The sequence below is a fragment of the Cavia porcellus genome, unplaced genomic scaffold, assembly GCF_034190915.1.
Source record: "Cavia porcellus strain 051 isolate PalLab524CR breed Dunkin Hartley unplaced genomic scaffold, mCavPor4.1 scaffold_26, whole genome shotgun sequence".
In the NCBI taxonomy this organism is placed as follows: domain Eukaryota; kingdom Metazoa; phylum Chordata; class Mammalia; order Rodentia; family Caviidae; genus Cavia; species Cavia porcellus.
In genome coordinates this window covers 29,950,274-30,094,452 of record NW_026947509.1, presented here as the reverse complement: position 1 = coordinate 30,094,452, position 144,179 = coordinate 29,950,274, and the positions used below count along the sequence as shown (strand labels likewise).

Sequence of the window (144,179 nt, the reverse complement as noted above, 5' to 3'; positions counted from 1 at the left end):
CAGACCCAATAGAAATACAGAAGATCATCAACACCTACTTCAAAAACCTCTACTCTCAAAAGTTTCATAACACAGAAGAAATAGACAGATTCTTAGAAACATATGAAGTACCAAAGCTAGATCAAGAGGATGTAAAACTGTTGAATAACCCAATCTCTGTTAATGAAATTGAAAATGTAATTAAGTCCTTACCCACCAAGAAGAGCCCAGGCCCGGATAGATTCACTGCAGAATTCTACAAGAAATACAAAGAAGACCTAATGCCGACACTCCTCAAACTATTCAATGATATTGAAAGGGAAGCAATCCTTCCTAAGTCATTCCTGGAAGCAAATATTACTCTAGTACCAAAACCTGAGAAAGACCCAACTAAAAAAGAGAACTATAGACCGATCTCCCTAATGAACACAGATGCAAAAATCCTCAATAAAATATTGGCAAATAGGATGCAGCAAATCATCAAGACGATTATACACCATGACCAAGTGGGATTCATCCCAGGAATGCAAGGATGGTTCAACATACATAAATCAATAAATGTAATCCACCATATCAATAAAGCCAAAAATAAGAATCACATGATCATTTCTATAGATGCAGAAAAAGCCTTCGATAAGGTCCAACATTTATTCATGATAAGAACTTTACAGAAAATTGGGATAGATGGTCTTTACCTCAATATAATAAAGGCCATTTATGACAAACCAACAGCAAGCATCATACTAAATGGCCAAAAATTGAAAGCCTTCACTTTAAAATCAGGCACAAGACAAGGATGTCCTCTATCACCACTCCTATTTAATTTAGTACTGGAAGTACTAGCCAGAGCAATTAGGCAAGAGAGAGAAATAAAAGGGGTAAAGATAGGAAAAGAAGAAGTTAAATTATCATTGTTTGCAGATGACATGATACTCTACATAGAAGACCCCCTAAGCTCCATTGAAAGACTCTTAGATACAATAAATAAATTCAGTAATGTGGCTGGATACAAAATCAATACTCAGAAATCAATAGCATTCCTATACACGAACAACAAAATCACAGAAGGAAATAAGAGAAACTGCACTCTTCACATTAGCAAGCAAAAAAATGAAATATTTAGGAATTACTCTTAAGAAAGAAGTGAAAGACTTATACAGTGAAAATTATAATACACTGAAAAAAGAAATTGAAGATGATCTCAGAAAATGGAAAGACATCCCTTGCTCATGGATAGGAAGAACAAACATTGTGAAAATGGCCATTCTCCCAAAACTCTTATACAGATTCAATGCAATCCCAATAAAAATACCATCAACATACCTTATAGATCTAGAGAAATCACTCCTAAATTTCATCTGGAACCAGAAGAGACCTAGAATCTCAAAGGCAATTCTAAGCAGCAAAGACAATGCAGGAGGCATCACAATCCCTGACTTGAAGTTATACTACAAAGCAACAGTAGTAAAATCAACATGGTATTGGAATCAAAACAGAGCCCAAGATCAATGGAATAGATTAGAAGATACAAACACAACTACAAACACACTCAACCACCTTATCTTTGATAAAGGAGCCAAGCAGGTGCACTGGAAGAACGACAGTCTCTTTATTAAATGGTGCTGGAAAAACTGGCTCTCCATTTGCTGAAAACTAAAGCTAGACCCATGTCTATTACCATGTACTAAATTAAAATCTAAATGGGTCAAAGATCTGAATATTAAAACAGAAACACTAAATCTATTGGAAGACAAATTGGGTAGAAACCTTGGAGACATAGGAGTAGGTAGAGAATTCATGAACAGGACTCAAACCACACAGCAAATACTTCCCAGAATCAATATCTGGGACCACCTCTTATTTAAAAGTTTCTACATGTCAAAAGAAATCTCCAGCATAGTGAAAAGAAAACCCACAAACTGGGAAAAGATTTTAGTGAACTCTCTTTCAGACAAGGGACTCTTGTCTAAAACATATAAAGAATTAAAAAAACTCAGACCCCCAAAATTCAAAGATCCAATCCAAAAATGGGCATCTGAGATGAATACACAATTCTCAGATGAAGAAATGCAAATGGCAAATAAATACATAAAAATGTTCATCATCATTGGTCATTAGAGAAATGCAAATTAAAACCACACTGAGATACCATCTCACTCCTGAAAGAATGGCCAGGATCAAGAAAACCAACAACAACAAATGCTGGAGAGGCTGTGGGGGAAAAGGAACTCTCCTGCACTGTTGGAGGGAGTGTAGACTGGTGCAGCCTTTGTGGAGGTCAGTCTGGAGATTTCTCAAAATTTGGGATTGGAAGTCCCATTTATTCCAGCTATTCCACTTCTAGGCATATTCCCAGAAGAACTGAAAGCATCATACCACAGTGATATATGTGCACCTATGTTTATAGCAGCACAATTTGTAATCGCCAGATCTTGGAAACAACCCAAGTGTCCATCAACTGAAGAATGGATAAAAAAGTGGTGGTATTTCTATACAATGCAGTATTATTCAGCTATAAAGAAGGGTCATATTGAGATATTTATCAATAAATGGGCTCAGCTTGAGACCATACTCATAAGTGAAATAAATCAATCTCACATGTGTCAATACCGAATAGTTTCCCTAATGTAAGTAAGGATTCAAATATATAAAAATATGTGGTAATCATGATTCCCCATTATGTGGCCTTGAAGCCTTATAAAGTTTTCACTTATTAATTGGAAAGGCTTTATTCTGGGCTTTTTGATATGGAAATATTTGAAGCTATAGTATATGAAGTTTTATTCAAATATTTCAAGGAAAAAGACAGACACTATGGTAACTACTATTAAGTCGGGTTATTTGGTGGTGAAGCACTAGGTTGCTGAAACAGTCATGCTTTGACCTCTATTGTTATATTGTTATGTCCTGTTTTATCTCAATCTCTCCCTTATTCTTTAAAAAAATTATTTAGTTATGTCTTATGTTTGTTTTAATTAAGGGGGAAAATTTTAAAAATTAGCAGGATATATAATAGTAACTTTTTTTGATTTCCTATTAACTTGTTTTGAAGTCCTGTAATACTCCCACAATCTTGTTTTGACTAATTAGACTCTGTTCCATTCTGTATGATAGTATCAAGTTTGAGGGTATAGGCAACTACTTTGAAGGCAATAAGATTCACTAAGATGCCCATTCTGGTTTGACTATTGTCTCCTTTGGAAGTCCTGTAATGTTTACAATGCTTAAGTTTTATTGGTCTTGTTCTTTACTGTTTTGTTCAACTTTATAATATCTAATGAGATAGACAATTCTTTTTAAGGAAACAAGACACATCGTTGATAACCATTGTTGATAACCTTGTACTCTGTTTTACATCATGTGCTATGTCTATCCTTGGTTTTGACTGACAGCTTTGTTTTGCCATATTTGACTTTATTCTCTCCCCCCCGAAAAAGTAATAAGAACTAAGGAGTAATAAAACCCAAAATGTGTAAATTTTGTTGTAAAAAAGAGAGGGGGAAAAAAGAGCTCTAAAGGATACAACAGCAAGTGTGTTTAGGGGTGTTAAATAGCTGACCATATTAATGTTTTTGGTTGGATCATTGAACACAACTGTTTGCAGTCTCACTGTTTGAATGTCCACTTTGTATTCTTTGATACTGTGATTTGAGCAACTATTTCTAAGATGGTAATATGTAATCTATTAACTGGTGATTTCTTACTGTTTTTTTTTTTTTTTGTAGTTCTGTATTACTTGTACCCTTACACCGCTTTGTTTTGTTTTGTGTTTTTCTCTTTTTCCTTTTAAATAAAATTTTAAAAAAAAGAAATAAGCATGATCTTTGAGGGGAAGGCTAGAGCCAGATATTGTTTAGATCCCTCAAAACATATCTGTTCAAGGTGGGGGTCTTTGGAGGGTGATTAGATCGTGAAGGTACAGTGGATTGATCCATTGAGGGATTCAAAATCTAATGGCATTGGGAACTGGTGGAAACTTGGGAGATGCAGGCTAGCTGAAGACAGTAAGTCATATGGGTGTACCTTTGAGAATTATATCTTTCCCACAGCCCCTTCATCTCTGATTCCTTCACTTTATTTCTCTGTTTCTTTGTTGCCATGAAGTGAGCAGCTTTCCTTTTCCAGGAGAGTCTGCTGACCATGGACCAAAACCTGTAAAACTGTGAGCCAAATCAAATCTTTCTTCTCTTAAATTGTTCCCTGGTATTTTGTCACAGCAACAGAAATCTGATTACTGCAATCCCCAGTGGCTTAGATGCAGTCACTTGTTACATCAACATACAGTGATCATTCCAATCTCAGGTTCCCATTCTACTCCCTCTTTCTGTGTATGCATTGAGATGCTCATTTATCATTGCCTCAACCTTTCTGCAACACCTGCTCATCTTCTGTCAGCTCTATGCCCACTTTGGCCATTCAGCATTACTGCCCATTTGCATGTCTCCACTGCTACAGTCACAGAGACTAGGGTAGCCCACCAAGCAACCAGCATAGTGGGAAGTGTGGCCCCTGGGCTCAAATAAGTGGTCCGAGTTCACATGTGCCACTCATCAGTCTAGGGAACCAAGACTCCTCTGCTCACTCTGTGTGTCCTTCTAGAAGGGATTCCTTCTCACTGACTCCCTTGGCAGTAGACTTGCAAACATGCTAACTCCATTAACTTTACCCATTAGTTGAGTCATACTTAAACACATGGTGGTACACAGTATCACTGAGCATCAGCTCAGATATTTCAGGAAATAGCTTCCCTGCCCACGCCAGATGCCAGTGGAGAATCATGAGGCCTGGAGAACCAGTGATCAGGGCATAACAGAACCAGACTTCCTGTGAATTTCCATCTGGGCAAACGCTCAAGTATTGAGGCTTCCAAAGCAATGAGTTTTAAATTTTGTTTTTAATAAACAAATGCAATTTTTCAAGTAAAATTTTATGAAGAAAATACATAAAACAGATAAAGGAGCAACCATTCAGATTAAGTGAGAGATATGGAGGTTTAATCAGTTCCCCAGCCTCTCACCCTAAATAACCCCAGAGGTGCTCCGTGAACACCAAAAACCACTGTCCTGGAGATCACAACAATTCTCTGTGAAAGGCCACTGAACAGAGAGAGATGGGGCACAGCCTCAGCTGATCACTTTCTCCAGAGGCATTTCCCAGGCCAAGAGCCCTTTGGTGGCCAGTGTCCTCTCCGCATGCCAGCATGGTCCTGAGACCACAGAGGGTCAGAAGCAGAAAAGACCACATCATTTTGGATTTTTTGACTATGAGCAATGGAAATTGATTCTGGTTACCTCAAAAAAATATTATTGGATGAGTAGGGCTTGACTCATTCATTTGGAAGATCACTGAAACATCAAGCTTAGGTGAGGAATTAGGGAAATTTCAAAAATCTAGATAGTAGGAGATAATCAGCTGGATGTTCTCTCTGGGATGATTCAAGTCCTCTGTGGAAGAAGTGAAGGAAATCTCGAAGACTCTTAGGTGGCCAAACAATAGCTGTCCAACACAGAACCATCTAGTACTTGGGATAAAGAAGTTACTGGAATTATTAGTAACAAAGTTACAGCCAAACTCAGACTTCAAGTGCCATGTGTTCCAGCTCTATCTTCCCCTACAGTCCTGAAGCCTGTGGATAACATTTAGATCATTCTGCAAAAGGGTGCCATAAATTCTCCCAGCCAAGACCCATTTGCTTCCAGCTTTGACCTTCATCATGAATCTGCTCTTGAGTCTTCTTCAAGCTTAACTTCCCCACTCTCCACTCAGGTATATGTTACTCCTTCCACCACCCCCTAGTTCCTTTTCCCCAGATGCCAAAGACCTTCTTCTGCACAACCTTTCTGGGAGGAAGGCTACTTATCTTCTCACCAATGTCACCATGCATTTCCTATTTGCCACCAAGGCTGTCATTCTTGGCTCTATTACAAGTTGAACGCCTCTGGTCTATCAATACCTAAACTGGGGGACCCATGATCAAGAATAGTGAGAGTATTTAGGGGCCAGAGGAGCAAAGACAAAGTGCCAAAGTATCAACCAGTGAGAAGAGTGGTCAAGACTCCAGCTCAGGGTCCAGCCACTGGGAGAGTGTCTTAGTTATCTTTAACTCATCGCTGAGACAAAATACCTGGTGCCCAAAGTTAGGGAAGAAAAGGTTTATTTCTTACAGTTCTTGGAGGTTTCAATCCATACTCAGTTGGCCAAAAGCAGGTGGCATGGTGGGGTTGCAGTTCATGGCAGCTGCAAACAGTAAGGTGGAAACCAGCAAGAGAAAGAGAGACACACCTTCTTCCCTACAATTACATCGTTTGGTGGTTCCACCCCTAGGTTGATGTACATACAAGCAATCCAAGCACTAGACAATGAACCAATCACAAATGGTAGATTTGGTTGAATCCATAATTCATGAGGCTTGGGGGCCACTTACATAAACCATAACAGAGAGCAAACGCCATCCTGGGCAAAATGGCAGGACTAGCTGTTTGTGGTCCATGGCTCACATCCAGGAAAGGTAAACCAATGGAATGAGGACCAGGTATGAGTCCCTCAGACCACCATCCTCATCTGAGGGCCGTGGTCTGCTCCCCCCTGACAGGACAGCCTTCCTGCCCATTACATGCCTACACTAACACACACTGTCCAGAGAGCTGCAGGCCATCATGCTCAGAAACCTTAGTCCTTGCTCCTCTCCTAGTCAAAATAACTTTTATCCCAAGTGACTATTTAGTTTCAATGTTACTGAAACCGATAGGCACCTGCCCAACATGGTGCTGGGCTCTAGAGCAACTCTGTGTCCTGTAACACTAACTTCCATGTTTTTCTACCAAACCCGATTTGAACTTCCTGCTTTTCATGCAAGTGCCAGCATTCCCCCAGTCCACTGTCATTACATCATTCTTCCCCTTCAAACCCCATCCCCTGTCAAACCTAATAAAAGCCTGCTACTTCTTTGTCTGCCCCAGAGGGAGCTTGTGCTCTTCTGCAGCCCTCCCGTGCCTGCAGTAAAGGTCTTTGTTTCTCTACTGTGCCCAGAAAAACCTATCAGACACCTTTCATTCTGTCTCAGCAGCTCTGGGTCAGAAAACATCCTTCTCTCCATTTGGGGTTAATGACCCATATTAAAGAGCCCTCCTTAAGAAACAGAGGGCCCCAGTTGTCATCAAATGGTTCAGTGGAGGTGAAGTATGGACAGTCAGCTGTGAGCAGAGGAACTAGCCAGCAAGGTTAGATTTTGCCTCTTTTCAATGCTGCTGGAATAGATGAGACATCAACTAGTATTTGTTGAATGAATGCATGCATGAATGAATGGTTTTAGAATAAAGAGTTGGGTAATGATGGGTCGTGAGTGCAACAAGGGAGGGGAGGGTAGGTCCTCAGGCAGACACACTGATTCTGGAATAGTTGGTGAACATCAACAAAGATGGAGAAATTCTCCCCTGGGAGAAGAAGCACAAATGGAATTAAAGGGAAGGGACAAGTTGGACAGACCACTTAGAGGTAGAATTGATCCCTGGACTAGTGAGCTATGCTGGGAATCATGCTATTGATTGCATTTGTAGGCATTCTATTCCCCCAGAGTGTACATGGGCTAAGAGTGAGCAAGAAAAACAAGAACAAGCATTTATAATTTCTGGTCTCCATCACAACCATGATTGGCCATAGCTATTGTCCTATCTGGCCTCATTTCATGAGTGGCCTATCAACCAACTCCGATAAAGAGTGACTAGGCCTGAGGTCTGCACCCTGTCCTGAGGTCAGAGTTTGGAAAAGGCCTTAAGGCTCACTGTTATGGGGGGCAAATGGGTTCAGTCCCACTTGGGATCTTAGGAGTACAAAGATGCCTTTGAGAACTGGCTCCTGAGGATCAAAAAATGCAGCACATCTGTACCAGCCTCATTCCAGATGGAGCACCCCCAAAAGTATTGCTATCCCTCACTCCTGGGGTACCCCCTTATTCATGACAAGCAGGAACCTGTAACATCCACAGTACTGAAGAGAGTGGAGGAAACCCAGGCTCATGTAGGAGACCAGAGATGTCAACCAAATGTGAGGGGATGGCCCTGCTGAGCTCCCCACCAGCCATACCGAGGTGTATGAGACTAAAGGATGTGGGGAGGACCCAACAGCTAGCTGACCCCAGGAAATCCTCTGACTCACTCTCACCCTATACCTCACCCAACCCAACCAAGATGGGTCTTCAAAGTGGCGGCTGAGCCAGCCTCTTAAAGGACCTAATACACAGGATTCATGGAAGGAGGGCATTGCTGTGATGGATCCAGAGAGCTTCCCAGCTGCACCTCATCTCCCTCCTTCCCCCCTCTTCCAGTGCCCCCAACTTTAGCTAACACTGGGAAGCTCCAAGTTGCTTTCCTGGTCAGATGACTTAGACTTGCCCCAGGCTCTGAGTGCTTGGCTTCCTGTCCTTTATCCTTTGTCACCATGATGTTACTGACAGTGCTGGCTCAGAAGCACTAAAAGGTGAGCTAGGGCTCTGAGATTCTTCTTCCTCCAGGAGCAGTCAGAGATCTTGATGATGAGTCTCAGTTCCTTCTCCTTTCTTGCCTGCTGTTCCACCAGCAGGACAAGTGTAAAGTGTGCAAGCTGCCCTCAGAGCCTCTGGGTCCATGAATGCTGTGTCCCTGAAGGAAGCGTTGGCCCTGGGGAAGCAGGGTCAGGGCTCCAACAGAGCACTCAGATCCCACAAGTGGATTCCCAGAAGTCACCCTCCTGCCTCAGTCCCTCATTGCTCAAGCCTAAATTCTTTACTATCAGAGACCTTATGCATCAACTGTGAGTTCAGTGTTACATGTTACAGCCTGAGGTGTAAGACCTTCAGTTGACCCGAAGATGTGAGCCTATTACAGGCCACTGCACCATTCTGTGAGACCACATGCTTCCTGGGAATGTGACACAGGGTGAGAGGGAAAGCCAATCCATCACATAGGCCCTTGGGTCTGAGCAATGGTTTGTGGAATTGCAGTGCAATCAGGTGGGCATTCAGTAAACTCTAGAAGGGCAGAGTTGTCAGAGGACGTGTCTGCAGGGAAAGAAAATGTGTGTCTAGAGTGCTCAATTCAGTAAGAGTGAGTGCTATAATGCATGGCTCCAGGTGGCTGGCCCTGCTCTCCTGGGGACAGTGCCATCCTGAGGGCTCAGCATGGAGAGGTGAACCTACCCTGGTGGTCCACACCTGGCCTCCCACTCTGCCACCATGGCCAGTCATCTCAAGACCCCTTGAACAAGCAGTAGGACAAGAAAGATGGGTCTCGTGAACCTCTGGCTGTTGAATGCCCCTTCCACAGTAGTCTCTCCAGTGGATGTTGACATGGGACCAGTGATTAGCCTATTTGACAGCCACTCTCACTGGTCCATCTCTACCCCTTCTACTCCTTGCTTAGAATCCTCTTGTCTTTCTTATTTGAGGCCCTGCGCCACCAACCAAGGGTTTCCATCTCTCCAGAGTCCAAGTATTTTCTTCCTTCCCCTCCCACGGGGGACCACTGTCCACCCACTGGTGTGATTTCCTCTCACCACCACCCCTTAGGGCCTCCCTGAGTGTGGCCACCTTTCTCAGTCTGAACCATGCCTATGTCTTTTCTCCATGCCTCAGCCAACTATGAGAATCTCTACCCCACCCTCCCTCTTCACCAAGAAACTATGGATGTCGGGTAGCTGATAGTGTGATAGAGGAGGTGACTTTGGAATCTGGGGGCCCCTACCTGCCCTTTGGTGCCACCCAGCCCCGCTCATGCCTGACCCACTGGCACCCTTTCACCACCGAGGGGCTACTACTGCATTCCATTCATCGGATGGCGTGGTAGCTCTGCCACGCCATAGTCCTTCATAGTCCTGACAAAGGGACCCAAGTCACTTGCTATCTCAAGGCCAGCAGCTCTGGCTCTACCAAGGCCCAGTAACATGCAGGGTGCTCTTCAAAAGGGAAAGCCTGTGTGCCACAACAGGCGGGGCTGTGTCCCGGGACACCAGCATCCACACCAAAGCCCACCTACTGGCTTGCATGATCCTCCATGCCACTTCCTTATCCACCAAACCCTCTGGCTGGCAAAGCCAGCCAGCCTACAGGGTGGGGCAATTCTCACGCAGCTGGACTGGAGAGCCCACGCCAGCATGGGCCTCGGTCCAAACTGGAAGCCATACAAGCCACACTCTATGTAGGTCAAAGCTGTGTTCCCAAAAGCAGGACAAGAGATTTCCAAACTCCAAGGAGAACAGCTCAGTTTTTTTCCTCCTTCCAGGTGGGGGTGGGGTGTATGAGAGATGACAATTTGAATGTTAGACCTTGAAAATGATGATAATGATGAAGAGGAAGGGTGGAAGAGGAAGAGAAGAGAAGGAAGGAAGGAAGGATGAGGGGACAGAGAGAGAGATGCTAGAAGATAGATGATAAATGATAGGTATACAGATAATAGATGATAGAGATAGGAGAGATTGATATAGATGGATGATAGATAATAGATAGATAGATAGATAGATAGATAGATAGATAGATGATAGAGTAAGGTTTGGGGGTTCATCCTCTACCTGCCTCTCACAGTTTCCTCATCAGGAACTCTTTTATCTAATTTTCCCATGCCCAACACAAATGACAGCCTAAGGACTAGGGACACCGTGGAGTCTGTCTGACTCTTTGGGGGATAGAAAGGGCCCCTGAGTCAATGGATCCTATGCCATAAACATGAAAACAGAAGCCCCAGGGAACTGGCAAGGGTCAGAACCACACATCAGTGCCCAAGAACAGAACCAAAACCCAGGGTTAGGGTGTAGGGTCACATGCAGCGAAGTCAGCAGATACCTTGGGCTAACTGTCCCTCTCCATTTCCTCCCGTGGGCTGGCACACACATGCACTGTGAGCAGATTGCTACTGTGCATGTAGCACGTGTGCACACACACACACACACACACACACACACACACTGCACTGGAAAGGAGCAGGCCGTGTGTGGTTGCTAACAGAATTTCGCAAAAAGTCCTCATGAGACTGGGCCTCTACTAGGACAGTGGCCAAAGGCGAATAAGGGGAGAAAGAGCTCTCTGCTCTTCACAAGAAAGTCTGTTGGGTAACAGGTAAATTCAGCTCTAAAAACAGCTACCTTTATAACCCACGCTGAGGTCTACAGTAAGAGAAGTCCAGTATGAGAATGTTTAAGGATTTCTCCCACCAAAAGGAGCCCAGGGACTGTTCCATCATATGGTTCCTGGGCGCAGTGGCTTAGGATGTACTCAGAGGTGTCAAGACAGGAGTTTATCACTGGGCTGGAGGGCTAAAGATTACGGGATCACAGCAAAGGATACATCCGATCCCAGGTCGCCTTTCAGTTCTCAGCAGAAGTGGACGGAGCACAGATGTGTGGGCAGCAAATCCAGCAGGGTGCCTGCTGACCTCGAACAAGTCCACAGAGGCTGTGCAGGCTGGGTTTCGGTCCAGCTGCTGGGACTTTGGCAGAACACCCTGTAACCCTCCCAGCACAGAGCAGGGGCGCTGACGAAGAGCTGCTGATGGGCCATTCCCCAGGCTCGGGCAGTTTCTCTGCATTTCTTGGGCTGAAATCTGCAACAGAGTCAGGACTTCCAACAGCCGCCTGCTCTCCATTGCTCTGAGACAAGAGACAGAGAGAGATGGCCTCTGTGCTACTCTTGCTTATGATGTCTGGGTAAGGAGTGAGCTCACTGACTCTGCCAATGTCTCGGTGTCTCCTTCCCAGCTGAATGTATCAGTACGTCAAGGTCAGGAGGAGGCTACTTCTCCATATACGTGGTCATCCTGATCTCTGCTGTGACAGGGTACAAGTCATGGTGCTGACTCAAGATGCCAAAGGATCTCCTGAGAGGCCTCTGGGTTCCTCCAGGCACTTACAGCTCTGGGATGAGAGAGACAGACGTTAGCTTCTCCCAGTGTTGGGGATCTTCCCAAGAGATGCTTCCCTTTAAATACTGAGCTCAGGCATGCACAGAGAGTAGGAAGTATTCTCTGGGACACTTGGGAGAATTGTCCATTTATAAGTGCTCATGAGACACAACTGAAATTAAGCAGCAAATGCTAATTATGTCAGTCATAGGACTCTAGCCAAGTTGGGAGCTCAGCCATGACAAACCTCCTGTGTTAAGATACTTATTTGGAAGAAAGTGGGCACTGAGGCCTGGGATGGGGCAGTTGGGTTAACTTGGACTTCTCTGGGAGCCTTGAACCTGAAAGCACCCTTCAGGTCTCCTTCCTAAAAGAATCCTTGCCTCGTCTGAGATCTTCTATCTCTAAAGAACCTGTGGTCACTGGAGCCACCATTGCAATGCCGCTGCCCCTGGGGACCTGTCCTCACCACCTCTCCTTGCTCCAGACTCATGGTTCAGATTTGGCATAAGCCAAGCAATTATCACAGGATCTGCAGTAGATAAAAATGTGGCACACCAAAATTATTGCAGTCATGTGCCTTGGCAGAACCTTGTGGAACATGTGCCTTCTAAGAGTACCAGAACAATGAGCCCGAACTGTGACTGGGTCAGGCAGGACCTGCCAGTAGGAACAAGTTTACAAGATTCGGGATGTAATGTTCAGGCTCTCACAGCTGGAATGGCTTTACCAGTTGGCTTTGTTTGTTGACTGAAACTTGGATTTCTTTGTGACCTACATTCATTGAGATCAGAATTTCAGAACTTCTGCCCGAAGCATAGAGAACAGAATCCAAATACTTAGGAAGATGGGGCAGAAGAAGCAGGTTTCATTACACGAAACCCACCACTTTTCACCTGTGCTTCCTCAGATGGGGCTGTACAGAAATTGGAAGGGACCGAGCACCAGGGTCCTTGGAGGCCTCTGTCACTATCCCCTCCAGAAATGACAGTGGGAGGAGAGCTCTGCTGTTGATGTGCACACCCTGCCCTCTCTCCAGTTGGAACAAGGGAATCCCACAGTAATGGGGACTATGTGACAGCCTGCCCCATAAAGATTGAGAGTGGTGGAATTAACAGGACGGGCATAGCGTCCATGGGGTGACACACTTCATATGGCAGAGACTACAAGAAGGGCTGACTTATTCAGTGTTCCCTCTGGGTGAAGTAAATGATGTCTGTAACTTGAGATGTGTATCGGTAAGTAAAAGAGCCAGTCTGAAAAGACCACACATGATATGATTCCCATTACATGACAATGTTGGTCAGGCAGCCAGGGTCTCTGGAGAAACACAACAAACAGGATGGTCTGGGGTAGATGGATGGGTAGACAGACAGACAGACAATAAACGGATGACTCTAATTTAAATCCCAGCTCAAGCAGTGAGGCCCAAGGAGTTACATTTTGCTCTACCATTTTTCATTATTTATTTAAGCACTCAACTGATAATATGAGGTTTACACTCGGAAGGCCCTGGTTGTTATCCCTATCATCATTAATTATCTCCAAAAAGCAAGGATACAGCTGACTGTGCAAGACACTTTTGAGCATCTTTGGCAACCTACTAATACAGTGATACTGGACGGCTGCTCATGATGTTCCTGGATGAAGTCATGAGAGAAAAGGATGAACTCAGAATGTGGATTCCACTCAGGTGTCACATAAAAGTTCTGGAAGATTCTACGGTGTCCTGAAGGAGATCCAGCTCCACTTCCAAAGGGGTCAGGGAGTCAGGTACTGAGCAGCCACTGATGCCCCATCAGATAAGGGGTGGGGCCATAATGGGATAGACATTTGCTCTGGAAATGGACTTGTTTTCCTCTGCTACACAAACCATCTGTGACTTATGTGACACCTTCTCTACCATCACTGTGATCCAGTCAGCACTGTTTCTGAGCAGGTAACCAGCAAACAAAGGACAGAAACTGGCCCATGGTCATGGAATTCACAAGTCTCCCTGTGATCCCCTCTCCATCCTAGAGAACCTGACCTAACAAAATGATACAGCACAGTCACAGCACCAGCTAGGGCCAGGATCTTTTGGGGCTGGAGCAAACCTCCCCGAAAGGTTGTTATACACTGAATCAGGACCTGATGCAATGCTTCTTCTATAATGAGAATCCATGAGTCCAGGAATCAGGGGTAGAAACAGGAGTGACACCACTACTACCATCCTTCCTGTTCCCATACACTTAATCTTGGCTGGCCTAGGGATCTTAGCTACAAAGTAACAAATGCTTATACCAGGAGACCCAGTGGTGAGTCCATTAAACTGAGAGTAAAGACATAAACTTTATCGTAGACTGATCAGACCTGCAACCTCCCAAATGAATAGACCGTGAAGGCTTAAATAAAGGAGATGAGTGGTATGATTTTAAGGCTCCAGGAGGCTTAATGCCCTCTAGCAGAATTTGAGATTCTGGGGGCTGAGACAAAGAAATTCTGTGGGCGGCCCCATATTTGTTTAGTTTTCAAACAAAGGGAGGGGATACTGAGGAAAACACAGGAACTGAGCAGGACCTTGGGAATCAGTTAAAACATTTTCCCAAATAGAAAATTATGCTAATTTAGGAGAACTAGATTAGCTCCAGTTTGACATTCCTGGCAGGAATGAGACAGCAGGAGTGAGATGCCTGTAGTTGCAGTTGTTATCTAGCTCACTGGAATTGGAGCCAGGGGTTCTCAGCTGCGGCCTTATGTTGCCCTTTGAGGTGTCTCTGGCATCACAGGCCACTACAGGCCTCAGCCAGGACTAGTGATGCATAGAGGTTCACTTACTGTGAATCAGCTCCCATTTTCAGGGAAGGGGCTTAAGCCTAGGACAGACTCACAAGTAAACACAGAGGGCAAATTGGTTAATTTTAAATCTGCTCAGAACTTCTACTTAGTGGTCTCCATCACAACTTAATCAAAAACAGGGAAACTAAGGAACTGTCATAGACAGCAGAAACTGAAAGTTTCATGACGTCTACATGTAATGTGGTGTCCTGGGTGGGACCCTGGAAGAGATATAAGACATTAAGAAAAGCTAAAGAAACCTGAGATGTAAGCTCTAATAAATGATAATGTATTAATACTGGCTTATTAATTGTGACATCACAGTGTTGTAAGATGTTAATAGTAGGAGGAAATGAGGCTTGGGGTATATGGCAACTCTTTCCTGTCTTCATAATTTTTCTGGAAATCTAAAACTGATCTGAAAAATAAAGTCTATTTAAAAGAGAGTTGATTATTGTTACACCCAATAACATGGATGAGGCTCAGAAATATCATAAGTGAAAGAAGCCAGGCACCAAAGTCTCCATACAGTGTGATTCTGTTCATATGTCATTCGGGAAAAGAAAAGCCTATGGGAACAGGAAAAAAATCATGGTTGCCATGGGCTGGGAGTAGACAAATTAACTTCAAAGAGTGTGGGTGTGTGGGCTGTTCCATATCTTAACTGCAGTGGTTTAGTGGCTGAGTGTGCATTTCCAAATTCTCAGAACTGTACACTGGCATGGGTGTATTCTGCCATATGTGAATTATTCTCAGTTTTAGAAAGTAAAAGGGTATGAGTTACAGTTTCTATCGCAACCCCTTCTGTGGCTGGCTTAGCTTCATGCTTTCCAGGGTTCAAGCCTCAGCCATTGTTTCCATTCCGCAGAAAAGATCTAGCTATGCAGAACCATCCACAAGCAGTAAAGATGTGGTTTGCGATTGCCATTTTATTGTTAGTGCAATTCCCCCCTCATCATCAGGGAGGATTCAGATAAAATGCAAATGGGACTGAAGCACAGGCACAGGGCAATTTGAGAATGTTAAAGAGAGTGTGGAGACATGTGTCTGATAGGAACTATGATCTCTGGTCAGGGTATGAAACAACCAGGGAGACTCAGACCACGCTGTCCTCTCCTCTCTTCAAGGTCCTGTGCATGGCCTATGTTGACCAAACTCTGCCATTAAGCAGAGCGCAAGGGGGCTTAATGACACAGGCCTCCTGAGTTAAAGAGAATGGGTCACAGATAGGAGCCGTGCACATCTCTTCCACCTCCACAGCCAGCATACAAAAGACTCTTGAGCTTCCAGAACTCTCTAGAACTTTCTAACACGTACACACACAGTTATCTCTCTAAATATGGAAAGGTCAAAGAGAAAGTGCCAAGAAGTGTGGGGCGGATGTCAGGGCCAGATGGCTGCTAGAGTAGGGCTGCTGGAAGCAGCCAGTCTGTTCTCTTCCTCGGAAAAAGAAAAACTTTCACATGCTCTGTTAAATGTTTTAAAATATACACCCAGCACAGGATTTTTTTTAAGCCGAAGGGCAGACTGGTAGTCTGCATGCTGCAGTAACTTGGGGACCAGTTCCTGTCCGTAGAAATAATCAGTTCTCTTGAGGTTGGATGAAAGTCATCAAGGGGTCACCTCCAAGTCTCCAACATGCTGTGGCCAAAGGGAGGAAGCCACAGGAGGATGAGCAGGCTCTTCAGACGCATGTTAGGGGCAGGCAAGACCTCTTGCCTGGAAGGAAGGCTACCCACAAAGGTCATATGCACCATGGCTCCCAGAAACCACTGGAGCTTAATCCATGTTTGTTGACTGATAATGGAAACTGGTAAGATCTGTACACATTTATGTGAAGTGATATGATTTATACTGAGGCCTAACTTCAATTTTTCAGCTCATTGATGGACTGGGTCTCCAAGTTTGTCATCCATATCTGCTGGCAATCCTTCAGGAGGTCAAGGAGATACCAGACTCCCAACAAAGTACCCCAGCCCCCAATCCTCGCATCCCCACTAAACACTTGCCAGCACCTCACTCAGCCACCCCCAGCTCCTTCCTGCTGCATGATCAGGTGGCCCAGCTGCATGACAGCTCTGTGGACCCACCTGCTCCCTGTCTACTCCAGCGCCTATGTGTTCCTAAGGCCCCAGCCCAAGACCCCACCCTTGGAGTATGTGTGCTGTACCTGTGCTCCCCTGCCAGCCCCAGCCCTGGGTGGAGGAGTTATTATTTCTGAGTCACCTTCCAAGTGGGTGCTTAGTCCTTGGCGATTGATGGGCAGCACTTGTAAATTATGGTCTCCTCCAAGGAAAAAGTGATCCTGGCAGTGAGAAACAGTCATATATTATTTGATCAAAGGGTGGAACTGGGCAGGACTGTCTGGATCTCAAAAGGAAAAGCACACAGGAGTGTCCATGAGAGTTGCTATGGCACTGAATTTCTATTTTCAAATTTCACACAGAGCCAAATGTGAGTTTCGGCACAGTTAACAAAAGGTCGTGTCCATCGTGGAGGTTGTGCGAGGCTGGCTCAGCATCTAAGTGACAGACGCTGAGGCAGGAAGCTGGCGTGCCCGAGCTCTGTGGGCCTAGGCTGGCCAGCTGCTCACAGACCTGCACCCAGCACCCTACACCTGGCACCCAGCACCCTGCATCCTGCACCTTGCACCTCATACCTTTCAGCCTGCACCTTGCACTCCACATCCTGCCTGACTTCCAGAACCCTCTGCCTGTGACCCAGAAACCTCTGCTCCAGCACCATCTCCATCTCCTTCCCACTGACTGCAAGCTCTGGGTCACAGCCCAAGACCTGGCAGCACAAGCTTTTCCAATGAGTGAAATGACTACTGGATAGAAAAGGGTTAAGTGAAAATATGTAAATCAGCTCCAGATCCTTCTTTTTGCCTCGGATGCACTCAATCTGCACTCAATCGGCAGCTGAGATCCTTCTTCAGGCCACTTAGACTTCAGAGTCCTGGTGTCCTGCCCACAGTGCACAGCGGGACAGAAGAGTGCATCCCAGATCCCCCACCGCAGCCACCCCTCCTTCTCCAGTGTGTCAACTTTCCTTTTGTAAATTTTATTTTAGAGAGAATAAAACCAAGCAAAATAAAACTGAATAAAGCCAATCAAAACAAAACAGTATAAGTGATACAGGACTTCAAAAAAAGACAATAGGAAATCAATAATGGTTACCATAATGCCTCTTGTTGTCTTCAATATAGTTACTTATAGCATCAGACATAGTAAAAAGCAAACAAAACAGAAAGAATAAAATCAATAAAAACAAAACAACGAACACAATAAAGGACTTCAAAACAAGGGAAGAGTAAATCCAAAATGGCTACCATAATATATCTTGTTATTTTTCAAATAGCTGCCCATGCCATTGATAGAATAAAATCAAACAAAACAAAACAGAATAAAACCCAGTCCAACAAAACAATGAAAAGGATACAGGACTTCAGACTACGAGCATTAGACCTGCAAAGGCAGCAAAACACTAAACATTAAAAGCATTAAGTTGTATTTTATCTCAAAAGCTATTGTCCCAGCCTGTGTTTCTCTGGATCAGCTGGTCACTTACAGTGCAGGGGATGTGCGGCGGGGGGGAGGGGGGGTGGCTTTTCTGGCCTCCCAGCTCACGTGCAGAAAGGGGCTGGCTTCTGGTTCTCCCCCCAGCGGCCTACATATGGTGCTGTCTTATAAGGAGGGTGTGGCCTCTTGTTGGCTTCCTCCAATGCGCCAACTTGACTAAGTCCATAAGCTCCCCCAAACTCAGTTTTCTCATTTGCGTAGTAGGCAAACTCCATGATTTTGTGTGCCCAGCACCTCAGCATGCCACCATAAATGCCAGGGACACAGAGGCAGGGGTAAAACCACCCGCAACTGGAGGCTGTGTCTAGAGTGGAGTGGGGCCAGTCTTGGGGACTGAGCCTTCAACCTGCAGAATCTGACACCTGCCCCATGTAGACAGTGTCAGAGCTGGATGGAATGAGAGAACCCTTTTCCCACTGGCTGGGAAGGCCAGAGGGATCACAGCTGTGTTGATGGCTGAGGAGTGAGATAAGAGGAAACGTCCCTTGTTATTCCTATACACAGTGGCATGAGGTTGTAAACATTTCATGAGAAAGGACCTAACAAATTTGCTACTTGCAGGACTGGGGATTTAGCTCAGCGGCATAAGCGCCTGCCTTGCAAATATGTGGTCATAAGTTTGGTCCCTTGTACTAATAAAAAAATTTTTTTTTAAAAAAAGACAAATTTACTACTTGTTCGGTGGCCCATGATGTTAGCTAACCCCAACCTTACTTTCCAGGCCAGTTTCTTCACGGAACTCTAGTCTTTGTGCAAATCTCCATTTGAATGAGGAACAAATTAAAACTTCAGCAACAAGACTGTGAATAGTAATAAAATTTCCTTTATTGTCCTCCAAAGTGCAAACAGACTGGGATGATGAAATAGTTCCAGAAAAATACCCCTAGAGGACAAGGAAGTGCTCAAATTCCTTAGGGGCGTTCCATCTAGGAAATGTAACTCTCAGACAGTTCCAGCATCCACTGGGCACAAACCACCAAAAGAAAATAAACAACCTTGGAGCTGCGACACTGGAAATCCACAGGAAACAGACTCACCCAACGGCAGGTAACTCCTGTATATGGTCTGCCTGAGACGGTGAGTTGAATAGCCCATTGATTATGACTAATCAAACATCGAGTGCTTTGCCTCTTGGGGACTAAGTGTTCTGGAAACAACTTCTTCTGCTATATTTAGTCTGTTTTCTTAACAACTGTCCTGTTTGTTTGTTTCCTAGGTACCCACCACTACATCCATTATATTTTTTTAAACCAACCAAACCATGCCTTGGTAAGTGATTAATAATACATAAGCATTAAGTGTTTAAGCATGAGTTGCTATGCCATTTGTGCAGAAAGATCCAAAAAAAATTCAGAATAATAGCCATTGGCTCCAAAGCCCAAACACCAAATGGGGCTTGTCAGTGTGCTTCTTCCAAAGAAATCTCAAACTAGCTGCGTGCCTCGGCCCATTCTTTATGAAAAGGCTATGTATTAAGTTGACTGTGTATTAAGTGCTGAATATCATCAGAGGCCCCAACAACCTCAGCCAAGGGTGGGAGCAGTGGCCACTCACATGGACAGGTCAGGGATGAGTCACACTGGTGTCCAGCTGTGCAGTATCTTCTGTCAACCCTGCAGGGCTCTCTTTCCTCCTTCCTTCCCTGTCCAAATCTATTCATTGCACCAGAAGCACCATAAAGGATAAGAATAAAGATCTTAGGTTTTGTTTGAGTCTAAGTTGACCTTAAATTGTTGGCTCATGCTTCAAAACTTTCAGGTACACAGCAGGTCCTTGAATGAGGGGATGTAATCATGGAGGGAGAACCCAGGGAGTTGGGGAAGCTTTTCCAGCTCTAGGAGCTCACTGCTCCTCTGAATTGTAGGGATAAGCTGTAACTCTAGGAAAGAAACCTTCACAGCCACAGAGAAGCAGGAAGGATCCCAATATCTCTTCATTTTGAGGTTCAGTGCTTTTTAACTCGAAGCCTCTAAGAAAACTTTCCAATCTGTTCATATTGTCCACAGAACTTGGATAGCTTTGTTTTGAGCCTTGTGCCCCCAGAATTAAAGGACTGAGGGGTGGCATCACGTCCTCTCTGTTCCCTGCCATGAGCTCCAAGTCTGCATAGCGTCAGGTCCACGGCAATTGCTCAACACACATCCATGAATAAATTCCGGGTGTTATCACACATGGAAAACCAGGTCTTAGAGTCTCTGCAGCAATAAAGCTAAGATTCCAGAAGGGCAGCAGTGGCCTAGGTGGCCAGGCTGGGAGCCCACCAGCCACAGGAGAAAGCACTGTTGACAGGTCCCCTACAGGCCCCTCCTTGTCATACACCTCTGTGTCCCCCACAGCCCTGGATCTGGAACTTGCAGGGAGCTGGGTCAAAGCAGAGCATGAGGAGCAGGAAAATGGGGCCAGGCTGGGGCTGTCTCACTGGGATCATCATCATGCAGCCACTCCCTGTAGTGGAAGATGGCGGATGGGACAGATTGTACGGGGCTCCCAGGGTCCCACCGTGTCTCCTAGCAAGTCTGATCCCCAAGTCTGGTCAAGATACATTTAGGGTCTGTGGGACAAGGCACAGAAGGCAAGGGCTTGCAAGGCCAGACAAGCACATTAGGAATGGCACCGTCTTGCCTTGACCCTTCTCCCTCACAACCCAGCCAAGGCTCATGTTAGACAGTTTGTGTCCCTTCTTTCCTGGGAAGTTTCCGCTAATTTAACCTCTGTGACAGTGTGAAAGACTTCCCCAAAACTCATGTGTTGGAAACAACCCCAAATTCTTACATTGATAGCTCTGGGAGGTGATTAGCATTAGATGAGGTTGCGAAGGTGGGGGCTCCTGGTGGAATTAGTGGTTTGATAACAAAGGGAAGAGAACTTTGAGCTGGTGCCTGTTCCCCTCCATGGCCATGTGATGCTTTCACCAAGTGACAAGGAACAATCAGACCCCCCAAGCTATTGGCCTCTTGACCTTGGACTCCTCAGCAGGCCTCAGATGTCCTGTTATAGCAGCAGAAGCCATCCTTCCAAGTCTGGATCACAAACTCCTCCTTTCTTTTTCTTTTCTTTTTATTTGGGGTGGGAGGAATGCTGAGGATTGAACCAAGGGCCTTGGCCCTGAGCTACATCCCCAGATCTGTTTTACTTTTTATTGTGAGACAGTTTTGGTAAGTCATTAAGTTGCCCAAGCTGGGTTCAAACTCGAGATCTTGCCTCAGCCTCTCAGAATGGTAGGCTTACTGGTGCTCACCACAGAGCCCAGATAAAATACCCCTTTCTTTTCTAGCCTGTCTTTTGCAGCTGGCATTCTTCAAGGCATCTTGGGGAAACTATGGTTCTCTTTGTCTAGATGGCCTGATGGAAGAAGCAGGGCTCATCAGTCTAACAGCTGTACAAGAGGGAGACCCACAGCTTGCTGCCACCACATTCCCCAGAAGAGGCTCTTTGGAGGAAATGAGGAAACTCCAGGTAATAACATTCTTGGCTGGAAAAAATTCCAGTCGTCTGCATCGCTGGTATGGAAGCTGATCTCAGAGGGTGGAAGCAGCTTCCCAAGCTCATACTTGAGTTGTTCATGAGGAAAATCATATTTTCCTGTACACCACACCCTCTTTCTCCCAAGCCAATTCCAGTGGGACAAGTGACAATGTCACAATGAAGGACATGGACTGTGGCTTTGCAGACTTCCCTGTGCAGATGATGAGCAGCTCCATGCGTTCCTAACCACATGCACTCCCTCCGAGTCTTGAACAGATACAGGACACACCCCGAGTGCATCTTGGCCCCTTATTCCTGTGCCATCATGTAGGGGGCCTTGAATTGATCAGGAGGACAGGAAGTGACACCAGTTTAGACAGGAGGTCTATTTCTTCAACAAGATGCACTGCTCCTTTTAAATGTCAGAAAAGCAAAGCTATCCTGATAATATTTATTCAGCAGACAAAAGAAAGTGAAGCCAGCCTTGCTGAGGGGAAAAAAAAAACAGTTCCACGAAATCACAGTCAGATGTCTGGACGTGGCTGCCCAGTGCAGAGCAACCCTGCCTCAGGCTGGGGCCTGATACTCTGAGGAGCAGGGCTGATACCAGGGGAGAAAGGATGTGTCAGTACTGCATCCGGACCAGCTGCAGGGACTTTGCTGTCACTGCCATTCCATCAAGAATCTCAAAGACAGTTTCCCTTTGAAGTTCTGGCAGCTTGAGGTCAGCAATGAGACCCAGGGAATCCACAGCATGCACACACCAGGATGGGAAGAATTCTCCTTCTTCATCTCCATTTTAGCCTGCCCTAAGCCCAGATGGTTTACAGCTCTCCAGCGTGCTCAGGCTGCTCCCCTGGGAGGGACTCAGTTTACACTTTCCAGAAGCTTGTATGCTTTGCATGAAGCTGATTCAATACTGAGGGAAATGATGCACCCCCTCTGCCCTAAAATAAACCTTTTATGTAGCTATTTTAGGAGCGGGAGCAGCATAAAAGACACAATCAACAAAGAATATGTTTCAAACTGCAGTAATGTGAGCAGTGTGTTGTTTATGTAAGGCAGTGTTGGCTTTTTAAATTTCTGAATTTATGTTTTTCCCCCCTCAGATTATGGTCTTGTATCAGTTGCAGTTTAAGCAGGAAGTAGAAGCCACAAAGTAAATTAAACAGGGAAAAAGGGCATAAAGGATTATTGAGTAAAGCAGGGATTTAGAGAAACAGGGGGTTGGTGAGTAAGAAGTGGACCCTAAAGAAGACGAAGAAACAGCATAAGGAGCAGCCACTTTCCCGGGAGTGTGGACGGACCTCAGGACTCCCCTCCTCCCATCAGGATAGAAAAGACTCAAACACATTCTAGAAGACGCCACCAATCTCACTGAGTGGCAGAGAACTGCCATGATGTTGCACTAGTACAAGAAATAAAATTTGCTGGAAATGTGCTCCACAGGACCCCACAGAAGCTGTCTGTGTGAAGTTGTCTCAGGGGAAGTGTTCTGCCACAAAGCCTCCTACTTGAAAGTGCTGGGAACCCCGATGGCTGCAACACAGCACATGAGTTAGGCACTGGAGAGGTGTGGATGCTGCAGAAGCTCATGGGAGGTTCCAGGGTAGGGAGCACATGCACTGCAGAGATAATGCCTTGGGAGCAAGGATGAAAAGCCATCCCCAGCAGGGACTCACTGGAGGCCTCTGCTGACACATATTGTGCCAGCAGGCAGGGAAATACTCAAAGGCCTGACCTGTGCTTTTTCAGATCACACAGCGAAGGCTAAATGTGGAATGCAGAGGCGGTAAGTTGACAGCCAGCACTGTCCACCCCTTTGGCTCTTCAGCTTTCATATGCACCCTTCTATACACATATGAACATCTGTATAGCAACAAAATAACTCTATATTTGTACCTCATAGGAGACAAGATGCAGCTACCTGGCTTATAAGTAAATAAATTCTTACTCTTTCCCCCAAATTGAGGAGGTCTCAACAGACACTATAGACATCATTGCCTATATTGACTATTCCTCAAGTTCTATCAGAATTTCACTGAACTTTTTGGCAAAAGTTCTAAGATTAATTTCCAATAACATGTCCATAAAGAAAAAAAAAGAAAAGTGAAGAAAATATGGAAAAATACTCATACTGTAAACCTCAGCTCTTCTGGCTCTTTCACCTGATAGAGAAACCCAAGTCTTCATTCCTAAAATGTTTAAGTCCTTGGTCATCTTGCCTTTTCCTTTGTTTTCTGTAGATTTTCACTAAACATTTTTAGTAGGTAGTTTTTACATGGAAATACTTTGAGACACTCAGAGAAATCTCTGTGTTCCAGATATGGTCCCAATATGCATCAGCAACCCAATTTCCCTTCCATGATCAAAAAAAATCCTGTGAAATATGAAAAATATTTTATCTACATGGTTAAATAGTCACATTTCTGCAAGAGATGAGAAGGGTAGCTCTATAAAACTACAGCTTTGCCCTAAATCTATCAGAACACAAAACTCATCTTCATTTAGCTCTTTGGCCCACTGGTTGGTTGGTTGGTTAGTTAGCTGGTTGGTTTTTCCATCTGGTCATGCTGCCACTGATATCACAGGATTCTGTTCAGAAAGGTCTGTATGCTTGGATATTTTAGGATAACTTTAAGTGAAGCACTTAAAAGTGAATATGAAAAGAATTTGGGAAGCAAGGAGACAAAAGGCTTACAGGGCCAAGAATTTATGGTTTTATGCTTTGTGGATTTGGGAACAAGAGAAAAAAAGAGGAAGAAACCAACAGCTCATTGCAAACCACGGTTGCGGAGACTCAGCAGCAAAGGCAGTAGTGGATAAAATGCTGGGGTGGGAGATGGAAACCTGGCATGTGAGCCAAACCTCACGGATGACTAGTTTCCAACATCCGCCCTTGGCCTCTCCCGTGGAGATGAGCTTCCTGCTTTGGCCATTGCACCATAGCCAAGTGGAGCATATACTTAGTGGGTCTGTGGCCACCCAGAGACCTCTGGGTAACTGGTGATTTCCTGGCTCTAACCAGAGGCAGATAGAATGTGTTCTGTTTCAGAGAGCAAAGGAGAGAGGTAGAGAGCACGCTTCAGGAGCTCAACCCAGAGCACACCCCATGCCCTGGGCCAGACTCCCATCCTGCCCCCAGAGAGATAGGAAGAGTCAAGAAATCTTTTGATGACCAGGAGGACTTGACACTCAATTCTGTGACTGAAAATGTTTGGCCAACTTCTTTGAGAAGACATTATTGTGAGATAATTAGAGCAGATTTTTTAAAAATCTCTCCATTATTTCAGCTTATGTGATCCATTCATCATAGGCTTCAATATGAAAAACGAGGAAGCCACAGCAGGCTTCAGTGAATGGTGATAACCAGGAAGGAACATGAAACAGAAATTTAACAACAAAATTTCAAGGTGAATGTGTACACTTGGTGCCCAGGTCTTGGTTTCTAACACCATTTTTCAACAAAAGGAACCCGGGCTCTGGAAAAATGATAGAAAATACACAAAATTATCTCAGAGCATCTTATAGTGCCAGAAAGTAAGGAAGTGCTAAAATTCTTAAAAAGGACAAACAAACAATAAAGGTAGATCAAAGGGACACAGGAGCCAAGTGTAAGGACTCCCAGGGCCAGAGCTAAAGGCTTTAAATAAAAAGATATAGTGCATGGGATGATAGCCCGAGAGTACGAGATAAATACCGACAGTCCTTCATGATAGCAAGAAACAGTGGATAAATAAATGAGTGGGGCAGAAGACAGAGCTAAATCTCTCATACAGAAGAATTTCCAATCACCTCAACAGGTACTTTGCCCTCACGGAGGCGAAGCAGAACTCCCTGTTCTTTGGACATGGACTGTAGCATGGAGTGAATACAGATGCTTCTTCCAAAAAGTAGATTCTGCCAAGGTCAAGAGAAACTTGACCTTGGCTGGGTGGTCAAAGTCAGCACCAATAGGGATGAGTCATGTGGACTGTGCCCTTGACATGGTCTTCACCCCCTAAACACATAATTCCACTCTAATCAAGGGAAACATGTCAGACAAACCCGGCTAAGTGACATTCTATAAAACTGACCCATGCCCCTGAGAACTGACCAAGCCATCAAAAGAAAACCAGCAAGGACCATCCAAGAACTTGTCATGGCTCACAGCAGCCGATGGAGACACAGTGACTCACTGTGACTTGAAACCCTAGGACTGAGAAAAGATGTCAGAGAAATGTTGGGGATACAGAAATGTGAACAAAGCATGGATTCTGTTCACGATGGTGCGGGGTGGTCAGCTCATCAGCTATACAAATGCCCCACACTAACCTCCTGGGAAATCAGGTACAGGGTTCTCAGGAGCTGTCTAGGCTGCCCTCACAATTTCCCTGTGACTCTAACACTGTTAAGAAAACAAAGCATGCCAGGCTCAAGGACAGTTGATGGTGACATCCACGTCCCATTCCTCAGTTCCAGTGCAGAGTGATCAGGGGCTCCGTGCAGGGCTGCATGAGATTTCTAGATTAGCAACACATCTGTGACATGTCCTGGTTACCTTTAGCACTGGGTGTTTCCTGGAGAGCTTGTAAGGGCACAACCAGGTCCTTGGGGGGAGAAACACTGCCATTCTGGATAGAGCATCTTGGACTGGTAAGTCAGAGTAACACTTGGAAGGGCCAAGCCTGTGCCGTTCATTGTGACCTTCTATGTTAAACCCTTAGGCTTTCTCAATATTTCACTTCTCAAATCACTTCTCAAGCCTGGAGGGTTTCTTGCACAACAGATCCAAGAGTTATGTATTCACAGAGGTTCTCACTGCTCCCTGATTCCAATATGATACACTAGGAGACGATGCTTTCAGTTAGAAAAAAACAATGCAACCAGGCATAAACTTCTCAGATTTACCCTCTAAGTTCTTCACTATGTGCGCAAACTAAACAATAGCATCTCCAGTTCAATTTACAGGACTAAGTTCTGTTCTCTACGTGGAACACACAACTCCTGGCGCACTCGGGAGAGGTTCCAATGAACTCGCCCTCATATCTTGCGTGGCTGTTTCTACTTAAAGCCTGGGTGCATTTCTGAGCCACATCAGCTGTTGAAAACACTTGAAAGCCCTATTAAAATGTTTCTCCTGTTCAGTTTACTAAGTCAGCCAGCATGTGTTTCCTCCTGTATTTGGTGATCAATTGATGCACTATTGTCCTATTGCAGTGCCTTCATGTGAGCTTCTGCACACAGATGCTTTGCAAGGGGAACTCATGAATTCTCTCTGCTTTCACGTCTCAGTTGATTTGCCTTTGTTTCTCTTTTTGGCCTCTATAGGCTTCTTGTCTTTTAATTTTTTCGTTCTTTAGCAGGCACAAGAAGGATTTGAGAAATGTTTCATCCTCATTGTTTTCCAGGAGGAAGAGCACACAGATGAATCCTGGTGGCCCAGAGCACTCAGTGTTGGGGGACACTAGAGATGAGTGGACAGCAAGACAGAAACCCTCAAGTTCACCTACAGCCATAGCTCAGCTGGAACATGGCCCAGCAGCTATAGATCTTTGTCAGTTTAAAGAAAAATGTAAAATCATAGCTTTTGTGATTTTTAAACCTGCCAATTGATGTGATGGTAAGTCCAACACAGAGACCAGTCCTTACCAGGTGGGTGAACTTTTATGTGCAGAACAACTGGGATTCCTGGGACCTGATGCAGCCAGCAGGCCCCGTGTTGGAGAGCTTTTCCTAGAAGAATGCTGGGACCATTCCGGGCTCAGGTGGGCCCAGCAGCCCAGGGTGTCACCCGGCCTCCTCCTTCAGGGCGTCCTCCAAGCAACTTCCACAGTAGCCTTAGCTACTGGTCTTGGCACCACAGCATCGCTGACTCATGGAGCTGATGAGCCACCGGCTCCCCAAGGCCTGCGCCTAACTCCTCACACCCCACCCTGTGGGGCCTCTTCAGGCCTGTGTCAGGGACTTTCAAGCCAGAAGCCTTTGTGTCCTTCCCTCTCACCTCTGTAGATGAGCAGGTGCACGAGAGAGAAGCTAGACCATCTGCCAGGGCCACACTCAAATCACATCCGTTCCAGCGCCAGCCCTGGTCCCTGCCTCTCTCCTCCCGACTCCCTCTACTGGAAAGAAGTAGGCACAGGACCACCTGGGACCATAGCAGCATGTGTTCCTACCAACTGCATTCACGCCAGCTCTGCGATGCTGCAGGGACCTACGTCCTGCAGAGACAGAAACGCCAGGAGTGAGGTTCACAGAGGACAGGCAAAGGGTGAGCTCAGAAGAATGGACCACTTGCTGAATCACTTTAGATTACTGGAAATTCCATTCGATCCAGCTCATCCCCTTGTAGGTACCTTCCAGTGGGGTTAATTACATCATGTTAGATGGCTGCATGCACAGCCATGTTTACAGCAGCACAGCTCACTAGCTCTTAAATCTTGGAAGTGGCCCTAATGCCCATCAACAGATGAATGGATAAAGAAAATATGCTATTTACATACAGCAGAGTACTACTCTGCCATAGAAAAGGATAAACAATTTGTAAGAAACGGATGCACCTGGTGACCATAATGTTAAATGAGATAAGCCAAACACAGAAGCTTAAATCCCACATGGTTTCTCTTATGCAAGAAACACAGAATATAAGTGAAGAACAAAGTAAAAGGTAGATGGTTGGAAGTAGGGAGAGAGATCTTTCTTAAAAGGGAAGGAGATAACCAAGAGATGGGGGGACACAGGATGACAGAAAGGAACTGGGGTGTATTATGTACTTCATGGCTCCACACGAGGAATATAAACATCATATACTACAAGCATGGAGGGATAAACAATACGGCAAAAACATACAAAATTTCAAGCTGAACATACAAATTATATCTTTGTGTCTTGGACTTAAAGAACATAAATTTAATAAAATATATTAAATTATTTTATGTATTAAAACAAAAAGGCAAAAATCACTATGAAAGAATTAGTTGACTTTATAATTTTAAGGGTAGCAAGAATCTCAAGTAAAACCTCACTCAAAAACCATCAAGAAAATCATTTACTGCATAAAGTAAAAAGGCTTCACATTCCTAGAAATAGGGGATGTGGCTATATTTTAAGACAACTAAATGGGAAAAAAATACTCAGCGAGGTTTGATAGTCTTGATGTATCAAAACCCCTGCAAATAATTAAGAAAAAGATAAACATGTACAACTCGAAGAAAGGAAAACTACCTGATTGACGACTGCAAAGGAAAAATAAAGAACCAATAAATACAACAAACATGTATTTAAGCTACCGAAGGGATTGACATTTAAAATAAGCGTTATCATTTCCAAAATACTAGATAATAAATTAGGAAGAGAAATAGAAATATGTTAGAAGCTAGCAAGATGAGTGAAACTTGTCACTGGCAAATACGCTTCCCTGCTATCCAGCGTGGAGAGGGCAGCCCAGGTTGAGATTTTCAGAGCACGACCCAGGCACAGGCTCTCAGGAGTAGCCAACAGCTTCTAGAAACTGCTCCAGAGGGCAGTCAGCTGGGTGCATGAAGGTGAATGTCATCTCATTGTTGAATGAATTGTTGGGAGAAATTTTCACAACCATAGACAGATACACTGTTGTTATAGATTAAAAACTGGTGGGCAACTTAACACCAGCGGAATTAAATCACCATGGTGCTGAGCATTGATGTTCCACCTGAGGAAAGTTGCTAGCATAAATAGAGACTTGGAGAAGAAGAGTAGGGCATTGTGGTTTCTCTAAGTGTTGCTGTTTCGAGCTGTCGACTCTCCTGGAGGAGCTCTTCATGACTAGCTTCCCCAGTGTGAGTTCAGCCATTGTCATCAGAAGAGCTTGGGACCTTGTTGGTGAGAGTGACTCCGGTTCACTTTGGGGGAGCTCTGCTCCTGACATGAGCATCACTTCCTGGCTCTGGAGGGGAAGATGTGTGCTGTTTAATCTCCAGGACAAATTCATCACGCTGGCTTCCTGGCATGTACTCAACTGTGCTTATTGTCAGAGGAACTAAGGACCTCTGTGTTACTGAGGATGGCTGTGGGACTTTTCAGGACAGCCCTGGTCTTTAGTATGAGTATGAATTTTTAGCTCCAGCGTAGAACCCTCAACCCACCAGCACAGCTCCTTCACCCCACTGGCACAGACTTTTTAGCTTTCACTGCTGACCTTTGGGCCTTCCCGGAATGGATCCATAAAAGATATTGGCATCAATCCTTGTGGGCTCTAGATCTCCACTTGGACTCCTGGAAGGCATTGTCATGGGCTCTAGGTTTTAATCTGGACTCATATAGGACATTGCTGTGGGATCGAGACCCTTGGCTGAATATTCTATGTCTTTAGTGTTATGGACAGATTTCCTGCACTTTCTTGTGTTAACTCTGGGTGGACATCATAAAATGATATTATAAATTCTGTGTCCTGATTCTAATTGTTCTCCGCACAACCCCTGACTCCAACAGCTGTTAAGAAGCTGAGGGTTAGATTCCCTGCCTCCAAGACATGAACCTTGCAGCAGGGCTGAGTCCCTGCCTGCAGCTCAAACTCAGAGTAGAAAGAAAGATAATTTCCACATCCATCCAAGTGCAGATGGCACTGTAACATTTTATGCCAAATGTCACTGATGGTGGGGTTTGGTGATGGGTTACAGCCTCGTGACATGGAAATTCAGTATAGAACCACGTTAAAGTTCCATGAAGAAGAGCACAATACTCAGAAAATATTGTAGTGCAATTCATTAGGCCACTTTCTGTTACTCTAAGAGTACATCCAGGTACTTTGTAAAGAAACAAGGTTTATTTACAGCCAGCTGTGGTGGCACAAGCATGTAATCCCAGTATTCTGGGAGCCTGAGGCACAAAAGTCCCAGGTCCAAGCTGAGCTCACTACTTTACCAACTTAGCAAGAACTCAAAAATAAAAATAGATTAGAAATAGGAAAATCTGGGGATATAGCCTAGGGCAAAGGCCCTAGTTCAATCCCTGGTGTTTCTTGTGTGCACACAGAAACACACACACACACACAATCGCATGCCATTCACTCCTCTAGGAGGTTGGGGGGGCCACACCTGCTTGGCTCCGCTCAGGTAAAGCCTGGTAATGAATGGCATTGTGGTGGCAGAGGGTAGCTGGGCAGCAGTTAATGGTCGGAGGGAGCGACTAGGCATGGTCTCGAGTATCGCAAGTGCCCTGGAGAGAGGATACCCAGAGTTCCAGGCACCTGCCTTAGTTCCTCCCAAGGAGGACACCCCAACCCCGCCCCCCCCCATAGGTACATGTCTGGATGGCCCCATCCTGTCCCAGCCCTGCCACTGGGGACCAAACTTCCAGCACCTGGCCTTGACCAAACACCCACACCATTAAATAGAATTGTGTTTTAGCTGATTTAAAAAGTGTGCCTTTACAATGTGTGAAACACAAGCAAGAAAAATGGCAACTGTATTCTGAATATAATCATGAGAGACCAAAAAGCAAAGAAATTATATAATTAATGACTGTTATCTGAAAATAGAATGAAGAGTAAAAAGAATGATATGGAAGAAAACCTGGAATCAACAGCAGGGTGAGGGATTTGGCTTACTCTCCACACTGCCCTCTATTCATCCAGATTTATTGTGTCAAGCAACGTTCCTTGCTTTTATGATAAAATATATTGTTAAGGTAGTTTGTCTCTAGTTCCTTATTAGAAGGTGAACACCACTGACACAGAGCACAGACACTCATGGAACAAATTCTGCTGCTTCTGTGTGTAGATTTTTCCTCCCCAAACAAGGATTATATTTTCCTCTTATAAATCATGAATGTCGTTTTATTTGATATCCAGCCCTTGGAGAAAGTGATCTGCAATAAAGTGATTAACAACTTTCTTCGGCGATCGTTAAAGCACTTGAGAGCGCTGAGGATTTTACATCCTTTGGTCTCATACATAACATCACCCCTAATAAGTGACAGGAATGCCTAAAAGTCACTTTAGCGAGAGACAAATGCCAGGAAACAGCTCTGACTCTGCCCCACGTGACGTCACATGGTTTCCATGGCAAAGGTCTGTTTCTGTGGAAATAGCCTCTTCCCGGAGTGACCCAGGTTCCAGGTCAAGTCTGCACTGGGCATCAGGAATGTGTGACAGTGAGTCTGGAGCCACCATGAGCCCAGCCTGCCAAGGAAAATAACTCAGGAGCTGTGGCACTGGGCAAGGCGTCAGCCCCACTGGGACAGTGCCAGGCCTCGTCCGCTGGGCATCAGGAGCAGCTCCCTGGAGGCTGTGGTTCTGACACCTGGTCCCATGGAACCACCGTGCGCCCCATGCAGAGTCCCAAACTTGGCAGCTGTTTCCAGGGAAGCTGCTGCAGCCTGGCAGGGGCTCATCAAGCCCCCACTTCTGTCCCTCGTATGTCTCACAGCCCCTCTCTCTGCTGTCACCCCAGCTGGGCTCCCAGCACTAGAGACTCACATTTCCACTCTGGCACCTCCCTCAGTCCAGTCCTCTCTCCCCTAGATCCGCCAACACCCTCAGCTGCGTCCCTCAGGGCAGCTCCCAGGCGACAGTCTTGTCCTTCCCTGGGATCCCTAACGAGTCTTAACAGCTTAAGTTGAGTTCGGATCCCAGCTCAGCTCCTCCTGGCTGTGGGATCCTAGAAAGTCACTTCTGTCTCTGTAAAAGGAATCACAGTGGACCCAGACATGGAATCACATGGGGTAAGACAGAGCCAGGCCTGAGAAGTCCAGCCCACAGCCTGGCCACACCGGGCCTGTGCTGGGCGAGCAGAGCCAAGCGATTCTGTCCATGTCCACAGCAGAGCTTGCACAGGGCCAATGCAGGTGACATGTGCACAGTGCAGGCCTGAGAGCCCCTGCCACCTGTCCACTTCTCTGATGAGAGGGGCTGAGGGCACCTGGGTCCCATGCACCTCTCTGCTTTCCGTGCCCTTCCATCAAACAATGGAGGCAGCTTCTAGCACAGAACACCTGTCCCCCTTATGCTGGGGATAAATAAATGGAATAGTAATCACCTAGTAGTGTGCAAGTACCCTGTGCCCCGCGTGTGCTGTGACTAATAAATAATCACAGCTCTAGAGCCAGCCTAGCTGAAGCCTCGGATGGAAGGGCAGCTCATATTTGGTTTGAAATGACTAAGTAAATGTTAGTATTTCTCCCTGCAAACACAGGCAAAGGGGGCTTCTCTATTTTTATGGCTTTTCCATTGCCCTATTGTGAGCAAAGGGTGGTTGCAAAACGCTAAGTTGAAGTTTGAATTCTTTTTCCATTCTGGGCAGCTCACTGCCAAGTGGGGAAAGGAATGAGCCTGCAGCCTCTGTTCCCTGGCCTGCTGGCAGACTCCCCCGACAGCGGCGTCCTCTCTGGGAGGGGAAAGGCCCGGCTCCATCCTCCCTTTGCATCGTCCAGGAGGACCAGGCGACTGCAATCCCAGCCCAGTGTTAGCTCACCTTGACTTCATTTGACAATGGGGACCCCTTGGCCGCCTGCACACAGTAGCCCCCCTGTGGTCATCACATAACTCCCAGTTCAACTCAGACTTTTCCAGTGAGCATGCCACAGGGTTTAACATAGCTTGTTCCGCTACGAATCTTGGCATTTCTCACCTAGCCAGTCACATGCCATTCTGCCCCCCGCCCATGCACAGCTGACTTCTGTGCCTGCCAGCACCTGGCATGAGCAGTGTGTGTCCTGGGTGCCATAGTGCAGGACCCCCAAAGAAGTCACATGTGTGTCCCCACTCCACCCCTTGCTCTCTAGCGAGTGTGACCTGGATTTAATCATCCAGAGAGCAGGGCCACATAGATGTCTCACACCAGGGAAAGGCTGGAGCGTTCTTACCGCCCAGCAGTCCTGAAGACCCAGGGGAGATGAGGGTCACTGCTTCTCAGAGTGATTCATCCCCAGCTAAGGTGAAGCATGGTGACAAGTTAAGCTACCATCCAAGGGATGCCTGGACCCTAGCTAGAACCAGTGCCCTCGCTGTGCAGCCACCAGGCAGAAAAATCCACTGAGGTTCAAGGAACTTCAAGTGCTCTGGACACCCAGACTCCATGTGACTTGAGCACCCGGCACCAGAGACTGTGCAGGGACTCCTGATGCTCAATTGCAGTATCTCGGGCACCTAAGGGACCTGCTCACCCTCAGAGTGAGTGTGTCCCATTTGGTCCCATTTGGGGGCTTCAGGTGTGAAGCCAGTGCAGGAGAAGATGCTCTGGGCTCCCACCTGGTCTTTAGGCTGAGCTTTAGATGATGGCAAAGTTCATGAAGGAAAAGGAGCACTTTGAGCCAAGGTGAGGGACCAGAACAGGACAACCGCCTGAGAGGGAAGAAGGCATGCAAAGGTTGTGTCGAGAAACCGTGCTGCCCTGGCAGGGTCCTGAGAATGTGAGCAGGACACAGTGACCATGGTGTGACTCTGATGGCAGCCTGGCCTCGCGGGATCCAGATTCAACCACTCTGCAGACTGTGTGAGCTCAGGGTGGCCACGCCAGCACCTTCTGTGCCCTCTGTAGAAAAACAACTTTGAGACCTTACAATGGTGACCTCAGAGAAGGACTGAGACCTCAGAGAAGGACAGAGACCTGCAAGAAAGCCATACGCATCATTTTCAGCACTATTGTTTGAACATTTCTTTCCAGTCCCTCTCCCTTTAAAAAAATATTTTACAAAGATAAGGTTCAGAATAAACAGAATTGAAAATGCACAATATAAGAAAGGAAAGAACAAAGTAAGGTGATTAGGAGTGAAATCGGCAGCACCTACTGGCAGCCTCCCAGAATTCCCTGCCTGTAAGATAAGATTAACTGTGATTTTCGGCTCACCAGCAGTGAATCAGAGGCCTCTGAAGAAAAAATAAACCGACAGGTCCCTTTCCTGTGAGTGCAAATGGCCCTGGCTCTCCTTCTACTGTTGACACTGGCTTCCGTCCATCCACCCATCTGTCCATTCACCTGTCTGTCTAGACCTCCTGACATCCATCTGTCATATTTTCTGCCTCCTCAGCAGGCGCCGGGTTACAGTCAGGATGCAGAGACTCCTATGCTTGCATACTTTAACTTGAAGACATTGTGTATGCATGCATGTGGTGTGGTATGTCTCTGGGGATGGAACCCAGGCTTTGCAGATGCTAGGCAGGTGCTCTGCCACCGAGCTACACCCAGCTCTCAACCTGGACACTTTCACAGCCATCAACAGCTGTGATCTGTCCACAGCTGGGGCATAAAGAAGTCTGCATGGCCCTTCCCCCACGGGGTGACTGGCAGAGTCTTTAAGGCTTTGGACTCAAATGCCCAAGACTTAAAGACTGAAAGCTGAATTTGTTCAGAAGTATGCAAGCATGCTTTTCTAAGCTACAGTACAAAATTATACAACTTTAAGATTGTTCAGAATGTGTGTGGTTTAGTTTCTAAGGGCTGAAATTTGGACTTGCATAGGGTGGTTAGTTTGTGGTTACACATCTTTATATTCAGTCAAGTTGTTTGCAGAGGGTATAATATTAAAACATTGAAATGTTCACAAAAATTCCATAAGCTTGGTAGATATTTGACCTGGCCAACATTTCCCCCACTACTCAACACTTGCTGTACAAAAACCACCACGCATTAGGCCGACAATGGCTTGTGTCATATCGATGATTTTAACACTAGAGTGATGGCCAAGAGGTCCCTGCTCTCCATCCTAACACTTGGTGGTATTTAAATTTTTAATGAGTAGAAGGTATTTGATGTTAAAGGTAACATCATTAGCGGAAGTTTAGCACATCCATCATATCTATTAAGAAATTCCCTTTTTCCCTATTGCTCATCGAAGTTACAAAACTGCACATCAGGCTTTCCATTCTGTCTTCATTCTGACAGCTCTCAGTGGACCCCAGGCTCTCTGGGGGGGGGGGTGCCCTGTTCTGTGAAGGACACAGCTAACCCAGGGGTCATGATGGCACAAGGACAATGGGACATTGATGCAAAGGTGTGACAGTGACATCACTAACAGGCACCTGATAGGCCACCTGGCTCTGGTTCTGTTAAACTGCAAACTGGAGAAGTTCTCAGCAGCACTGGCATGGTCTCCAAAAATGACAGAATCACAGCTGTGGTATTTGCCAATACGGAAGGCACTGGTGATGCAGGAAATAGCTACATCTTCTCTGAAAGCAGAAGCCTGGCTGCAGTAGGGGGTGGGAGGACAATGGCTGTGACACCCAGGTGACAGTGGGGGTGGCTAGAGGAGTCCCTCAGCTAGAGGGACTTGCCAGAATCCTGTTGGTTTTCCTGTTCACTTGTTTCAGGACACTCTGTCAGGGCACATGCAGGCACCGAGGTAGAGGCTGAGGACCCTGAGACTGGGAGGTCAGGGCCCACCTAGGGGACATGCAGGTGGGCTCTACAGCTGCTGGTCACAGGGCCCTAGGGCAGGTAGGAAGGGGAAAGGAGAGAGGCACAGAGGCCTGTGGTTGGCAGAGATGGGTGGGGGGCCAGTGGTGGCCCCTGCATTCAAGGCCACACTCCAGTCTGGCACTTCTTCAAATGCCAACTTTGGGGTCTGCACAGGGCTTGCTGGCCCCCATGGATCTGTCCTGAGACAGAAACTTCACTGTGTGCTGAAGAAAATACATGGTTCTTGCCCCTACAATTTCTGCTGTCCTCGCTGAGCCTGTGGTAGTCTCCTCTGAGTCCCATCCAGCCTTCTGCAAGTCAGCTGGTGAGCAGCTGGGTCCGAGCCATGCACCACTGCAGACCATGCACTGCAAAGGACTGTGCCTGGTGCTCGAACCCACTCTTCACAGAAGAGGAGACAAGAAGAGAGAGGGGCGGGATTTAAAGGGATGCGAATAAAGTTCTGCACTGAACTATAAGAAAAATGCCCACACATTTGGAAGGAAAGGAACTCTGTAACCAGTGTATGAAATGACCGGTTAAGCAGGCCAGCAAGAAAAGGCGTGAGAGACCTGGATGAGAAGTGCGGTGTAGGAAGAGGTCACTCTGACATCCCAGCTCCGGGAAACTCCCTCCGGGCCATCTACTTCCCGTACAACAGAACATACTGGAATTTCTTCACTTTAGCAACACAATCTAGGTCACTCTCCATCATTTTCATCTCACTATCACTTTTAAAGCCCACAGCAGATAGAAACTGGACACTGCACACACTAAATGTTCCAAAGACAAGTTTCCACTCAGCCTTAAAATCGGGCCACTAATTCCCACTGAGGTCGTCCACCCACGCAGCACACAGGTGCTCCCGGGAGGCAGACATGAAGGTGGCCTTGGAGGATGACCAGAGGTAGAGTCCAAAAGAGCCCAGGACAGCAAGAGGCTTCTCAGCAGATGGTCACTGTATCTGCTAATGTCACACAGTCTGAATCGTGATGATGGAACCATGACCCTGACACAAGTAGCAGGAGGCCTGTCCTGTGTGTGCTCTCTGAGCTCTTCCTGAGCACCGCAGATCCTGAAGCTGCCTCTTACTAATAAAGGTTCCTCATTAAATGTCATATCAGCTCACCTTCATCAGATCCTGACTCCCCTAGAACTTAAACAGTGAAAGAAGCTGTACAGTGTGGTGGGCCTTTGACTCACTTCTTGGGAAGCAAATGGAAGAGCTGGGCCCACAGCCCAGTCAGGAACTTGGCCACTTCTGGATGGTAAGGTTTCTCAAAGACAGGCTGGGTTTGGGGGCATTTCAAAGCCTTTGACCTCAGTTTGGAAATCAGTCCTCTGCGTGGGACAGAGGAGCCCACACACAGAGTGTAGGATTCTAGGATTTAGACTTCCAGCTACCGGCTAAACGCCATAAACCTTGCTAGATCTGCAGTTTCAGTTGTGTCTGCACAGATAATATGACCTTGATTAGTGGGGTGGGGCTCACTTTGTGAAAAGTATTTAATCCTCCCCAGCGTTTTGTAAGCCAAGGTTTGGAGACATGAATTGATTTAAATCGTACAAAAAGTGACCCAAATTCAAGTCTCAACTTCAATGTTGAGGCAAAAGACACTTAAATTCCATTTGTCTGATGTTCATAGTGAATTACTTTCCACACTAGCATACTAGCTCCAGTGAGAACAAAGATTTCTGTCTGTCTGTCTGTTTACTTGTGTAGCTATAGTTCCTGCTCAAATATCTGTGAGAGGGAAGGAGGGAGAGAGAAAAGAAAGGAGAGAGGGAGGGAGGGAGGGAGGGAGGGAGGGAAGGAAGGAAGGAAGGAAGGAAGGGAGGGAGGGAGGGAGGGAGGGAGGGAGGAAGGAAGGAAAGAAAGAATATACCACTTAATCCTGACCAAGTGAATAGAGAAGCAGAAATACCAAGAACCCAGGACAGAGAGAAGTTACCCTGCTGATGGAACCCAATGGTACTCAATTGGAAAGCATTACCTGTGTAGCTGTGGTCATGTTTTGCAGAGCAGATTTGAAACAAGATGCAGAGCCTCCAGTGTTGATTGCATGTTTCTAAGTTTCCAGTTTCAGCTCCAAACCTCCCCCCATGGCTCTGAATCAAAGATGGAGGCCTCAAAAGGGAGTATCCCTCTGTCAACCCCTTAAGACAATCTGCTGAGCCTGACAGTCACCACCCACCTCTCACTCATTTTGTGTCACCTTTTGTCACCCAATCTGTTGACAATGTTTGGTATTTGAAGCAGTCCAGTAGCATTTATTGTTTTACCAGGAAATTTCCCAGAATTCTTTGCGGCAGAGGTGGGCAGCTGGCCACGTTTTTCCTATACTACCTTAATGAGTTCCATTACGGGGTTTAACCACTCCATTAGGGCCAAGCCATGTGTGTGGATTTTAACATCTTTGAAACAGAATGGATAGGTATTAAGATGATCTTTCTAATGACTTGTGCTCTTTATCTGTTCTGATTGGTGCTTTCAATTTAGGAAGAGAGAATTTAATGTTCAGTGGAAGAGAAAAGTCATTGTCTTTGGATGTTTGATCCAATTATTGTGGCCTTTTCAAAAGCACTGTTTCGATGCCTATCACAGTTTTAAAATACACACCTCCCTTGAACCAGCCACTCTTTCAGAAGCATCTGGATGTTATTATATATTCCAAGGTCTTTAGCTCTGTATTTTGATAAAGCCAAAAATTAGCTTACTACACATGTCTATTAAAAAGAGTCTGGTTAAGTAAACCAGTGTATCTACACACTGGCAAAAATATAAATCATTTGGAAAAATATTAACTAAGTATTTACTGAGGTCATGGTATGGAAAGTGAAAAAATTCAGAAATAACATATAATCTATCATTTGTATAAAACACATTGTTGCCAAACACAAGCCTAAGCTAAATATAACTGCAACTCAGAAAGAAAAGAGTATTTGAAGTGATAAAAGACAAGACTTTATCAAAACTTCATGATGGTGCATGCCTGTAACCCCAGCACTCTGAAAGGCTGAGTCAGGACAACAGCAAATTCAATCCCAGCCTGAGCAACTTAGTAGCCTTGTGAGACTCTGTCTCAAAATAAATATAAAAAGAGCTGGGGACGTAGCTCAGTGAAAAGGCCCTGTGTTTGCTCTCCAGTGCTACTGAAAAAAAGGAATGAAAGACATAAGATCACAGATCCAAGAAACTTGGAGATGCCCAAAGTGAAATAAATACTGAGGGGGGATATATCCCTCAATGCATATTTGAATTGATTTTTAAAAAGTTAAAGAAAAAAATCTTGAAGGCACCCAGACACATTATGAGAAGAAGGGTTTAAAGAAGACCTTTTAAAGATTGCCACACTGAATTCCAGAGGGACATAGAATCGTGGCCTTGCAGCTAACCACCATCCTCCCTATGTGGGCAAGGCTCTGCATCAGGCTGGCTCCTGCCTGTGCCGAGGGACAGGTCTGCTACTCCCAAAGCAGAGCCTCAGCCTTGTGCTACATCTGGACCACTGTAGACTGATTCAATTAGGGACCTGGACCACCCTGAGTCAGTTACAGAAGAAAATGTACGTGGAGATAAACCGATTTTATTTGCAAATGGAATGGTGTCAAGATACCTTAAGTAGCCATCTGACCTGGGTATCCAGGACCAAGCAAGAGAACTCGAGGATCAGAGTATTCTAGAAGTGAAGGCCTTGATATGCCCATCTCACAGCGCAAAGGAAATAAGATCTAGAAAGACATACAGATGATGAAATTCTCTTATAATTCCACTTGCATCCGGCATGTTTATACCAAAACACTTCCCACTGAGACTCTCTCCATTTGAGAGGCAGTAATGGGAATGACTGAGGACCAGATCTCAGATCTCAGACCTCAAATCTCGGACCTCAGACCTCAAATCTCGGCTTCTTCACAGTGAGGTCACCTGTCCTGTGAATGTTCTCCTGCATCTTCAGAGCTAATGCTGAGGTTTAAATGTGGTAATCCCTAGGAGGTGCTCACCCCAATGTGTGGCATGCTATAAGCACCCAGTGAATTTTAGCTGCATTTCATTTAATCACTGTTTCATTAATCGTATTATGGTGATAGTTTGACCTCAGCCACATTATTGCCCGCTAACTCCCTATCCTAGAGCATCTTGTCCTGTGTGTCCCCACGGCCCAGCAGAGGTCTCCCGTGACTTCCTCAGCCCAGCATTCAGGCTGATTTTCCAGTCTGGAGAAACAATGCCAGCCCCACATTTGGAGCTGCCCCACCTTACCTAGACCAGACCATTACATGCTTCCCTGCCACAGCCAGAGCAGCTGCCCACACCTGGAATGGGCCTGGGGGCCACCAGGAAAGACAGGGTGAGCATCATGAGCCACCAGCTATCTGTTAATTGCTCACTTTCCTAAATGTTACCTCAGTGACATGTACTTCTGTCCCGGCTTCTTTGCAAGGGCAGGCGGCATCATCTAGATGGAGGCTCCGCAAATCTTCCTGCAAATGACCATGTGGGACCAGTGAGGAACATGCTCGCTCTGTGAGATTCACACACCCTAGAGATTCACTGGACCCTGTGTACTCAATTCAGCCCTTGTTCTCGGGCTGCAGTTTCCTCTCTCCATGCAGAAGGAGGGATTCAGGCTTAAGTTTCCTTAATTACATTCAAAGTGAATCGTACTTTTACCTTTTTGGAAACTAGACTCCTAGAGAGTTGATTGGAAGAAGAGAGGCATTTCATTGAAAAGAATTTTGATATATGCTGTACACACACACACACACACACACACACACACACACACACACTTGAGTCTCTGCAATGCAACCCATTAAAATCACTTAAAAAAAAAAAAAAAAACCTGATCCTTTTCAGCTGGTTTCCATGGAAACAGATGTGAAAACAAAACCGCATGCCCAGACCTGCACCGGGCTTCTGGCTGAGGAGCTGGCCTTGGAGGCTGCTTGATTTCCGCCAGTGCCCGCCTGGCCCTGAGCTGCTCCTCTCTGTCCTGTCTTTCCTCCTCTCTGTGTGTTCCCTATGCCCAGGGCCCCTGCCTCACCTTGGCCCAGTGCCCCCCACACCCAGGCCCCCGGGATAGGGGTCAACATCTGCTTCTCATCTCCCTCACTCTGTTTAGCAGAGGCTCCGTGGCCCAGATTCCCTCGCTCATAAATCATCCCCCATCTGGAGCCGCACAGCTGCGCCGGGCCTATTTCCTCGGCCCATCTCCTTTTTTAGAAGAGCAGCTTCCCTTCCTTCCACGTCAGCTCACGTCGGGCCGTGATCCTCTAAGCTGATAATTTTCTCAAGTTTTATTTTTGCATCTTGGACGAATTCACTCTGAACAGGCATTTAAGTTAACAGTATCAGATTTACAGTTAGGTAAAACAAATGAGTTTATTTTAATAAAAATAGTGAGATGACTGGAAGCGAATGCATAACATTGTAAGAAGATGGGATATTTGACAGTTTAAATAAGCTTTTCAGAAGGAGAGGTTGTTAACACATAATCATAGCTATGAGCCAGCAAAGACTGAGACTGGCTCATTTTATTCTCACGGAAATCTCTACAAAATAGGTATTGCTGACCTTGTCTACAAATGAAGAAACTGAGGCACAGAAGAGGCACTCCTCACCCAGGTGGTGAAGATGTGACTGTTCCCTGCAGGCACTGGATCTGGGCTCCACATCCCCTGATCCAACTGCGTTGTGATCTCTTCGCTGTGAAATCAGGAACTAAGGCACATAGCAGCTGAGTGAGGGGAGCTGGGTGGCATCTCCGGATCCTTGCAAGCACAGAATCCATTCAGCCAGCATCACATCTCAACCCTGCCCCACAGCAAACTCCCAGGAAGATTTCCATTTCTCTAGGTGAAATTAGAGTTAGAAAGGCTTCTGAAGAAATAGTGGAGAAAACAACTCAAACTTCTGCCTTTCCCCACACACCCGGCAAGTAGATCATATAGCAGATACCCCTGGTGTCCCCTAACTCCACCCTGTTGTGACACATGCAACCTGGAGATGGTCTTGGATCCCCCAACAAAGGTTCAGCCCCCAGCATGCACCCCACTTAGATTCCAATTCCAAGCCTGTTAGAGACCTACACTCTTGAGCCACCAACTAAATCGAGCTTCCCATAACCCGCCAGGGCACAGTGAATGTGCCGCTGTGGCCCACAGGACTTGGGGACAGGTGTGCGTCCACTTATGGTAGGGTAAAGCACCACAGCTACAGCTGAGTAGATGTCAGGGTTCTGGGTGGGGAAGACACATGGGGCTCTCCTGCCCTCTCCTCCCACACCGCCCCCTAGGATGCTCCCCAGTTCCACCCTCCAGGGACTCCTTTGCCCTGTCCTTTGGGTTTGCACAAAACTTCCTTGCATGGAGGAGAGAAAGAGTATGACCCAGTGCCAACAGAGAGGGTGGGCTCTGGGCTGATTGGCTGTTCTTCCTCATGGGTGTGGGGCAGGACCCTTCTAAATGGAGGTCTTATCATCTACCATATATCAGACAAGAGAGATCTGAGAATTGCTTTATGGTCAGCTCCAAAACAGAAGAGAAATTCTGATTTATGGCCTCCCATAGGGAGAGAATTATGAGCCAAGAACTGTAGACAAAACCCAATATATATAATATTGCAAAACAATTTCATTTTCCATTATTCATAGAGGCACACGACATGCACAGATTTAACTGATTTACATCATAGGAGAGATAAAACCAATGTCAACATATTTTCACATAAAAATTGACCCGATCAATGAGGTATCTTTACTATGGTCAAAAGGCCAGTGACTTTTAGAGGAATTCAATTTTTAAAATGAAAGCATAAATTAAGGTGGAGGATACTAAATCTTGTACTGATTCTCAAGTCGTATTAGTAGGAGATAACACAAGAAACACACAATGACTATTTCTGAGGCTTATTTAGGACTAAACATTGTGCCAGCTTCTGGGAAAAGGAGATGTACAGTTCCCCTCCCAGCCAAGAACCACTGTGCGGTGCCAGACACAGAAGAGCACAGGCTTTCTGGCTTCTACCACCGACCTTTGGGCCTTTCCAGTGCAGTTCATTGACTGACATGAGAGATTGCCGTGGGCTCTAGGTCTTCAGCTGGACTCATGCAAAGCATTACCGTAAGACCCGGGGCCTTGGTCAGATTCTCTGGGTTTCTAATGAGTACATGGACAGAACTTCTGCACTCTTCTACATTTGGCATTTGGCATGAATACTACAAAATAAGCCTGTAAATTATGTATTAAATCTTTTCTCCCGTAAACCCTGACCACACCACCAGCCAGGGATCCCCTCTTCTCTTGGAGATATGCCTTACAACTTGATGGTTGCCTCTACCGTTTTCTTTCTTTCTGTTTTCTTTCTTTCCTCCTTTTCACTCCCTCTCTCTTACTTTGCAAATTACCCCTTGCTTTGTTTTGGTTTATTTAATACAGTGTGCACCACATCCTCTGCTTCCAGCACACGTGGAGTAATGCAGAAATGTATTTATTTATCTATTTATACAGAAGGACGCAGGGGGCATTTCATCTGTAAATAGTCTTTTTGATTCCGTCAGCTCACTTCCCCATTATCTAAACACGAAATCTGCCTACTGTTCCGTAGTTTCTGTCGTTTGGAAGTGAAGTATTTGTAAAGAAGAAAAGTCGAAAATTCATAGCAAGAAACTGACCACATGGTGTGGGACTGGCCGAGGGGGGTGCGGGTGGCGCTTCCCAAGCTCCTCCCCCTGGGGGAGGGGGAGCTGCAACAGACCACTAAGCCTGGCAGCAAGTGTGGCACCCAGGCATCTTGATCCCCTCTTACTGCCTTGTGAAGGAGCCAAAGGAGAATGCAGGAAAATAATAGCAAGAGGAGCTTACTGTTTCTTAAGGGACGTTTCCTTTCCCTATGTCCTGCAACAGCGCGTGACTAAGTTTCAGAGAAATGGATTGTACAGGCCACCGTACCACGTCTAACGCTAACACTGAAACACCATCAAGGAAACGAGAAGCTGTGCTGGTAGAGGGAAGCATCTGGGGAGAATGGACCAGTCAGATGCCAGCTGCTGTGGGCTGGACAGGACCCACACTGGCCTCATAGCTTTGTGTCATCCATGGTCCCCCACCCCGCCCAGGTCCCCGCCCTCACCACCTCCACTCCTCCAAATGTTTCCAGGGCTGGCTCACTTCGCCACTGTCTGCTTACATGATTTATTTCTAGAAAGCCCTGCCTCAGCACCATTTATAGCACGCACACACACATGCACACACACACACACACACACACACACACACACACTCTCAGTTCTCCTGCTCCGCTATGCTTTCCTGCTCGGCGCTGATCACCACTTAACCTGTCACGCACCCACTTGCCTGCTCCTGTGCATTACTTGGGTTAGGCTAACCTGTAACAAGGAGCCTCAGTGTGGAGTGTCTCAACGTCATACAAGTTTGACTCAGGTTCATGCATCAGTCCAAGGCATGCATTAGTCCAAGGCGAGAATCAGCACTGACACCCCTGGGTCTTGCTTTCGTTCTGAGGCTCCATGTCCTCGAAGCCAGTGAGCAGAAGAGAGCCTAGCATGCAGACACACGCATGCAGGCATGTGATGTCCAGGTCTGGAATTGGGGCATTTTATTTGGATTATTTGATTGGAAAGGACATGGCCATGTGAACAGCGGTAACTTCCAGGAACCCTGGGGACTTGAGTTTTGGTGTGTGTCCAGCCCAGAGCACACAGGACCATGCCAAATGGCCACCACCTCTTGCCACTGTCTTTTTTTTTCAAGTGCAAGCTTCTTCAAACTGCACCTTTATTACACTCATGGTTACAGTCACCATGCATAGAACAGTGCCTGGGACACAGTGGGCGTTCCATAAATCCATACTAGAGAGACAGAGATAATGAATGGAGGCAAATTTGCTTTGAATGTAGCCCGAGAAGCTAGACTAAAATCCATAGCATACTACAGAGACCATACAACTCTGTTTACTATTTTCCCTATAATTTAGAACTATGGGGATTAAACTGCCCCAGCCTAGGCAGTTTCCTACAAGGATCCTGGTAAATAAAAATCATGATTGTCTAACAATTCTGCTACTCCACTCAAAATTCACAAATGTATTTCTCATACATATGAGAAGATTTCAGCAATGTTTTAGGTAATTAGGTCACCAGAAAACTCACAAGCCTAGCTAAGAGAGTCTCGGGTTTTCCCATCAATTTCGGCATGCACACGTGTCCTTCCCCAGCTTCAGTGCTTTCCCGGGATGAACTGGACTGATGACCATGCCACGTGCTCGCTCGCACCTCAGGGAAATCCATTGTTGTCCAGCACTACAGGATGCAAGAAAAAGAGAAGCGTTATGTAAAGTACTCTGTGGCCACCAGACAGACTCGTCCGGGAGCTGGAGGGCAGCGTGTCAGCAAAGTGACACACACGGCTGTTTTTTTGCAGAGGAAAGGACTGACTGTGTGCTCGGAGCCTTGGTCCAGGGTGTGGCTGCAGGTTCTCATCTCGTTTCCAGCACGTGCACTGCATGATGGCCCTTGGTGCCCGTGCTGCACATGGTGAGAAGTGACACAGCATGACATCAGGACCAGCGAGCCTCTGCCTGGACAGCAGCAGCGCTGGGAAGTCTCAGCTGGGTGCAAGGGCTAAATGTGTGTGTGTGCGTGTGTGTGAATATATACACATGTGTGCGTGCTAGGTAGCCAAGCAACAAGTTCTAGACTAAACCAACTCCTCTAGCACCACTTAGCTAGCATTGCCCTTTCTGATTCCCCACATGGTCCACCCAATTAGAGTGAGGAGACACTGACTCAAGCTAGAAACCAGAGAGATGACTTCCCCCAGAGAGCAGAACGAGCAGGTCATGGATCTCAGGCTCTGTCTCGCAGGAATGATGTATTCTTATTCAGGGGAAGCAGGGACTCCATGGGGAGATCCCACAAGGCAGAAGAGGAGGATACCGAATCCTAGGACAGATCCGAAGGACGGCTAAGTGACCCAGCTCTAAATCTGCTGTTACCAATAACACTGATAGCTCTCTTTCGATTGAGCATGTGTTGTATATCAAATAAAGTGCTATGCTCTTCGTTTGCAAGTTGAATTCTAAGAAATAGATATAAACATATCCATTTTACATGCAGAAAAAACTAGCTCACAGAGCTCAAACTAACTGACCCAGTTGTATTAGTGGGTTTTTAAAAATTATTGCTTAACAAATACCTTAAGTTTAGTGGCTTAAAATAGCATTAAATTTACTGTCTTACAATTCAGCAAATCTGAAATCCAAAATGGGTCTCAGTGGCTGGAATCGAGGTGCTGGTGCTTCCCTGCTCCCCAAGAACTCTGTCCCGCCCTCCTCCCCCTCGGGCTGCCCCTCCCCTGGCTCTTGCCCCCAGCTCTGCCCTCCGGTGGGATCTTCTGAGGACCCTGTGAAGGCCCTGGGCCCTGTAGGTAACCTAGGATTGTCTCTTTATCTGCTGCTTAGCAAACCCTGCCATACTGGCAGCCTCATGCCCCACCACTTTGTGCTGTAAGGCATTTCCAGATTTCAAGATGCAGATGCGGACTGGCAGGGAAGGAGGCATCATTGCAACCACAGCTCTGAGGCCACAAGCTGGCCAGGGGCAGTTTGCAGTTCAGACATGGGTGTCGCGGGTGTTGGGTGTCACTGCAAACCCTTCGGTGCCCTCACACTCCCCAGCCTCTCTCTGCTCACTAGGCTGCTTCTCCACCATTGAACCTCTGTGACTTTCACCTCTGCCATGGTACAGTTCCTGAGCCAGCTCTCCTAGTTCACATCAAAGTCTAAGGTCCGAATTTCCATCTGTGGCGGCCTCTGCCACGTGTTTACACAGCCTGTCTAATAGGAGCACAGCCCCTAGCACGGCCCCACGTATCCAACCTCACCCCACTGTGCATCCCTGAGCTTCCAACCACAGCCACAGGGCTGTGTGGGCACACAGGCAGTGACGAGTGGTCTCTCTGCTGTGTCTTTTCTTTGTCACATGAAAGAGCTCTGCTCCTTGACCCTGGTCACATGCCAGGGACCCCAAGCTGCCCCTGTGACCACTGCAATTCTTCTGGGGCCCCTGGAGGGTGGCAGCTCCTCAGGTGTAGTTGAGTCAGTCCCTCTCCTGGTGTCAGGGTTGCTCTGAACTCACTTTTTGCTGGGTGCATCACAGTGTAAGTTAAATCTGAGTTTATTCAGAGTTGATTCATTTGCCATTGGTCTGCATCATTAAAATAGTTGCAAAGTGCTACTGCTAAACTGCCATTCTTCTATCTTAGGAGGTAGTTTGTATGCGGGACCCAATCTTAGTGTTACACTTGCACCTACTCGATTATAGTTTTATAAGTTCATCCTTCTCCACTCTGCTCCCCAGCTGTGCAGCTGTGCTTCTGTTCACAACGCTAAGGGTGGAACAGTCTGGAGTTGGGGACAGAGCAGCACAGAATGGAAGCTTGTGCATTACTGGGTCAAATTCCTCTGGACACTGTCACCAGCCTAATCCCAGCTGCCTCTGCTGCAACTCCTCAAAGCCCATAGGTCGTGAAATCTTGGCAGCTGCCCTGATGGAGAGCAGATGAGGAGCCACGCTGACCACATTCCCAGGCTGCTCCTGCCAAGGCAGGAAGTGAGCCCTGTGGGCCAGGGCAGCTGGCCTTGGAGTGGTCACTTCCCAGACCCCCCAGTCAGCACAAGGCATGACCAGAAGGACTGCAAAGCCAGTATCTCACACAAAGATTAACCAGGCTTCCCTTGTGCTGTAGACAGGCACCAGGGCAGAAGAGCAGCCACACTCTCCGGTCTCGTCAGGTGCCTTTCGTGTGTACCTAAGCTGGCTCAGCCTCCTGTCTGGGGAACTCGCATAGCATCATTCCATGTGGCTCTGACACTGGTGAGCACCCATGCAGCCAGCCACGTCCCCCAGTGCCTTGTGTGTGGTGGCACACATGTCTCAGCCCCGCCATGCCCCTGCCAGCTCAGGGAGGCCATGGCCCTGGGTGAACCTTGGGAGTTCTTGTTGTGATAACTTCCTTTGAAGTGCATCTCTTACAATTCTGAGATTAAGAACAATAGGTCTGATGGAAACCAAGAATAGCACTAATCCCAGGAGACAGCTCTGCCTTAGACAGCAAATTTATTCTTCACAACCTAATTTGTTTTTAGGAAATTACTTAAACCGTAGGTCTTCCCAAGAAAGGCATCACCAGGGACACCTTTTGGACAGCTCTGATGACATCCCTCCTGCACAGGTCTGCACCTCGGGCTGCAGGATACATCAAAGCACCATCATCATCCCTGGTCTTGGAAAGATCCAAGCGTGGACACTACACCTTCTGGGAAGCATCACCGAAACCAGGAGACAAGCACCTTCCTGTGAGCACACTCTGCGGCCAGTGGAGGTGTGCACTAGGTGGACACATGCACAGACCAGTGGTCCCTTTCCTTTCTCCATGCAGTGCACTCACCATGCCCTGTCCCCTTCCATCCCCGTGTACCTTCTTTGCCTCTGAGCCTTCTGCCCTGGGTCCCTTTTCTGGGGACAACGGAGCAGTGAAGTGAAATAAGGTACACAAAATCACCAACCCAGAGCCAGGCTGGATCAAGGGATTTTCCATGACTAAGGGAGCAACGAATGTTTTCCTTGAGATGAACCATGGCTCAGTCACACAAGAGCAGCTTCCAAGGCTGGACACTACCTTCAATCCCAAATCCACTGTCCATCACGGTCCTAGCTGGTCCAACCCCAGCAGATGGGCTTGTAGTAAAATGAACCTTTCCATGATGTGTTAGCGCCTCTGGGGGATGGACTGAACTTGTCCGCATTTCCAGGAACAAAAGCCCCAAACTTAAGAAGGCGTTTAAAAGTAGAGGGTATCACAGATTTCAAGGAAAGAGACACTATGGTAACTACTTTTAGGTCAGGATATCTTGTGGTGAAACACTATCTTGCTTAAATGGTTATGCTTTGACCTTCGCTGTTTTGTGGTTATGCCCTTTTTTATCTCAGTCTCTTTTTTAATTATTTACTTTTTTATTTTTATCATTTTAATTAAGGGAAAAATAAAAAAAGCAGAATACATTATAGTAATGCACTTTGATTTCCTATTAACTTGATTTGAAACCCTGAATTGCTCTCACCATCTTGCTTTGACTGATTTTCCTCTATTCTGCTTTGCTTGATAGTACCAAGTTCGAAAGTATAGGCAAAAGTGTAAAGACAATAAGATTCATTATGACGCCCATTTCGGTTGACTATTATCTTTTTTTAAGTCCTGTAATGTCTCCAATGTTTTGGTTTTATTCTTTACTGTTTTGCTCAATTTTATTATAACTGATGATATAGGCAATTTTTTTTAAGATGGCAAGAGGCATTATGGTAACCATTGTTGATCACCTAGTATTTTGTTTTTACATTATCTATTATATCCATCCTTTTGATTTGACTGACTCTGTTTTGTTATGTCACATTTGGTTTTACTCTCTTCAAAAAAAAAGTAATAAGAACTGCGGGAGTAATAAAACCCAAAATGTGTAATTGTCATTGTACAAAAGAAAGGAAAAGTACTCTAAAGAATATAACTGCATATATATCTAAGTGTATAAGATAGATAACCATATTACTGAGTTTTGTTGGATCATTGAACAAAACTGTTTCCAGTCTCACTGTTTGAAAGTCCACTTTATATGCTTTTATTTTATAACTTGAACAACTATTTCTAAGATAACAATATGTAATCTATTACTAGTGATTTCCTACTGTTTATTTTTTGTGAAATTCTGTATAACTTGTACCCTTTTTCTGCTTTTTTTCTTTTTCTCCTTAAATAATAAAAAAATGAAAAAGTAGAGGGTATCAGAACACACTCTTAAAGATACTAAAGTGTTTACTGGCAAAAGCACCTGCCTGGCAAGCACAAGGTCATTAGTTTGATCCCTGGTACAAAAAAATAAAAAAAAGAAACAAAAAAAAAAGAAAGAAAGTTACTAAGGAACAGAAATGTACAATGTTGGGCGATGCCATTATTTATAATACCCTTGATGAAGGGAGGTACTGTGCTTGCTGTTGAAGAATAATTATTACAGACCAATAATAGCAGAGGAAAATATTTGTTAACAACTTAACTTTTGCACATTACGTTGAGTTGCACCATCTGTGAGGAACATTTTACACACAGTAGCTCTTGGAGCCCATTTTGCAGAGGAGAAAACCGCACCCTGGATGGGTAAGGAGGCTCCTGGAGGCTGCCCAGATTTTCATGTGAGCGCTGGGATCCAGACCCTGTCTGACTGCAATGCTCCCTGGATGCCAGGCCTCAGCCTTCTCTGGCACTTTCTTCCCTGAGAGGCCCACAACCCTGGGCCACCTCCACTGCTGCCCCTCTCTGGCCACTGTTGGAGGACTTGGAGCCTAGGCCCTAACCACAGGGGCGGGGGGTTAGAGAGACTCAGCCAAGGCTGGAGGAAGGCAGAGAGGCCCGTGCCTGGTGTCCACACAAGGAGAGGACATTCAGATGAGGTTGACCCCATAGACCTGCAGGGTAGCAGATCAGCTGCATGAGGATGAAAGCCACTGATGTCCTCAATGGCCTGGCTCTGCAACCTATAGGGATGGAGGCAAAGGATCCAAGAGCCAGCACTCCTGGGGCATAGGAGTCAGGCAGGTGGGGAGCCTGGGATCTAGACTGAGTGCCGGTCTTGGTGAAGGGAGCATCAGGCAGTGGTCTTGGTACCACCATGAAGGGTCTCACAGTGGCAAGAGGGGGAGCAAATGTTCCCCGGTGATTACAGGCAATCTGGAGAATGCAGCGCAGAGTGAGCCACAGGCCCTCGGGTGGGTGGGCAGGTGGGTGCAGGCTCAGGCCAGCATGTTCTGATGCAGGGACGGTGTGGTAGTCACAATGGGCCAAGACAGCCAAGGTGGGTGGTGGGGCATGAAGCAGGCCACGGGATAATAAAGAATAGGAGGGTTGGGGTCCGAGATGCAGAGTGTCTGGCCATGAGAGGTCACAGTGCCTGGGACGCTGACAGGAAACCTGGAAGGTCGAGGGCAGACTGCACAGCCAGGTGTTTAGAAGTAAGTTTCCTGCAGGTGTAATGAATGTTGCATTTGACTGAGGGAAACTGAGGGAGAAAGTGTGGAATCATAGAGACCAAGGACCTGAGTTCAGGTTATTGGGCAGAAGTAGGAGAAGACAGGCTCATCTGGGGTTCCACTGCTGCACCCAGGAGAGTCACTCACAGTTACTGATGAGGTGTCAGAGACTGGCTTCCTACCCAAGAGGAGACAAAGAGGTGGGGAGATGGTAGTGAGCGGCTGACAGAGCAGGATCCTCAGGAGGTGTGGGGAGCAGGCCTGGGGTATGGTCTCAGGGTGCAAAGATGCCCAGCCGCTCTCCAGCACCAGCCTGGCTACAGCCCAGTCAAAGCTCTGAGGCTCTCAGGTGCCAGATACCCCCAACCTTGCCACCCAACTGACTTCCTCCTCTGCTCTGCATGCAAGGACCTCACGGCCTAAGGATTTGTTTCTGCCCTGTGAGAACCTCAAAACCAAGAGTCCATTTCACTGACCCTTCCAGAGCTCACCTGCATTTTCTGTCTCAGGAAAACATCCACTGTGCATGGAGCTTTATAAATTTGAATGCTGGACACCTTCTTCAGCTTGTCCCACCCTGCTAGCCACATGTGCCAGACAGCAGGTCCTCTCTACCTGCCTCAGTAGGCCTCTTTAACTCTCTTCAGTCTCCCCACTTTTCACCACCTTATGTTCTCTGGATACAAGCAGGGATCCCCAAGACCCCTTCTGTGGCTCTCAGCTCACCCTCCTGGGAAGGGCATCCCTGGACGCTCATCTCAGGGCCTTTGCCTGGGATCAGGGCACTCATCAAGCAGAAGTGGCTGGTCTCTCAAGTCATTGGGTGTTACCCACAGGCATGAGGCTGTCTCTGGATACCAGAAAGAGTGAGGGCCAAGGCTCTCACTGTCTGCTGCTTACTGCCCGCCAGTGCCCAGCTGCACTGGGCATCTGGTGGCCGGCACGCAGTTATTGAAGCATTTGTCACTCAGCACCAAAGCCATCATTCATGTGTGTGTTCCCATGCTAGACCCGAGAGATGAGGACCGCAGTCCTCTTTCCTGCAGAATTCCCCTGTGACCTCACAGCGATGTTTGCTAACAGCACGCACAAGGTGAGTTGATGTTGGAACCCATACATGTGGCATTCTGCTGTCTACTTGGATTTTAAGAGCAGCAGGAGAGGCCAGCTCAGGGCCACCCCCGTAGTTCAGTGGCCGGGTCTGCAGCCAGGAGCATCCTTCTCAGCTCTGTGAGAATGAAACCCCTTCAGTGGCCCTCGTTCTGGGCTCGTTCAGGGCTTCCCTGAATTCATCGGTGTGTCCTGGGCTCTCCCTGCACCAGGCCAGGCACTCTGCCTGTTTAGTATAGGAGCAGTCACGCTCAACCCAGCTGGACCTGCAGAGAACTTTGGCACCTCCTGGGCTCAGCACAGGTTTGCAACAAATCCTCCGGCGTGGTGCCTGTAGAGCTCAGGCCTTGAGTCACGTTCTGTGATCCTTAGGTTGAGGGCAGTCTGTTCACAGGCTGAAGCCAGATGGCTTTGCACACATGTGTGCACCAAATCAAACCAGAGAGATGTACTTGGGGAAAATGTATGCATCTGTTTATTCATTTATTTATTTTTATTCATCTATTTATTTATTTTTACAGTCCTGGGGATTGAACCCAGAGCCTTCATGCTGATTTCTAGTCACAGCCCTTTTTTATTTTTTAAACTCTGAGACAGGGTCTCTCAAACTTGCCTGGACTGAATTTAAACTGGCCATCTCCCTGCCTCAGCCTGCCTGAATGCTAGGTTATAGGCATGTGCCACCCCACCCGGTTTAGAAATGAATTTCAACTCAGTGCCTGCAAACTAGAGATTGCCATACTGTGACACAGAGATCAGATTTGCCTAGAAGCCCCTGGCAGCGGTGTATTAAAAGCTTCAGGTGTAACAGCTATTTCTAAGATGACAATGTGTAACTTATCAACCAGCAATTTCTTATCGTTTGTTTTTCTGTGTGTATTATTTCTACCCTTTTTTATCTCCATGTATTTTTTTGTTTCCTTTTCTTTAAATAAAAAATAAATAAATAAACTATAATAGCCTTCAAAAAAAAAGAAAGCTCCAGGTGTGAATATCACAAACCAAACTCATCTTCCTTGTCATTGCAAGCCCTCTTGCCTCACCCTGCTCCAGCCTTGCTGGCCCAGGACGCCCCTCGGCTCTCCAAGGCCTGCAAGCTGGAGGCTTCCCACACGCTTCCTCAGTGAGCTCCAGTGGACCAGATGACAAGCCCGAGGCTGCTCCCTGCCCCCAACCAATCCATTTCCCCTTCCTGCTGCTCTCTCTGCAGACCTCTGGGGAGAACAGGAAGATTTCTGGACCCAGGAGACTGAGGAGCAAGAGCCTCAGGGTCGGCAGATTCCAGGGGACAGGAGGGACCCTAGCAGCTGCAGGCTAGCGCCATCACTCTGAGCCTGGACAGTTGCCTTAGGTGGGGCTGGAGTAACAGCTTCTGCCCAACAAGGGGATTAACAGGGCCCTGATGAGGCCCTAGAGAGCTCCACTCTCCTCCCAGCCGATGAGAAGCGACTGCTGAGCACAGCCTGCCTGGCTATTTTTAGCCCGGGCTCTGCCACGCTGGCAGCGGCCCCTGCTCGAGGTGGACAGCGGCTGGTGCGCAGCTGGAATGCGCGGGAAGCCGTCCAGGGGCAGCGCTGCCATTCAAGGCCATAGAACGCCTTGGAATGGCTGGGAATGGGTGCAGGTGCCAGGCTGGGGCCCCTCTGGCCTCAAGAGCTCTCTGGGGACAAGCAAACTCACAAGAACCTGCTGATGGGGAAAGAGATTTTTTTCATTTTGAAACTGAGGAGGACAGAGCTTTGCGCCCAGAGCTCTGAAGCTTTCTGGTCGTGGGAGGAAGGACAGCCCTGTGTGATTCATTAGTGGCCGTGACCTTAAAGCCACTCATGGATCCCCGTCAGACGCTCACGCTATTCATCAAGGCTGTTTAGCTGCTTAGTTACTGAGTGAGGCTAAACACAGCAAGAGCTTTTCCCAAGAGCCTTCCAGAGAGAAAAGGTTTGCTGAGTATGGAATGGAATGGAATGGAATGGAATGGAATGGAATGGAATGGAATGGAATGGAATGGAATGGAATGGAATGGAATGGAACAGCACAGGACAGTTTGAATACATTTTAATGTGGAGCCTTCGTACTGACTAATCTGAAACACACCAAAGTTATAAGTTATTTCTAGGCATGGTTCATCCTTATTTTTTGTTACCCTAGCACTGTGTCTCACCATGAGCAGTGTTAATTCCCAAAGACACAGGAGGCTCAGCACCCTGTTTGGTGCAGATGAGCCAAAGTCTTCTTTGCCTCTGTGGAAAACAAAGATGGGGACGCTCTCTGAAGCCTTTGTGCAGAGACCGAACTCGCTTCACCTGCACTGCAGGCCTGGGCATCAGCACAGTCTGCCAGGCTGGACCAGGATGGAGGTGGGAGGTGGCCTGCTGGACCACTGTCCATATCTCAGGGCTCAGCCAGGTGGGAGCCAAGTCCAGACAGTTGAGGTGACATCACAGAACACCCAGTTTCCTGCCCACAGGGAAGGAACCTCAGTCATGTCATGAGGTCCTAGTCCAAGTGCTTCCACTGAATGAAACCATGGAAGCTGTGCTTGTGTTGTTTGATGTCTCTGAGTAAGGTGACAAGAGTGTGGGGAAAAAAATCCGCATGCCACTGACTAAGTTGTCTGCCCTGTGTCCAGCGGCACCAGGCTCACATCATGGGTACGTGTGCAAGAGCTGTATCCATTCCCTGGTGCAGGCCATCAGCCCACTTCCTCCTGACTGCTCACTGAGCTCTAGCATCTGGTTCTGTTTGATCCGAGAAGAACCGCCCTCGGCCTATGTCATGGTTCATGTCTGTGGCCCCAGGCCTCATGCCTTTGCATTATGCATCTGTGATTGGTTCATTGTATAGTGCTTGGATTGATGGTGTCAGTGCTACACCCACATAGGGGTGGAGCCAGGATGTGATGTAATGGCAGGAAGAAGGCATGTCTTGCTCTCTTGCTGGTTTCTGCCTTGCTGTTTGCAGCCACCAAGAACTGAGGCCCTACCATACCACCCTGCCTTGGAGCCAACTGAGTATGGACTGAAGCCTCCAAAAACTGTAAGAAATAAACCTTTCTTTTCCCAACTCTGGTCATCAGGTATTTTGTCTCAGTGACAAGTAAAAAGTAACTAATACAGCCTGCACATGGATGGCCTAGAAAAGGCTGCTGACCCAATTCCACCCCCAGGACACTGCTTCCTCCCTGCAATATCCCCTGGCTTCTGTCATGTTAGTGGAAAATCTGTCCATTCCTTTCCACAAAGGACTCACACAACCTGACATGGTCACACTTTCTGACTTCCCCTCCTGAGACAAGAGCATGGATGCATGTATGTGCATGGGCCACACACATGTGCACACACTCACTGATCTTGCTCCAGCAAGCTTGCTGTTTCTGAAATGCATCAGTCCTCTTTTCATGTGGGGCCTTTGACCAGCTCCTCTTTTCACCTGCAGATCTTTTCCTTCAGGTCTTCCAGGGCTGGATTATAGCCTTCAAATCAGCTCCTTTCTTCGGCCAGCTCACCCTAAATTCCCAGAAGCTGACCAGGGTCTCTGCTGCAGGTGCCACGTCCTTCTGTACAGAGGGCTTTGCATTTGTCACCCTGTGAGATGCCCAGGAGCAGGGAGTACCCTCTGCACCTTGTCTAATAGCTGGCGTGTTGAGGTTCAATACATTTGCTAAACGATTGAACAAAGGCATGTGCACCAGTCTAAATTCTAGGTTGTAAGTTGCAGAAACTTAACCTTGGTTAGCATAGGTTAAGTTAGCTGTGTTAGAGGCGCTTGAGTAACTTAGAGGAATCACAGGAAGACTATAACACCAGATCCAGTTCCGAAGTTGGAGGAGACCAGGAAGCCGGGTAGCCAGAACACACCAGGATTCACATCACAGGTGTTCTGGGCTCTGCGGCTCCTCGCAGGCATCCCTGGCCCACTGGACTTGAGCAGCATCCTTCACCGGAGATGTTTGCCATCTCCACTGGGTAGAGTGCTGGGGGCAAAGCATGAAAGGCTCTGGGGAGAGCTCAGGGTGCCTGTTCCTCCAAGGAGCCCCCTCTTTCCTTCCCCTGGGAGTCGGGAGTGGATGCTGTGATCCTGTGCCACCTCATCTAGACAGCCCGCTCCTCTCAACCTGATGCGACCTCTGCTTGCCTCCCTGTCTGTGGGTTAGAGTCCACACTGATGCATTCAGCGGGTTGCCAGTGCCATTTACATCTCACCCGACTCCCCAGCATTGAGAGCTCTCCACTCTGCTGCCCTATACCAGGACTTTCTCTAGCAACTGCCTCCCCAGAAGAGGACAGTAACACCCCTGCGTCCAGCCCCAGCTGGCGAGGTGGAAGTCCGTAGATAAGCACATGACTTCCTGTCACTGCTGCACTGTCCTCCACTCCCCAGAGGCTCCCTAGTGTGACCGAGCCCGAGTGCTCACCAGCTGCATGCTCAACACTAACATGCTTTTTACTGGCCTTTTGGCTTCTCTTTCTTGAGGACCATGAGTCAGCCTTGGGAAACACCCCATCACCACCAACCCCGAAGCTGATTTATAAATGACCAATTCATTTTCCAAACTAGAATTCTTATCAAATGCAACTACTCTCATTTGAATATTAAAAAGAGTCTTCCTCCAATACTGTAGGCTCCACCAATTGTATTTTATTGTACTGTTTCTGTTTCCAGCATCTCCTGGAAAATTCATGCAAATACGGGAAAACCATCACTCTCCAGAAATCAGACCTGCAGGGCTGGTTCCCTCCACAGATCCTTTCTCCCAGACAGCTTTTGACAGCTGCAGTGTGAAGGTTTGCACAGGTGCCTCTGACTGAAGGCCGAGGACAGTGTGGATTCTCCAGGCTGGGGATGACTTAGAAGCGATCAGTCCTCCCTGGGTCCGGCCCCTTCACCCACACCCAGATGCCCCTGGGCTCCGACTGCAAAGTAAAGTTCAACTCTGCTCTCAGTCCCCTTCCCCCTGCCAAAGACCTATCATTGGGTTTCCTACTGTCTATCTTCTATTTTGCTCTTTTTGATTGTGCGTACTTTGAGATTTTCATATAAAAGATTGGAAGAAGGAGAAAAGAGAGGGAAGGGGAAATAAATAAAAAGAATTAAGATGTGTGACACCCATGCACCAATATCCCACAATGAATGCAATCGTTCCATACTGTAAACATGGGGGCAAAGTAAAATAAAATGCTACTTTGCTGGGTGTTTTGGGCAATTTTATGTCCACTGTGTGTGTCACAGAATCAGGAATAGAACAGACAGGGACCCTCACTTTGGTTCCACCTGGGCCTGGGACCTGTGCAGGGCAGTCCAGCTCACACGATTCCAAGCAGGAACCGGAAGCCCCCAGGGAGCCGGGATTCTGTGGGTTGTACCCACCCAGCATCAGCCCCAAGGGTGAGCAGCAACTTGGGCAGGCAACAGAGCAGCAGAGTAGAGCCCTGTGCCTGGACCTTGGCCCTGTGAACTTCAGAAGCTGTACCAAGCAGGGAGAAGCTGGCCCAGCTGGACAATAGCAAGAGGAACTTGTCAGGAGGACAGGAACCACCCCCTAGCACGGATATCTGGAGAAATAAGGCTCTCAGGGGCTCCTAATCTTCCCTGCTTACCCACAGGCTGATGCCCCCTCACATGGGCTGTGATTTCTTTTGAACTGGAAAACTGGGAAACATTAAAAACCCTAGCAAAGGTCCTGATGGAAGAAGATGCAATGCTCAGATTTGGAGCTTCTCAGGTGACCAGCTGCTGCCCAGGTCACACTCTGCATGAGCCCGAAGCATGGCCACTGTATTCAGTCTCCTCAGGCCTTTGCAGAGACCATGACAGCACAAGGCAATAAAAATAGATTAGGATAACTTCAGGAAAAGGGCCAGGAAGACAGAGGCTTCCATCTCGAGAGAGGAAGGGAATGCCTGGGGGTGTCCTGCACAGGCAGGCTTGGTTCTGGGAAAAGACAAACATTTCAGAGCTGACCTCAGAAAACAGCTGGATGCCTCTGGAGAGAGCCAGCGAGGTTCGGAGATCAGAGAGAGCTGCTGGGTCACAAGGCCTGGCGGGGTCATGACTGAGTGATGGGCCACTCTGATCTGCTGTTTCATCATCTGGAAAGTCAGGCTGCTGATGCTGTGGGGGTCACCTGGCACATGCCTGACCCGGGTGCCACTGGGCATAGGTTCACCAAGGTCACAGAGCTTTGGGAACAGTTCAATATCTTACCATGTCAGCCCTGTGGAAGTTCATTTCTTATAAAATCCAGACCTGGGATTCTTTTTTCACAAGGTCCCATTCGCACATGGCCAGGCTTCCCGGAGACAGCTGGGTGGACCTCAGGGACCAAGGTTAAGGAAGGACATGAAGCTCTGCATGCGGCCTGGCAAAGGATGCGCTGAACAACTGTTGGAGGTCAGGGGCACTGAGCTCAGATTGCACTCAGCCATGGGCTAGCTGGGACAAGCAATCTCACAAAGGGTGAGGTCTACCTGCTTTGAGAGAATAAATGGGAAAATCTGAACCAATCACAGAACCAGTACTAATTTTTGTGCAATCTGGATCAAAGTGTATCCTACCCTGGACGCCATGTCCTTTGTTGTTGATTGACCCTCCCTGCATTTCTGCAATAGCCCAAAGGGCATTGCCGCCTCTGCCTGGCCTTCCTGGCATCTTGTCCATATAGCAGCGAGGACCCTTGAAACCTCTCTGCAGACCACTCATCCTCATGCACAAGCCACTGACCATGCCATTAACCACACCACTTTCTCTGAGCAAAGTCAGCCTGACGCTCTGCCCCAGATCCCAGCAGGCCTGCAGGAGACCTGGGTTTCCTCCTCTGTTAAGTCTCCTCAGTGCTGGAGTCCCCTTTGCCCACAACCTTCACCTTCCAGCTTTCCACCTGACTGCCCCCTGGCCATTTAGGTATTCAGTCACAGTGTCCTTCTCTGTAGGGCCCATGGTGATGCTTCCCCAGATCTGGTGGCAGGACAGTAACTGCCCCCAATGCAGGAGCCCTGGGGGAGGCTTCCCGCCCCACAGCCATTGTCACCTCCCATAGCAGCTTGTTGTTTGTTTACATGTCCTGTTCATGGCATTTTATCTGTCTCCACATCAGGGATGAGGATCTAGTAGGTTCACCAACTGATGTATCTTACAAGGCCAGGGTGGCACATAGGATGCACCCAGTGTATGTGGAAAGGACTAATATCACCCACCAATTGTCATTTTAGCGCAAAGCAGAACTACAGGGACATGAGATCACCAGGTGAAGTAAAAAATCTCAGGGGGCCAAACCCCTGATGTGCCCTGCACCCCACTTCAGAGATGGTACTAGGTATTGGTAAGGTTGGAGAGGGGGTTTGTGGTCAGGGGAAGGGTATCCTGCTGGCCAGGGCAGCCCAGTGGGCACCTGGAGGAGAGCAGAGCCAGTGAGGCTCAGCAGCTCCCTCCAGTAGCCTGTGCTCTGTGTCACCAGAGCACCAGGGTGGGGACAGACGGGCTGATCATGCTCGGTACAGATTTTCCTACCCGGGGACCATGAGGTGATCATAGTCTATGCAGAGGAAAGGAAACAGAAGAATCAGGGAAGACTTCCACGTTCACTCACACCTGCCCCACTTCACGGGTGTCTCCGTAGGTTGGGTTCCCCTAAGCAGCTCAGTTCCATTAGAAGTGCATTTTCAGAGCCCTCTCATGATCAACATGCTGCAAACAAGGGACAAATGGATGAAGGAATGGCTAGATATATCTATTCCACACGGATTCTATAACAACTCAAATGTGTAAGTAGTATAACTTGCACATGGAAATGTTTTCTTATGTAATATAACTAGTTGGTAAAGGTAACATATTTATGGTAAAAGAAACATTAAATCCAGAAATATTTAAATCACCACATCAGAAACAACCACTGATTACAGTTTTTGTATTTGCTTTTAGGATTTTTTTCTTTGCAGAAGAGAAACATGTAGGGGCTGGGGATTTAGCTCAGCGGCATAAGCGCTTGTCTTGCAAGCAGGCAGTCATGAGTTCGATCCCTGGTACTGATAAAAGACGAAAAAGACAAAAAAAAAAAAAGAAGAGAAACGTACTGAGGAGGTGCACTTATATATGTGATTGTCATATTAAATATGCAGATGTATATCTTTTAAAACATTTCATAGTAAACATTGGCTGGGTAATTGATTGGACAATTTTTCACCACTATGACACATGTAATGTCAACTTACTTTATTCTTTTGTGGATGAAGCCTGAATTTAATGAGGCTCCTCTTGGCCATTTTGATGATCTCTAACTCAGTTTTGTCATTGCAAGTAATGCCATCCTGAACTTCCAGTTGTTTCCTTAGGACAAACATCTACACATAAATTTACTGGGGGAAAAATTATGAAATCTTTAAATGTTCTTTACACCTCTGACTGACTGGGATTACACAAATGTTAGCTATCTCGGGTGAGGTAATGGCTGTATAAGAAGATTCATCTGTGGAAACTCATCAGTCAGCGCAAATACATAAGTGTTTTGTATGTAAAGTGTTTCAGAATTACATATCACTAGACATAAAGCTTATTTCAAAAAATCTAATAGGCTGAACAAATTCTATGTGTACCATGCAAGAAACTAGAGAAAGGAAGCAAGATGGTTGACAGGAAGCAAAATCGCTGCCAGCAAGCGTAATAGCCACCACTCACCATTTCTCAGGGACTGTATCCTAAGTGCAGTGCCAAGTCCAGAATTAGGCCAGATCTGCTTGTGGGGATGGAGATGGTAAGCAGCTGGACGAGGCAAAAAGAGAGATTAGCCATAACTCCTAGAGGACAGGAACCCCAGGGATGATAAAACCTGTTAAAAAGCATCTGTATGAATTCAAATCTTAAGAGTATGTGATGACTTTTCTTTAGCAAGATACCTTCAGCATTTGTCAGAAATTCTTCAGCATTCGTCAGAAATGTGTAGCAGAAGTAGAGCTTCCATGTGGGATTGTTTTGCCTTCTTTCACAGAGGGTAAGGGGCCAGGAGGAAGTCTGAACACAGGTAAATACTCATTCTTAGTGAAATCAAGATATTTAGTCCCAGCCTTTCCCTTGTATCTAACAATCTAGTTTGGGAGCTAAAATTAGTTCCTGATTCATATCAGATAAATGATCCCCCCAAAAATGGAAGGACAGCATGATGCTACCCTGAAGAGGAAAGAACAAGAGGACCTCATCCTTCAGTAGCAGAAGCCCTCTTGGCACTGGGATGCCATCCCTTGCACACTCCTGGGAATGGTGACCACCCTAAAGGAGGATTCTTAAAGCAGAGAGCTTGAAGAAGGGACAGCAGTGATTACTGGGGACATGCAGATGGTAACAGTGGACTACGTGGCACATAGTGCTGAGCAGTGGAGAAGGGACAGCAGTGATTACTGGGGACATGCAGATGGTAACAGTGAACTACGTGGCACATAGTGCTGAGCAGTGGTGAAGGTCAGGGAGGAAATGATCAGATGCAGAGAAATGTAAAGCCTGGTCCTGGGGCCATTTCCAGTGAGAACTTCCTGTGTGACCCTACCTCATCACCTCTCTCTGCCCAACCCCACCACCAGGCAGGGCTCTGTGGCCCTCTTCAGTGGCAGCTGTGTACTCTGTCATGCCACCCATACCAAAAGACCCAGCATGGGGACGGTGCCTTCCTTATCCACTTCTGCTTCCAAGCCACCCCCTATCCTCCTTCAAACACACTAGGATCTTGAAAGCCCTGCTGTCCAGCACAGTCCCACCCACTGCCTCTCATCTACCATCTCCCTCTCTCCCTTCTGCACTGACTGCCCTCTCCTGTGACCTCACTCATCATAAAGACAGCCCTCTTCACTCTACTCTCCTAGCCCTGGGGCCTTCTCACTCCTAACAACTGTCCCTGGGCTCCAACTCAGCCACTCTTGTCCAGGTCACATTCTGTACCACCAGGCACCTCCCATGTATGCTGGGACACAGCTGCCACCAATCTCTCACCTGGGCTTCTGCCATCTCCTAGTGTCCAGAATCAAGTGAGATCCTGGACATGATTTTCCCACCAGACAGGAGTAGCCCCTAGACAGGAAAGAGTCACAGTGGACAGATGGAGTGACCTGAAATGGCAGCAAGGACGTGGGCATCCTGGCAACAGGAGGCAGGAAGAGAGTGGAGGGTCCTGTCTTGGGAGAAATTTGAAGTGAGTGGCCCTCCCAGCTTATTTGTAACATCCCTGAAATAGACCCACCATGTCACAAATATTGGGGTACCAGCCACATACCTTGGGTCCGACAACTTTTTTGTGCTACTGAGGCCCCATGTGTGAGCATCCTCGGCTTTCCCGAGAACATTCTCCTACACGCCAGCCCCCAGGTCCAGCGTGGGTGCCTGGGTCCCCCATGGGAATTGACAGCCCACACTTCACAACGCCCTGCCCTTCCTGCCTCGCTCTCACTCTCAGCTGCTTGGTGATTTCCTTTGCCTCCCAAATAAACCACTTGTACCTAGACCCTGTGTCCTAGGGGCTTTGAGAACTCAGAAATATCACCAGGTCATGACAACACTAGATCCATTTTATGTCCTTGGTAAGTAAATTACTGGAGGAGATCGCTAGGGAAAATACAGGGTCTAGCGCCTCATGAGGGATCACTGCAAACTGAGTTCCTGTAAGTCTCATTGCTGGGAGCCTGGTAGATTCTGGAGCTGACCACCAACAACCACAGCCCAGAGCACTAAGCAGAGTCTACTGTGTTATGCTGAGATGGAAGAAAACCACAGCAAAAGGCCCCAGTGGCCTTGTAAGGGCCAAGCAGTGTGTCTGTAAAGAAGCAGCATACTTTCGTTCTCTCCCATGGACAATGGATAGGCACTCACTGGGTCCTTTCCCCAAAGTCAAGCACCTGAGAGGCCTTAAGACAACACAGAAAGTTTCAGAAGGATGCAGTGGTTCAATGCATTTCTCCCTGCCACCACCGAGTCAAGGGCCAGAGGTCAGCTCTCGACAGGCTGCACACCCAGCCCCTGGACCTGCAGGAGGAAAGCAATGGTTGAATAGAAAGAGGGACCCAGTTGATGTGCCAAGGTGATGTGGGTTTCCTGGGAATGAAGCGACCTAAGAAGAGGCTCAACTTGAACCAACCTTCTCATGTACAGTGGTCTCCTGATAAAGGAACTCAGTACAATAGTTGGTGGGGTACATTTCCCTTGTAAGGACCGCTGGTCTCCCACTCAGGTCCCACACTTCCCCCAGAGTAGCACCCCATCCCCCATGAAGGAGACAGCACAGCCAAGTGCAGGGCAGGGAGAAAGGGGAGCAGCAGACCTCAGCTCAGACCAAGGAAGAGCTCCAGCCTGAGCTCTTGGAGGGCCTCTTGGCTTGGAGGGCCAAGAGGAAGTGTCAGAGGTCGGTCCACAGATGCCTCCACCCAAAGCCCGAACCTGGAGTTGAGCCTCATGCTCAACAACAGAAGGACTTTGAATGGAATCCGAGGTCTCAATTAGAAAGAATAGGCCCCAGGCTTGCGAGCCAGTAGTGACAATACTAATAATGAGAATGCTCGGGAGATGACAGACTCTGGCCGAGGTCTCATCACGGGAGCAGCTCCCCAATGGGAGTGGTTGGCCAGCAGAGGGAAGGTGAGAGCAGGATCTGGAAATACGAAGACTGCGCCATGGGGTAGAGAAACATCACCTAACAAGAAAAGAGATAGGAAAGTCCTGACCCTTGGGACCCCAGGATGTGTCCTTATCCCTGAGTATGACCACAACCAACACGACTGGTGTCCTCATGAGAAGACAGGAGTGGAGAACAGGACACAGGGAGAGCACGCAGTTGCAGGGTCACTGAGAGAGGCTGGCGGGAGAAACTGCAAGCCAAAGACGCCCAAGGTGGCGGCCACCACCAGGAGGCCTGCAGGGATAAGAAAGGTTCTTCCCTGAGTGTGCCAGCACCTTCATGGTGGACGCCAGCCGTCCGAAACAGCAAGCACATACATGGTCCTGGATTTATACCACCTGGTTTGTGGCACTGCACCCCAACCATCACAGAGGTCTCTGTCCCTCCGCAGGGCAATTCCAGGACCAGAGGTCAGAGCTTGGCCGCTGTCCCCAGCCCAGGGTGGGGGAGGTTCTGCCCATCGAGTCTACAGAAGCCTCACAAAGGCTTCTTCCATTTTCTACCCCCATTAGCTGCACCCACGAGTCTCCCTTGGCCCGATGGCAAGCGTCGTTTTGCTCTAGTGGAGTGAGCTCGGCCTGCGCATGCGCGGCTGGAGGGAGGCACCAGGAAAGCTGCCCTGAGCACTGTGCCCATGGGAAGAGAATTCAGGAACATTGCTGAGCCCTTTGTGTATCCATCATGCCGGCCTCTGCCTTATTAGGGAGCCTTCAGAGATGGGGTGTGGGTGGGCATGAGCAGGGGTGGAAGGGGCAAGGAGTCCTGGAGAAGCCACTGTGAGCAGGGAACAAGCTTAAATGGGACAGAAGGGGTCAGGGGGATGGACTTGGGCTCCAGGGCTCCTGGGCTCCACTCATCCCAGGACTGCTGGGCTCTGGTGCAGGAAGCTGGATGGTGACAGAGGGTGCCGGGCTCTACTGGGCTTGGGGACCTGCCCCAGAGCTCGGCCACTGTCCCCAGCCTGGGGTCCTGCCCACAGAAACATGACCACCAAGAACAGCAAACGCACACCACTTTCCAATATACTTTATTAAAAAGTTTCTTTGTATAAATTTCCTAAAATTTTTAAAATTAAAATTAAACCCCATCCCCCTCCCTCAAAAAAAAATTAGAGGAATGCCAAAAATATTATGTCTCACGGCTTTTTTCGAATTCTGTAATTGAGGCTTTGGTCCCAACAGTGCACACAGGTCAAGGGACACTGCTTCCTCCTGACGAGATCATTTGTCATAGGGTTTAGAAAAAGAAAAATTAGCCCAAAGCCTCATCCCGGAAAGAAACGGTGAGGGCAGGGGGCTGAAAGTGTGGGACTCTGGTTTCTCGATCTAAAGCAGTACGTAACTAAGGGATGAACCAAGCGGGAGTATATAGAGGTGCTGGGCACAGGGGGGCTGATTTCTAGACCTTGCATTGCCCAGAATGGGCAAAACACGAACTCTGCGGCACTGAAACTGACGGGGTGCTCACATACACACCAGCAGGGGCTAACGATTACACAACATTCAAAGTACATGACGTAACTGCCTGGAGACAGAGAGCCAGGGTCCACAGACACGTTTAGCACCAAATTGACAGGTCTCGCGGCAGAAGGCTTCCTTTCCGGGTCTGAGTGACAATCAAAGCACAGAGCCAGGGAATGGACCCGGGCCTTCTGCAGAGACGAAGATGAAGACTTGGTTGCCATGGCTGCCTCCTTCTCCTTCAGAGGTATGTGCTGTGGCCAGTCATGCCTAGGTTCCCATCACATTGATGACTCCGGGTTTGGGGAGTGCTGAGCCTGGGGTGGGTGAGAGAGGAAAGGAAATAGCCATGTTACTGACCATGCAGGGTAGCGCATGTAAAGTGACTGACTGTGCCCCAGGTCTGCACCCCTTTTTCCCTCTCTGCTCATCACTGTCACCAGCTCCTGTGTCTACCTCAGCCTACACTCAGGCTCTAGGCAGCTGGAGTTCACCCCGACTCTGCATAGTCTCCCGGCCCAGGCAAACTGCATTCTCCTCTCTGGTGCTGCCCACAGGCTCTGGGCTGATCAGTGTTTATTCTGTCACCCATCGGGTTGCCCAATATCATAGAGACATGGGAGGTCCCAAAATCAACGTTATTATTTATAGGGAGCAAAATTATCTAGAGATAAGTAGTGCGTGTGTATATCTTCAGCATTGTCTGTAATGGGCCATCATTTTACTTTTCTGATAATCATGTTTGATGATAATCATATTTTATGAATAATCAGAACTTGGTAACATTTCTGAAGGATGCTAAGTAGTTGGCCATGTGTTTCTTCATTATCAAAAACACAGCATGATTTTAGGAAACAAAAATTAGATTCCTGTAGGGTACTTTTTATGAAATTTTATCTTTGCTCGTGTGTTTTATTTGAATGTCTTCTTCATCTGCAGATGCAATTTATCTTCTTTTTCAGATGCATCACTAACGTTGTGGCTCAAATATTTTCCAAGGGCGAATCACGAACCAGACTTCTTGTCTTGTTTGGGACAGCCCCGGACAGGAAGAAGAATCACTCACCAGAAGCGCAGAGCTTTTCACAGTTCTGCTGTGAGTCGAATCTGTTTTCATTTCCTCCACACCCTCCATACCAGAACCTCGCACAGCTCTCAGTCTTCGTGTCATAGTACCACCTTAGCACAAAATCCCTGCAAGTCCCGTCATCCCTGGGCAACTTACAGATATCTACAATGATAAGGGGGGAAAAAGCACCGATGAGACCAGTTGTGTGACTGGCGGCTGTGGGGCCATGCAGCCCCGAGGTCACAGCACGACGGCAGGGAGAAGGAGAGCTTCTGGGGGAAAGTTACTTGCCCTGCCTGAGCCTCAGTGTCCCCGCAATGCATGGACATAATAGTCATGTGTGGCTGCAACGAGCATGTGAAATCCTTGCTCTGAAAGGCCTTCATGAATCTGAACCTTAGCGATCCTGTTGGATCCCTGAGAAGGGAGTCAGCTCTGTCCTCAGTCTCTGTCTGAAGTTGGACACCATGGAGATTTTTACTTATTTTTGCACCTTGGTAAAATGGCATTTAAATCCCTTCAAAATATAACTAAAAATAAGGTGTTGCTTTTCATAACAAGACAGAGACTGAAAGTCAAAGGCAGAGCTGAAGCAGAAACTCCCTGGGGGTACACGCATGTGCATAGCCCCGGGCAGAGCTGGTGTCCCCCTTCACCTGCCGAATTCAACAAGGACACACAAGAAAACATGCTGAAGTCAATAAAATTAATAACAGCAAAGTGCCCCTCAGCAAGCTCCCGGTGACACTGAGAGGCTCCCTGCCTCTAGCAGGAAGTCTCTGTTTGGATGCATATTTCTGGTGCTGGGATGCAGAGCAGGAACTGGGGAGTCTTCTCCACCCACGGGGGTTTCTGTTTACAGAGCTTTCTGACCAAACCCAGACTGTGCTGGGAAAGAGGCACAGACATCTGCTATTATCTATAAGTCTGGAAGCCCTAAGCTTCCTGTGGGCCAAAGGTTATCAGGGGCAGATAATGCTGGCCCGGCTGGTGGGCCCGAGTCTCTCAGCTCTACAGGAGCAGATGCTGGCCCTTTGACTCTGAAACCCAGCAGGGCCAGCTGTGCCTGGCTGCAGAGAAGGTAGGCATCTGTGGTTCTGACCAGCACCAAAAAGTAAGGGAAACCTGCATGTCTCATTAGTGATCAAAGCTGGAGTGACCATGGTGGACCAGACTCCAAGGCACATGAGACCAAGACGCAGGCTGCCTTGGCCCTGGTTGGCAGAGAGGGTAGAGGGGCTGGTGGCTCCACATCTGTGACACCTTCCCTCAGACCCTTTCTATCCCAGCAGCCTGGTCAAGGACCTATGGGGACCCAAGGAAGCTGTAATGAAATGAGGACAACTCACAAAGCCACCTCTCTTCTCTCCAGCATGACCATAGCTGAGGGAGGAACGTCAAAGGGGACTCAGAAGGCAGGCTGGAGTGACATGCCTCATCCTTTCTGCAAGCCACCCCAGCTTCTGCTCTTGATGGCCCATGTTCTTTCCCCAGGATGCCCAAAGGGGCACTGCATCCCAGCAGGTGTGCTGCTCCCTGACCCATAAGTCTCTCCAGTTTCCTTTGATTTGTACCCAAACTACCCAGAACCAGACCACCACTCCTGCATTCCCATTTTATTCTCACAGGAACCCTGCTAAGAGCCGGCCGGACTTGCCACAGGAATATCAGGACACTGTCCACATGGACAAAGATACATTTGGAAAACAGAGACAAAAGTGTTCCTGAGGCCCCACACTATCCAGGCCAAAACGCCAGGCATCTATTTCCACGGCATGGAAATGGGAGAGATCTCTTCTAAGGAAGCCTTCTAGTTTTAAGCTGACCTCATCCTGACTTCCAAGACCTGCCATATGGGGGAACCTGCTAAGTGCCTGCAAACCTGCCTGTACCTGCAAACCCCTGCTAAAACAAAGTTGACTACGGTGTCCTGCAGTAGGTAGGGAGATGGCCAGGCCTGATGGAGATTAGCCTAGCCTTTCCCTGCAAAACTGAGGCTCAGGACACGAAAACTGTGTTTTCCCTCTAAAACAAGGTGGCCCCTTCAGGCGCGACCCTGCAGGGCTTGGCTGTGCATTCCCTAACCTCTTCTCTATCTTCTCTTGAGATGCTAGGGGCAGCCTGAAAGACAGGACAGAGGCAAAGAGCTTGTCCCAGAATCACTGTCTAAGTCAGCTTCTCTCTGGAAGAAATTCTCTCTAGGAAACTCATCTGCAAAGCAATAGTGCATCTTACATTCACTGATATTCTCATGCAAACTATGCACAGCACGACTAAGACTGCAGTTACTATATTTTTATAGGTTACTTAAGAAATAGCTTAGTGTTGCCTTTCCTCTGTCTCTAAAAGTACAAACACCATTAAAATATTCTAACCCCTCCCAAAGAAAATACATTAACAAAGAAGAGAGGAAGAAGAAAGGGAGAAAGGGGCTGGCCGAGAACGGGAAAGGTGAGCGCCTGGTGCCCCTCCTCTTTCAGTATCCATTTTGAATCTCGAACATTTTGAAATAAATAAATATTCGATAATTCAATTCCAAAAGAGCTGTCAAGAATGTCACAGAGTGCAGGCCCGTGCTGTGTCCATGGAGCCGGTAGGTACTCGATTACTTCTCCTGGCAAGGTGCTGTTTTGTTACTGAGTGGGCTATGGACACCAAGTGTGCAGGGCTTTTGCTCTTACAAGAAACAGGGAATTTATAACCTCATGCAGCCTTGAATCACTGGGTGGTATATGCATATGCATGTGTGTGAAATAGGTCACGCACACCCTGGTTTGGACACATGTACCAGGATGAGACAGACAAGCTTTAGCCTCATCTATGTCAAAGGGCCCCGAGCTATGCTGGAGACACAGCCAGATTTCAGACACTCTTCTCTCCTTGCTGGGTGGAAACCCGTGTCCAAGGTCTCTGTGGAAATCACTTCCCTCCTTTAGGGAAGCTCCGCAGGGCAGCCTACAAGGCTGGGCTCCGAGGTCGTGCTGTTTACGCTAACTAAACCATGTTTATGCATTCTTTTCATCTGGACCACACATAAGAGAACCCAGAATCCCCAGATTTTGCTGCCTGCCAGTTACTCCATGTCATGTGCTCTCAAGGAAGCAAAAGTTCCTGAAAATTTAGCATTTCCCACACTTCAAGGAGCGAAGGTAGCTGGCAAGTGGGGATGAGGGGGAGGGGGCCGCACCGACCTCAGGTCCAGCTGTCCCTGCCCTTATCTCTGAAGGAAGCCTGTATGTTCTCTGAGGCCAATCCTGAGGTCAGCAGCCTTCTAGGACTGGATTAGGAAGAGTTGGGAGCTGCAGGGTCCCATCGGCAGGGACAAAGGCCAGCTGCAGTCCTTCGATGTGAACTCAGATAACTACTTTAGGCAAAAAGCAGAAGAGTCAAGACCACGTTCTCTCTCCCTCACCCCACCCTTTCCACACATGCCTCCCTCCAGTTTTTAGTTTAAGTTTTTTGCAAGTCTTTTCACGACATTCCTAAGATGCTAAAACTGAGTTATGCAATCTGCCGTGAAGCTCTGGCTGCTTTCCACAAATCCACACTGAGGAGGGCCTTGCCTCCCAGGCCTTCCACTGGGAGAAGAGAAATGTGAAAGCCATGTCGCTGTCCTTAACACAGACCAAATCCTAGATTTGTCTCCAAAGGCAAACTATAATTAAAGTGTAAGAAAGACAAGTAAACATCATTTAAAAACTTATGGTGGAAAGAGTAGAATGGGCAATTATGTACACAGCAGCTCAAAAAATAAAGTGCTATTGTTTGTGAGGATGCATGGTTGACATATGCTTCCATCTACCTACAAAACGGCCACGGTCATTCTTAATTTAACTCAGTACAAAAGCCGCCACCAGCATCTTTATCATCATTGGTGATGGCAATCAACACTGTAATGAGAGATGCTTTTCTCCTCCTGGTGGGGGCCAGCCCAGCAAAAAGTAACATACTTTCCCCATACTTAGCAGAAACTTTCACCTCAGGGTCAATAGAACAATATTATTTGAAAGTCTTTGTGGAATTTTGATCTCTGTAATGTGATTATCAACTCTTACTGAGCACTGTTAAGCCAAACACAGCAACCACTTGAGTAATCGGTCTTTATAGGGTGAAGAGACCAGGCTTGAATTCCACCTGATGAGGGCTGACCAGTCTCCCATAGCCCCATTGCCCAGGTCCAGAGGCTATCAAGGCTGCCAGTCACCGAATCACAGCAAAACAGCCAGAAAATGACTGCAGGTAAAGCCTGTGCCAAGCCCAGGGCTCAGGCACACAGGACAGGATGAGAGACAGAGCCAGAGAATGGAATCAGAGCACCACCCGGGTTGCATCCAAACCTCTGCATCCACGGTTCCAATCTGTGCTGTCTGTATTCTCCTAAGCAGTTTCTCACTAGATCAAATTGCTGAGTGGAGGATGAAACCCTCCACTGACCACAAAGCCACTCTCGGCTCAATATGAGCTCAGAGGCAGTGACTAGCAGATGCCTGAGTTCTGCCTGGAACCTTGCTTCGACTACCACCCAATTGCCCCTCAGGGTCCGAGGACAGGGAGGGCGCACCTCACTGGCCCATAGGAAGCTGCAGAATGAAACCACAGAGCCCATATTGATTCTCCCCTGGGAAGTTGTGGCAATCAGACCCAGGCAGACACTCCAGAATCAGTACCTCCAAAGCTTTAAACTGCTGGAGGACTCCAGTCTAGGTGCCACCAGTGGACCTCATGTTTTTGCAACTCACCTGTTCCAGTAAAAGCCAAGGGTTCTGTTTTCACCACTAAATTGATGCTTGCACTAGAAGCTGGCCTTGCTGGTGGTGGAGGTGGAGGCTGAGATTTCTCTATAAAGAAAAAACACATGTAGCTAGTAGGTACATCAGAAACCAAAGGGCTGAAGTCGCTTATTGACCAACACAAGTTTGCATTTCATGAAGAACCTCTCATCTGATCTGAGGGGGGTCATGGAAATAGAGACCTACACAGTCCCTGCGCATGCTATTGATGGTGTGATCAGCACCCTGGAGCCACCTGTTAGCAGCAAGCAGAAGAAATGCCTGCACCTCTGATGGCATCCTCCCACCTCCTACACAAGCTCTTCCGCTGCCACCTAAGAAAACAAAACATGAGGGCCCGCTGAGTCTCTGCACATGCATCTCGCAGAAGGGAGAAGGCTGTAGATCTCTGTACATGCATCTCCCAGAAGGGAGAAGACTGTGAGAAGTGCTGGTGCTTTCCAGTCCCGGAGCTCAGGAGCAGGCACAGCGGCTGGCAGCAGAAAACCACTGGGTTCTATTCCCCCCAGTGCAACCAACGCACCCAAAGGGCTTCCTTTTATTGCCGAGTGCTAAGGGTATTACAGGACAGATTCCACAAGGAGCTGTTTCCTTCCCATCCCGCAGAGATCCCTGTGTAAATCAGAACCGTCCGCACACTCACTCGTGCTAAAGGTGCCACGGAAGACGGCGCGGACCTGCGACCTCAGGTAGCAGACCACCACCACGTAGTACGTCTGTCCAGCCCGCAGGCCACTGAGGACACGCTCAGTAACTGTGAGGTTTTGCCTGAGAACCAGGGACTGATCGTGGGCAGAGGTGACAGTGAGATCATAAAAGTAAGAACTGGGGGGCTCAGGCCTCTCCCAGCGGAGTCTGGCGCTGTGCTCTGTGACCTCAGACACCTGGACTTCAGGCACCGGCTTCACTGAAAGATAAGAGCAGAGAGCAGAGATAAAAATGACATCCACCCAGCCTAACCCAGAGACGCCAGGTGACAGCAGGCCTGGAATCTGGGTGAGGCAGGCAGCTAATTTCTTATTCAAGCTCCTGAAAAATATTGGTCCCGTTATCTATCAGCATGCAACAAAAGATCCGAGTATTCACTGAGTGGGTGCATGCCACCTTTTTATTTTCCTGTTGAAAATCTTGCTATCAAGGAGATAATTTTGAAAATCCAAAATTCTGTATGCCAATCAACTAAGGATTTGATGCAAGATGAGCCCTGTAATTTAAAATATATGAAGTCATGACATTTTAGGGACTGACGTGAAATTCTTCTACAAGAACCTGTTTTTTCTCTGTGCCCATGCAATGAAGACAATTTCTATCTTTTCATGAGTATACACAAATTTCCCTCATCTTCCTTTAGAGCTGGCGATGATCTAACGTTTTCCCTGAGGAAATGATAGAATATTGTGCCCTGGCCTCATCAATCCACCTGTTTGGTATTAGACAATGTTTCTTTCACAGCCAGAGGGGGCACGCAAGTCAGGCTTTGGAGGAAGAGTTGATGGTCTGGGCTCTAATTAAGTTTGCTGAACTAACTACCCTAACGTTGCCACAGTAGGCAGCTCAGGGTGACTTCTCCATGGCTAGATGCTTAGTGTGAAATAAAGCTTATGATCACTGAGGGTCCACCCAGATCTGTTGGAGTAATCGTCTGGGGATGGGGGTCTGGCTCCAGAAACCAATCACAGAAACACTTGCTTTAAAGCCTGAGAATCATTGGTAGGCCATTCTGTCTCTCATGCCCTATGTGAGGTCTAACGCTATTTTCACTTACACCCTCACTCCTTAGCTTAGACAACTGTGTTTCCAGGGCAGATGGGCTGGGTGGACTGACAGCTCAAAGAAAATAGGGGCTCTGACCCCCAAGCCACAGAACAGGCTGGCCGGGAAGAAACACCAGGCACTGGAGCCTCAGCTGTCTCTGAGAGAGTTACAAAAGACTACTTCCCTGAACAAAACAAAGCAATCTTTGGCCAATGCCATTCCAGGGCTAGTAGCTTTTAGAATGCACTTTGCAGGTGGGTATTCAAAACCCAGTGTGATGGCCGTATTTCCACTGTAGTCTAAGCAAGAATCTGAGAGGGCATCTTACCCATGGGATTAGCAGCAGCTGGCTTGAGGGCTGTTGGTTTGGCCTGTGGCCGGGAAGCCTCTGGTTTGGTGGCCGAGGCTGGCTTGGCTTGCATCCTGAGGGCCTCCGGCTTAGTGGAAGCTGGCTTTGCCGGAGGGGGCGGGGGTCTCACAGCTGCTGGCTGTGCTTTTGCAGGCTTTGCTGCAGCCACTGGCTTCACTACTACCGCAGGTCTGACCGTGACTGTGTTTGTGGCCACAGGCTGGGCAGATATAGGCTTTGCAGCAGCTGGATTTCCAGCCACAGGCTTCAAGACAGGTGGGTTTGCAGCCACGGACTTTGCAGCACCTGGGTTCATAGCTATGGGCTTCTCAGCACCTGGATTCGCAGCCACGGGCTTCTCAGCACCTGGGCTCACAGCCACAGGCTTCACAGCACCTGGGTTCGCAGCCACGGGCTTCATAGCAGCTGGGTTTACAGCCACGGGCTTCGAGGCAGCTGGGTTTGCAGGGGCTGGCTTAGCAGACGGCAGATTCACGATAGTTGCTGACTTTGTGGTAGTGGTCACCGGCTTCGTTATGGTCATTGGCTTAGTCGTAACGCTTAAAGTAACGTTATTTGGGACATTTCTGTTAAAACAAATGAAACATTATCTCTGCCATGCTTTCACATGCTATTTGAAATAGACAAAGACAACCCCACAAGCTCTGTGACATTTGCCATTTTAGCAAACTACATGCCCTAAGTTTGCTAAGTACAGTGTTATCTATGCTAAATTTGTTTTTGGAATTTTTGTCTCCCAAAAGAATATTCAACATCATATAAATACAGAGTCATTTAAAAAGAATCATATGTTGTCTACAAATATGTCTGGCCGCCTTGGCAGGGATTTTCAGCTCACTTGGCTGAGATCAGGAATCTCTGCCTCTAGGGACATGGAAGCGAGCTGAAGGATGTAAGGCAGGACAGGAAGAAGGGTTTGCAGGGGAGAAGGAGACACCAGACAGCCAAACAACCTACCATGTCTGGTGTGGCTGGATTTCTCAGAGATGAGCTACCTCAAAAATGGATTCTGTGTATCTTCTTAAAATGGCCCAACAGGCACAGGAGTGGGGTCCACCAGGGACAAGAGTACAGGCAAGTGTGGACTCAGAAATGGCACTCATAGGATGTACCAGGAACCTGTCCCCAAGAGAATGCCATGGTGTGCTGCCCTGATTTTCTAGGAGGTGGAGATGCTGGGCTTTGCCCCAGAGATGTGGGCTCCAGTGACCCCTAGAAAGTGAGGGTCCATGATCTCCTGGCTGCGACCCAGGGTAGACAAAGAGAGTTCCTTCTCCTCCCTGTCACATCTCACTGTGCTGTCAGGCTGGTCTTGCCTGAGCCGACTCACAGGCTCTGTTCTGCCAACGTTCCGTCAGCCTCCTTAATCCTCCAGAACACTCGCTAAACTTGGACCAACTTTCTTACCACAGGGAAAACAGAATGCACCGAGTAACTTAGCACTTGAAGTTTTGTGGTTTCAGCTTGAAGACAGAGTGCATCTGAGAGGTTGCCTTCTCTGTCCTCCTGTCCTGTACAGTGAGATATTGCAGATCCTCAATCATCCCTAGCTCTTCACTCCTAAATCCAGGAGGACATCCAAAATGCTTTGGTCAAGAGAATGTGGCAGAAGTTAGCAGCCTGCCAGGTCCAGCCTACGTCTGAAGAGACCTGTACCTTCTTGCACTTCCCCGTGAGGTGTTCACCTTTGAAAAAGCCCAGCCAACTGGAGAACAAGAGGCATATGGCAGAGATGAACCATCCTAAGTGTGGGTAGCCTCGACCAGCCGTCCACACTACAAACAGCTGACCACTAACATGCAGTTTGACTGTGTTTAAATTTAAAAACCACTACAGTAAAAGACAGATTATAATTAATCCCCCTCAAAATATTTCCCCTTGCTTCAAACGCATTTGTCCCATCATTCTGGCCGCTTTCTGCAGCAGCTCTGGGGGTCCTCTTTCCTGAGTGTCTTTAGTTGCACTGGCGTGGAGGTCTTGATGTCCTGAATTGATTCAAAACATTGACCTTCCATGCTCATTTTGACTTTGGGGAAGAGCCAGAAGTCGCACAGCATCACATCCAGTAAATAAGGTGGATGAGAGGACACTATGATGTTTTCACGAGCCTGTCTTTCTCTGAGATGATACCTCAGCTGCAGTCACCCCATTTTTTGATCATGCTGTGTCAAGACACTCAGGAAAGAGGACTCCAGACCTACTTCAGAAAGCAGCAACAACGATGGGATAGCAGTGTTCTGAGCGGGAGAGTGGATTTTGAGAACATTCATGGTAATTAATCTTTTATTGTAATACATTTTTAAATTTAAAATACTATATATATATATTTTTAATCACTTTTTGTATAAGGGAGTCAAGAGAGACCAGGAGAAGCACCCAGGAGGACCCAGTCAGGAATTCCTGACCCACAGATCTGCAAACTAAATTAATTAATTTAGTTAACTAAATTTAATTAATCTTTTATTGTAAACTAAATTTAATTAATCTTTTATTGTAATACATTTTTAAATTTGAAATATTATATATTTTTTTATCACTTTTTGTATAAGGAAGTCAAGAGAGACCAGGAGAAGCACCCAGGAGGACCCAGTCAGGAATTCCTGACCCACAGATCTGCAAACTAAATGGAGAGTTGCTATTTAAACCACTAAGTTCTGGGTAGTTTGTTACACAGCAAATGCTAACTGATCCACAGATTCTTTGAGGAGACCCAGGAGACCTTAGGAAGTCACATGCTCCAGACACCAAGGTCCTTCACTTTAATGTGGCCAGAATGGCATGGGGGACCCCTGCCTTCCCCCTCACTCTACAGTCCTTGAGACAAAAACTAGAACCACTTACACTTGTTTGTGACCAAACTTCACACCATTCTTTGCTGGTTGGTCCTCTTGGAACCAATCGCACTGTTTCTTGATGTCAGGGGACAAGTAGAACGCATTCTCACCTGGAGAGTGACAGAGAAAACCACACTTTAACTGTGTGTGAATCATACTGCAGTGGAAACCAATCACTCATGAGCCAAATGGACCACGTGACATTTCCTCAATCCATAAATAGTTGTTAAATTAATTAACTTTCCCAGACAAGCTAAACACAGTGATTTTAAATATTAAAGTGTAGGGTGCCCAATGCATCAAGCATCTTAAGTCAACACTTTCTATGTTCTGCTATTTGGGTGATTAGGTTAAAGGTAATACTCAATACGAGTAAGACAAAAATAGAAAACAATGTAAGTCAAAAGTTTAAAAATTTCCAAACCCTGACCATCAAATTATAATGCAAGTACACTGAATACTTCCTCCAATTTTTATTTTGTTTTGTTTTATTTTTTCCCAACACTTACTTGTATGCCACTTTTTACTCTTCCAAAGACAGGATCAATGTCTTTGGATAAACTTACAACTTATATTTGTTTTACATTTTCCCTAAGTTTTCTGGGGGACAGACCTTCATAAACATGAAAGCTGTTTTCATTGGCCTCATCTTTCCCCTGACCAGTGAGTATCCAGCAGGTACATTTGTTGATGCTTTATAGACCTCCCACACTTCTCAATCTGCTGCCGATGCTAACCCTCTGCACCCTGGGGGAAGTGATGGTCTGCACCACCCTACCTCAATGTGGTCTGCAGGGACAGGCTGCACATCAGTAAAGACCCCAAGAATCCTGTTTGGAGCTGGGAGCTGAGCCCAGGTCCACTCAGTCTCCTTGGCACACTGATGGCCCCTGTGGTAAGGAGCTGCCCAGCCAGAGTGGGTCACACAGGTGGAACCAGGGACATGGATGTCTGTCCCCATGCTCCCCGCTGATTCCAATGCTTACAAGCATCTCTGCACAAGGCAGGTGTCAACAGAGCAGCCCAGTGAACGAACTCTCTCATGCTAGCACTCCGATTATGTTTTCCCCCGTGGCCCAGCCAAAGCCACAGAAGGGTATGCAGGCCTGGACTTACTGCCCACAAAGGATGGTAAGAGCCTCCCGAAGCGCAGCAGCGGCTCCTCATTGAGCTCGGTGGAATCGTCCACAAGTTTGAAGAAGACGTCGTTGGGCTCGCTGGCGAAGCCATATGTCTCCTTAACGTTCACCTTGCGGCCGATGCCCAGGACCACGAAGAAGTAGCCCTTGCACTTGGCCCACAGGATGGCTCTCTGGGCCACCTCCAGCTCCTCGCCCCGAACCTCACCCGTCAGCATCAGCACCAGGACCTTCAGGTCCCGGGGGTTTGTCGTGCTTTCAAACACATTCTGGATAGTGTACTCAATGGTGCTGCCCAGGGCCCTGGTTCCCTGCAGCTGCCTCACTCCACGGCCCAGGAAGGCCAGCAGCTTCTCCTTGGAGCCGTAGTCTGTCAGGGACAGCTCCACCCGCGCAGGTGGTGCGCTGGCATTGCCCAGGGTCGCAGAGGGGGCGTGCTGCACCACGGCCACCCTGGCCAAGTGCTGGGAGACCCCAGGGTCAGGGCTCAGGTCCAGTTGCCTGACCACATAGCCAATGTACTTCTTCATCTCGTTGAACTGAAACAGGCTGGTGGTCTCCGAGCTGTCCAAGATGAAGGCCAGATCTATGTCTGAGTTGCTGCCCGCTGCTCTCCTGTCCCGGAAGGAAGGCCTCCAGCTGCCAAATCCACAGGATGGGTCAATGTTGCAGATGTCTAGAAGAAAGCAGGCAGCCCAGTTACTCTGTGACTCTCACAGCATCATCAAACCTGTCCAGTGTCTGAGAAATTACATCAGCCACAGAAGCGAAAAACCTATTCACATCCCATGATGTTAGAGGTGACTGGAGTTTGCTTTTCATCGCCTGGCACTCCCTAGATGAAACACATCGGTGAACTAAAACCTTTACACCATGCCATCATAGTGGCATTTAAAAATATAAAAGGGAGCTGAGCATGGTGGTACATGCCTGTCATCCTAGCTGAGGAGGTAATCCGGGAGGCTGAGGCAGGAGGCTGGCAAGCTTGAGCCCAGCCTGGGCAACTTAGTGAGTTTGTGAGACCCTGTCTCAGAATAAAAAATTAGGGCTGTAACGTTAAGTGAAATAAACTAGACACACAAGCATGGTTTCTCTCACATGAGAGACCCAAAGTATACATAAATTAAACAACAAAATAAAAGATAGACAGGGTGGAAGACAGAAAGAGATCTGTTGCCAATGGGAAGGGGACAGAAGTGGAAGGAGAGAAAGGGGGTGCAGAAAGAACGAAGACAAACTCTATGTGCTCCCCAACTTCCTACCAGAGTGGAATGCACTGTGAACATGGGCTAATAAAAATTAAAATAAAAAATACATTTTAAAAAGGAGCTGGGTGTGGTGGTGCACACCTGTAATCCCAGCAGTCAGGAGGCTGAGGCAGGATGATTGTGGTGAGTTTGAGACCAGCCTAAGGTATAAAGTGAGCTCAAGGCCAGCCTGGACTGCATAGCAAGACCCCTGCCTCAAAAAGACAAAAAAAAAAAAAAAAGTAAAAGGGCCGAGTGTGAAAGCCCCATGGGTTCAGTCCCAAGTAGCAATCCATCCATCAATAAAATTTTTCAAAAAATAAAAAAGGAAACATCACTCAAGTTCCTTGCCACTATAGGAAGAAAAGTACTCTAAAATGTCATTCAAGCCAAACACTGTAACTCTCACCGTTCTCCCCTGCTGCCTAGAAGACAAACTATGTCCCATCCACAGGACATTCTGTTTTGGGGGTATCCAACCCAAACATGGAAGCTATTCAGGCCACGCTCATGCCGGTAAATGTGAGCCTCTGTGTCTCCGTGTAACCAAAGCTCTCTGGACAGATCAGAGCCTTCCCACTAGTGCCCCCCTAGAGAGGTCACACTTTGTGACTGCCGTTGGACAGACGTCCCCCCATCCTGGCCAGCGGACCCTACCCAAGCACACGTGACACGTGAGGACATTCTTCAGGAAGTTGCTGAGGTCGTTCCTCGCAGGCAGGACGAGCACGTGCCCCACCGCCGTGTTGTTGATCTGGTATGAACAAGAGGACAAGCCAGGGTGACCACGCAGCTGGGGAACAAGCCCCAGTCCCTCACGCCAGCCTCGCAGGCTCAGGACCACCCCTAGGGCTGCAGGCAAGAGGGGAGGTGCTGGAGTTTTGTAAAAGGAAGCCAGGCTTTGTTCTAAGCTGGATTCAAATCCCATCTGGCACTTTCTGCTGGGGCCAGGCCAAAGTGATGTGACCTGTCTTGGCTTCCACTATCTCAGGCTATAGAATGGGAATGGTGGCCTCTTCCTGATGGGCTCGTTTGGAGAATTAGATCAGACAGCTTTTATAAAGGTTCCCTGCATCCTCCAGCTAATGTAGGGATGTAAACACGATGGCCATTTTCAGCCATAAAAGCAGCTGCATGATTGCGTTGAGACAGCAGCCACTTGGGTGAGGACATGGACACCTGCCCACCGCAGCGGCCAGCCCTCACTTGATGAATGACTGATCTCAGTGCGTGCAGGGTGGGTGAAGGAATGCATTAAGAATGACGTTCACTTCTGGTCTCTTGGCCTGCACAAGGGAAGATAGAGACCGGCCCTGCCCAGAAGCACACTGAGGGTGGCCTGAGCTAGACCTGGGCTCCTAGGCCCAGTCTCCAGTCTCCAGCCTCGCCTGTGGTTTGGCAGAACAGGCAGTGACCATTGCCCATCTGCCTCTTGCTGACACAGCAGCAATAAAGGCACAGAATGCCCTGTTTGGAAAGAAGACATCAGAGACTGTGTCGTACCAGCCTCAACCCACAGGACAGAAGCTGCAGGGCTGGGAAAGGGCGGTGGACAGGGAGCAGAGGTCCCACTCTGGGCTGGGACTGCTACCCTGCAAACCTGCTGCCCACCAGAGGTGTATGCTGGGGGTCCTAAGGGCCTCACTGAGTGGGAAGATGGGGGGGTATTCAGAGTTGGGGGCCCAGGGCACCTCCTCACGTGAACCCCGTGTTAACTTCATGGTCTTCTCACCCATCAGGCAAAGCTAAAGGGAAAACTCAGACACCTGTTCCAGGAAACACACACCCAGGCCGGGCTCACACATAGTTCACGGGCCCCAAGGGAGATACCTGGGCCATTTCCACCCTCCAGGCCTCATGAAGAGGCAAAGAAGCCCCGCCACAGAACAGGGCAGCGAGAGACACCAGCACCCAGATGCGAGCCCGCTGCAAAAGCATCACCAGCCAGAGCTGGGAGCCAGAGAGCGGAAGTCGCAGGCATCTGGATTGGCATCTGACCCAGTGCCATAGCCATGGTTCACAGAGGAGGTCAAGAGACGGTCTCAGCCAGCTTGGCCCCATAGGGACCTTTTAGAGCTGGGGACCTGCTCCTGTGAGGAGAGTGCAATGTGACTAAGGACTTTCCCTCTAGGGGACAAAGATGAGGGGCAGGCGACAGAAGCAGAGGCCACACCTGCAGAGCATTGACGAGCGGCCGGTCCTCCTGGCTGGTGAGGAACAGAGGCGTGATACCCGCATCCGACAGCTTGAGCACGGCCTCGCGCAGCTGAGGGGTGGCCCTTGTCGGCCTGTTGCTGAAGAAGACGGCCACCTTCCGCATCAGGAATCCACTCCGCACCCGCTTGAATGTGTTCCTGGCCACGAAGGACATGGCAGTCTCCAGGCTCTGCTGCTTGGACGTCAGGGCCACCTGCAGGTTCTTAATGCTGTCCAGCAGGGCCGACTTCCTCCTGGAGTCCGCAAACCGGATCTCTGTGGTCACCTCGTTGTTGTAGGTGACCACGGCCACACGGGCCCCTCTGGGGCAGTTGCTCTCAGCAATGGTCAGGTTGCCCACGATGCTCAGGACCATGTCACGCATGCGGCTGAAGATGTCCTGGGTGACGCCCTCTGAGGTGTCCAGGGCAAAGGCGAGCTCCGTGGGGAAGACAGGACACTCCAGGGGCCCTGTGGGAAGGGGTGACAGAGGCCCACCTCACTCCCGGGGAAGGGTCTTTCTTTTCTGAGGACCAAGCCAACCCACGGAGGTAAACTTACCATAGCAGCAGGCTGCAAAGGAAACAGAGGAAAAGGTAAGCCACACAGCAACTGTGCAAAGGCATCAACTCTGGTAGGGGATGGCAGGAACCGGGTACTTACGGCATTTATCCTTGATGCTTTGGATGAGCGCACATTGCTGTAAAAGAAAACAAAACAGCATGTAAGGACTGCACACACAGGGCTGACAAGACAGCGGGTCACTCGGGACACATGCAACTTACATCGATGGAGTCGCCGCGGTTGCCCTTGTGACCCTGTGAAACCAACAGGAAAATGCTGAGTCAGGAGGCCGAACACATGCCACAGAAATGTAAGGACCCCGTCACCCACTGCCCGGGTGGGGGAGAGGTGGCATGGAGCCTGAACCCAGGGGCCGTACACGGAGCCACTTCCCAGCCCTTCTTATTTTTTATTTTGACAAAGAGTCTCAAAAAGGCACTAAACTGCCCAGGCTGGAATGGAATTTTGTGAATCTTCTTGCTCCAGACTCCCAGAAAGTAGGATCACAGGCATGCACTGTAAATCAGACACCAGAGCTTGAGCCTGGACCCACTTCCAAGAGCAGGGTGTCTCATGCGTGTGTCCCACAGAAGCCTTGTCTGTCACCTCCATGTAGAAAGTACCCCCTCTCAACTGTCCATCTCCCCACACAGCCAGTCCTGCCTCCCCTCACCGGAAGGTAGCACTCACACCCCTGACTCGTCCTGGTTCAGCCAAAGGAATCACATCCACTTTCTCTTTAGGACTGTCCAACTCTGGGGTCACCCTGTCCCTTCTCCTCTGCATCTCACTCCTCCCAACGCAAAAACAGTCAAATAAGGAGACAAAGACTCTGACCATTAGATTCCCCTCCCCCCCACCCACCCCACCCCACCTCAGCTCCATGCAGAAGCCAGGCCAGCGGTCTTAGGCTGAGAATCAGCAGCAGCCTGGGGGTTTATAGACTCAAGGAAGCAGCCCCTCCCAGGGGAGATCTAACTATCCCTCCACGAGCCATAAGCAAGAGGCACAAAGGTTTGCCCTCGATGGTTTCTTCTCTACACAAATCTCTGCCAGGAAATTCTGAAAGCAAACTAAACGTTCCTGGGACCCCAGAGTACCACAGGAAACATCTGCATCATCTGTTAATGGTTCTGGGAGCAAACCAGGGCCTCGCACATGGTCAGCACATGCTCTGCCCCTGAACAAATTCCCTGGCCCTTCGACACACTTTTCAAAAGTTTCCTGGGACTGCAAGACTCAAAAGGTCTTTTCTCAGTTCTGATATGAGAAGGAAAGTGGTTTAAGAAGAAAAGGAAGGAGGAGGAGGAGAAAGAAGAAGAAGAGAAAGAGGAAGAAGAAAAAGAAAGAGGGGGAGGAAGGAAGAGAAAAAACAACAAAAACACACCACAGCTTCATTGGGTGGGCAAGGGTTTTCAGGAACCATGAACAAAGTACTCAGCCCCCACCCACCACCCCTAGTGGCTCAGATGGAACTGGGCAGATACTCACAGATGGCCCTGGATAGCCAGGGTCTCCCTTCTGTCCAACTATCCCAGGAGGTCCTGAATTTCCCTGCAGGGGTAAAAGAGGAAACTCACTGAGTCCTGCAGGCAACAGGCAGGGAAGAGGGTCCTGTCCGGAGTCCCCCCTCCTCTAGAAGAAACCTCTCACTCCAGAGGAGCTCACTTGTCTCCAGAATTCAACAGTAAGGACAAACAACTTCAGTGACACAGATGCAAGCCCCCCACAACTTGGTTCTCCCACAAGTTGCCCGGCCCCCGAAAGTAGGATGACCAGTGACTGCCCAAGGGAATTGGCACCTGGTGGGGAACCAGATTCTTGGAGTAAGTGACTGGCTTGACTGTCTTCAGCAATTGCAAGCACAGGATAATTATGATTAGTGTTTACCTGTATTGCAAACTTTAAATAGGTCTTCGAGATGTTTACCTTGATTCGTAACAAGATTTGCTAATCAAGACCCAGGGCAAGCTCAAGATGGCTAATGAACGTTCACAGATGAAATCCCAAAGGAAGGGCAGCTAACAGAGGAGGTCTCATTGGCCAGGGAAGCCTGTGGGCAACCTGTGCACCCATGATGTCCTTCACACTTAGTCTGGGTAGTTCGGCCAGCATGACAGCACAGAGTCCCATTAGTCACTCCGCCTGAGACCTGCGTCTCCCCATGTCATGCTGGGGGGACCTGTGGACTAGCGACTCTTGAGTTGTGCTACATGAAGGGGTTCTCAGAGGACTCCATGAGAAGCACAGCTGAAGAAAATAACCCCAGCGTGATGCAAGGACAGTGGCCCTGGCCTTGGGACCTTTCCCCTCACACTGCTTTGTCACTGGCTGGAAAGGGGAGAAGAATTCATTGTCCAGGGCTCAGTGGCCTGCAGCCTTACCCTTCGCCCTCTGATGCCTTTGGGTCCTGGTCCTCCATCCGCTCCAGGTTCACCAGGTGTACCCTGCCAAGACAACCAAGATGTGGCCCATGAACTCTGGAACAGAAGGTCCCAGGGAGCCCCTGGCAAGGTCCAGGGTGCGTCAGCCAGGGGAACAGGGGCCCACTGAGCTGCTTCCCTGGGTTGCCGGGGGGCGGGGGGGAGCGTTGCACACAGCTGGAGTTTATTTAATGGGGGATGACAGGGTCATACAGTTGACAGAAGCACTTTACAGCTTGCAAAGATCTTTTTCTTGCAGTTTTACCCCATTTAAACCTTTGGGAATCATAACAAATGTGCACTGTCACCTCCATTTGACAAAACAGGGGGCATCGTGGAGAGGGTGGGGTGTTCTCCAGAGTGGCCCAGAGTAAAGATGTCCGCTTTTTAGATGTGGACACAACAGTCTGACACACACATGCGATGTCCCCCCACCTGGGAAACATTTACCTTTGGCCCTGGGTATCCCGGGAATCCTCTTTCTCCCTGTAAGAGATACATATACACAATTCTGTTTTTGGTACCAATCTAAAATCATCTAAAATTAAATGGATTTTATAAGAAACAACCTCTGTGGAATCATCAGTACAATATAGAGCATTACTAAAATATAATAGTATTTCAAGAAATCATTCTCCAAAACTACGAGGCACCAGAAGTTGTCCTGGGAGCCACCAGGCGAGGGGAGCTCTGTGGGAAGTCTGGGCAGTATCATACCTTTTTGCCTCTGCGACCTTCGCTGCCCACTCCGTCTCGCCCATCGTCTCCCTAGGGGAGGGAAGACAGCGTGACTGTGGGTCACTGTCAGGCACACCATTGCCCTAGGCAGACAGCCCTCGGGTCCCCGAGGAGTGTCCACACCTAGGTCCAAGGACATCTCCCAGCCCCACCCCACCCCCCAGACACTAAGCATGGTGCAGCTGTAGGTGGCAGGGGCCCAGGGTGCCGTTCGCAGCAGCCCGAGGAGCTGGGGGCTACAAATACAAAGCACAGTTCCCCACCTTTATCCTCCCCAGCAGTGCAGCACTGTAGGAGCAGGGCTGGACCATGGCCCTGGTATATTACAAGATGCAGCTTCCTACCTGCCCCTTCCATCCCTTTCTGTAGAGCCCCTAGGCACCTGTCCCCTTACCGTCTCCCCACGAGGGCCTGGGTTCCCCAGTCCTCCCTTGGGTCCTGGATCTCCGGGCTCACCCTAGATGCAAGAAACAAGGGAAGACCGTGTGAGTTGGGGCAGGTTCACCTCAATCACAGGTCCCAGTGCTGCCGGAGAGCTGGCCTGGAGGGCTGCAGGCCATGGTCACCACTGTTTAGGACCAGATGAGATGATTTTGCTCCATCACAATACACTGGGCACAGAAAGACAAAGACCATGCCTTCCCACTGCTCTGCGGAGGCTGAGGAAACAGCTGTGTCTCGGAGCAGAGTGTCAAATGGTGGCCACAGAGGCCGGGAAGGCAGGAGTGGATAAGGCAAATTGCAGCAGAGGGCCGAGTCCTCGCGTTCACAATGAGGGACTGTAGTAGTGTAGTTCACAGCAACGTATTTCTATCTCTATAACTAGAGAAGAGGAGTGCACAAGATGCCAGCACAAAAAAAACACTAATGCCCCTCCCCTGGGTCATTAAGCACAATGTACCCATACTGGTGCATCGCACAGCAGCTCACAAACGCACACAGCTGTCATGTGTTGGTTTAAATTAATAAATACGTGTAGGTTCCGACTGCAGCATTCACACATGGGCTTCAGGAGGGAACCCGGGGAGGTGTATGTTCGTCCCTTCCTGGCCTGGGGACGGGCTGAGACACAAGAACCCGGGAAGAGGCGGCAGGGAAGGTGGAACCCAGAACTCGAGGCTGGGTTCTTGCCAGGTCACATGGACTCTTGCCAGGTCACACGGACACATTCATTGGCTGGGAAAACACTGTCTTTCCAGACTGGCAGTAAGTGATAAGGCTGAAGTCAGCAGGTCCTCAGCTCACTGGTGTCTCCAGGAGAAAGACCAGTCTGTGGCTGATCTCCTCCCGGTCAGCAGAGCTTCGTGTGACACGCAATGCACGAGGCACTGCCCTGCAGCTCTGGGAGTCAGAGGAGAGCTCTGTGTGCTGGCCGAGCCAAGGCAGCGGGTTCTGAAAGGGAGAGAGCCAGCCTGGTTCCTGCCCCCTGGTGGGCAGCTGAAGCAGGGATGAGCAGCCCAGGGGCAGGATGTGCAGACTAAGCCCACAGCGTGACAAGCGAGGAGGAGGTGACGCACACACCTGGCCAGAGCCTGTCCTCCGAAGAGTTCCCCATCCCCATTCAGACAAACCTTCCTTCCCAAGGGACCGGCTCTGCCTCGTTCTCCGGGAGCTCCGACAATTCCTCCACCTCCCTGCAGCACAGGATAGGAAATGAGTCACTGGGTGCTCATTGGCCCAAGCCAAAGGGTCCCTGGATGCCCCCAGCTCCACCCTGCATGGAGGCCAGAGCCCCCAAGGGCCAACGACTGTGCTGAGCACAGGTTGCAGTGCCTGGTGCTATGGACTCAAACACAGATGTACCTGGAAACGTCTGCATAGACACAGGGTACAAGCACCAGCTCTCAGGGCAGCTTTGCACACGCTCACTTGTGCCACTGTTACTCAGAGACACACACATGTGGTTCCCTGCTAGATGACGGGGCCCTGGGCTCCTGTGGCTTTGTTTCCCCTACTGTTCTACACCTCCCACCCCCACCCCCATGAACAGCAGATGTGTCTGGATTCAGAGATGCTTCTTGTGGGAATGAATACATCAGTTTCCAGATGGGCACAGCCCCCACAGCCCAACAAGGTCCCTAAAATAGGTGGTGGAAATCGCCAACAAAGCAAAGCTTCTCAGGCTTGAAGAGCTTTGCACCCAGGTCAATTTAAATTTCCAGGTAGCTAAAAGCCAAATGTAAAAAACAACTGCAGAAAGCTTAACAGTAGGTGTTGGTAACAGCTACTTACCAGCTGTGGAGCCCTGGAAGGGTTTTCTAAGCAAATAGCAGCTTCCCAAAGATCCCATCCACAGAGGTGCACTGTGCAAGCCACAGACCCACGGGTGGGCGATTTTCTAGTCATAGTTATATCCCTAACATATAATGGGGGCGTCTCTAGGGGGTCAATGAGAAATGCTCTAAACAACCTCAGAGTTCTAGTCAGATATCAGCAGGTCCATCCTAAGACTTCTGGGACTAGGCTCTTGCTTCCTTTGTTAACCCCCAGGGAGCAGGCTACTTTTGGAAGGAATAGCATTGGGACCTAGAAGCCACCAGAGCACAAGAAATGGAGTCTCTTACGACCTCAGGGTCCCTGGGAGGACTGGGTTACCTGGGGCTGAGAGAGACTAAGGTTATGGGTTTGTCTACAACACCCCAGAAGTCTCAGCCTGCTCAGTGCTGTGCTATACTCAGCTAACAGAGGGTCAGCTACCAGGGACTTACCCGCGGTCCAGGGATGCCTTGTTCCCCACTCAGACCTGGAGGACCGATGAGGCCAGGGGGGCCCTGCAGAGTGAAAGATCACACGGTAAGTGCCACAGAGCAGGCTCTGTGCCAAGAGCCGCACAGCGATGCCTCCACTGGAGGGAGACAGGCCAGAGCCCAGCAACCGACAAATGTACAAACAGTGCGATTACAATGTGGAATACGATGCAGCCAGCAAGAGGTTCTGACTGAGGCCACAATGGGCTGACTCTCATAGCATCACCCTCAGCGAAAGCAGCCAAACACAGAGGCCACCTGTTAATGATTCCTTGGGTAAGATGTCCAGGCAAGTCTATCAAGATATAAAAATAAATGGTGACCAGGGCCTGGGGTAGAGGGCAATGGGGAGTGCTGTGAAATGTGTACAGAGTCACCTGCAAGGCAGCATTGTGAGTGGGTTACCCACACCAAACTGCTCGGCTTAAAATGGCTAATGTTATAGGAACACCTCTTGACTAACAAAAGATTACCAGGAAACCTAGGAAGTTCTCCCAAGGCATGCAGCCATGCGGCAGGTACTGACCTGTGCTCCTCTGGTGCCCTGCTCTCCCGGGAAGCCAGCCTGGCCAGGACCGCCCCTGTTGCCCTTGGAGACAAAGAAGATTCGGAAGGTAAGGATGCTGAAGACCAGCCTCGCCTCTGTGCCCCACAGTTGATTCTGGCCCAGGGAGATGCTCAGGGAGACTCAGCCTTCCCAGGGTCCCAGGAGAAGGACACACGGACCCCAGGGCACGACAGCACCCACAGGGTAGCCAGTTCTTGACCTTGCCTCACCTCCTACTCAGGGCAGCTCTTTCTGCCTCAGCCTGTCCCGCCCTAGCCAGAAGTCTAGCCTAGCAGGCACATGGGGGAAAGACACCCAGGACACCACCTGCCGGCCACCTCCCTTGCTCTGCCTCATACAGCTCATTTATCAAGACCTTCGAAAGGGGCTAGGCTGGGGCTTATGCAGCCAAGTGGGGACACCTGGAGACTCTATCGCGACCCCTAAGGGCTCACCTTAGCTCCTGAGGGTCCCCTTCGGCCAAAGCCACCCTGTGAAAGAAGCACACACACAGTAAGGGGGACCTGGCAACGCTGGTGCAGAGCTTGGGCTCTCCCAGACTCACTCGAGGACCCCTTCTCCGCTCCTGCCCACAATTACTGCCAGGATCCAGTGACTATGCCCAGGCAGCCGAGGGCCTGGCCGATCAACTGCCCTCCCTCTACCCTCAACTCTGGGCATTTTGCTCCCATGATACTCCTGCTAACAGCACAGATGGAGTTTCTGAGAACCACTCCAGACCCGCCAAGCAAAACTCCCACTTCTGGCTGCATGCACTCAGCCAGTGTCCATGAGGAATGGGAGCCCGGAATGCCAGCCGGAATGCCAGCCGGCCTGCTCTCTGCCCGGGGCTCCAACTGTGGGGGAGGGAGCCAACACGTCCATGAGTGTGGAAAGGAGCCCCAAATCCTCCGAGCTACCCTTGTCAAGCACAGCACACATTCCCTCAAGCGGAGCATCCGAGACACACAGGCTCGAGCCTTAGTGCCCTGTGTGCTGAGCTCAGGGTCCAGACTTGCTGGGCATGGGGTTCCTCAAAGCTGCAGAAGTGACCTAAATTCCCACATGTGGGCTTCCCCAGGCAGCAGCTGGTGACATCCCATCCCTGGAGCATCCCCTGGGGTGTGGCAGTCTGGGGGGACAGAGCTCATGAATGCCCTACACGGTCTTTGTAAGCTGAGGGGCTGTGCTCCAGTGCGTGGAGTGCTGGTGCCACACAGGGTCCTCTCCTGTAGTGACATCAGGACCAGCCCCTCCCAAAAACAATGTCCTAAAGGGTGATCAGATTCCCCTACTGCACAGCGCTTCATTGTCAAGGCCACAGGCTGTGTGGAGACTCAAAAGGAGTGACATCACTGGGAGAAGGGGGTGACCTTTCAACTCAGCCCACACCTGGCACAGTGGGGTCCCCAGGGAAGGGACGGGAGAGCTCTCTATCCTCAACCTGCTGCAGATCTGCCCCATGCTCCATTCCCTGCTTAATAAGCCCCTGAACAGAAGTTAGGAAACCCCTCACTCCAAATTCAAACCTGTCTCCACTTCACGCTTGGGACCAAAACCCACTGCCCACACTACTGCATTTGGCACTGTGTGCAGCCGGGGTCTAGCTGGGCTCTCACTCCAAGTGGTGACAACACAGGGCCACCATGGAGGAGGATGTCCTGACTACTTTCCCACCGCGGGGTTCTGCCGTGCCACGCACAGTAATGTGCAAATGTTTCCAGGTTTGCTGATGAATTTAGGAGTACGGTGAGGTCCCTAGTCATTCAATTACTGGGTAGTCACCCTCTGGAATACCCCTGGCCTCAAGGCACCTTTGATCCTCAGCTTTGAGGGCTTGGACAGGTCCCCATCCTTCAGAAAACAGGTGAGGCCAGCCTCTCAGCCCCCCAGGCTGTGTGCAGCTTTGTGTCCCATTCGTTTCTGAGTGCAGACCTGCCTGGGCCTCCCCACTTCCCAACCTCCTCCTGGGGCTACAACCTGCCCCACATGGGAACCCCCACGCCCAATGACAAGAGCCCTTTGCCCTGTACCCCTGCGCACTGCAAGCTTTAAGATGGCCTCATAAAAGCCTTCCTCTGGCTTCAGGGTCTCCCCACTGAGACTCCTTGATGAGGTGCCAAGCCATGCATATTCCAGAAATCAAGATCTTGTGCCAGCCTTTCAACTAAGATCAAGTAAGAAACATGTGAAGGAACAGAGCATGCCTGGACTCCGTGAATGTGTGTGACAATAAACCCAAGCTCCTATGAAAACAGCAAACACCCAGGCCGTGCGCCTTCCTGCCCTTTGTACCAATCCCCAGCTTTAGGATTTCTGCTTGACTATTTAAAATGTTTAGTGAGGTAAAACATGGCCAAACACTTGAAAGCCGCAAAGCTATTTTCCAAAGCACCAGTTTGGTACTGTTTTTTTTTCAAAGATTGTGAGATGGGGGAAGAAGGACAGAGAGAAGGCAGAGTAAATTATAACGAAAAATCTCACGGGCAGCAAGCTTTAGGTCCACATCTCACCCTTCGCCTTCCACCTGGGATGACAAAGCTCAAGGACTCTGGTGCTGCCAGCACTGCGCTCTGGGACCTCACAGCTTCCGGAACCAAGAGCCACGTGAGTCGCTTGGTGTCCGAGCAGCGCTTGCCTGGAGTCCAAGGCCCTGGGGTCCTTCCCCAGGAGCACCAAGGCACCACAGATACTGCTCATTCCAAATGACCCAGTATTTCCCGTCACACCTAGCCCTGTCTGGCAGACAAGGCATTTGTTTTGAGTCCCCTGCTCCTGAGAGTACTCACGCTCTTTCCAGGTTCTCCGGGACTTCCTGACACGCCATCTCTCCCAGGGAGACCCTGTGGGGCAGAAAACCTGACCTAGGGCACTGCATTGAGAGGGCCAGTTTCCAGGGGAAGCCCTGCTGCAGGACTGGGGACCCTGAGCATTCCCACCTCTGCAAGCTGTGGGGGGCCAGCACTTCCAGTGTGGAAGGTCCTAGGTTCCAGCCCCTTCCCACACACCCGTCCACTCCCAAGGACCCTGTGGTCCCCTGCGGCTTGGCTGAGAGGCCAGCACGAGCTTCCCAGCCCTGAGCAAGGGGGCATAGTGCTGTACCATGGGGCCAATGTCGCCGGTCTCTCCTTTGGGTCCTTTCTGCTGGCTGTCCAGTCCTGAGTCACCCTGAAAATGACATAGCAGGGAAAGAGCCACATGTGGTGGGAACACCACTGCCACTGGGTGGGGAGCCCAGAAAATGAGTGACAAGGTCAGGACGGGCAGCACCCGAAGCCATACCCTACAAAGCCCAGCCCCAGCCCATTCTGACAGAGCCCAGTGAGGGGTCAGCAAACTACACCAATGCCCAGGAGGAGGGTGCACCGGGCCCACCCTGGCTTCCCCTGACACAAGGCTGGAGTTTGCTTAATGGGATTACAGAGTCATTAATGAATTAATTAATCTTTGAGATAGAATCTTGCTATGTAGCTCAGGCTGGACTCAAACTCTGTGGAGATCCTCATGCCTCAGCCTCCCAAGGGCTGAGATGACAGTGGGGCACCACCATAGCCACCTTTCACAGAGTCATTCAGGAGGCCCCAAGCCACAAAAGGTTCTCTTTCCCAGAAGCCAGCCCAGGGAAAGATTCCTGAGATGGCTTTCCCATGACTTGATTTGCAAATGTTGGCCTTTGGAGCCAGAAAACAAGCCCACCTCTGGTGCCCCAGAATCATGAGAAAAGAGCAGGGTGTGGGTTTATCAACACAGGTTAAAGTAAGCAGAGCAAAATTCCTGCTTTGTCTTTGTCTCTCATGACTCTTCCTAAACCAGACCCCTTCGAGTCTGGTCACCAAGAAGCACATTGGCCTTACCGGGTCACCTCGGATGCCCACATCTCCTCTCGCTCCTTTATCTCCTGTAGGTCCTTTGTCACCCTAAATAAAGTAGGTTCGAGGGAGTTAAAGGCTAGATGTGCTTATCTGATCCTCACCCTGAGTGCAGATAGCAAAGCTAGGCTGAGTAACAGGGCAGTGTCTATTTTATTCATTCGAAGAGCAGCTGAGATACTTTACTTAACCTGGATCCCCTCACAACAGCATTTTACCAACTCCAGCCCTCAGGTTATACATCAGGTCTGCAGGCTCCGTCAACAAATTCATTGGCTTGCCTTGAAAATCACACTCTGATTCTTCAGTCATACATAGAACACTGATCAAGCCCTCCTTTGTCACAAAGGTAAAGCCACTTCCAGCTGTGCATGATTTTCTCAGTTAACCTACAAGTATTTCGTGGGGATTCACTGTGTGCCCACAGACTGTGGGATTTACTTAGAATAAAACAAACTCAGCCCTGGCCCTGTGGGACACACTGCACAGAGCAGAAAAGACCAGGACAGGTGTGGAAGCCAGCAAGGGACACGGGGGAGGTCACAGGGGCACCTGGAGGGGTCAAGGAGGCTGCCTGAAGGAAGTAAGCAAAACGCACTGGCGTGAAGGAGAAGTAGAGACACCTACCCTCCGTCCAGGGTTTCCCTTCTCTCCTGAAGTCCCAGGTAGCCCCTTGTCTCCCTGCCAAAGACAAAGAGAAGTGATCATGCCTAGCACAGCTCTGGCCGCAGACCGAGCTGCCTGCCACTGCTGTCTTTGGGTCCAGAGGCGCTTGGCTTGGAGAAAGGAGGGCCACTCACGTCCTCGCCGTCCAGCCCGTCCAGCCCGATCTCACCAAGTTCACCCTGGAAGAAAGAAGGCAGACAGGTGAGTGAGGACACAGAGCCAGAGGAGGAGATTTGAATTCAATTTAAAAACCAAAATGAGCTAGAATACCTTCTCTCCTGGGAAACCTCGAGAACCCTGGAAGAAAGAGGACAGGGAAGACATTAGTCCCTCCTGCACAGGGGTCCCTCAGGGCATAAGGGACCAAGGGCTGAACACCCTGTGCCTCAGCTGCATGATTTGAGACTCGCTTTTCTATCTCCAGCAGTCACCATCACCAACACAGGACGTCAGAAGTTGATCTGTCTGAAACTGAATATCTGGGATGGGTAGCGGGAGTGACTCCAGCAACCAAGCACAGGGGCTCAGGCTGAAGGCCAGCATTCTCACTTTGTGGGTGACAGTCTTTCCCTTCAGCACCTGCTCTAACTCAGCCCGTTCTCGCCAGAATCCACACTGTCACTGCTGCTCCCTGCTCCTCCTCCCAGGGCCAGGCCCAAGGGTACCCAGCCAGCACCCAGTGACCTGGGACTGTTTCCTGGCTGCCACAACTTCCCAAGGAGCCCCAGTCCAGCTGCACTGCCCTCCCCGAAGCGCCCTCCTCGGAGTCAACCCCACCGGTCCAATGTACCTTCACTCCTCTCTGGCCTGGGCAGCCCTGGAAGCCCTGAGTGCCATTCACACCAGGTGGACCTCGCTCACCCTGTGGGGAAACAGAGGCATTGGCAGCTGAAGCTCTCAGAGCCTGGGGCCCCAGCCCCTGGCCTGCCAAGGACCAGGGCTCCCTGGGCACAGCAGACTCCAGCAGGTCACCCAGGATCCCTTAGTGCACGATATTGGGCTGCTGGACCCCACTGAAGGCCTGTCAGCCTGATCACAGCTCTGTGTGGCCTTGGCTCCCAGCTGCCCAGTGGGCCAGGCCCAGCCCTGACACCCACATCCCAGCTGGGCATGGAGACCTCAGGGGCTCTCCCAGGACACCATCATCCCCTTCAAAGCAGGACCCTGTGTTAGGGTCCCTAAGCCTCTCAGATCCATGATTGTCCCAGTCCTGCTCCCAAAAGCCCTGCTGCTGGCCCTTCCCTTCCTCCCCTGGGCCCCTTGGAAGTGACATGTGATGCAGGCCAGGTCACAACTCTAGGGGAGCTGTCCCCAGAGCAGGTGACCCACAGCCCAAAGAACTGGACTGAGGAGAACACATTTAACCACCTGCCACCACACAAGACCAAGAAACATACCCCTCGGTCCCACACCAGCACCCCCAGATTGTCCTATGTCCCAAAGCATCCCCACCTAAGGAAAGTTGATAAGGGAGTTGCTGTCCAGTTTTCTCCCAGAAGGAAAGCTGAGGACCGGGGCCACCACCATCCACTGTGCACTGGGCAGGGGTTTCTGGAATAAGCAGCGCGGCTGTACTTACCGGTCCGCCCTCGTCACCTGGGTAACCCCGGTAGCCGTCTTCCCCTGAGATGCCCTGAAACAGCACACGGGGGCCTGTGTGAGCCCTCTGTTCTGCACCGAATGCCTCTGCTGTCCTCTTCCTTGGACAGAGCCAGGTGGACAGTTATCACAGCCCAGGGTGCCCCTGTCTCCATGTGACTGCTCTTGTGACAGGAGCTCCCAGGCTCAGGCTTGCTTGGGAAGCCTACTGCTCCCCACCCAGAAACAAACACTGAAGCCCTGCTGGCCCCCTGTGAAACTGCCAGCCCCCAAGGCCCCTGGTTCAAGAGGATTTTCCCAAAAGAGGAGCCCATATGTTAAGGAACACATCATCACTCCACGGAGAGGACAATGTGACAGACCCATGAGTCTTCCTGTGCCATGTCCAAGAGACAGTCTACAATTGGGGGACAGGCTGATCAGGGTGGGGGCCAAGGATGTGCTCTGGGCAATGCATGTTATGGGCCACACCCTGGATCCCCTGTTCTCCAGGAGGGAACCTCCTTGCTCCACGTTGGAGAAGTGACCTGGTTGAAGCAGTCCCCTAACACCTAACCTCAGCCAGCAGAAGAGGGTACAAGCACCATACCTTTGGCCCGATGCTACCAATGGGCCCTCGGTCTCCTCTTTCTCCGGAGCATTTGCACGGAACCCCACAGCAGGCTCTCTCAGCAACATTGTCCTGCCAGGATGGAAAAGAGGGCACGTTCAGAGCTCAAGAAAGCCCACCAAGAACCAGCCATGTGCACTGGAAGTCACCATCTGCCACATTCAGGCTCCACAAGGTAAGGGGGAGTCACCAGGATGGTATCTCCCAAGCTGGCCCAGGCCGAGGGTCGAGGGTCAAGCTCTTGGCAATCGGGCCAGGGGTGGGAGGCAACAACGGGAAAGGAAAGAGGAACCAAAGTACCATTAACCGCATTCACCAGGGCCCCCCAAACTGGGCCTTCTTCAGAGACATTGCTGACACAGGCGGTTAGGTTTCAAATGGTAAATGTAACTTCTGTGTGTCTCGACTCTAGGGGCAAGACCTAACGAACAAATCACGGCCAGCCGAGACCTGAGATCTTTCTGAAAGAGAGCTCCATGCCAGCCACCCTGGGAGCTGGCACAGAAGCAGCCCCAGCCTGGAGTGGCCCCAAGAGGAGTAGACATGGGTGGCCTGGCCACTAAGCTGTCAGCACCACCACTCAGGGGCAGCAGTGCCTCTGACACTCACCTGGCATCCTGCACACTCCCCGCCCGCCCTTTCTAGGCAAAGTGCACACCTCGAATGTGCTTCTGTCTGCTGAGCTAATGGTGCCACTTGGGTTTTCTTGCAATTAGTTTTGTTTTTTGTTTTGGTTTGGTTTGGTTTGGTTTGGTTTTTTTTGGTACCGGGCTGGAACTCACAACCACAGGCAGGCCAGAACTGACTTGGTTGTCTACAGACACCACGTGCCACCCTCACTGATTTGGTTTATCTAAAGCGACACACACCAGCTGCTCTGCCAGCTCGTAATCCAGGTCCAGCAGGTTGAGCCGCAGGGGCCTGTCATACAGGAAACCCCGCCCGAACTCCAGATGCGCCAGCCGCTCCAGGTCAACCACACGCTCCAGGCCCACCAGGATCAGTGCGTGGACACCTGCGGGGAAATTCACAGTTAATGCGGCTCACCTGTGTACTCCAGAGACATGATATCCTCTTCCCTGACTTTTTTGAAAAGGAAAATGCAGCAAAATTTTGACTTATAATCAAACTACTGAGAGCTACCTTGAAGAGTAAGAGTATTGAACCCTTGCGCTCCTCTAGGTAATTATTTTCAATGTGAACTCTAAAGTGTTACTATAAACCCAGGAAGTGGAGTCCATGGAATATCTTCAAACTAAATTCTCAAACTCTGGCCCTACATCACCAGGTCAGCAGTGGGGAGAAATGAAAACCTAACTCCTCCAAAGTCAGGAAAGCACAATCCCATCTCCAAAGCTTGAGAAAATTATCAAATAAATTGGATGGTCTTGTAATAAATTGTGATCTATGAATTCCTAAGGTTCTGCTGTTGGCACCCACTCCAAGGCACATGAGCATCTCCTAACAGGCATCTCATGTTACCTCACATTTGTCAGTCTGCTTAGTTATATTATTTACATGTATCATAGTTTAAGTGTTGTAGTGTTTTGAGGCATGAAAGCCACACACTCAAAATATAGTAGTCCCTTTTGCTAGTACATTATTTTCTAGTTCGTATGATATGACTAAATGAATCAGTGTTTGGATTCTTCTGCAAGAACGTTAGTGTGGTTTATATCCAAAACCTGGTGGACACGCTGGTGTGGTTTTGGGGAGGTGACTGGATCATGGAACTGTGATACCCACAGAAAGTTTAGTCCACTGTAGCTAACTGTGATGCTGGGTGCAGAGTCTGGTGGGAGGAAGTGGTTTATCTCTCTTCCACTCCTTTTAGCTCTGCTTTCTGAACGCTGTGACATGAGGTGCTCTCCTCAGCTCCTCCGCCAGGCCCTCCCTGCCTTGGAGCCAGCCAACTATGAACTGAACCTCTACAAACCATGAGCCCAAACAAACCTTTTCTCATTTCCCTAAGGCGGGTATCAGGTATTTTGTCCCCAACATAAGAAAAGTGACTAAAATAAGTATCATGCATTCTCAAAGTCCCACCATCTGGTCGGGTCTTTGAACCCACACACCTGCACCAGGGCTTGGGAACAAAGCTGTCTGCATTCATAAGGAAAAATCACCAGCATCCCAAAGCCCCAAGCAGGCATAAAAGCCCAAGGAGCTGAGGATGGTATCCTCCAGCAGAAGCTGTCCCCACCTAGGACTCCCACAAAGCGGCCTCTGCAGAGCAGCAAGCCCTGCCTCACCGAGGCCAGCACCGTGTGCCTGGGAACCTGGGTACCTACCTTCCTCTCGGAGCGCCTCCGAAGCTCTGTGCAGATCTGCCAGGTCTCCGTCTGCGCCATCAGTGAAATGGATGACCACCTGCAAACCAAAGAGCAGTGAAGATTGGGCTCAGACCAAAAGGAAGAGCACATATGCTGAAAGGGAACCAAGAGGGGTTTGGAGTTCAAATTCCTCATTCTGTGACTGAGAAACTGAAGGCCACAATCAAGGCAATTGTGTACTAAGTGAGGCACAAAATAAATGGGTATGTCTTAGGGTTTGATTTATTTTTGAATAAGCAACAATGAGAATGAAAACAGTTTATCTCCTTCTCATTTTTATGAGTCATGATTTCTCATAAATACATGTACAATATGGTGCATCTGTCCTGAACCGTGTTCCACGCCCTTCCAAATCAATTCCTAACCTCAGCACAGAACTGCACTTGGAGAGAGGCCTTTTAAAGGGATAATTGAGGTAAATGAGGTCACTGGGTAACTCCTCACCCAATATGACAGCAGTCTTTATAAGAAGAGACCATTGGGACTCTCACATACACATGTGCACACACACACACACACACACACACACACACACACACACACATCATGGGGATGATCACAAGAGTAAGGACAGCTATTTGCAAGCCAAGGACACAGACTCAGAGGAAGCCAGCCCTGCTGACCCAGTGACATCAGATCTCCAGCCCCAGCACCATGAGGAGATCAAGATCTCAGCCCTGGTCTGTGACACAGTTGTGTGTGACAGTCCCAGTGAATTGACACAGCACATGTGCACACAATGCACGTGTGTGTGCATGTGCACGAACAGAGAGGGTAAGAGATGGGAACACAAGCAGGTTAAAACCTCGCTAGTGGGCAGACCTATCAGAGACCCTGGGTGCACCCTGAATCGAACACTTAGCTTCTCCACAGATGGCCCAGCATGTCTTGTGACTCAAGGAAGCTAGTGAAGAGAAGAAGCTAGTCTGTGAAATTATGATCAGCAAGGAAGTACCCCCACATAGACACAGCCAGCCTGGTCCTGCCTACCTGGGTGTCCGAGGAAGGGCAGGGCTCCCAGACACTGGGGACAACCTGCACTTGGCGAAACTCAGGACCTTGAGGTGGGGTCGCTCACCTTCACACTGTCAGGCGAGGACTGCCGGAACTTATTCTGGTAGATTTTCAGCGTGTCAGCCGTGAGGACGTAGGGGTGCTGGCTGCGCATGCTGAGGAACTTTTCAAACTGCTCTGGCTGGTACTCATCAAAGTTGAAGGCCTCCACCGGCCCGGAGGGTCCATTGGCCACCACCGACACGCGCACAGTGGGCATCTGGCTGCCGCTGCAGCTGATGGCCTGCATCTGGCTGATTCTGCTCAGGATGGTATCCACCTTGGACTCGAAGCCCCTCTGCGCTGCAAATACATTCTGATCTCTGGATCCATCAAACCCCAGGATCACATCCAGATTGCAGGCTGGAAAGGAGAGATGTAGGCCAGGAGCACTAAGATGAGGCCGCAGAGGAGAATTCTAAGCATGCGGGACCAGGTACAGTGGGATGGGGACCAGAACGCAGTGCTCAGGATCCAGAGGAGACCCTCCTAGGCACCCTCTGAGTAGTAGCGAGGCCTGCCTTTCTCATAGGGAAAAACACAGTTCATTGCTGAGGAGCAAACCTGTGGCCTGTTTCAACACACAAGGTGTGATCAAAAAGCACAGCAAATGTTTAATTTTTTAAAAAATTATAGTAAATGATGCATTGCCATGACCCACACAAATACTCCCCTTCACTTCAAACACATCTATCCTGACATGCTTGCCACCTCCTGGAGCAGTTCTGGAGCCTTCTTTCCAAAGTTGTGCTCTTGAGGCTGCCTGCATGTTTCGAGTCAATTAAAAATGCTGATATTTCATGGTCACTTTGACTTCGGGGAAGAGCCTGAAGTTGCAGGGTACCAGATCAGGGCATTAGGATGATGAGGACACATGTCCTGTTTTTCCAAGCTGCCTTCCTGTTGGATGGCCCTGGGCAGGAGCATTAACTTCTTATCACCTCTCGTAAAGACACGAAGAAGGCTCCAGAACTGCTTCCGAGAGTGGCAAGAGCAACAGGATAAGTGGACAGTGATGAAAGGCAATGTGTCTTTTACTGTGATAAATTTTTAATGTAAACATTCATCAGATATTTTGACCACATCTCACAAATTCGCTGTATTAGAGGAGTTCATCAATTTTGGTGTAATAATATTCAATTGGCATTTCAGCACATCTAAAGCACGTGGTTTGAATTAAAAACATTTTAGAAAGCAAATGTTTCAGTATCAAAAACAATTGACCCAATAAAACTATAACCAAAAATAAGGATTAATAAATCTAAGTCATTTGGAGAACAAATCTTGTAAGAATGAAAAAGGGCTTAGGCTCTTTCCCTGGAAAACAGTAGTCGGTGAACCCCAGGGCCCAGCCCATGTGAGTATAAGGAAATTCTCATGGCAACCAAATGCTTAAGAAACACTTGGGCCAGCACTGGGAAGTCAGGAAGGTGGGCCCCAGTCTCCAGGAAAGCACTAGGTGGTAGAGGGGTTACCTTTGGATACATCGGCCACTCCAGGACACAGGGTCTCATGCATCGCGTCGTGCAGTGTTTCTAGAACTTGCTCACTCAGCTCTGACAGCTCCTGGACGTTCCCTACTCGGAAGGCTGTGGCACTGTTGGACGCGATCTTGCCGACCTCCTCGGAGTCGATGTTCCGCACACCCACTGCGAACACTTTGACACCCCTCTGGGTGAGTGCCAGGCTCACGTCCTGAGCGTCCTCCACTGACTTCCCCCCTGTGATCACAAAGGCGATCTGGGGGACCCGCTGGTCCAGCCGGCTGCCTGCCTCAGGGATGAAGTGGTTGAGCTGCAGGTGCTGCAGGCCCACTCTGGTGTTGGCGTGCCGCCCGCCCTTGTAGACCACCTTGTTGATGGCATCGATGATCTGCCTCTTGGAGGAAAAGTCCTTTAGGAAGAATTCATCAGTGGGGTCGGAGTTGTACTGGACCAGCCCCACCTGGATGGAGTCGCCTTCTTCATAAACTGTGTCCACAATTTCAGACACAAACCGAAGCACTTCCTGGAAATTGTCCCTCCTGAAATTGATGGAACCGTCTAGCAGGAACACGATGTCTGCTTTCTTCTTCTCTACAAGGGATCATATTGAAGATGAGGAAAGCTGGGCCTCCACACCCAGAGCACAAACACACACTATGTAAGTTAACATAAGACAACAGTCCTAAGGATTCATTCATAAGGAAAACCTTCATTCCACCCCACACCTCTCCAGTGCCAGCCCCAAACCACGCTGTGCTGAAAACAAGAAGCTAAAAGATAAGTTATCAATTCAAAAGGAAAGGACAGGCAGGAACTTAGTAAGACAGAGCCCTGGTGTTCCCAAGCACAATGATGCCATGCCAGGAAATCAGTAAGGACCTGGATTCAATGGTGTGGATTTCTAGGAAATCCATTCTTTCCGACCAAAAGTGAAAGTCAGCATCTGGCAGGAGTAGGAGAGATGAGTTAAGAGCCGGGCAAGGAAGGACCAGGAGAGGCAGGCTGGAAACAGGAGGCTGCCGGACAGCTTTCTGGGCTGCCCCTGAAAATGGGTGGGAGGTGGGAGTGACCTCTGGGTTCTAACCCATCAACGCCCACCAAGGGAGACCAAAATGAATCAGAAGGACCAGATGAGAGACTCAGGATTTGCCCAGCCAGCCCAGAGGGGCAGCAGAGAGAGAGCTAGAGCCAGGGGCTGGGAAAACCTACTCCTCGAATCTGGGTGTCTGAGCAGCCACCACCCAGAGGCCCAGAAGAGGAGATGAGGAAGGTGTGGGTGAGGTAGCTTCTGATTTGCTCCTGGCAGCCCCACAGGTGATAGCCAGCAGGGCACAGGCCAGGGACCTCAAAGATGCTAGTATTCCAACAGCCAGTGGGCGTGGTGAGACCTTGGGGCACCTTTATATCATCTCTGACTGGGCCACAGTTAACCTTGAGAGTATAGAAGATTCACAGCCTTGGGGCTTGGGGGGCCCTGTTTCCTTCTGATTTGAACTGAGCTACTTTATCAGTGTTCAATTTCTAACATAATAGTTCCAAGGCAGCTATTATGCAGGGTGCTGGTTATGCTCAATGTAGTTTTGAGAGGCCACTCAGGGGCCATGTGTGATCAGGGGCCATGCAGCTCATACCTGGCCTTGAGACAAAAGGTGTGAATGCTGGGGGAGCTGGGGTAATCCCAGAGGATCCAAAGGAGCCTATGACTCTCTCCTCTATGCTGGGAAGGTCTTTGAACTCTCGCACCGTGAAGACCAGCCTGGGGTCATTGGTGATCATCTGCAGCTCTGTTTGGTCCACATTCCGGCTCCCAATTCCTAAACTTGCGATCCCAGAGGAAGTTATGATCCGGGCAAAACCGGAAACATCGTCCTGGGATTTTCCACCCAGAAGCAGGACCAGGTGTTGAGGCACCCCATCTTCTATCCGGCTCCCGGCAGACTTGACAAAGAGATTTTTTGCCACATACTCCAGAGCTTTGCCCACATTCAGCGGAGCTCCACCCCGGAATCTCAGACGCCGGATGGCGGCCAGCACAGCAGCCTGGGACCTGTGGGTCTTCAGTAAGAACTCAGGGAAAACCTCATTGCTGAACTGCACGAGGCCAATCCTCACTTTGCTGGGGCCAATGCTGAGTCTTTGAACAATCCTGCTCACAAAGTCTCGGATGTGCACAAGCCCCTCGCTCCTAACGCCGTCGGAGCTGTCGATGAGGAAGACGATGTCAGCAGCGTCACTCTCTGCAAGGGAAAGGAAGAGCAGTGCGGAGGTGCCCAGCACCCAGCAGGTTCCGGCTGGACCGCCCCAGCCCCGCATTAACCAACAGTGAGACTGCACGCCGGGACAGATGCACTGCCCATGTCTTGGGCTTGGGGAAATGAATCATTTTAAAAATGGGTCTTTTTTTTGTCAAAGTAATTTCCATTTCTTAAAATATTTTAAATTTTCCAAAACTTAATCGGAGTTTCTGAGTTGACTCCGTTTTAATTTTGGCTTTGTGGTCTGGGTTATTACCAATTTTAGAAAATGTAAGCACCATTTAGAAAGTAGTTGTGGATTACAGAAGAGACTGTGACTACCAGAGCCAACACCTGCCAGAGAAAGAGAAAGAGCAAGGAAGAGAGAGGGAAAGAGAGACACAGACAGAGAGATGGAAAGAGACAGAGACACAGAGAGAGAGACACAGAAGGGGGAGAAACAGAGAGAGAGAGACAGAGACAGAGACAGAGACAGAGACAGAGACAGAAAGGCAGTATTGAGTGAAAGGTCCCTGCCCTGTCCAACCCATCGTTCAGTAACTTGAGCTGGGTTTCACCCATAGGTTGAGCATTCCCTAATCCCAATAGCCAAAGTCTGAAATGCTCCAATCCAAAATTTTTTCAGGATTGACCTGAAACCACTCCAGGGGAAATTCTACATCACACTCTCTGTTTCATGAAGTTATTTTTTAATTCAGACTATGTGGATAGGTATATAAGAAAAAAACCAAGGAATTTCACATTTTTAGAGTTGGGTCCCAACCTAAAGTATCTCAGTATGTATATACAAATATCCCCAAATTCAAAACTGTCCAAAATGCTTCTGGTGTCAAGCATTTTGGATAAGGAATACTCAGTCTGTAGAGATAATCACAACATCTTGTGGAAGATGAGCCTCATTTTACTGTACTTAGAATTCTACAAGTTTCTCAGTTGCCCCTGGATAAACTAATATGTTGCCTACCAACCTGGCCTTATCCCTGGCTGGGTTATTTATAGTGGGATCGCTGAGTTAATTGCACAATGAAACCATTTACTGAGACAGAGAAAAGCAGCCTCACAGTGGGGTCCTTACAAGTTGGGGTCCCTGCTGAGTATAACCACCCCATAGCACTCAGCACCAGCCTGGGGCACTGTGCTACCACCACAAAGGGACCAAGCACAGACAAGCCAGCTCTGAAGTCCTACGGAACACAGACAAGAGAAAAGCTTCACCCAGACCTCAGAGAGGCTCCACATTCCTACCCTGGTGATCAGGGGGGACCCAGATTTCTATTACCATCCTCCTAACTAAGACCAAGACAGCCAATCATGGAGCAGTCTCCACTTCTCCACCATTCTCAGTCCGGGTCAGAGAACTTCAGATTACCTAACATGAGCTCCAACCTTCCACACCCCCTTTTTCGGATGCCCCATCCCATGCACCCTGCTGCATTGAGCCACAGCACACCTGGGCTGACACAGGTGTGTCCTGGCGTCTCTGCTGGGCCCTGGCTGAACAAAGCTGAGGGGGCACCACCTTTGTGGAAGAGTGACTTACTCCAAGCAGCGGTGAATTTTTAGACAGAACCCTCCCACACCGCATCCGGCCCCAGGACCATACCTGGCGGAGGGTAGGTGGTGCTGGCCAGGATCTGCCTGATCTGCTGGGCCGTGAGGGTGGTGATGGGCGTCAGCAGCCTCTGCTCCAGGCTGGGCAGCTCCCGGAAACTGCTGACTGAGAACACATACTCGGGGCTCAGCGAGATCTTAACCATCTCCTCCCGGTCTGCGTTCCTGCCCACTATGAAGGGGGCCACGCCAAACTGCTTCAGCTCCACTGCCGAGTCGTCCACCTCGTCATTGGACTTTCCCGATGAGATGAGCACCAGGAACTGAGGGACACCTTCCTCGATTCGGCTGCCCAGCGGCCTCTTGAAGATGTTCCTGGACACATACTCCAGGGCACTCCCCACATTGACCTGGGTGCCGCCCTTGGGCCGCAGCCGCCGCACAGCATTCTGCACCTCGTCCTTGCTGGAGTGTGCGTTGAGCAGAAACTCCACCTTGGGGTCCCCACTGAACTGGATGACCGCTACCCGTGTGGTATCAAAACCCACATCCAGGTAGTCCACCAGCCTCTCGATGAAGCCACGGATGTACTGGAACTCCGGGCTGGCAGCCTGAGACCCATCGATGAGAAAGACCACGTCCCTCTTGTTACCACCTGCAGTGAACCGAACAAGACCATGGGCATTGCCTTTAGGTGCATCAAATTCTTAGCATTAACGAACCACCTCTCAGCCCTCCAAGGAGGCACTGCCTGTCTGACAAGTGACCTGAGCATCCACCAAAATACCAGTCCAAGGACAAGGCTCGTGCATTTCAGCACCCTCCTGTCAGAAAGAAGTAGGGAGCCAGCAAAGATGAGGGAAGAAGGATCCCCTAAGATACAGATGCCGGAAGCACTGGGTCTGTAGAGTGAAGGCGGCTTCCCAGCTGCAGCGGGGGCTGCGTTTGGCCACTTTGTCACTGGAGGGACCTGGACCAATGCTGTTCTAGCAGGGGTAGAGAGTGACAGGCTGTAGTGGGTCCAGCAAAGCCAGGAGGAGAGGGGCTGCACGGAGCACAGACAAGATGAGGCTGCCAGCAAGGGGATTGAGAGTACTGCTAAGAGAAAACAGCCATGGCGGGGAGAGAGGAGAACCAGAGGTTGCTCTGAGCAGGAGCTTCCAGAAGGAAGTGCTCTTTGATTTCCTTGTTTTGGGACTCAAGGCCTCCCTCGCAGAAGAAGTGGAAGGAGGAGAGGTGTGAGGAGTGGGGCTGGGAAGGAAGCAGTGTGCAGGAAGTGGGAGAGTGAGCAGCCCAGGAGCCAGACCACTGCAGAAACACACGCCTGTGAAGAAGCTACATATAGCTGGGCATGGCCATGTATGTCTGTCATTTCAGCATCTAAATTAAAAAAAAAAAATACAGGCCTGGAGACGCAGTTTGATGCCAAGGCCCTGAGTTCAATCTCCCACACTAAAAAAGTAAAGAAACTGCATTCAAGGAGGCAGATTTTGGGGTTTGTTTTTTTTTTTTTTTTTTGGTTTTTTGTTTTTTGTTTTTTGTTTTTTGTACTAGGGATTGAACTCATGACCTCATGCTTGCCAGACAGGTGCTTACTCCACTGAGCTAAATCCCCAGCCACGGAGGTGAATTTGAAGGGGTCCCCTGCAAATCTGGGACCTCAAGGTACAGAGCAATAAAGACTTGTGCCATCAGATAAGTTAGGAAATGCGGCATCTCCTGGTGTCAGAGGTATACACGGCACACCAGTGAGAGGGATTTGAAAGAAAGAAAGAAAGAAATCTCTTCACTGTGTCCCACTGTTTCCGGAATGTGTTGGATCACTTACACTTCAGACATCGTATGGGAGTCATCAGGGCCTGCTGCTCTGTCCCAACAATAAGAAGCTCACACACACACACACACACACACACACACACACACACACACATGCACACACACACACACACATGCATACATGAACACACACAAGTGCCCCAGCCAGGCACCACCCCTCCTTGACTGCCACAGGACAGACAGTGGCCTCTGCCTCTCCCTCCCTTCTATAGACCCCTCCTTCCTGCCCCGCCCCACCACCTTTTCCCCTCTCTGAGCCACAAGACAAGTTTGCCTTGGCCTCCCTCAGCACCATCTCTTCCCTGCCCAGGTGTCCAGGGAGAGCCAGCCTCAGACTGGCATTTGCTGAGGTTGGGCATCACTTAGCTGCATTCCTCCCTAGCTGTCAGAGCTGCCACCCTTACCTGGGCTTGTTGGGGCTGGAAAGATGGGCTGCAGCCTGCTCAGCTCCTCGCGGCTGAGCTGGATCACCCTCTCAGAGACAACCTGCTGCACAGTCCCCAGCTCCCGGAAGTTGGGGATGGCCACCGCAAAGTCTGGGATAAAGGATATGGTCTGCATCTCCGAGATGTCAGCGTTGCCTATGCCGATGCCGATGGGAACCGCCCCACCCCTCTTCAGCACCGCTGAGGGGCCCCTCACGTCATCCCCAGACCTCTCAGCGGTGAGCACAATCAGGAGCTGGGGGACACCATCCTCCATCCTGCTGCCCGCGGATCTGGTCAGGATGTTCTTCAGGACAAAGTCCAGAGCCGCCCCAGTGTTGGGCGTTGGCCCGCCCAGCAGGCTCAGTCTGCGGATGGCGCTGATGACACCCTGTTGATCCATGAAGGAGTTCAGGTAGAACTCAGGCCGAGTGCGGTCACTGTACTGCACCACGGCGACTCGGACACGGTCGGGGCCCACATCCAGGCTCTGCACCAGCCTCTCCATGAAGTCCTTCAGCAGCCCGAAGCCACTCCGGACGCCCTCAGAGCCGTCAATCAGGAACACCACATCCTTCTCACCTGAAGCTGGGACAGAGACCACAGAGGATTCACCCTCCCACTTATAGGATGGTCTGCAGAGCCCAAGGCGGTCCAGCTCCAAACCCCAGAACTTGGGAAAGGGCATCCCAGGTGGAGTCGAGGAGTGGAGACATCATGGATTACCCAGGAACTCCAAATTCTCCCATCAATCAATCTAAAGTGTCCTCTCAAAAGCAGGGCAAGAGGTCTTGGCAGGCAGAGAGCAAGAAGCCATACCAGCAGCTTCCACATTTGGGGCAAGGCCACCAGCCAAGGAACACAGGCCACCTCTAGAAGCCAGAGGCCATGAGGACATGGACAATCTCCTAGGTCTTCCAGAAGGGATACGGGCCTGGGCTTCAGCCCAGGGAGTCTGGTTTGCCATTCCTGACCTCCAGATTTCCCAGGGAACACATTCATTTCCATGCGAGCTGTGAAATGTCTGGTTTAAGACAGCAACGCAAACAAACACTCCCATTCAGAAAACCCTCTCATCTGAGAACTTTCCCTTGACAGGGCAGGATTGTTAACCCCTGAAGTGAGCTTGAGAGAAACATTGGGGTCAGGTAGGAGAGCCAGGCCATTTGCCAGAAGGGAGGGGTGAGGTGGCCAGCTGCCAGCCACGTGTGGGGCCCAGAGGCCACAGTGACCGTCCCCTGCATTGCACAGTCAGCAGTGAGGACAGCCCAGAATCTCGGTTTTTAAACAAAAGAACTATGTGCAAAATTGTTTTCATTGCATTTTCACCACCAAAGGAAAAGAAGTAAAACAGAAGCTCATAGTAGCATAAACCAGTAGTTGGAAATTTCAAGGCAACATTGTGGTGGGAACACATCTGGCTCCAGGGCCTTTGGCTGTCGGGGAACACGGTTAGGGAAGGGTGTAACAGGGGCACCCATGGAGCAAAAAGGCACCAAGGGAACACAGCGAGGATGCCTTTAGCTGCAAGGGGACCATATGATACAGCTTTATGTTACACACATAGAAACATAAAACCATCCAGGAGGAAGATGTCAACTAAGGACTCTGGAATCTTCCTAATGTGTGTCATTATGACATATCCTACTGCTCTTAAAAATCATCACCCAGATTCTCCTGTTTTGCCCCAGGGACCAGCTAGAAAATCAAAGTGAGGGGGGAAAAACACATATTCTGTTCCTTTAGAAACCACCTGTAAGTTTCCATCTCCCTAGCTCCGCACCCCTCCCCCGCCAGGAAGGGACCCAGGGTGAGGAGGCTGAGCCTGGCTCTGCCTGGGTGAGCCCGCCGGCATGTACCTGGTGGCTGGCCTCCTCCATCGTATGCTGACTTTAAGAGGTTCACAATCTGGGGCTGCAGCTCTCCAATCTTGGGCAGTGACTCCGCAGCCAGGATGAACACAGGAGACAGCACAATCTGCTCCAGCTCGGCGGGGTCCGCATTCTTGGCTTGGAAGACGAAAGGGATCACCCCACTCTGCTTCAGGTTCCTCGCAGGCACATCCACAGAATCCGATGACTTGCCCGCCACCAGCAACACCAGCACCTGCATCACTCCATCCTCGATGCGACTGCCCATGGTCTTCACGAAAATGTACCTCTGCGCGAAGTCCAGGGCGTAGCCCAGGTTCAGCATCTTCCCTGTCTTGATCTTCATCCGCTTCACCAAGTTCAGGATCTCCGGCTTGGTCATGTGCTCGTTGAAGCGGGACTCCAACCGGACATCATCACTGTACTGGGCCACGGCCACCCGGATCCCGTCGGGCTTCACGTCCAGCTCGTCGATGATCTTGTAGAGAAAGTCTCGTACAGCGGGGAACTGGCCCACGAGGTTGGCAGAGCCATCAAAAAGGAACAGGATATCTCTCTTGTTCTCTGCAGAGAATAGAGAGGAAGACGCAGTGAGTGGAGAGATCCCAACAGACACCAAACGAGTCAGAGCCACACCTCCCACTTTGGACCAGGAGGAGTCCAGGAGCCACGGTACCAGGGAGGACAGAGAACATCGCTACTGGATATGGCACGGGCCAGCTCAGAATGGCACCTGTCTGTGCCCAGTGCCTCAGTCTTCTGTGAAGCCAGCCATTGGAAGTCCTGCCAGTTTGGCTCAACAAGTGCATTTTCACGTTGCTATAAATAAAACTAGCAACACTGAGGTCTTTATTGTCCTTTCGCTAAAAATCTGACCTCAGACTCCAGTGACAGAGGCTAATGCGGTTAAACCACCCAGGGAAAACTGGGTCACTACCTGCCTGCTCTAACTGAATTGTCTTTTTAGCATCTATGAAGCAGTGACTTAAAACCCAGAACAGTGCTAACCACAGTCATGTGAGTCAAGACCCTACCAGCACTCTCTGATCACTGTAGTTGGACCTCAAAGACGCAGAGGGCACGCGCCATCACAGAAGCAGCCGAACTGGCCAGTTTGAACAGTCCTTAGCCCATTTTGGATAGCTTTCCAGAGCTACCTTGTCACTACTCTGTGACGCCAGCAAGCTGGTGGCCCCAATACATGTATATCTCACTGACATGAGGATTCTAGCAATGATCATCGGTCTTCCTTTGGAAACCATTTCACTGCTGCATAAAGAGGTGCAGGTGATTTTTAGCTATAGCCCAAGTCTGAACATAGAAATTTTGTATAATGAAAATCATTTCAGTTTTTGAATGAAGCCAAGGCATAGTCATGTATGGACAGCCTCTCTCTCTTTTTCTCACTCCCACATCTAGATTTTAACTCCAGAACCTTTGCAAGCATTAGTGGGGCTAGGTAACTTCTGAAACAAGAAGCTAGCGTACAGATCAGCAAATCTGAAGCCGTGTATGTGTGTTCTATGCTTTCACTAACAAACACCTTCCAGACTCTCTTTGCTACTACTGCAGGGTCTCAAATCCCTGTTCAAATAAGCTCGACCAAAATGACCCATGAGTCATCCTCCCACGTGGTCGCCATGGCTCCTGTGTTCAACCTGGCCCCCACAAGCCCCAAAGGCTCTATGGATATGGACAGCAAAGAGCCTGCATCGGCAGAGGCTTTACCTGGCTGGGCGAGTGGCACTTCCTCCACCCCTCCGCTAACGTAAGTGGTGAGGGGCTGAAGCAGCTGCTGCGGCAGGGTTGGCAGAGAGCTGAAATCATCCATGAGGTACACCAAGCTCGGGTTAAAGGCAATCTGCTCGAGCTCTGCCTTATTTGCCCGGCTGGCCCCCACACAAAAAGTCAGGATGCCTGCACGTGCCAGCTGGTTGGCAGCTTGCAAATAGGAGTCCTGAGACTGCCCGGCCGTGAGCAGGAGCAACAGCTGCGGCACATGTTCTCGGATCCTGCTGCCACCAGCCTCGGTGAAGTGGTTGGCATGGACGTAGCCGAGGGCTGCGCCCATGTTCAGGCCGGTCCCGCCCTGCAGCTGCAAGCCCCGCAGGTGAGCGAGCAGCTCGGCCTTGGTCTGGTATGTGTCTAGAGAGAACTCCGTCACGGGAGTGTCACTAAATTGCACTAAACCAACACGGATATTGTCACTTCCGACATCAAGGCTGTTAACTAGATTCATGACAAAGTCACGCACATAAGGGAAGTTGGTTTTTCCAACGTTGACTGATCCATCCAAAAGGAAGATGATATCCCTTTTGTTTATGTGAACTGCAGTGAAGCACAGAAAACAAAGTGAGACACACACGTGTGTACCCGGGCTCCATGTGTGCCGGCCCCATGGCACGCATGCCCACAGGGACACACAGAAAGGTAGCATGGCGAAGCATGTCCGGCTCATAAAATATGGCAGCAGCTACATATTTTCCTCTGGAGGTGGCTGGTGCTGTGAGGCTGATGGATAGCCAGGTGTACAAAGCCAAACTGGCTCACACAGATTCAGCGCCAAAGCTAGAACATTTGCGACTGACACGACCTGCGGGATTCCTAAAACACAGCTTTGCTTCTCTTGAAACAATCTCAAAAGGTGCTGGCCTTTCTGGGTCATCTGTCCACACAACCCTGATGGCCAGTTTTGCCTGGCCCTGAGAGGGTCCCCTGGGGCACCCATGTGTGCAATAATGGGGCCCTTTCTGTGGGCAGCTTGGGAGCAGTTAGCCCACTTCAGCCTGAGCACATGCATTCCTTAAGCCAAGAACAATCAAACAAAGCCTGTTCTCCTCTGGAAGACCCACCACCACCACTCCATGGTGACTCCCACCAGCTTCTGTCATCCTGGGGTCCCAGCCAGGTGCACCTGGGCACTTGGTACAAAGGGATACAGAGGAGCACCTGGGGAAATACTGAGACTACTCGCTGTACTTGCTGGCAGGTGCATGGGGAGAATAACAATCATAATTCTCAGATTAGACGCTCTGTGGTTCCACATCTGCAGATTCAACCAACACCAGATCAGAACGTCTTGGGAACAAATTAGGTCTGCCCTGAACACAGGTGGGTTTCCTCTCTCATCCTTATGCCCTGAAGAATGCAGTGTAATCTACAAGTGGAAGTTTGGTTGCGTTGGGTCACACAGTTCATCCAGCGCTGATGGACAGCACACATGAGGCAGTGCCTGGGTTTTGTGGAAACACTACATCACCTCACACAGGGCCAGAGCATCCAAGGATTTTTGTTTCCATGGGAATCCTGGATCCCATCCCATCATCAGCTGAGGGATGACAGCTTTTTCCTAACACATTTAGCTTCTGCCTTTAAAAAATATATTACACATCTGTAACCTCAGCACTCGGGAGGCTGAGGCAGAAAGATCTTATTCAAGAATACCCTGGGCTCCATAGCAAAACTCTGTCCCCTAAAAATCAAAAAAAGCATTTCTTTTTTTTTTTCTCTCTGGTCTCACTGTAATTTAGAATAATTTTGTCCTATGTTTACAAAGTTGAACTTTGGCTATAAAAGAGTAGATGAGAAGTCTAAAGAAAATAAAGGAGAGAAAGAGACAGACAGAGAGGGAAAGGACTCTGAGAACGTCTACAACCAATGAATTTCATTGACAGGAAGCAGACATCCATGCAGGGGAACATGCACTATGTCACGGAGGCAGCTTGGTTCCACGATATTCATCTTCTCTTCATTATGGTCAGAGGATTGCATTTATGTAATTCACCAGCTAGAGAACTCAACAGTTTCTAAAGGAAACAGCTTCTCTCTGGCAATCACATTACCCGAGGGGTCAAAAGAACCATGGTCCTGGCTCTACACCCAGCCCTCACTGCATCTCCCACCAAGCGAACCCTTAGCCGGTGGTGCTGCACCCCATTTGGGGGGGATGGTGCTTTGCTGGTCCCTGAACCTCGCTGCCCTGTGGCACTGGGGAGGAGGAGCTGGACCCGTCATGCCATGCTCCATTAGGTATCTGAGAATCTAGAGTTCTTTCAGGGGAAAGGGAAGCCTGGCTGGAGCCTGTTTCTGGCCTGGTTTCCAGCACAGAACAGTTCTCTCTGCCAACGCCAATGCAGCCTCGGGGCTCTGTTCTCTCCAGAGGCTTTTCCTGTGGGCCCCTGCATGCATGCGCCGCACCACCCTACCTTCAGTGGTTCCGGAGAGGGTCCTGAGGGGTGAGAGCAGGCTGGGCAGGACGCCTTGCAAGGGAACGGCTCGGAACTCATTGGGGATGAACACCAGGGAGGAATCGAAAGCAATCTCTTCCAGTTCGGCCGGATCAGCAACCTTGTTCCCAACGGCTAAAGCCAGGATGCCGCTTCTCTTCAGCTCCTGGGCAGGCTGGCTGACGGGGTCAAGGGACTTACCCCCTGTGATTAGCACCAGGAGCTTAGGGATGCCCTCGGCAGCCCGGGAGCCAACCGAGCTGGTGAACAGGTTGTCACGAACGAAGTCCAAGGCCGAGCCCGTATTCAGGGCTGGACCCTCCATGGGCTTCATTCTCCGAACTGCATTTATGGCTTCTCTTTTACTGGGGTAGGTATTGAAATAAAACTCGGGCTTCACAGTGTCTGCATACTGAGCCACTGCCACCTGGATGAGGTCCTGTCCGATTTCCAGCCGCTGGATGACTTTGCCGATGAAGTCTCGGATGGCATTGAAGTTGGCCAGTCCCAGTTTGGAAGAGCCGTCCACCAGAAAGACTATGTCCCTCTTGTTGACCTCGATGACTGTGGATAGCAAGATGGAAAGATGAGTAGCCCGGCCTGACCCGTGGCACTCAACCCCAGCTCCACAAAGCCAGCTCTGCCTTGGGGTGCCCCCTTTGCTCCAGCCCCTGTGCCATCAAGGGCTGCCCCAGGTGACATTGGTCACAACACACTCATTCGTCCCATCAGCAGCCATGCCTACTGGGTGGCAGTGGGTTCCCCTCCAGTCCTGCCTCCTCTGGATACATTGCACAACATAGGAGCACAAAAATTTAGTTTTAGTGGCTTAGCATGTTGTCACTAAGGAGTACTCAGTCCTTTCCTACCATAAATATAATTTGATCAGAAAAAAGCTATAGTTTGATGGGCTAGAAAAGCAGCCTCTATCAGCTCAGACAGCCACAGAGCTAAAAGGGTACGAACACCATCCCCTGCGCTTGCCAGGCAGATGCTATGGTGCTGAGCTATATCCCTGGCCCTACTTCTATGTTCTATTACTTCTTTTTTTTTTTCAGTGAAAAAGCAAACATTTAAAATTGTAAACGTTTTTGAGATTTTTTTTTAAAGGAAATCCACATCACAGCTAGCCTATGCCACCAGAATCCTGGTCATAAAGGTCTTAAGTATCACGGGTGTTTTGGTATAACCCAAAGACAAATCACATGGAGAAATGTCTCTGCGAGGTCACTGCCTCGAGCTGCTGTGAGCTCTTTCCCAGGATTCTCTACAAATGTGAGTGAGTTGCCCACACTGTGGGCACAAGGAACTGTCCTGGGCCGAGGTGCCCAGGCCAGAACCTGGGAGGGCTTTGGAGACAGACATGAACCTATGCAACCAACCATGAGGAGGTGGGCAGAAGGCCCTTAGCCATCCTCCCCCCAGACAGCTGTGTAGCAAGTTGATTTGGCAACGCCCAGCAAGGGAAAGAAGGTGTGAGACAAAGGTGAGGAAGAGCTGCTGAGATCGAACGTGATTGAAGCCTGGCTCCTTCTCCGCCATGAAGACAGGAGGCTGAGAGCTCATGCCTGGACCTGAATCACTGGTCCGTGCAATAAAGAGGTGTTTGGGTCAGATGCACCTCCAAGACCCATGCTGGGTTCCAGCAGAAGGGTGATGCTCCATGCACGGGTATCCTTTCTACAAGGCCAGTTGCTGACAGTGCATACCCAACCTTTTGCACTACCTCGAGGCAATGGCCACAGTCAAGGGACTCACACAGGGCTCCCATCCTTCCTTTGGTTTAGAATTCACGGTATCTCTGGGCTAAACCTTTGACTTCAGTTTAAAATATCTTTGCAAATAAACCTGAACACGCAGAAGGCTGGCAGACTGGCAGAGTTTCCATGCCTTTCCATCATTAGGGATAATCCTTATACACACACACACACACACACACACACACACACACACACATGCTCATGCACACCCCTGTCTAATGTGCCATGTCTGCGTCACACACCCATCCCCCATGCACACCGAGTGTAACAGACAAACAGTCAGTGCTCATGGTCACTGTACTCCATGGTGCATGGTCCCAGCTCATTCTTTGTGATTTCTGGCAACAGCCCGGTGCCTTAGGTGGGAGGAGCTGACTGCCGCATTCACCTTTCCCAAAGCAAACCTGCTGCAGCTGCACTATGATCCACCCTCCAGGGAGCCCCAGGAGCACAGGTGGTCAGATCCAGTGCACACAGAACCAAAGGAGTGGAACCCCAGGGACCTCGGTGTGGACCTGCCCATGGGTGGCTGTTCCTCATCCCACTCAGCTTCCCACATCTGGGCCCTTGAGAATCTCCCCTCCCTGGGGCGCTTCTCACCCTCCCTCCTCCCTCCCATTCCTGGTCCCACAAAATTGATGTTACCTCTTCAGATCCCATTCCAGGGCCTGGCTCTGTTCACTCACCACAGCATACAGGCAACACACTCAGACCCCACTCTTTCCAGCCATGCTCCCTGAACACCCTTCCTCTGAACCCCAAGGCACCCCAAGTTCTCTGTGCTCACTCCAGACTCCACAACTCCCTCCCAGTCACTCCTCTAGTGTCCCACGTATGGAGTGAGCCTGGACCCTGCTTCCTAGTCCCTGGTACCCCAACCTTGCTGCTTCCTGAAGGTTCCCGAGAGGGGTCAAGCTCCTCAGCAGGGCTGCACCTTCCTCCTGCCTGAAACACTCTTCCCTGCATTCTCTGTGTGTGTCTCCCCCACACCCCACAGCTCGAGCTTCTGGCCAGGGTCCCTCAGCCTCATCCCACATTCTCTCCAACACAGCCCTGTGATGCCTTATGCAACTTATCTTCTGCAGAAATGTCTCTCTTGCCCGTTAGTTTACATTTCCCTTATCCAGCTGCCATAGCACTGGAAGAGACAAGCAGCCACGTCTGTCATTGGCCAGCACTATGTCTCTAGCCCTTGGCGTGGTGCCTGGTATACACCAGACAGTTAAGGAATTTGGTGAATGTTTACAAGTTGATCACTGGGATTAGAGATAATGTTTATACAAGACTTAATCTCCAGCTAGAGAAGACCTGAAATAAGGGTGATGCACTGCCCACTGAATAAAGAAGTTGAACCTTCTCCAGAACCAAGGTAGTTTCATCTAGTGCAACTTCTTGGACAGCATTTTGGAATCAGAGTGCAGAGAAGGTGCAGGAGCAGCCCACAACCAAGGGCAGGCCTGCCAACCACAGCCATGGTACTCACTCTGTGTCACAAAACCTGGGGAAATCACTTGCTTCCAAATACAGGCAAGCCCAGAGGTACCTCAGAAAGCTATAGGGTGTCATTTGATTGTTTCCTCAATTCCCAGGGCCACAGAACGGCACCCAAGGGAGCAGGCTAAGGAGCTCGAGCTGCAGGCAGACAGGGCCTGCGCCCTACATGTGTGTTGCCTCTCCCCATCCATTTCTGCTCCAACTTTCCAACCAAGGAAAAGCTGGAGCCCAAATGAGCCAGCAGCCAGCTGTGCCACACTGGCCCACATGAACTAAATGCTAGGCAGAGCTTTCTCTGGAAAGCATTTGCCACGTACACTTCTTACCATGCCCCCTGATGCAGGCTGATGTCCAAATTGAGGCACGATGTCAAGGCCCTGAGCTTGGTGCCTATGGTTGCCATGACAACACCACAGCTGCCTCAGAGCCATTTGGAGAAAGTTAGGCCATCTCCACTCGAATTTGACAAGAGCCTAAGGAAATGCAAGGATGCATTCTTTCCTCAGTGCACCACCTGATAATACTACATTGGTTCCAGAGAAGGTTAAACGTCTCTGCATCAACCATCTTTCAGATTTTCTCTAGCTGGAGCTTAAGTCTTTTATAAACATTATCTCTAATCCCAGTGATCAACTTGTAAACATTCACCAGATTCCCTGACTGTCTGGTGTACACCAGGACCACGCCTGGTATCTATTGAGGAGCAAAGTACTATGAAGTAGAGGTCAGTTCCACACAGAAATTTTGTTCAAGAGTTTTAAATGTTCCCCTCTTGATTTCCTATGGTGGTTTATTTTTAAATTATCACTCCTTTTTCAAAGGAAAACAATTCTATGGGACTTGGTGAAGCAGTGTTTTATTTAATAATTATTCATCAGCCCCACACTTTTTACCTAGAAAATTACCACAAGTGAGCTGTGAAAATGTGCAGCTCCACAGAAGAAATTTTAAGCAACTGGCCACAGGTAATAACTGGCCTGAAACAGGCTTTTCATTCACTGATTTTTACGAAGCCCACACTCTGATGAGGCACCGGAAGCTCAGGAAAGAACAAGGTCTTACATTCAAGGAGACAGTGAATTGTAAGAAGGCCTGGGCCTGGGGGAGTGGCCCAGTATTCAGACAACACTGGGAAGTGAACTGGGTGTTTCCAGAAACCATCGAGGGCTGCAGGGCCCCTTGTTTCCTGTGTGGCATCCAAGTAGCCAGACCGAGGTCACCAAGTTGACACAGTCCCACAGCGGGAAGAGGAGTAATCTGTGCATTTCAACCCTTCCTGTCTCCCATGACTGTTAAACCCACAATTTCTAGGTGACTCTGTTGGCTCTGCGATTTTTCATTAGCTCCCGTTGGCTGTGTTGCCAGAGACTGTACATTCAAGGAAATGGCAGAGTCTTGTCATCCAAATCAGTGCCTCCTAAACTTAAAGGCACAGGGAAAAGTACTCCATAAAGCTTCCATCAAGCAGGTGCCTTCCTGCCCCTTACCTTCGAAATGTACTTCTCAGGGAGACAAGATCTCCTCCCTGCCTTTGGGAGAAGACAATTTAGGAGCATGCTCTGCACATGCTGACCTGCAAGTCAGTATCACCGTCCTGGAATAGCTTTCTCAGAACTGTGCTGAGCTGGGGCGGCTGGATTATAAATAGATAGTGAAATGAGGTCTCTCAAAGCAATGGGTTGGTGGACGGAGCCTGAACACACACTTCCTCCATGAGTCATCCTCTAACTGGAGCTTTCCCTGCTTCTGTTGATCTTTAGCGTTTGGAAAGCCCCCAACCGCAGACATTACATCCAGGAGCCGGCTTGTCCTGGAAGAGCTGGATGCTGGGTACTTACAGGTTTTCCTGAGGCGATCTCTCTGGTGCCCACCTCACTTCTACACAACCCAACACACAACACACCCCAGTCCCTCGAGGGTGAGGGGAGCATACATACCTTGTGTGATAATGGTTGGCGGTTGTAACACAATGTGCCTTTGGGCCACACCAACAATGTACGGCAGTAATTGCTCCTGGAGGTCCCCAAAGCTACGGAATTCCGGGACCGTAAACACCAAGCTTTCCTCGGTAGCTATGTGCTGGAGCTCTGCCCTGGAGGCGGCCTGGACTCCGAGGCCGAATGAGAACACGCTAGCCTGCTTCAGAGCTACCACCCCATCGTCGATCTGGTCACTAGAAGGCCCAGCACTTATAAGGACCAGCACCTGGGGAACCCCTTCCTCTACTCGGCTGCCCCCTGCCCGGGTGAAGTGATTCGCCACCACAAAGTCAAGGGCCTGGCCAATGTTAGCCAGCTCCCCACCAGTGAAGTTGAGGTCCTTCACTGCGGCCAGAACCTGAGCCTTGGAGGAGTAGGTGTCCAAGGAGAACATGGTTCTGGGCTCATCGCTATACTGGACCACCCCCACTCGGATCTGCTGGAGTCCAACTGAGAGTCTCTCAAGGAGATTTACAAGGAAGTCGAGAATGACTGCGAAATGGGAACTTCCGGTGTAGTTTGATCCATCAATAAGGAAAATAAGGTCAGCAGAGTCTTGTGCTTTAAAAGAAAGAAATGCAAAAAATGTGAAAGCGTTAGAACAAGTGACCACATGCATCATTCAGTGTTCTGACATGTTTCTTTGGAAACCAATAAGAAACACGAAATATGGACAAAACACAATGTCGATTAAGGAATGTGAAATTCTCTTTGGGTTCTGCATTCTGAATGGATAAGAGGCAATGTCTTAGAAACTATGGCCTGAGATGAGGCATTAACATCCAGTTTTCATTTGTGCCAATTTTATAGATAAATTTCTTTCATTCTTTTTTTTGTTTTCAGTTGTTTGAGACAGGATCTCACCATGCATTTCAGGCTGGCCTCAAACTCACAGGGTTCCTCCTGTCTCAGCCTCCCAAGGGCTAGGATGACAGGCGTGCACCACCAAGCCAGGCCTTATAGTTAAATTTCATATCATATTCACTTTTCTAGGGGAGAAATGTCAGATACATATTCTGGAAGTTTCTACTGAATTTTAGAGGAAAATGGGCTTGGATGTTATCAGACCTACAGGAGAAAATAAATGGGTAGATTAATAAAAATCCAGAGCTGACTTCTAATTTTGGGCCACTTCTCCCACTTCTTCAGGTGATTATGGGAATTTTTCATGCAGCTCCACAGCTGAGGAAACAGGATGACTCATCTCCCCCGAACGTTACGTGATCCCTTAAGTAACATTCACTGTCGTTTATTCTTTTTTCCTTAAAAACCAAAGTGGCTGAGGAAATGCAGTTTCATGAGTCAGAACTCAAACTTGGTTTACAGTTTTCTTTCTAAAAATGCCTGCAGGAATTTCAGGCCCCATCTCATGTCCCCACGTGCTACTGAGCTGTGTGAAACTTGAACACAGGTCTCCAGGTCTCGGATGGGGTCGGAGGTTTTAATTTGCGAGCACTCTTGCCTCCTATTCAGTCACACAATGCAGAACGGTGTTAAGCAGAGTGATATGAAACCAGTCATGACATAATTATCCAACCTTATCTTTATGATGCCCTGAGCAGATTCCCTAGCAGGACCCTGAGCATCTTCTTCGAGGATAATGGAGTGGCACAAGGGGCCTGAGCGAGGCTGACCATGCCTCCTCCCCGCCCCCCAGAATGGTGAACAGGGACCTTCCTTTCAGGTGCCAAGAATGGAGGCCACACAGAAGCTCTGACCAATGAAGGGCAGTCCGTAAACCAGGATAGAATATCCCAAAAGCTTACGTGGGCTGGCTCATACTGGCAGAAAACTTAAAATTGAAATTGTTCCTAATGAACATTTTTAATACCTTAACTGTGTGCCAAGGACAAGAAGAGATATTTGTGCAAAACTTCAGAGGCCAAGGAATATTTTATATCTAAGATTTTTTTCCCTATGCCAGCTAAATTGTTTTTACTTTCACTGCAGTGAAAGATTCAAATCCCCTCTCATAAAATTCAAGCATTTTGTTCTATAGAAGGGATTTCTCCTGCATGCTGCCCCTTGTGAGAACAATGCTCTCTCTCCTCCTAAACATATATCAGTCCCTGACAGCTTGGCCAATTAACCCCTCACAGTGTGAAGGGGGTTGACTTGGAACTGAGGTGTCACATCCTCTTGGAGGACAGGAGGATAATCTGTTTTTTTACTCCAGTAAGTAAGATCTTGTGTTTTGCATAATCACTGCACAGAGTTCCAAATGAGACCCGTCCTTTGCTCAGAACTTTGAAGCCTCTGCCACCCTTCAGAATCAGGGAGGATGAAGGACAATGCAGACCACAGAAATTCTGTGTCCTGCACAAGGGGGAGACATGCAGACCACATTGCCAAATTCCTCCAGTTTCTGGGACTAAGCCAATGCATTAACTACAATCCATGTGGCCAATAAAAGCAATACCTAAGCCATAGTGTGACGCAACTCCTTCCTCGAGTATTAATGAGTTTGGGGATGTAGTGTAGCCTAAGAAGATACATGAGCCCTAGGGGAGGTCTGTGAACCTTGCTATGAGGCTGAACCTCTACAGCAGCAGGTCATAAAAACACGTTGGATAATTTGCCATCACCGCATAAAAAACACTGTCCTTTTTCACACAATCATGGGACACACAGAGCATGCTGGGTTATCCAGAGAGCCGAAGCCTCACACAGACCCCGAGCCGTGGACTCTGGCGCACGGCAGGTGAACCAGCAACCATGCGCACCCGTCAGCAGCGCTGGCCAGACCTTGAGGGCGTGGGTGCCTGCTTTCCACCTTCACTCCGTGTCACACCCCCTGTGCCATTTTCTGTGTCACAGGCTCCAAGAGAATCTCCTGGGTCCCTAGCAGTGCTGGGGATGTTGCTGTGAGCACACAGCGGGGACGGGATGCTTCCCCAGCCCACATGCTGCTTCCCTCTGCTAGGAAAACTGGTGCATTCTCATTTCCTATGCAAAACACAAACTCCTAGGCATGATTCACACTGAAAGAAAAAAGTTTACGCTGAAATTCTACTGTCTATCTTTCTTTTTACTTTTTTAAAAATTTTTTTATTTTTTTATTTTCATTTTTGGTTTTTTGAGACAGTCTTGTCGTGTAACCTAAGCTGGCCTCAAACTCACAGCGATCCTCCTGCCTCAGCCTCCCAAATACTGGGATGACGGGCATACACCACCACACTTGCCTTAGCTTTCATCTTAGAATAAAGATTTCGTATCTTAGTGTCTCTGTTTGAAAAGCAGAGACAAAGGAATTTTTTCCCCCTTTTAAACAACCTCGAGAGGCTGGTAACTGAGTAGAGTCTGGAAGATGGTGATGCTAGCATTTTATCTGTAACAAGTTCTCCTCTTCTGACCAGCAGCCCACTGTATAGGAGCACCCTGCCCACAGGCAATGAGAAGAGATCTAACTCCACAGCGGTCTTCTCCAGAAGCGCCCCAGGGCCTGCCTCGGGACGGCAGCCTTCTGGTGCTACCTCACAGGGAACTTGCAGAACCACACTGCGATGGGACACGCCCCCAGCTGGCTGGCCCCATGCAGTTAATCAGAAGGCACAGCAGACAGATTAACCTCCACCCTGGTGCTGCTAGTGGCTTGCTCACCAGAACACAGAGATGCTTTCATGGCATAAAAACAAAGGTTTTGTGATCTGCGTGGAAAGGTATTAGGCCAGTAGACTCACTGGCATGCACCATGTTGAGCTCCACTATGTCCGTCTATGTAATGACTAAACACCAAGGCAAACTCTCACTGGTTCTTGAGTTTGACAAGAATGTCCCCTGTGAACCCTCGACTGCAGTGGGCTCTGGATCCCAAAAGGTGAGAGACCAGTGAGTTAATGAAGCTGAGAGTGTAGTGCTGAACAGAGAGGGACGTTCAGGGAGCCCTCCTGCCCCGTCCTGGGGACGTGAGTGCAGGGTCTGGGGGCCTTTGAGGACACCCATCATTCCTACCTGTCACCCGGCAAGGCTGGTACTCATATAGCCACTCCAGAGGAGAGGGCCAGCACTTGGAAGCAAGGGGCACTTCCAGTGCTGAAGATACGTTGCCTGGATCAGCTCCCACCCTTCCTACCGGAAGTAGCACTGCCTGGGAGGACCCACCCACCACCCTTCTCTCCCCCACACCCTGCCATGGCTGCAGACAGTCAGGACAAGGCTCATAGGTGATGACCGTAGCTGGTCATCTCGGGCAGCACCAGGCATTGCTGCAGGTCAGCAGCTGCTTCCTGAACATGGTGTGGCCCTTGTCATCCCCCTGCAGCAGCTGTTTCAAAATAGCTCTGAGCTTTTCAGCTCCCAGACCCAAGTAAGGCCCTCCTTGGCCACTTCTTTTGCCAAGGTGACCAATGCCAACTCCCTTGAGCTTTCCCACTTTCCTTCCTGTCTGTGCCACATCTTGTGACACAACTCCCAGGTACTTCCCACCACCTCAGAGGACCCTTCTCCTCTCGTCTCAGCTTTCCCTAACTCCCTGCCCTTTTGACCCAGCACTGCCAAGTGGCAGTGGGCTCACATGCTAACAAAAGGTATCCCTGCATCCTGCCCATCACTGGGGCCTAGCCCTGGACCCTCATTCAGACCACTACAGCATGAAGCTCATCAAATACCTCCCCATTAGGGTCACAGACTCTCTGAACTCATAGGGGAGCTGAGTGATCAGATAACCACGCACCGTCAGGGTGTCCAGGGCACCCTGGGATCTAGAGAGTCTGCAGGTGCAGTACCTGTGAGCAGTCCAGACCCAGGGCTCCAGCACCAGTCAACTGTCACCAGCCCACCTATCTTCTAGGACTCAGTTTCTCCCAGGTTTAGACTTGATCACATCTCAGCTTTCTTACAACTCTGATTCTATCAATTCTCTGAAACAATTCCATAGAGCAGGAGAGAGAGGCTCTTTGCTATTCTTCTGGTCACAAAGTTGGCTGACCTCTTCCCCTAACCCATGTGCTTCCAGATGAGGAGCCTGGGCCAAACCAAGGAAAACCCTTGTCCTCCCCAGGAGGCGAGAGGCATCATTAGATGCACACCTCACAGGTGGAAGTTTTCTTTCTTAGGGAAAGGGTGGACTGTTCTAGCACATGGCTTTCAGAGCTCAGACACTAGCTGTTCCCAAAGCCACACCCTCCTCTGGGATGCAGGTGCATGCTGGATCTGAGTAGGGGCCTCCCCTCCCCCCATGGTGTTCAAACCTTTGTTTTTAAACCTGCGAAGATCCATCTCTTCCCTGCGCCCCACCATCTCTTAGCTGCACTGTGGCTTTAAGGTCAGCAGGTGCCAAGCTCATCTATCTGCACAGAAAGCACAGCGGGGAGTGGCCTGGCAGCAAGCCATTACCTGTGATGTCCTTAAGGGTCTCTGTGTCCGCAGCCCTTGCAGGACTCACAGATGAGTGCACACAGGACACTAAGTTTCCTACCATGTCATGAAGGGAGGTAAAGTTCTCTAGGTTGAAAACATGCGTATTGAGCGGTTCGCTTGCTATTTCTCTTAAGGCTCCTTCATCTGCATCCTCAACTCCAACTGCAAACACGTTAAGGCCAGCTGACTTAAGTTCCGCTGGGGCCAGAGCGAAGCCATCCTCCGAGGGTCCGCGGGTTAGCACTACGATAACCTGGGGGACTCCGGCTGCAGCCCGGCTTCCAGCAGCCTCAGCGAGGTGCTTCTGAATTACATACTCTAATCCTTTTCCGGTCTGATTGCCGGCCTCGACATAGGACAGGTTGCAGACATGGGAAAGGACTTCCTGTTTAGTACCATACGTGTTTAACAGGAACTCAGTGTGTGGGTCTCCGTTGAACTGGACCAGAGCAAAATGAAAATCATTTTCTCCCACAGCTAAAGACTCTATAACATCACACAGAAATTCTCGAACGAGCTGGAAATGCTCCTTGGCCATGCTCCAAGAGGAATCCACTAGAAATATTATATCGGCAGCGGCACCATTTTTGACATCTTTAAAAAAAGACATTGGTTTAGATGTTTCTAAACTGCTCGAGCAATGACTTCCTACTAGTGCAAAAGCTTCCTGCCCAAACTTGGGTCATGAATATTCACACCTCGCTTGCAGAGTGGACAGGGAGGCCGACTTACCTGAGTAGCAGGACCCAGGCACAAGGACCCAGCAGCTGGCCATGCTCAGCCATGGCCCAAGTTCCATGTTTGGTGACCACCACTCAGGGGCCAGGCATATGCTCCAGAACGGGAGAAAACTCCTGGGGGACTTGGACTCGGACATGGTTGTCTGTGGCAATCTGACCCCCAAGACCCACCTGACCAGACCAGAGGGCTCTCTTATCACAGGTGACCGTCCACCACCTCAGAAGCCCACCTCCACTTTGGGGTGTGAAACTGAGCCTCAACAAGATGGGAGCATGAGCACTGCTGTTGTTCGACCAGCACTCACCCCCAGTGCATTGAGTAATTTTCAAGAAATATGGGTACAATAAGTATGTATTCTTTGAGGAAGATCTGTGTCAATGTAGACTAGGGAATGTCTCCTTTTGCCTCAGTTTTTGAGTGTAAATAGTTTTCTAACCACAGTAGTTACTGCGTGGTTTTCAGAGCCAGAAGTATTCATAGCCACTGAATATAGCTGAACTCACCCCCAGGTGTATCCGGGTTTCCCTCAAATATGGAAGCCCCGGGAACAGGGACATCAGTGCCAGAAGGAGCCCTTCAGCACCCCGGCCTGGGCTGACTCCAGGCCTCTACTTACCTCGGGCCAACCTGAGGCCCCACCCAGTTCCTGTGCCACTGGCCTCCCATTTAGGGCAGCCCAGGAGGCTGGAGGAAGCTCTGTGGCAACTCCAGGCAAAGGAGAGGGACCTGTATCAGCTTCCCCTCGGTGCATGAAGCATCTCTCCCTTTCCTGAAACTCTGAAAGCACATCCTTAATCAAGTCCTTAGGGTCTATGCTTTAAAGCCATTTTGGGAAACAGAATTTTTAAATATCCAATGACTCTAGATGCAAAATGTCTTTTTGTATCTTGGGTTACCTAAAGAGGGTGATCTTTGTTTTGTTTCATTTTATTTTGTTTTGTTTTGCAGGGAAAAGTATTTTTAATTTCAATATTCTCCCTATTTATTTGCTCCTCAGAGACCAACCAAACCCAGGAACCTAATCTAAGCTATATGTCCAGCCCATGGCATCTAAGATCTAGGATCTAAAGTCAGGAAACTCTGTCCCTTCTTGTAAAATGAGGGGCATTTCTGGACCTTACCTGTTTGGGCATAAGTCGTGGAAAAGCCTGAGAGAAAGAGGCAAAAGGTGGCCACCAAGGGCAAATGTCGATGTTTCCTCATTCTGAAGTTGTCTAAGCACCAAGTATGAACCTAGAAAAGAAAATGGGACAGAAGACAGTGATCACTCTTGTGCTGTTTCCTGTGAGATGTTTCCTGTGTCTTTCTTAGGCTTCTAAGGGGCCTCTGTGCCTAAGTCACTCTCTAAACTTGCATCAAATAGATAGATGAGAGACAAGTAGGTCAGTATGCTGGATGGATGGAGGGATGGGTGGGTGGGTGGATTGGTAGATGGATAGATGAGTAGATAAATGGGTGAGTGGATGAATGAGTGGATAAATGAGTGGATGGGTAGATGGGTGGATGGGTGGATGGATAGAGGGTGGATGAGTGGATAAATGGGTAGGCACATAGATGGGCAGATGAATGGATGGGTGGGTAGACAGATGAATGGGTAGATGAATAGATGGATGAATGGTTAAATCAACAGACAGATGATAGATGACAGATAAAGTTGATATGTAGACATACATCACATGATGACATTTTAATCAGTGACAGATACAACATTATGAAGCTGAACACAGAAGAGTACATCACTTAGCAGTACCATAGCCATCTGATTTGTGTAAGAGCACTTTACAATGTTCACACAATGACAAAAATTGCCAATTTTGTATCTCTATAAATGTACCCCCATTGTTGACCTAGGACAGAAATTCATTCACAAACACATACACACGTGCATAGATACACACAGATAAGGAGAGGAGGAAGGAAACAGAGAAAGAAGCAGAGGAGAGAGACTACAGTCTGCCGAGGATGGACAGCTACCCGGATGGTGCTGCACCCCCACCCCGCAACCCCGGCTGGACATCCTTGAACCCAGTGAGAAGAGCACAGCTATATTTTTCATGGACATCCATAGTAATTTCACCACAATCTGAAAACATTCTTTTTCTCTGTTCAAATTACTGATGAACTGAAGGCCTACACCTGCCATGAGAGGGCGTCTCCCTTAAACACACACATGAGAATCTTTACGGCTGGTGACTATTAAGTACCTTACAATTAAGCCTTTTTGTCTCCTGTACCGAGGCAGGCATCAGTCTGAGTGACCAGCAGAATGCAAGGGTTCGGCAGGGAAGGCATTAGTGACATAAGCGGCAGGCATGTGACAGCCAGACTCCTCATGTCTAAAGGAGTGGAGGAGCAGCTTGGTACTGGAGAGGAGGGCTGTGCCTCGTTCATAGTGTGTGCACAGCCACCAGGCAGCAAGGCCTTCCCTTCTGTCTCTCTCTCTGTCTCTGTGTCTCTGTCTCTGTCTCTGTCTCTGTCTCTGTCTCTGTCTCTCTTTCTCTCTCTCTCTCTCTCTCTCTCTCTCTCTCTCTCTCTCTCTCTCTGTTTGCCTCTTGCCCTGCTGAGTGCCAGCCTCTGATCACACAGCCCAGGAGCCCAGGAGATGCCCCTGGACAGACTTTGAAGCCAGGCCCAAGACTAAGTGCTCACTGCTCGTCTCCCACACTGCACCAGCTGGCAGCTACAAGAGTGATTGACGTCCAGGCAGCCAAGCTCAGGTCCAAGTGGCCCAAGCCATGCGACCTCTTCCCAGCCAATGATACCTTCTCTTCCCGCCTCAAGGCAGCACAGCAGTCTCACTCTCCTCGTCCCCATCCTGAGGCCCAGTCAGCCTCAGGACCCCTGCAGAAAACCGCCAGGGACAGCACCTCTTTTCCCCTCCCCTGAGCCTGAGGTCTCAGCTCCCCTGACTTTATCTTCAGCTATGACAGAGCCGCATAGGGACTTTGCACACAGAAGGGCCCATACTGGGGCCATTACTGTCCTGGATTCTTTGTCACTTTTGGAGGAAGAGCCCCACACCTGCATTTTGCACTGTCCTGCCGTAACCTAGGTCCTGGTACTGGCCACAGTTATAGTGAAAGTGACCATCCTCGCCCAGGCTGACAGGTGGCCTGGTCAACGGCTCCCTAATTGGGAGTTTGGGTGACAGTCCTGAGGAAGAATGGCACGGGCGACCCCAGGGCAAGTTGTGATGACACTGTTTTTGACATTATGATGTCCAAGTTCTCTGTCCCCACTGAGTGGTGATTCCTCACAACTGCTTTAATCATCCCGGCAAGACCCCTGTGGGTCAGTACTGATCTCTGTGCTTATCGTGGAGAAACAGGTTCAGAGCACACAGCTCTCAGCGAGACCTTGGGACATTAATGGCGTCCCCTCACCTGCAGGCTAACAGGAGGCAAAGGTAAGAAGAAAAACCTTCCATTCCCTCACAGCAACACCATGATGCACAGCCACTGATCGATCCAGTTCAACAGCCTCAATCTGGGCCTTTTTGGAATCAGAGGAATCAGAGATGCCAGGAAACGAAAGATGCTGGAGTCAGATAAATGTGAACCCTGGATCAATGGACCACAGCCTCCCTGTGGGAGGTCATTGAGGGGTGCTAAGCCTCAGTTTCTCCATCTCCAACATGAGAACCTCACCCCCAACAGCTCTGTCACCAGCTGGCTGTGGGTTCCCATGGTAAAGCCGCTCAAGGATGCTGACGCAGAAAGGGTGGCGAGTGAATTCCTAACGGGCGGGTTCTGACAGCATTTTCCAGACTAATCCCACAGAACACCCATTTGGGATTTGCAAAGCATCAACTGGGTGTCTCCTTCCAGAAGGGTGACAATACACATTAAAGGCTGCTGCTAGCAGTAAGTAAGGGATGTTCAGAAACAGGTTGCGTTTTAATCCAGAATTTACCAAACATATGTTCTGTGCCATCCTTTTTAACTGTAGGTGTTCGCCTCTCAGGAAATAGTCCACCCACTCTGAGAGCAGCAGGCTCCTTGCTGCTATGTCTGGTTTTGCTAAGTTCTTACCTCTCCGAGTCACCGGCTGAGGGCATCTGCACCTGCCCAGCCACTGGACTCAGCCCTGGATTTGCAGGTGCTTATACCTTCAAATGCCATTAACTGATGGTGGCACTCACCTCCTCCAAGTAGCCAAGTGAGACTGGTGTGGGTGCCCAATTTTCTCAAAAGAGGCCCCAGGAGAGGCACTAGCCAATGCCATCACCAGCATGGGAAACTGTTACTTATTTTTCTTGTACAGAGTTTCAAAGCACACTCGCTGATAGTGAGAGTAATATAGTACAGATCATTGATGCAGGAAATTCCATTTGGTTTAAGAAACTGAAATGCACTTAATCTAGAGAGATTAGGTTACTAATATATTTATATCTCACTGCTAGGTGCTGAAAGTTAAAAAGAAGGTCTTGCGGCGGATTTCAACATCTAAAGGCATTCAGCTTCACTGTGAGTGAAGGCCAAAAGCATCTTTCTCTCTGGTTTTCAAGTCTGTGTCAGATATGCAAATGCAATTTTTAAAATCATATTATCCTAAAAGCCCAAATGCCTCTAAATTGGTTTTAAATCTATGGGAATAGCATCACTCTGCTCTGAGGGGGCCAGAAGAAATGAGAACAAACTGGCCATGAGAAGCAGCTCACAGAGCATCCTCACTGTGGGGAAACCAGGAAGACTAACAAGACTCCAGGAGACCTGGGAGAGCAAAGACAGGCAACACCTATAACCTGGACAACCTATAAAAATTATATAAACTTCCAGAAATGTACAGCTTACCAAGACTTAGTTGTCAAAAATTTAAAATATGAACAGACTTATAGCTACAGTGGATTTTAAAAGGTAATAATCAAAAAACCTCCTAACAAAATGAAGCCCAGGATCATATGGCTGCATTGAAAAATTCTGCCAAAACATTTAAAGAATAACACAAATCTCTCCCAATTCTTGCAAAGAAAAGAGAACAGTTCTAAACTCATTTTAAGAGGCAAGCATTACCCAGAAGTCAAATGCAGCAGATACCACAGGAAAAAAATTACAGTCCAACATCCTTGATAAATATTGATGCAAAACAATTTCAATAAAAAAGTAGTAAAATAAGTTTAAAAACATATCAAGAGGATTATGCACTGTAACCAAGTGGGATGTATTCATGAAATGCAAGAATGGTTTGATGTACAAAAATTAAACACAGGACATACCACAAAAATATAGTAAGGGGGAACCACTGACCATCTCAATTAACGCAACAACTGCATCTGATGAAATTCAACATGTTTTCATGATAAAAAGAAAAAACACTCAACAAACTACGCATGGAAGGAAATAACTGTTACATAACACAGGCCATATATAGGAAGCCCCGAGCTATATCAGACTCAATAATGAAAAACTGAAAGCCTATTTTTAAGATCAAGAAAACAGTGAGTGCTCTTCTTAGTTTCTGTTTGACATAGTATGAAAAGTCCTTAAAAAAAGAAATTAGGCAGAGAAGAAAACTAAAGGCACCCAGTTTGGAAAGAAGTAAAAATACCTTTTTGCAGATGACATTAACTTATGTACAAAAATCCTTAAAGAACACACAGGCATTATTAGAACTAATAAATGAATTCAGCAAAGTTGCAGGATATAAAACCAACACCCAAAGTCAAAACACAAAAAAATTGCCTTTCTATACACTAATAATGAACCATCTAGAAAAGAAATTAAGGAATAATTCCACCAAAAAAAATTTTAATGACAATTCCATTATGATAGCATCAAAAAGAATAAAAATTTCAAAATAAGTTTAATCAAGGAATCAAAAGATTATGTACTGAACACTACAAAACATTGCTGATAGAAATTAAAATATAGATAAGTAGACCTATGTCTCCTGTTCACAATATGAAGACAAATCATTAAAATGTCGATACTACTCAGGGCAACCTTCAAATTTGATGCAGTACAAATTCAATTCATCAAAATATCAATAGCATTTCTGAATAAATATAAAAAATACTAAAATTAGGATTGCAGAGAGCTCCAAATATTCAAAACAATGCTGAGAAAGAAAAACAATACTAAAAACTTCATGCTTCCTGATTTCAAAACACATTGCAGAGTAACAATAATCAAATTGATATGATACCAGCATAAGGAACACAGTGGCCCAAAAATAAACCCACCCCAAATGGTCAAAGGCTCTTTGATAGCTGTACCAAGGCTAAATAGTGGAGAAAAGACAGACTCTTCGAGGCACAGTGTGACAGCCAGGCAAGGTGGTGCACACCTGTAAAAGACAGAGGTAGGAGCAAGTTCAAGCCCAGCCTGAGTGACTTGATAAATTAGCAAGACCTTGTCTTAAAATTTAATACAATAACAATAATAGATGCAGCTCCATGTGGAAGTGCTGGGTTCAATCCCCAGTGCCAGAAGGAAGGAAGCCAGGGAGGAAGGGAGGGAAGAAAGAAAAAAAGAGGAGGGAAGGGAAGGGAAAAAAGAGGCCGGTAGAAGAGTGTTACGAAAACTCCATATCCAAAAAGAATACGCAAAAGAGTAAGTTGAACCATGAACCATGTAAAAAAAAATTGCGCCACATACAAAACTGAAGTGCACTAAAGAGTTAAATGTAAAACTATTTGGCTCCTGAACCAAAAATAGGGAGATAGCTTCAGGACTTCAGATTTGACAATGATTTCTTGAATATAAAACCAAAAGCAAAGTCAACAAAAGAAAGAACTGACAATCAGGACTGCATCAAACTTGAACACTTCTCAGCAAAATAAAGAATCAACAAAATTAAAACACAACTGAGAGAATGAGAGAAAGTATTTGCAAGCCATGTGTCTGTTCAAGGTTAATGTCTAGAATATATAAGGAACACGGCTCCAATAACAACATCAACAAATTTTAATTGGGGAGAGGACTTGAATAGACATTGCTCCAAGGAAGATATATAAATGGCCAATATACATATGAAAAGATGTTTAGCATCACAAAGCATCAAAGAAATGCAAGTCTAAACCACGGTGAGATAGGTACCATTCGAATAGCCACCATTTATTGGTAGAAAATAGATGTCAGTGAGGATGTGGAGAAATCTGAACCCTTTGATCACTGTTAGTGGGAATGTAAAATAGTGGGGCTCAAGTAGAAATTCTTCGAAAAATTTTAAAATAGTATTATCAAATGATCCATCAGTTTCACTTGGGGATATATCCAAAAGAACTGAAACTAGAATCCCAAATAGATATTTGCTCACCTATGCTCCATACAAAATTATTCACAATAACCAAGGGGTAAAACAACATAAATGTCCATTAGGAGAGAGTAGAGAAAATGCAGCATATACATATGACATAGTATTTATCCTTAAAACAGACCCTGTCATATACCACAATGCAAATGACCCTTGAAGATCAAGGATCATTTACAAAAATTAAATAATGCATGATTCCCCTCATATGAGATCTTTAAGATAGTCAAACTTAAAAACAGAAAGAATGATGATTGTCAGCCATCAAAGGAAAGGAGTTGTTCAACAGATGTTACAACTATTTTGCAAGATCAGAATGTTCTAGAAATCTGTGGCACAAGATGTATGTAGTAACTTGCCTGTGCTATACACTTAAAAGTGGCTGTGTTAGACAGTTTTGTGTGACTGTGACAAAACACCTGAGAAAGTCAATTTAAAGGAGGAAAGGTTTACACTGGCTCACAGTTTCAGAGGTTCCAATCCATAGTAAGCTGGCTCATTACTTTTAGGCCTGTGGGTGGAAGAGGGTGGTGGTTAAAAGCTGCTCTCCTCATGGCAGCCAGGAAGAAGGGCAGGGAAGAACCTATGCTAGAGGGCTTCCTCCTGCTTTTGTCCTATCCAGGCCCCCATCCCATCTGATGGAACCTCTGACATTAGGGTGGGTCTCCCTCATTGGTTCGCTGTCCCACATGTCAATCATCTCTGGAAATGCACAGATCACTTCCTAGGTATTCATCAATCCAATCCAATTGATCATGATCAACCACTACAGTGGTGAAGATAGTCAACTTTATATTATGATTTTTAACATAATCATACAAGTAAATGAAACAAAATGAGGACAAGAAAGATCACTGCAAATTTCTAAAAGCGTGGGTAAAAGTACACACCCTTAACATGTGGCGTCTAGCTTAACATGACATAATGGGACAATGTTTTTTATTTTTTGAGGTGTGATGCAGTTTAAGAGTTAAAAGGGAGAAGCAGTTCCAATAACACTGTATTTGTCCTTGCCTCTAAATAACATTTGGAAAGAAAGAGAAAGAATATGGCAGCAAAATGATAGAATTTGGAGAAGTTTCGAGTATTACGCAAATGAAGAAGACTGATGTACACCCCGAGACCTGAGGTGAAAGTTCCTTCCACTCAGGCGCTGACCTCTGCATCACTAGCTCACTTCCCTCCTGCCAGGGGCTCACCTCTGGTGGGGCGCCCTTGCATGGATGCCTGCGGTGGTGTGAGAGCTCCCTTTCCCCATCACAGCTTAGGAAGCCAAGGGTGAGGGTGGCCCCACACACCCAGTCTTGCCACCGGAGAGGAGGAGTTCTGGCTGATCAGTGTGTGGCTTTGCCGTCAATGAGGCCAGGGACCAGGTCCAGATGGAACACTCAGCGTGGTGACAGGGAAGTATGGCACGGCACAGCCTCTTGCAGAGCCTGCCGCCTGAGAACAGGGCAGAACAGGCACAAAGAAAATCTGAAGCCAGCTGTAGATTTGCACTGAGGGCAGGACAAACTTGAGGAGGGCAGACTCAAGGGCATGCCTGGATCCAGCCTGCCAGACATTGCGGGGATGGGGACAAAGTCATAACAAGAGAACAACATCCCAAGGGAGTATCCCAGCCTGGGGCTCAGATTCTGAGACCATGCAGGCAGGGTCTCATCCACAGATTTAGAGCTTCCCCTTGCAAATGTGTCAGTAATGAGGGGAGAATTCATGCAAACCATGGTAGGGAAGCCAACCACCCTCAGAATGGATGTCTTCCTGCAATAAAGTGACAGCAGAGTGGGACACTGGTGCTGCTGCCACAGCACCGCAGGTCTCTGCGGCTCAAAGGGTCCACACCTGTGGACACGGAGATGCACCACAGCAGGGGGCAGTCCCCCAATGCTCGATGCTTTGGCTCTGCAGATTCCCAAGCTAGGAGAATCCCCAGCCACACCAGGGTAGTGTGGACCCAGATCCCTTCTCTCCTCTGAGCCCTGCATGTGCTAGAGACTTCCAGCCCATGCCACGCCCAGGGAACCTTTCAGGTCTTACCACCAAGCTTTGCCTCATCCCTGGGGTTTTGTTCAAACAAAGAAAAGAAAGAGCAGTGTCTATGATTTGTGTACGTCCTGTATTCACCAACACTGAGCACTAGCAAACAGTATCACAGCATGCCGATTCTGTCTCTTAAAATCGAGGGCTTTGATCAGCACTGACCATCCTGCTAGATTCTGCCCAGGGCTGTAGCCTGTTCATATAAAAACACAACTGGTGACACTGTAATCAGACCAGTGTCTTACTACAGGGCCCTATAGATTCACAGGGTCTCAAGCTCTGTCAGCCGGGGCACAAATTTCATCCAGGAATGTGGGTTCCCTGGGTTTAGGATGCACATTCCAAAGGACTCTAAAAAGACCCAGCCTCCCAAAGTTCAGACATTGCAACTTCAACCATTTTAATGCAAATCTCTGTGGGATCTGGTACAATTAGTTCAAATATTTAATCCATGCATAAAACGAATGCCTTTATTTTTGTTCAAGAATTAGAATACAAGCATATTACAGGGTCTTACCACAAGGCAATGACTATGTAATCCACACGGGGGGGGGGAAATGGAGATGTGAAGAGCTTTGGGTGGCTCCGCAGGCCCCAAGGACAGGGCCTGGACTGGTGCAATGTGTGGCTTTTGCTAATTTTTCTCATCCATTTCTATACCTCACATGTGGACTCCTTTGAATCCATGGATCCTGGCAAGCAGTAATACCCCAGTTCATGGACACCTGTTCACAAACAATTCGGTTTGCAAACAGAGGCATTTGGCAGAATTTTGCTTCTGGTGTTCAAATGCATCAGGTGACCAACACAACAGAACCATCTTCCCCAGAGTCACAGGCTGAGTCAAAGTCATAAACTGTGTAGACCTTTGCATTGTGTATTATTAGATGCTGAGGAGGTCACCAGGCAGCAATTCCAAAGTACCTTTTGGTCTTCAATACTGCTTGGTGAAATCCTTAAACCTTTCCAAGCCATTGCCTACTTCAATCATTCTCTAAAGGAAACTAATCTGGAGTTGGTGAATGTCATACGTAAAGGTGCTCAATTCCCAGACATCAGTCTTTGAAAGAGAAGCTCACTAGATGAAAAGCTTCCCACTGGGACACAAAGCAATGAAATGAGCACACGGTTCGCTGAAGTCTTCATCCAGAACTGGAAAGTATTCCGGCATCCGGTACCCAGATGAGAAGGGGGCTGTGCCAAGAAGCAGGAGGGGCTCCTGGGACCTGGAGGAGGAGAAAGATCCCCTGGTGGGGGTGGGGGAGAGGTGGGCCCATTGATGATTCATCTGCCCATGTGCTTTGCTTGAGCCGAGTTCTCAGGCGGGAAAATGCCTTTGATTCATAAGCTTTTATGTCTTCTGCCCCATGCTTAAGAGCCAGCCAGTGGTTCACAGTTCTCAGCCCAACTGTTGACTATCCGTCAATGATTTTGTTTGTAATTAATCTTGGCTACTGTTGATCAGCCCCTGGACTCTCAGTGTTTACAACCAAATTTCCTGGCAGCCAATCAGGGAGAACGCTTTCACTGAGGTTAGTAAAAGACCTTAGACACCACTCCCCAAACACGACTCCCCCAGAAGATCTGGGGTTCTCTCTGCAAGGACAGACTTCACGCCTCCCTCCCACTAACCTGATCACTGCCTCCTCTGTTTTCCAGCAGAGAAACTAAAACCAGAGGAGGCACAGTGATTTGCCACGCCACAAAGATAAAGCATGGGAATCAAGCCTTCACCCAAATCCGCATTTCCAAAGCCCAGGCAAAGAGCCCCAGGAACCAGCCAGGCTGGTTCAGATCTTGGGGAAATCCTCCTTTGTTGTAGAGGGGAAAAAGACCTCCTCAGTGGTGGCAAATGTCTGGTCCTGTTCTTCTAAATATGAAATTCATTCAAAGACTGGGCCACTAGCGACCCTGGGGCTGGGTAGGGTGCCACAGCCACAGATTCCATGCCCTCGAGGAAACAGATTCAATACGAGGTCTTCAAGACATGTCATTCTGGTCTCTTCGTGGCCTCTGTAGTTTCTTTGTGTTCACCCTGCAGCCCCCCTAGCCAGGACTCCAGTGCCTTTGCCATTTAGTTCCTGCTTACTGGAGAGGAGACTTGAAAGGAACTTCTCACCAGAAAGGTCGAGCCCCTTGGCCTGTCACTTGAAACCATACCTGGTCATGCCCTGACTTTCTCAAGCTAGTTTGCAATTCTGCGGAGCTAGTTTTTATCAGATCTACTCAAGTGCTTTTTCATTCTCCATGTCTGGAAGTCTTTTATAAGAGAAAGACTCACACATGCACACGAGGAAACAATTTTAAAACAAAGACTTAAATGCATCCAGAGCTCCCATTCCGAGGCATTTTATTCCATTTTCTCCCAAGTGCTGCTTTTTTAAAATAAGGCTGTGCTGTTAGCAAGGTCTTAGACTTCTGTTAACACTTAACTGCCCTGTGCTTGTTGTTTTTGTTGTTGTTTAGGAGTTAGTTTGTTTGTTTTTTGAAAGAAGGTCTCACCATGCAGTTCAAACCAGTCTTGAACTCACTATGTAACCCAGGCTGGACTCAAGCTCATGACCATCATCCTGCTTCAGCCTCCTGAGTGCTGGGATTACAGGTGTGCACCACTAACTTGACACCTAACTTTCCTGTTTAAAATGGGGGTTACAGAAAAAGACGGCAGTGAGAGAGCCACACACATCCACTGTAAAAAGAAAACTCAAATCCCTGTCATCTGGAGTGCTCATCCAGCCTCCTTTTTGCATATTCCTTTCTCCCTTTCCTGAGTACAAAAATTAAAAACCCCTGCTTCTACCTTTTCTCAGTCTTTCTCCTCATTCTGGCCGGGCTCCCAGGCAGGGAGCCAAGACAATTTATTATGTCTTCCAGATAGTGGAGAAAGAAAATGGAGCCTAATATATATCGGTTTTTTGGCAGATCTTTTGAGAAATCCTGAAAAACAAATGACTCGGAAGAGCTGAGAGAAAACTCCCCAAAGAAATACACCGGAAACCTCAGACCTCTCACTTCTGTTCTTTGGAAATTCTCAGAGCAGGAAGCCCTATCTTCACCGGAAGTGAACTGTTCCAGCTCCAGGATTTATGGGCCCTTGAGGGTGAGGGACTCAGAACCACCACCCATGCTGGATGACCACGATTTATGGACCCTTGCTAAAGCAACAAGCCCGGCAGAGGAACTCATGTAACCACAACAGCCTAGCGGTCAAAGGTCACAAAGCACCCCCATCCGAGATAGCTGCTATCTCTGCAAAGCCTACAGCCCTTAAGCCAGTATCTGTATGGTGCTAGTCCGGTGCCAATCTGTCCCTCCCAGGTTTTAACCTCACCAAAACCTCTCCCGTCAGGAGTGGAATTCAACTACCTTCTTTTCCTAGCCTATTCTAGAATGTTATCTGTTGGAGCCAGACCCTGGATGCGTTTCCTGAGATAGCAGACTTCTAACTCTTCTGACTATGCATGATGACACAGCTAACTTCTTTGTCACCTAGAGGTGCCCCAGGAACACTGAGTGGCCATGGACTCTTCTGGTAAAATCCCCATTTATCTGTCATTATAACCAGTAGGTCCAGCCAGCCCCGTCCTAACACCAGGGAGGAGTGCACATTCAGACACACTGCGCATGCTCTGCACTGTCGGAGGCTGGCCAGGACGCATGGCCGCAACGCCTTGGACCCACGCGGGCTCTGCGTCCCCACTCTGCCTTTCTCAGCCAGTGGCCCTGGTGCTACTGACCTCTCGGAATCCATTGCATGCCACTGTGAGATCACTAAGGAAAAGGCTTACGATGTTCTCATATCCAGAGGAAAAACTAAATTTGGGGTTTTTTCCTAATTCATAATCAAGCAAAGGAGAGAAAACGAGTCTTTAAAAATGGGAAACCGTGACAATTCCACTTCCTTACTTCTCTCTTCATAGTTGCAGTTCATTTCTCCCAGTCTCACTTTCTTTGTGTGTATAATAAGAATTGCTTTCTTCTTTGTGTGTCTGTGTGTGTCTGTGTCTGTGTGTTGGAATCTATGTCTCTGTGTGTGTGTGTGTGTGTGTGTGTGTGTGTGTGTGTGTGTATCTGTGTGTTCTTGGGATTGAGACAGGATCTCGATAAGCTGTTAAATTTCCCAGGCTTTCTCGATAAGCTGTTAAATTTTCCCAAACTCATGACCCTCCTGCCTCAGCCTTCCAGAGTACAGGGACTATAGGCCAACTGCTTGCACAGCAGTGATAGAAATCGCTATCTTCTGCCAGTCTCCCAGGCTCTGACACACCCCGTCACCTGTGTCTCCTCAAGGCCACTGAAGGATTTAGCTGAGCTGACTGCAGCTTGAAATGCCAGTGAGGTGCTGGTGAATCCACTAATGAAGATTCCAGGAGTGAAACCCCAGCTTCCTGGAATGGTTTCCCCCGAGACCTGAGTCATCACCAGCTGCTCTCAGTTTTTAATTTTGAAATTAAACTGGCCCCTCCTTGAGCTCTTCCATCCAGGGGCCAGGTCCCTCTGTGCCGGATCCATGAAGATCTGTGGTGCAGCACTCAGGTTGGGGGTTCCCAGAAATGTTTCCTGGCCACGCCTACCCTTGGGCGCTCCAACTCGGGTCCTGAGCCCTAACCTCCCGAAGAAGCCCGAAGCCCGGGCCGTGCCCTGCTACGTGCAGCCCAATCCCAGCAAGACCAGCAATCAGCCTTCGGGAGAGGGCTTGGCAGCAATTTTCATGTTTGTCTCATTTTTCTTCTCTCCTTTTCCTTTCCAGCTTATTTAAGTAACAGTTGCTCCTCTGCTAAATCAACACTCTAGGTGCTCTTCCAAAGAAAAGCTGGTGAACTCGAGCCCTTTCTCCATGTGACTCAGACCTGCCCTTAGAGGCTTGGCCCCCAAGCCTGGCCCAGGCTCTACTCGAGGGACCACACCAGGCAGCAGCAGAAAACCCAGAAACACTGGTTCAATTCCACTCTGGCCACTGTGGCCTCAGGACAGTCCCCTGCCTGTGTGGAAAGCAGTCAAGCGGAAGGCTTGTCAGACCCAGGCGAGCAGGGCTATGTCTTCATCACTTATGTCCCCTCCTCTGCTCCTGGAGTGCAGTGTCCTGGACCACCATAGTGCTTTCAAGTCAAATAAACATGGAAAACACATAGATCAATTAAACTGAGGCTGCTTTGCTCAAATTCTGCTCTTGGGCACCCTAGCGGCAGTAATCACCTAAAATCATTAAGCTTGAGAGACAATGATTTATTTTATTTTATTTTATTTTTATTTTGGTTCTATTGAGCCAGGGTCTCACTATGTAGCCCAGGCTGCCCTTGAACTCATGGCAATCTTCCTGCCTCAGCCTTCTGAGTGATGGGATTACAGGCATGTGCCATCACTCCCAGCCGTGATTTATCTTTATTAACAAACATTTACAATAGGACATTTATTACTCTGTGTAAATTGCTCTAATATGTTACAATTAGTTGTCTACCAGAGGGAAATGGCAAAAGGATGATGATGAGACTCTACGAGTTAGTGTTTCTGCTAATCTTAAGATTTCTTGCAGGTTTAGAATTCAGAAATCCTACACAGACACAGCTCATGGCGTGAATCTACAAATGGTTCTCAGGCACCCCACTCCAGGTTTAAATTTTGTAAAATTAGACAGGAGGGAAAGGCTTTCTTCAGAATTTCCCACCTTCTTGAGATGAAGTTGTTTTAGCATGTATCATTTAAAGACATGATTTCACCTCACCACACTCACCCCTGAGCACAGAAGTAAAATCCTACATCTATGCCCAAGTCAGGTTAATATGTACAGCCACATTGATATTAACTCATTGAGCAGTCCCTAGGCAGGTCCCAAAGCTGTGCAGAGCTCTCCTGAAATAGAGGAAAAGGACTCCCTAGCACCCCACCCCAGGAAACCCCACCCACCTAGCTACCCAGTCACCCAGCCACCCACCACCCACCACTTTGGAATTTTCCTGGCATTCAGAGGGATACACCGCCCTCTAGAGAAAAGAAAACAAACTACATCTTCTCAAGCGGCTCTCCCTGGAGGAAAGCTGGCCTGAGATGCCATCTCCTCCCCCAAAATAGCCCTGTGGGGCCCGAATGTGTTGGAAATTTCATTTCTGAAAATTAACAGAATTCCCAAAAATAATTCCTCTTGGCGAAACCGGACCTGAGCCTTCCCCTAAGAAGCAGAGACCTTCTTCAGTATGGCGTAGGGACGTAAGCTGTGTTTTGCACAGCAGGGCTGTGCCATGGAGATTTCACAGTGGAAACCAAGAAATTTATCTGGAAACCAGTGAGAGAAGAGGTGCTGCCCCGCCTAGCATGTGGCTCTCTGGATTAGTGGGAGCCTTCGACCCCTCCCTGCTTCAGAATTCCACTCACTGAGGTTTTGGACTCCTTGGCGGGAGCCTCCAGCAGGATTTCTTTCTAAATGTCAGCTCGCTCTTCAAGTCGTCAGCTATTTCTGCAGCGGCGGTGTGTGTGTTTATGGCCTGCCTGCCATAGCCAGCACACCGTGTAAAGTTTGCTCCCCACAGGCCACTGTGCAAAGGCCACCTGGTACACATCATCCAGCCCAGAAAGGACACTGACTGCATCCTCCCCAGGAGACACCAAATTCTCAGCCCCACCCATCAAGAAATGATAACAACTGGTTTTCAAATAAGAAGTTTTGCTAAAGTTATTGGCATGCCTGCAAGAACATCTCAGGACACAGGAGGGCTGGCCTGCCAGTGAATTTTAAACCCTGGTCAGAAATTTCACACAAAGGCCCCCTGAAGACACAGAGGCACAAAGAGAACAGTTCTCCCAGGAGAGCTTTCGAACCCTTTCCAGCAGAGAAGGTCCCACTGCACACAAGGCTTCAAACACTGGCATCCACAGATGCCCCACCCAAAGCCAAGGTCCAGGTGCAAACCTTCCAAAAAATTCTCACCTCTCACCAACAGGTGAGGGACCGGACAGGTGCCTCCTCCCTCATCAGAAGGGATGCACTCAGTTCTAATGGATGGAACCACAAAAGCCACTTCCTATGAGTCCTAAGATGCAGTGAAATAAAGCAAAACGTAAAGATGATTCTGATTCAGAAAGATGCCAGCTGGGCATGACATCGCACGCCTGTAATCCCAACACTCTAGGAGGCTGAGGCAGGAAGATCACAAATTCAAGCCCAGCCAGGGAAACTCAGCAATTTAATAAGACTGTGCCTTAAAATAAAAAATAAGAGAAACAGGGGAGTAACTTAGTGCAAAGGCCCTGTATTCAATCCCCAGAACAACAACAACAACAAAAAAAACCAGAAACATCTTTATGTTACCTCCAAACCATTACAACCCTACACTTAGCCATCTGCCCCATAGCCCCTCGCCTCCAGGCCTTAACCACAGCGGGATGGGGCACACACATCCCACAGGGGACCAGTCCTTCCCAGGGGCTGACATCCTAGAGCTATCCCAGTCACTTCCCAGAAGGTACTGCAGCCATAGCCTCTGATGCACAGGTAGCAAAAACCCAGCAGAGTCACCTGGCTACTGAGCCTGCTACCCCACTACATCCCCTTAGCACCCCAAGTCTGATTAATGGCCTCTTGCCATGATGGAGGGAAAGAGAAAGAAATAAACTTCGTGTGATTAAAAAAAAAAAAAAAAAAACTTGTCTAAACACAGATGTTCAGAGCCGAAACCATTTATCCTAGAATTCCCGTTCCTATGAAAGAAACTCCCCCTCTCCAGCCCCAGCCTCCACCTGGACCAGTCCCACGCCAGAACCAAGGGCTCCCACGCTCTAGGGGTGGCCTGGCTGAGGGACGCCTGCCTGGACTTCAGTCACAGGGTTGACACTGCCCCTACTTGTATTTCTGTCCACCTCCCTTCTCTCTCCACTTGTCCTAAGATCCTTAGGGCATTAAAACCAATTTTCCTATTCGTGTTAATCAAATATTAAGAAGAAATTCCCTCCCAGGGGACAACTCAGGTGGCACATTCCAAATCAGGAGCCTGCTGGTCTGGGATCTTCCATTCCTGCACACATCAGCCCGTTTCTCCTGGGAGTGGACCAGGACGCTGCTGCCAGCTCAGCTACCAGCTCTATGCCCCGAGAGAAGTCAGCCTCTCAAAACCTCTGACCCCTCACCTTTAAAACCAGAGTGTCAGGAGTGGGGACACAGCTCAGTGGGTACACACCTGCCTGGCAAGCGAAAGGTCCTGAGTTTGATTCCCAGTACAAAAAAAAAAAAAAAAAAATTCCAGAGTGGCCACATGTGAGCTTCTAGCTAAGACCCTCTGCTAGGATCTGTCACCCAGCGGCAAAGAACTTGGAGGACTCAGTAACCAGCAAGTGGGTCTTCAATAATGTTTTGGTCAAAGGCAGTGTAATTTTGACTTTAAAGCCATGTGGGTTTAGCTTTTGTCTCTAGGATGGGTCCTCTGGAAAGCAGGGACCACCCATCTATCCCTCAAGCGTCCCAGACTGTGGGACCCAAGCTTTCCATCAGGTAAACTGTGGTTGACACGGGTCTACACACTGTCTTCCTGGGACAGGGGCTCTCTAGATCGTGCCAGCCTGTTCTCAAGGCCCAGACCAGCATCACTTTCATCCCTGGACTCACAGTGAAACTTAGATTTCCCCTCGGTCTCTCCCAACACTCCAGGGGCCACCTGGGACCCCACCCCAGTCCCAGTGTCACCAGTTCCTTAACACAGCAGCTTGAAATCAAATCTGGCCCCAAATAGGCTGGCAGGCATAGGCAAACAGGTACGGAAGACCCGAGCCCCACCCTGGTCTTCCCAGCCAGGGAGCATCCACAGCACCCCTGCGTGGCACCAACTCAGCCCAAGCCTGGCTTCTTCCACGCAGCAGTGACTGGAGTGTCACACTCCTTCTCCTCTGCCCACACTGATTTTTGTGCAGCCCCTGAAGACAAAGCCTCCATGAGTGACTTCAGATTCCTAAAAAGACGCCACCCGGTGGTCACAGCTGAACCTGGGCCCCAGAGTGACCCCAAACTCTTGAAGGCAATGGATGTGCCCCACAACACCTTCCCACGGTGGCCCCAGGAGAACGATGCTGGCTACAGCCTAGCTAGGGTCACCTCAAGCCAGCCCAGAGAAAATCACCCGGCAGGTAACTGTGATGCCAGCCAGGCATTTCTGCAAGCAAAACACACTCCAGTGGCTTGGGCTGGAGCAGGGTCACCTTCCTGAAAACCAGGAGCCCACACAAGGCAGTCAGGCGCACACAGGGTGCTCTGGGCACCCGCGGACCAGTGGCTGAAAATCCAAGATCCCGCTCTACGCTTGTGTAACCTGTAACCTTCACTCTTGGCCACAGAGTGAGAAGGAAAACGAGACAGACTTTTCCAGAAATCTGAAACACGGACAGAGAACGGACACACAGGGCAATCATCAGAGCCGCTAGCACCCACCAAAAGCAGCCCACCTCTGCTTTAAAGCGCATCCCTGTGGCCCCGACACTCACCCTGAGCAGACCTAAAGGTGTGTGTCCCTGGCTTCTGGCTTCAGTCACGTTTGACCAGAAGCATAGTTTCCTCCTGCCCGTCTCCACCTCTCCCCGCAGCCTCGTCCACCGAGGCAGAGGGTCTGGGCTCTGCAGGACAGAGCAGGCTGACAGCTTTTCCTGCAGCCTGGCCGAGACTGGAGCCGGAAAGCCAAGGAGACTTGATGAGGCTGAGCCCCAGCTGGCCAGGGTCCAGGGGTACAGTCAGGGCTTCCTCCAGCCCCTCCTCCTCCTCTCCTCCTCCTCCTCCTCCTCCCCCCCCTCCCCCCAACTGTAAATGAAAACCAGACCCCGGGCTCTGTTGCTTCTGGCCTCCGTTTCTAGCTGATGTCACCCCCGAGAGCTGTCTTCACCCTACAAGCGTGTAGCTGGACTCCCGCGAACTCTAGCTCTTAAAAAAAAAAAGCTCCAGCACTTCTACCCGGCACCTTTTCGGCAGGGCCCCTACGGCAAAGAGAAAGAATTTTGGAATGTCTTTGTGGGTATCCATGGTTTTCCCGCAGTGTTTGCAGACACCATCTGAAAAGGCAAACAGGAAATGCAGCCCCCTCCACCCTCACCACACCCTCCCATTGCTTCTTGAAGTTTCTGAATTCAGATTTCTCCTAATAATCTCCCCTTTCAAATATAAAAACCAGCAAATAAAATTGCCTCTGCTAACCAAAGCCCTGTTAGATAGTGAAAAGGCAAAAAAAGGAAACTGCTTTTTTTTATGTTCTATATATAATGGTTCTGATTATGAGGCTTGGTCTCATTATGGGACACACACTAGGGGAATAAAGACAGTTAAATCTGGCTCAGAATTTCAAGAAAACTCTTTATTGGTGTATATTACCATACATAATAGTTACATTCATTTGGGGAAACATATTATGGGCTCAAGATTCATCCATTTTTTCCTCCAAATGACCTGAATTCGTCCTTCTTTATGGCTGAATAATATTCCACTCTGTGACACTACATTTTCTGTAGCCATTCAATGGGCAGCTAGGGGGTTTTCAGCACTTTGCTATTGCAAATTGTGCCACTATAAACATGGGTGTGCGTACAGCACTGTAGCATGTCTTTACCCCTTTAGGCAGATACCCAGGTGAGAAACAGCTGTGTGGAATGGGATGTTGAGCTTTGGTTTTTTGAGGACTCTCCACACTGATTTCCTGTCCCATCCCCTCCACCTCACCAGCACTTCTTGTTATTCAGCCACAGAATGAAACTGAGAAAACTCTTGAGGAGGAACTTTAATTTCTATGGAGCATCTATCTTTCAACCATCTTTAATTGACATATATCTTGTATCACAAACATCCTCACCCAAAACCCTTTTCAATAGATCTGAGCCTGGTCCTCAGAAAAGTCCAGAGCCACTGATCTCACCCCAGGCTGGTGGCAGAGGTCGGATCACAGCTTCACCTTGGGCACCATCAAACCTCAGCATCACAAGAGTCAGCTCATGCAAGAAAAATCCAGACATTTGTAAGACATTTTTGACTTTTGGATCATTTAGAAGCCAAACTCAAACAGCCAGGGCATTGATAATCCTCCCATGGGTTATTCCCTTCTGGATTAGGGAAGAAGGAGACAGCACCCCAGAGAGTCCACGTGCACCTCACTTCTCCAGGGCCCTCATGCTGCTCCCAGGGGTGTCTGCAGCTCGTCAAGTGGAGAATAGAGAGAGAGTCAAGGTGGCAGGGTTTCCCTGTGTCACCTCCAGGGGAAGGATGAGCAGAGACCCCAGGGACCACACTGCCCACATGACATGGTGGGGGACAGTGCTCCCCAAAGCTCCCTTCTCCCACTGGCCACCAGCCTGGGAGGTTCTCTCGGGCACACCGGCCCCGGCCACTGCATGGAAATCCATCCTGTGTGCCCCCACCCAGGCCAGCTAAGCCAACTCGACACGCCCACACCCCCTGGCATCATGGTTCCTTTTTTCAAGACAAATACAACTTTGTTTTCTGAACAGCTAATTCCTTGGTATGAGAAATCACTCTTCTTTCAATAGCAAAGGTGACAAATTATTTAGAACAAGATTTAAAGAAGCAATGCTCCTCTCTTGCTCAGGAGCAGTCAGTGCTGTTGTATGAGCTGATTGGCTTGAGGAGCCAGTTAGATTCCAAAGTCAGCTCACACCGCAGAGGTAGCGGTGCTATTTCAGGAAAAGCAGGACTGCGGGCCCAACCTAGGAGGAAAACAGAGGTTTCCACTGATTCTGCAGTCCAGGGACAGCTGCAGCTTCTGATCCATCCCTAAGGGTGTTTCAAGCCTCCCCGGGGGCAAAGCGGAAACTGATCCCTGCCTGGGACGCTACCCCAGTGCCTTCCCTGCTGCTCACCAACTACCGGTCTTGGATGAGCTGCTCGTTTCCATCATGCACAGAACAAGTAGCTCAGTGACGTCCTCAATAACCCAGCACCAGCCCCTCCACCTGGGGTATAGACCATGCCCGTCACATCTGCCACCACCCCACCCCTGACCTCTCCT

The 144,179-nt window shown here is 48.8% G+C and overlaps 1 protein-coding gene across 2 annotated transcripts; it reads right to left on the bottom strand.

The window, feature by feature from the left end:
• Positions 1–64,925: 64,925 nt before the first annotated feature.
• On the bottom strand, positions 64,926–141,893 carry Col6a3 (collagen type VI alpha 3 chain). Of its 2 annotated transcripts, XM_013157420.3 has the most exons (44): positions 141,661–141,883; positions 124,026–124,137; positions 122,140–122,757; positions 116,764–117,366; positions 111,552–112,136; positions 109,075–109,674; positions 107,335–107,910; positions 105,455–106,063; positions 103,267–103,869; positions 101,040–101,645; positions 99,400–99,999; positions 97,950–98,287; positions 96,830–96,908; positions 95,408–95,553; positions 94,518–94,610; positions 93,909–93,962; positions 93,120–93,191; positions 92,600–92,626; positions 92,464–92,508; positions 92,291–92,344; positions 91,649–91,711; positions 90,897–90,962; positions 90,584–90,637; positions 88,250–88,285; positions 87,774–87,836; positions 87,209–87,271; positions 86,072–86,134; positions 84,895–84,957; positions 84,480–84,530; positions 84,213–84,248; positions 83,724–83,786; positions 82,831–82,893; positions 81,561–81,593; positions 81,439–81,475; positions 81,337–81,348; positions 80,753–81,246; positions 79,237–79,333; positions 77,310–78,008; positions 76,201–76,303; positions 73,318–73,925; positions 71,878–72,141; positions 71,184–71,282; positions 66,442–66,606; positions 64,926–65,692 (listed from the first exon to the last, which is right to left on the bottom strand). In XM_013157420.3, the coding sequence occupies exons 2-44, from the start codon at positions 124,105–124,107 to the stop codon at positions 65,646–65,648; spliced, it is 9,732 nt and encodes a 3,243-aa protein (XP_013012874.1). In that variant the 5' UTR covers positions 124,108–124,137; positions 141,661–141,883; the 3' UTR covers positions 64,926–65,645. The 2 variants fall into 2 exon arrangements, with proteins under 2 accessions (XP_013012874.1, XP_063093124.1); XM_063237054.1 differs by lacking the exons at positions 64,926–65,692; positions 66,442–66,606; positions 71,184–71,282; ... (4 more) ...; positions 79,237–79,333; positions 122,140–122,757 and having other exon boundaries at positions 81,155–81,348; positions 141,661–141,893.
• Between the last annotated feature and the right edge of the window lie 2,286 nt (positions 141,894–144,179).

Coding starts and splice junctions, on each gene's coding strand:
- Col6a3 (XM_013157420.3), bottom strand. CDS start 124,107: ATGAGGAAACATCGACATTTGCCCTTGGTGGCCACCTTTTGCCTCTTT. Junction 95,554..96,829: donor GGAGGCGCTCCGAGAGGAAG/GTAGGTACCCAG, acceptor ATTTCCCCGCAG/GTGTCCACGCACTGATCCTG. Junction 92,509..92,599: donor GAGGTTTCCCAGGAGAGAAG/GTATTCTAGCTC, acceptor TCTTTCTTCCAG/GGTGAACTTGGTGAGATCGG.